The sequence below is a fragment of the Heptranchias perlo genome, chromosome 28 (assembly GCF_035084215.1).
Source record: "Heptranchias perlo isolate sHepPer1 chromosome 28, sHepPer1.hap1, whole genome shotgun sequence".
In the NCBI taxonomy this organism is placed as follows: Eukaryota; Metazoa; Chordata; class Chondrichthyes; order Hexanchiformes; family Hexanchidae; genus Heptranchias; species Heptranchias perlo.
In genome coordinates, this window is record NC_090352.1 from 6,753,662 (window position 1) to 6,877,688 (window position 124,027).

At 44.3% G+C, this 124,027-nt stretch overlaps 1 protein-coding gene across 1 annotated transcript; it reads right to left on the bottom strand.

The window, feature by feature from the left end:
* Positions 1 to 7,471: 7,471 nt before the first annotated feature.
* LOC137344809 (scavenger receptor cysteine-rich domain-containing group B protein) lies at positions 7,472 to 111,619 on the bottom strand. Its single transcript, XM_068007977.1, has 12 exons — positions 111,425 to 111,619; positions 39,168 to 39,371; positions 36,145 to 36,177; positions 33,836 to 33,865; positions 28,572 to 28,877; positions 26,319 to 26,384; positions 22,372 to 22,686; positions 16,511 to 16,591; positions 14,847 to 14,912; positions 13,384 to 13,695; positions 11,450 to 11,536; positions 7,472 to 7,806 (listed from the first exon to the last, which is right to left on the bottom strand). Exons 2-12 carry the CDS (start codon positions 39,280 to 39,282, stop codon positions 7,490 to 7,492), a joined length of 1,728 nt encoding a protein of 575 aa, XP_067864078.1. The 5' UTR covers positions 39,283 to 39,371; positions 111,425 to 111,619; the 3' UTR covers positions 7,472 to 7,489.
* Positions 111,620 to 124,027: the final 12,408 nt, after the last annotated feature.

Consider the following 124,027-nt stretch of genomic DNA (forward strand, 5'->3'; position numbering starts at 1 on the left):
GCACTATTCGAAGAGCAGCAGAGTTCTCCCCAGTGTGCTGACTACCTCAGTGCTGTACTGAAGTGTTAGCCTAGATTTTGTGCTCAAGTCCCTGGAGTGGGATTTGAACTCACGAACTCAGAGGCGAGAGTGCTACCATTGAGCCGAGGATGATACCTATTGACAGAACAGGAGACCCAAGGGGCCTACTGTGGCTGGAAAATACTGATGCAGCTGCACAACTGTCAAGAACTCCAAGGGAAGGTGTGAAACACCAACATCTGCATCTTAAGCACACAGTCAACTCTTGGGATTTTCCTGGATTCTATTTATTCAGCAGTGTTAAACTCAGATTGCAGTTACTTTTTTGACCAGAAGTTTAGAATACTATGCACTATTAATCGATAAACTATTGTACAATGTATTATTATACGATGTACTGTTATACTATATACTATTATACTGGCACTATTCTACTATTGACACTTATACTAGCAGTATTATACTATGTAGTGTTATGCTATACACTATTTTACTGCACACTAACGTGCTATACACTATTGTACTATACATTATTATACTATGCAGTTATATACTTTGTAGTATTATACTACACACTATTATATTACATAGTATTACACTAGTGATATTATACTATGTAGTATCATACTATACACTGTTATACTATGCACTATTGTACCACACAGTATTATACTAGCGATGTTATACTCTAGTATTATACTAGCTGTGTTATGGCAATTATTTTTTTAAAGCTGGACTTATTTCCAAATCTTTCTCTCCTCCTCACCCCCAAAAGCTGACTCATGCCAATTTATATTTCCACAGACACTATCAACATTCAGCTCCTCACCCAGTGACATGCTCTAAGTACATCCCTAGACAGGGGCAATTCTCCTCTGTGGGATTTCACAGCCAACCCTTATAACCATGTCCTCCTGCAACACTCACACACAGCAGGGGGGGGGGGGGTCACTGAATAGTGATCAGAGTGGGAGCTTTGGCTGGTTGTTTCCCCTCTCTAGTCCAAGCATGCCGATGCCAATCACACTGCTCCTACTGTACTCCCAGCTAAAGTTAGAGCAATGCAGGGATCAAACCTGTGGCCTAGCTGATCCAAATGGCTCATTTTGCAATCATTTTGAACACACTGTGGGGTAAGTTCTGCAGGGAATCTCCCGCTTGTCCACTGTAACTTCTGCAGAAAGGCTGCCAACAACCCCGGAATAATAGCTCTCCTGGGAAAGCGGGAGAACCCGCCATGGACGTTCACCCCCATCACTACACCAGCCCCACCGCAGCAGTGCTCCAAGCTTTACTTTCCTCACCAGGTGCCCTGAATTTACACAGTTGCCCTCAGGAGACTGCGTAGCTCAGTGGGTTGAAACACTATCCTGACTAATAGGATGAAAATCGTTCTCTCTGCCGGTTGTGGAAGTCCTGTATCAAATACATTTGAGCAGTCTTAACCCCTTTCATGGTGGGTATCAGTGGGTGGCACAAAACTGGCATAATTTGGCACTAAACTGGCAGCAATTTCACAGGGAGGCCGCAAGGACGTGAAAATGTCACCCTGTTGTAGTATGGGGAACTCCTTTGAGGCTGGGGACTAATTTTACCTTGTCACAACCCATGCTGACAGACCTAAAACCACTTGATGCTGATACTGGGCACAAAAAACTGGAAGCCTTTTTGATTTCTTCAGCAAAGGCATCCCTCACCTTAATGAGCTTAAAATGCAACATTTTTTTTTAACGAATTACTGATGATGAGTCATCTTCTTCGATGAAGGGAAGGACGGTTAGAGGGAAAAGTTACTGGGAATTCCCATGATCTAAATAAGTAGAAACATCAATCAATACAAATAAAGTAAATTTTCCAGTCAAAACAGTCCAGAACTTTTGCCTTTTTTTTTATTCGGTGTAACTTTAAAATATAATAAACAACAAAAGGATGCGGCACACAAAATACATAATCGCACAGTAAGAGTTACTGCCTCGTCAATATAAGCCGACCATTTTGTTTCTGGAATCAGATTACACACTGCGCTTTGGGAGGCTGACAGCCCCTGCTGAGTTGCCCATAGCACTGAGTCTGAAGAAGCTGGCAAACTTTCCTAGGAAGGAGCATGCACACGAACAGTAACTAAAAAAAAATCCCCAGCTCTGCACCAATTATGAAGCATCAAGATTGAAAACCATGGGGCAGGGGCTCTTTATTGCAGTCATTCATGCACTGCATGTTCAGCAAGAAGCATTCGTATGAAACTTGAAATCAAAGGAGATTCTGTCATCAGGACATCAACTTACGGTTCCACTGTTCATTTGGTTTGACGACTTTAAATGCAACTATTTTTTTCATTAATTTTCCCCTCTTTCCTGCCACTTCTCCTCCTTCCTTGAAGACTCTCTGACACCTATTCAATGGATACCAGTAAGCCTCCATACCTTCACTCAACTTTCCATTCCCAATGTATGAACATAGACAGTGAATGTTGGAAGGTTATTCAAATGTAAACGCCATCGCAGCTAAATCCAGCTATATGCTTTACAGCAGTTAGCAATAAGGAGCAGATATTCTGATCAATTGTATTTTCCCTAACTCAGGCACACTGAGCTTGTTTTCAATGCACTACGACTCCTCTATCTGACATCAGACACCCAACCTTAAACCAGAAGTCGAACCTATTCTATTTTTGAAGCAACGCCTCCTGCTCTAATCCCACTCTCCTTGCCCCTCCTGTTACTCAAAAATATTCATCTTTTTCAAGCAACTATGATTCTGGCCTCTTGCGCATCCCTGATTTCCTTCGCCCCATCATTGGCATGCCTTCAGCTGTCTAGGCCTTAAGCACTGGAATTCCCTCCCTAAACCTCTCCACCTCTCCCTCTCGTCCTTTAAGACACTCCTTAAAAAGATTTTGGTCACCTGTCCTAATATTTCCTTATGTGGCTCGGTGTCAAATTTTGTCTGGTAACGTTCTTGTGAAGCACCTTGGGATGTTTTACTACATTAAAGGTGCTGTATAAATAAAGTTGTTGATTCCAATTCAAAAGAATTTATGAACACAGTTTCAACAACGGTTGGTGGCAGAGAATTCCACATGCAATGTCAAAAGGGAGCGATGAAGTTTTTCAACCTGGCAGCAGTCCATATTTGCCAATGCCAACCCCAACACCTCCCCCCATGTTAGGCACTAACACTGGCAGAGATAAGGCCAGATAGAAACTGGAGGTGACGGCCATAGTTTAGACCCAAAGTCCTGGCTTGTCCTCAGCAGGACTGAACTCAGTCATACAGATGTTTCCATTTAAATTTTTTTAAGGTTTAATTCTCACTGTTCCAAGGGAATTCCCAGATATTCTCTCATTTTCTTCCACCAACAATTGCACAACGGACAACAACCTACTCAAAGGAAATAGATTTTAGTTTGATAAAGATCAAATTTTGGGCAGCGCCGAATTCACTGCTAACCAAACTGATGGTAAACCATTGGCCAAATCACAGGGTTCTCCAGATGTCCAGGCCAACATTCCTCCCTCAACCAACACCACCAGAAGTAGGTCCATTCATTTACTATTTGTGGGCCCTTGCTGTGTGCAAATTAGCTGCTGCATTTGCCTACATATAACAACAGCTACCGCACTTAGAACACAATCCATTGGTTGTTAGCACTTTGAGACATTCTGAGGCCATGATAAGGTGCGATAAAATGTAACTTCTTTATTGTGCAGTGGGGACGCGATGCATCCCAAAATTCAGCAACTCAAATAGTCTTCAAAGAATCAAGCTCACTATACACCAGCCAAAGCCATTAACTAAACCCACTAACTACAATCACTAACTAGACCCACCAACTATAACCACTAACAAAACCCACTAACTAGAACCACTAACTAAATCCATTTTTAAAAAAATCTCGCTACTTTTCTTGTGCAGTACACAAGTAAGGCCTTATTTCTACATTCTGTGGTAAATGGCATTTGTGACAAACAATGCAACACAAACTCTGTCTCATATACACTATCCGATAACAAAATCATCTTTCGCCCAATTGCCAGTATAGAATAGCACAGAATCGGAGCTTTGCTGACATTATTTTGTCACATCCGCAGACAGTTAGATTGCCTGCAGGCTGAGTCTCAGTTTATAATTGTGTTTTCTTGATTTTATACGCATGGCACTTGTTTTATCATTTGTCTGGAAAATCAAGAGAAATGGAATGACAGGATGACAAGAGTTGTCACTCTGCTCCATTGTATATTATCCCACTTCTTTCCATAGCAATAGTACCATTTTCCTGTCCCTGGGACATAAAAATTGATCAGCAACCATCTCTGCCACTAACATTCAATTGGCACCTGCTATGAAAAAACACCTTTAACACTGGCACAAAAGCATTATGGTTGTTGCACCAAGGGGGATATTGAACCCACTCATTTACATACAGTGCCCAGTCAATTGTTTTGCATGGATGTAGTATAGTCTGTGTGAGTGCCCAATCAGTCAGATCAAACTGAAGCCCTGAAACATCACAGGTTCTAAAAACTTCCTGGACTTGTCCTCGGTATCAACACCTTTGTCATACCCCTGCACAACGTAGGCATTCCTCTCCCTTCCCCGCGCCCCCACCCCCCCAACAGGGTAGAGAAATGCAACACCCGTTAATCCCAACACATCCATTATATACAGCAGGTGGCAGGCACCAAACCACAAGATGTGGGTAATGGCCCTGGAGTTGTTGCAAGCAATAGCAACAATTTCAATACCCACAAGCAATTCAAATAATTAGTCCAAACTAAGCAACTATTTACTGAAGCATTGCTTATTCCTGTTGAAAAACGGTAGTAGCTACATTCAATTTAATGGACGTACCCGGGGCATTGCTTGGTCATGTGACACAACACCGAGGCTGCATTTGGCTGGAGCTCTTCCACAGAATATCCCATGGCTTGTTAATTGCCTTGCCTTGTTTGGGATTCATTTCCCTGCTGTCTCTGATATTGTTCACCATTCATCTTGGAGTGTTCGAGGGATGTTGCAGTGGGGGCAGAGTAGAGGCAGAGGGAGTAATTACCCCCCCTCTGTTGAATTGCCAGTCGTACACGTCAGACTGATTGTCTTTCCAAACTCCTCTAAAGTAAGTTGGTAGCTAACCGCTAATTCCGCCATCTCCATAGTAACCGCAGCCATTCTCCCATTGAAGAATGACCTGTTATTTAGAAACATTTGCCCAATCAAAAGCTACTTGCAGTTTGATTGTTGCCGTAGTTATTCTTATATGATTTTTTCTTCTCTCTCCCCACACCAAGATGCTGACTCCTTCTAGGGCAATAGATCTCCTCTGGGGTACGGATCCACAGACCATGACCGATGCTGGGGTACAGATCCACAGACAATGACCGATGCTGGGGTACGGATCCACAGACAATGACTGACTCTGGGGTACGGATCCACAGACAATGACTGACTCTGGGGTACGGATCCACAGACAATGACTGACTCTGGGGTACGGATCCACAGACAATGACTGACTCTGGGGTACAGATCCACAGACAATGACTGACTCTGGGGTACAGATCCACAGACAATGACTGATGCTGGGGTACAGATCCACAGACAATGACTGACTCTGGGGTACAGATCCACAGACAATGACTGACTCTGGGGTACAGATCCACAGACAATGACTGACTCTGGGGTACAGATCCACAGACAATGACTGACTCTGGGGTACAGATCCACAGACAATGACTGACTCTGGGGTACGGATCCACAGACAATGACTGACTCTGGGGTACAGATCCACAGACAATGACTGACTCTGGGGTACAGGTCCACAGACAATGACTGACTCTGGGGTACGGATCCACAGACAATGACTGACTCTGGGGTACAGATCCACAGACAATGACCGATGCTGGGGTACAGATCCACAGACAATGACTGACTCTGGGGTATGGATCCACAGACAATGACTGACTCTGGGGTACAGATCCACAGACAATGACTGACTCTGGGGTACGGATCCACAGACAATGACTGATGCTGGGGTACAGATCCACAGACAATGACTGACTCTGGGGTACAGATCCACAGACAATGACTGACTCTGGGGTACAGATCCACAGACAATGACTGACTCTGGGGTACGGATCCACAGACAATGACTGACTCTGGGGTACGGATCCACAGACAATGACTGACTCTGGGGTACGGATCCACAGACAATGACTGACTCTGGGGTACGGATCCACAGACCATGACTGATGCTGGAGTACTTCACTCAACTGAGTTATTCTCTGTGTGTGTACCTGGGCAGTGAGTATCATCAGGTACCCAAGCCAAACACTTATTGCCTCTGGCCCCCATGCATGCACACACTTCAGCAGAATAGTAATCAGGAATGCGAACCCTTTCTGATTTTTCCCTTCATTAGCTATTGAAGTGTCCCTACTGGCTGAGGTCAGCTAACTCATCACAGATTGGGGATCAAACCTTGGATCTTCCTCTGTAAGGCTAAGCTCTACTCTGCATTTGATAACTAAACCATTGATGGAGCTTTCTGACGAATAGTTAAACAGAGAGCAATGGTTAACTCTCATACTGGAGTTCCAATGACAAATTGCATTAGCAAAGCGAGAGCAATTTCTAACTAACACTTCCTCCTGCCATATTATTAATTCTCCTAACGTGTACTTTGGTGGTCCTGTAAAGTTTTGGGTCCCTTCTTGCCCCAGCCATAGCTGTCACGATGGTCACCGATGGTGCATACACTCCATGCTGTTGGTTCAAGATATGGCATTGGTGGTGAAGGGTTAGCAACGCCAACAGTCAGTGGAAGTTTGTTTCGACATGATCTGCTTGGTAACTTAGGAACAGGAGTAGGCCATTCAGCCCCTCGAGCCTGTTCCGCCATTCAATTAGATCATGGCCGATCTGTATCTTAACTCCATTTATCTGCCATGGTTCCGTTACCCTTAATACCCTTACCTAACAAAAGCCTATCAATCGCAGTTTTGAAGTTTTCAACTGGCCCCCAGCCTCAACTGCTTTTTGGGGGAGAGAGTTCCAGATTTCTACCATCACTCTACTTATCTTTCCTCTTAAAGTTAGATATTTACAGCAAACTTTATTCAGACAGAAGGGAAACGAATGTGCCAAGTCCACCTGGTGATACCTTTTACCCACCCCCTTCGGAGAAGAAATCCACTGCCCTGAAACACAATGGGCATCCCTCAGATACAAGATGTCCAATTCGCCCCATTAGCACACCTTGCTAGGAGAGAATATAATGACGTTTCATAAGAATTATGCCTGTAACAGGAGATAATATTTAAAATATATAAAGTGCACATTATACGGGAATTTCGGTTTGGTAGTTTTGAGCTATTTACACATTTATAGATTTACATATATTCAATGTGCCCCCCCCTCCCCCCCGCACCCCACCCTCCCAAAAGCCAAAGGTGGGCGGTTATATTGGAATTGTTCATAGTGTACACATCACACTTGCGTCTTCCCTGTGGTCGCAGTTGTGGACGTCCCAGCCGATGTGTGAGCACTGGATGAGCAGGCTCTCGTTCCCTTGGCACTTTAAGTTGTCGAGGTGGATGACGCCCACGCCCTGCCCGAAAAACGCCTCCACCTTGGCGGCCAGGGCGTTGCCACAGCCCAGCTGCCTGCAGACCACCTTAGCGGCCCTCAGATCCCAGGCGTCATCGCATACCGTCCCCCACTGCGCCATCAGGTAGATCTCCACCCGGCCTTCGCATCGGTGCCGTCCGTTCACCAGTCGCATTTGCGATTCTAAAGGGGGGGAATAAAACATCAAACCGAATGAAGGCACGACTTAACACTTTGCCATTTACTGGAGACATTGGCCCAAAATTTGCTGGGGAAATAACGGCGAGTTAAATGCGCACGTCGTTACTAGTGTGTAAAAAAAACCCGGCGATTTGCGGCGAGGAAGAGATATGCCACGAGTTGCGAATTGCTCCCCAGCTAGCCTCACGGAAACTTGAGCTGGCCGTCAACCTTCCCTTTGAGAGCCCAGAAATTGCTGCATTTGCGCAGTAAATACGAATTAAACATTTTCGAGCTGAAGGGTGAGGAAAAAAAATCTAACAAACGGGGCACCCTCCCAGGTGCCTCGTTCCAGCAAATTCTGGGCCACTTTAAAAATCATCAGCACTTAATACTTCTGACTGGCTCTTCCTGAATACAGGCAAGCATGGACACATCCAGAAAAAAGACATTTAATAATGTTGACACTTATTACAGTTTGGTCTCCCTAATGTACAGACAGGCCCAACATTATAATATTTATATCTTCAGTATTCCCAGATCTCTGGTAAACTTTTTCTGTACATGATGATTTTTTTTTCCATGATAGTTTCCCTGTAACTTTCTGCTCCCTTGTACATGACCAGCTTTCCTTATTCTCCTTCCTCTGGCTGTGTACAGGCAATTTCCTGCCCTATACATACTGGAGCTCTGAAATATTAACCACTGCTTTGGAAGACGTAACATAGGCAGAGCAGAATGCGGGGGACAAAGAAAGGGACAGCAGGAAATACAAGCAAGTTTATAATGGGCTGAAGGATAACAGCATCACAGGTCAAACACTGCAGTATTACGAGAGCAGGTTAACAGTTTCGATTAAAGTAGTATTTCACACATATTAGAGTAATCTAATGGGGCTTCTTCTGGTTTGGGTTGCCCGCTTAGAAAAGCTATTTCACCAAAGACAGTAGATCCAGTCATAGTACACCTACAGTAGTCTAGTGGTTATAGACTGGACTAGTAATCCAGCAGTCATGAGTTCACAATCCCACCATGGTATGGTGTGAAACTGATCTCAATAACTCTGATGTGGGTTAGCACCAGGAAATAACCACACAATTATTTATTGTTTTTAATTTTCTCCCCTCCTCCCCTAAAGGCTTCTGCAGGGATAGTGTTCCACCAGAACCACAACAACAACTTGCATTTATATGGTGCCTTTAACATAGTAAAATGACCCAAGGCGCTTCAAGGGAGCATAATCAGACAAAAAAATAATACCGAGAAGGAGAGATTAGGACAGGTGATCAAAGCTTGGTCAAAGAGGTAGGTTTTAAGGAGGAGAGAGAGAGGTGGAGAGGCAAAGAGGGAATTCCAAAGCTTAGGGCCTAGGTGGCTGAAGGCACGGCCGCCAATGGTGGGGCGAAGGAAGTGGGGGATGAACAAGAGGTCAGAGTTGAAGGAAGACTCCGAGTTCTCGGAGGGTTGTAGAGCTGAAGGTGGTTACAGAGATAGGAGCAAGGCCATTGAGGGATTCGAAAATGAGGATGAGAATTTTAAAATCAAGGCATTAGTGGAGTCAAGAGGATCTGGTAGGTTTTTTCTGCTAAATTTCGGGACTATTGGGAAGACCGAAGCCATCGTCTTCGGGCCCAGCCACAAACTCCGTTCCCTAGCCACCGACTGCATCCCTCTCCCTGGCCACTGTCTGAAGCTGAACCAGACCATTCGCATCCTTGCCGTCCTGTTCGACCGTGGTATGAACTTCCGACCACATATCCGCTCCATCACCAAGACCGCCTACTTCCACCTCCGTAACATCGCCCGTCTCTGCCCCGCCTCAGCTCATCTGCTGCTGAAACCCTCATCCGATCCTTTGTTACGTCTAGGCTCCACTATTCCAATGCTCTCCCGGCTGGCCTCCTACCTTGCATCCTCCGTAAACTTGAGCTCATCCAAAACTCTGCTGCCCGTATCCTAACTCACACCAAGTCCCGTTCACCTCTGCTCGCTGACCTACATTGGATCCCGGTCCGGGAACGCCTCTATTTTAAAATTCTCATCCTTGTTTTCAAATCCCTTCATGGCCTCACTCCTCCCTATCTCTGTAACCTCCTCCAGCTCTACAACCCTCCGGGATCACTGCACTCCTCCAATTGTGGCCTCTTGCGCATCCCCGATTTTCATCGTCCCACCATTGGCCGCCGTGCCTTCAGCAGACTAGACCCTAAGCTCTGAAATTACCACCCTAAACCTCTGTGCCTCTTTACCTCACTCTCTCCTCCATTAAGACGCTTCTTAAAACCTACCTCTTTGACCAAACTTTTAGTCACCTGTCCTAATATCTCTTTATGTGGCTTGGTATCCAGTTTGGTTTGATAATACTCCTTGTGAAGCGCCTTGGGACATTTTACTTTATGTTAAAAGCAGTATATAAATGTATGTTGTTGTTGTAAATTTTAGTCTGCCGGTCACTCCATTTTTGATCATGACAGGGCGGAAAGCAGATGAAAATCAACCCCCATATGTTTAACGGTCAATTGAAGAAAATTAACTTTTATAGATTTGTAATCAGAACCAGAAATGAATAGAATCACAGAAATGTCTTTAATCAAAGTACTCTGAAAATGCAACTTGCTACACAGTATGAAGTATTCCATTCATGGACTGGAATGAATTGACTCGCTTTCAATGAGTGGGACTGGGTAAATTCAGATTTAAGAAAGTCCAGTCCAAACCCAAAATGTATGCTTAACAAAAGCGTTGTGAGGGCGAATGAGGCATTTGGATACACGCTGGAACTTGACAATCAAAAATCTGCCAAATAAAATGTACAAGAACTTCCTCAGCAGACCGCAAGGGACTCAGAATCATACCCTGCAAATCTGCGGAGGCATTTGACTGGTATACTACCAGGAATTCAGGTACACTAGCAAATTGCCAAGCAAAATAGTAAATGATCAAAAAATGGACCAAAATAGACTCCGGGGAGAATACATATGCTTTCCATTAAGTCTGGTGCATAAATTGTACCTTCACAATTGCTTTTATGGCTCATGAATAAAAGGCAGCGGGTTTAATACTAAGGCAAATTTATTTTGTTAAATATGTACATGTGTGTATATATATATCTATCTATATTTATACATATGTATATATATATATACAAACACATCTATATATATATATATATATATATATCTATATCTATATATGGATGTATGTATGTATATATAAAATGGCAACTGTCCAAATGAGGTTGTTTAATTTATGATGTGGATTTTCTGGTAACTGTGCATCCAATCCAACACAAACACCACACACCGCGCACACCACATGTGCACAGACACATACACACGCACATGATCAAGTCAAGAGATTCCCAGTTTGATGCTGGAGGCAGAGTCAAAGCTAGAAGCACACAGCTGAAGGATGAGGTGGAGGCTGAGGTTGAAATATGATAGCAATAGTGGAGCAAGGGTAAGCAGTTTAGCAGTGAAAGTCGACTCAGTGCTGATGTATTCATCACTTAATTCAAGAACATTGGCCAAATAAAGCGATCAGACCACGTTCCCATGGTTACCATAGCCCATTGCACACTGCAAACACTTCTGAAATAGTTTAATGATTACTGAATATTTGTTCATTGCAGTCACAGAGCACTTACCTTGTGCACTTACCACTTGTGATGTTCTTGTAGTGGTTATTACTGGTGCTTGTTTACCAGAGCCCGTTGCCTCAGGAGCTTTATACTCTAAAACAACAGTGAGAGGCCTCTGTTAGTAACATGTGAACTGTCTGGTAATTTTGACTATCTTAATTCCCAGTTTACACGGATTTGTTTATTCATCGAGAATATTGAAATAGGTCCAAATCCTTGGGCTTTCAAAGTGCTTTTTAAGAGGAAGACCTGGGGCAACAGAATATACACAGCGCATGCTAGCCTTTAAAATAAAGTCAAATAAAATTCAATATCATTTCCATTCAATTGATCTAATAGTGCTACGATGTACATGGTTTTATCTCAGTTCCCTTGTTGTTGTGTTTACTTACAGCACACTGGCAGATCTCCCGTGGCATTGCTCATGGCGAGTCAAGGATTTGCTGTTTTATATTAATGGGTTGTAATGCCGTGTAATGCCTATTGTATGGTCAGGAATACTAATTTTTTCAGCTACTTCCTTCACTTTTGACCTGTACAATTCCCACCTTCTCAATTCTGATTTGGTGCTGTTTCACTCTGAGCCAATCAACAAAGTGTGACAGCTGAAGTGTGACAGGAAGTAGGAGCATCACTTATGGGAAGTGAAAACTATGTGCAGAGTTTGGGCAGGCATATTGATTACCCACTGCGACATCTAATGGGAAATCCCAGAGTGATGGTGGCTGATGGTGAGCCAGTGGATTGGCTCCCCAACCAATTTTCCTCTCTCATATGCTGGAGTTATTGTGGGGAGCCAGCCTAATTCCAGACTAAAATCTGCCCCTTGGTTTCTGCACTGGTGTGGCTGACCTGTGCTATTCGCCACTGTGATTGGTAGGAACCCACGTCAAAATGAACTATGATCAGTGACCTAAATGTCCACCCCAGTCCATCACCGGCATCTCCACATCATAAATATGCAAGCCAGGGCCTCCTGAAATTAATGTAATAACTGAGGAAATTCATATGGGATGATGTTGGTAAAAATCATTTTTAAAAGTTAAATCTCTCTAGCTCCAACGTGGTATGGTATTTACAAAGTAATTCTGTTCTTTGTCACAGGTGTCTATAATTCCTAATCCTGGTCTTTAAATCTCTCCACAGCCTTGCCCTTCTCTATCTCTGTGAGCTCCTCCAGCCCTATTACCCATCCTGAATGCTCTGCTCCTCTGATTCCAGCCTTCCATTCATCTCTCCTCTTCACCCCATCATTGGTGGTAGAGTCTTCAGTCACATCAGTCCTGCTCTCTGGAACTCACTCCTTACACCTCTTTGCCTCTCCACCTCTCTTTCCAGCTTTAAAAATCTTGTCAGCCAAGCTTCCTGTCTCATTTCCTAATATATCTCTTCCTTGTTCAGCTTTCATTCCCAATCACCATCTGTAAAATGCATTGGGTGTTTTCTACATTAAAGGTACAGTGTTATTTTGGCTCAGTTGCAGCACTCTCATCTCTGAGCCAGAAAATTGTGGGTTCAAGCCCCCACTCCAGAGACTTGAACACATAATCTCGTTTGATACTTCAGTGCCATACTGAGGGCGTGCTGCACTGTCAGAGATGCCATCTTTTGGATGAGACATTAAACCAAGGCCTCGTCTACCCTCTCAGGTGGATGCATACGATCCCATGGAACCAAGGACTTCTCCTGGCCAACATTCGTCCCTTGACCCACACTGCCAAAAACAGATTATCTCATCATTCATCTCATAGCTGTTGGTGGGATCTTCCCATGCACAAATTGGCTCCCGTGTTTGCCTATATAACAACAGTAACAACACTTCAAAAGTAATTCATTGGTCGTGAAGCACTTTGGGATGTCCCGAGGATATGAGAAACACGATATAAATGTCAGTTCTTTCTTTCTGTGTAAATTTAAGTTGCTGACGTTGTCGGCCTTACCTATACAAATAGCGCCTGCATCCTCATGGTGTCCACAGTTGTGTTTTCCCCATCCGAGGTTAAAACAGTCTGACAGGGAGGACTCTGTACCTTCGCAATTCACATTGTCCAATAATATTGGGCCGTTGCCATATCCAAAGTAGCTCAGCCCGGTAGCAGTGATGGCGCCACCGCATCCCAACTGCCTGCAAACCACCGCCACATTTTTAATATTCCACTCGTCATCGCACACGGTTCCCCAATTATTACCGTAAAAAATCTCCACTCTGCCTTGACAGCTGCTGTTACCATTCACCAGACGGATGGATCTGACTGGAGAAATATTGATATGATTATCACACTTTCAGTCTTAACTAATTTTGCACGTGCTGCTTTTAAATTGCTCAAACAGTAGATGGTTGCAATCTTACGTGACTGCACTTCTAACCAGGAGACGGTGAGAGACTCCCAATGTCAACTCATATTCACATGTACCCTTAAATCATCAGGGGGTAGAAATTGGTATGTGTTCCGCTCGTTTTTGGGCACTGAGCATACCTAATTTAGCAGTGGGGCAGATTAGGTGCAGGCGTTGGTCCCACTGCTAAGTTCGCATGGACAATTCTTTGGGCATTAGTACCTTTAAATATGTTAATGAGAGGCCTAAGGCCTGCTGAAGGACCCCTTGCGAAATTATTTCCCGCTCAGGATTCTTCAGCAGCCCCCCCGTGGCCACCAACCAAAAGGAAGTATTTACATTTTTTTTAAAAAACACCTTTTTTACGGAGCCAGGAGGAGTAGGAGTGCTCCCCCGACTCCACAGTCCTGGCAATCGGCCCCCTCGTTGCCCGATCCAGCGCCCCTCCCGGAACTTACCCGGGGGCTGCTGCCGGCGGCCCGAAATTCACTTTTCTTGTGGGGCGAGCTGCTTGTGGAGGGGCGTCAGGTGCTGGTGGCTCACCCCAATGATGCAGATGAGGCTCGAGGCCCAACTTCGGGATGGCACTGGGCCTCTCTGTCTGGGTGCTCGCTGAGTCTGGGCCTGGAAACAGGCCTCAGAATGTTTCTCTTATTACACAAGAGCAAATCCTGACCAATCAACTAAATAGCGTAATTGACCATTAGTCGTAGCCTAAATCATCCTGTCTTCTCTCGAAGGAACCTGGCATGGATGGGGGCAGCAGGCCTGGGTCCAATGGTGAAGATGTTGAGAATGGATGGATAGCCCAGAGCTTTGCTTGATTACCTTCTGGGATTAGGAAATATTAATGCTTAGCTTTCTCTCAGAATATGGATTGGGTGGAGCAGAGTCCATGGTAGGATAGATTGTAAAAGGTCTGAAGAAGAATGGATGGATGGCCTTTTACTGGTTTCATACATTCTTGTATGCTCACAATAATGATTTAACTTATGATTTCATCCTTTCAGTGGCTGATTTAAAAACAATTCTAAATCCTAATTGATTGAAAAATCATTAACCTTACCGGTTTGGAGAGTTGTAAGTTTTATGGTTGTAATCGGTTCGGACACTTGTTCTGTAACATCTGTATCTAAATATAAAGAGCAATTGTTAATTGTGCTCCTTGAAATAATTTCCTGGGCTAACAACGTACTTTAAAGAAAAGTCCTCTTTTCCCCTCTGACTCTTGCTGGAGTACAGATCCACAGGCACTGACTGCCCATTCTGTACCTTGACCGGGTGGTCAATCTTCTAGTGTGACTCTGGACACTCAGGCCTCGATATTTACAGGAAGGCGGGGAGGGAGCGAGGGGTGAGGTTTAGCGGCTGGGAAACCTGGAAATACGGGTTTCCCCGGAGGTCCTGCCGAATTTAACAGCAGGACCTGATATAAATGTTTAAAATCGGTTTCCTAGCTGCGGCCAGCCAGATTGAGAGGCTCGCTGACTGTCGGGCAGCTAGTCCTGAGGCACCAGGCCACAGCTGGGGAGCGGATGGAGGTGAGTTGGACATTGGTGGTGGGGGGGGGGGGTTTCGGACGATCGAGGGGGTCGGGTCGCGGGGTGGTTTACAGGTTAGCTTGGGGGGGTCGGGGGGAAGCACTCCTGCTCCTCTTGGCCCACGAGCAGTGCTGAAAAGGCACTTACCTGTTCCATCCGGCTGTTCTCACCTCCCTTCAGCTGCCGTGTTTACCGAGGCCCAGAAAACCAGGCCCCCAGGAGTTAAATGTGAAACAGAAGCAAAATTTGAGGCAAGCAGCCTCATTAAAATATTTTAAGGGCGGACCTGGCTCTGGAGAGCAGGTTAGTCACCTGCCCCCTAACCCACCGCCATTAAAACCGGAGGTGGGTTTGGCTCAGGTTTCCAATGTGTTTTATTTTTAAACCCCCCCCTGCCCTCCACCACCCATCCTGGAGAGTTAAAATTATCCCCTGAGTGTCAGCACTCTGTTCTATCATGGAGGCCTCATGACCCCAGCCCTGTTCACTTACGACATCCACAAGCTCGCACTTCCCAGCTGGGGTCACTGCATTGTGATCAGGCGCAGGAATCTGCTCTGATTTTTGCTCCCCCCGCCCTAGCCGAGAAGTAATGAGGTCTATAGTTGGGCCCCTGCTATCGCACCAGCTGTGATTAGCTAGCTCGGCTCCCAGACCGGAAATCAAACCTAGCTCAGTGCCTCCATCGCGGAAGCATGGCAACATACTTGCAAATTCTGCTCCACATATGCCAACCTTAAAAACTGACCAACAGCTTCAAAAAAGAATAACACCTCACTAAAACAGCCGACCATTCAAAATCATAGAATCATAGAATGATACAGCACAGAAGGAGGCCATTCGGCCCATTGTGCCCGCGCTGGCTCTTTGAAAGAGCTATCCAATTAATCCCATTCCCCTGCCCTTTCCCCATAGCCCTGCAAATGTTTCCCCTTCAGTTATTTATCCAATTGCCTTTTGAAAGTTATTATTGAATCTGCTTCCACCACGCTGTCAGGCAGAGTATTCCAAAACAGTCCTCAAAACAGGCCTTCTGACACGTACAGACGATGGGGGTGATTTGTCACCTTCACCTCTTGGGTGGTAAACTGGTGGAGACCATCACCTGCCTGTTGCAGACATTTCCATTGTTTTCAATTGGAATTCAGTATCTCCTCTGGGTAAGTTTACATCTTACTGTGAACGGTACCTGGAGTTGACTCTGCGCCAGTGCGTTCTGCAGGAGATCCAGTGGATGTAACATCTGGAGCTGCCGTGGGAGTCCAGGAATCTTGAAGAAGGTAAAGAAGAAAACTTATATAATGTGTGAATTGCTTAGCATGACAACAACGAGAGCTGTGCTACAATATCTTCGGACTTGATACTTGACAGCAGTGTACAGTCTAACTGCTCAGAATTACAGTAGCAACATGCATTTATAGGAACATAGGAACAGGAGTAGGCCATTCAGCCCCTCGTGCCTGCTCCGCCATTTGATAAGATCATGGCTGATCTGTGATCTAACTCCATATACCTGCCTTTGGCCCATCTCCCTTAATACCTTTGGTTGCCAAAAAGCTATCGATCTCACATTTAAATTTAGCAATTGAGCTAGCATCAATTGCCATTTGCAGAAGAGAGTTCCAAACTTCTACCACCCTTTGTGTGTAGTATTGTTTTCTAATCTCATTCCTGAAAGGTCTGGCTCTAATTTTTAGACTGTGCCCCCTACCCCTAGAATCCCCAACCAGTGGAAATAGTTTCTCTCTATCCACCCTATCCGTTCCCCTTAATATCTTATAAACTTCGATCAGATCACCCCTTAACCTTCTAAACTCTAGAGAATACAACCCCAATTTGTATAATCTCTCCTCGTAACTTAACCCTTGAAGTCCGGGTATCATTCTAGTAAACCTACGCTGCACTCCCTCCAAGGCCAATACGTCCTTCCGAAGGTGCGGTGCCCAGAACTGCTCACAGTACTCCAGGTGCGGTCTAACCAGGGTTTTGTATAGCTGCAGCATAACTTCTGCCCCCTTGTACTCTAGTCCTCTCGATATAAAGGCCAGCATTCCATTAGCCTTCTTGATTATTTTCTGCACCTGTTCATGACACTTCAATGATCTATGTACCTGAACCCCTAAGTCCCTTTGGACACCCACTTATATTGAGCCTTTAATGTAAAAAAGGCATCCGAGGGCACTTTGCAAAGGGAAAAAAGATAAAGCAGCAGATTTAGAACTATGGAGGAAGAGATTAGGGGGGGTAACTAATAGCTTAGGTGAAAAGATGGGTTTTGAGAAGGTTTTTTAAGAGGACGGGAGAGAAGTGGAGAGGTTTAGGGGTTTAGGAAGCGAGTTCTAGAGAGTAGGGCTGATGGACAAAAGGCCAGAGTCAAAAGACCGAAGGGTGTGGGAGGGGATAACAGGCTAGAGGAGGTTGCAGAGAAAGGGTGTGGGGAGACAGTGGAGAGACTGGAAGACGAGGATGATGATTTTAAATTTAATACATTGGGGATAGGGAGCCAATTCAGGTTAGTGAGGAGGGGGTGCTGAATGAGCAGGAGTTAGTGAAGGGCAGGATATCGATGGCTACGTTTGGACCCGTGGGAATTTTGGGGGTAGGGTGGAGGAGAAGTTGAGTCTAGGAGTGACAAAAACATGGTTGATAGTTTCAGCGGTAGAGGGACTGATGTAGGGCAGAGGCAGATAATGCTGCAGAGGTGGAAATAAGTCTTGATAAATGGGGTGTGGGGCTTGAAGCTCAGCTGTGGGTCAAACACAGTGCCATGGTTCCACATGGTCTGGTTTAGCCTAACCGAATGACTGGAGATGGGATGGACTCAGTAGCAGTGGAAGCCTAAAACGATGAATTTGGTCTTCCCACTGTTCGGTTGGAGAAAGTTGTAACTCATCCATGACTTAATGTTGAACAGGCAATTTGGCAACACACGGATGGTTATGGGGTCAAAAGAGGTGATGGAAGGGTAGAGCTGGGTGTCATTCAAATACATACAGAAACCGATCCCATGAAGGGACTATTTCCTTGTCGATTCATGTTATATTTTTAAAATTTGCTTTGACTGGTGCCATTTTGCTAATCCTATTCCCCTTTGTTTTTAAACATATTGGACCTAATTTTGACTTCTTGGCACCAATGGTGTGAACAATTTTGTGCAGTGGATTTCGTGGTTGGTGCCGATACCAAGAGGAGGTTTGTGGCAGCACTGGCAAAACATAAATAGGCTTCAATGGTTATTATATCATTGGTGCTAGTCTGATACTGAATAGTACTAGCGTACTCGGAGTCTGATACTGAATAGTACTAGGGTACTCGGAGTCCGATAATGAATAGTACTAGGGTACTCGGAGTCTGATACTGAATAGTACTAGCGTACTCGGAGTCTGATACTGAATAGTACTAGCGTACTCGGAGTCTGATACTGAATAGTACTAGCGTACTCGGAGTCTGATACTGAATAGTACTAGCGTACTCGGAGTCTGATACTGAATAGTACTAGCGTACTAGGAGTCTGATACTGAATAGTACTAGCGTACTCGGAGTCTGGTACTGAATAGTACTAGCTTACTCGGAGTCTGATACTGAATAGTACTAGCGTACTCGGAGTCTGATAATGAATAGTACTGGGGTACTCGGAGTCTGGTACTGAATAGTACTAGCTTACTCGGAGTCTGATACTGAATAGTACTAGCGTACTCGGAGTCTGATACTGAATAGTGCTCGGGTACTCGGAGTCTGATACTGAATAGTGCTAGAGTACTTGGAGTCTGATACTGAATAGTACGAGGGTACTCGGAGTCTGGTACTGAATAGTACTAGGGTACTCGGAGTCTGGTACTGAATAGTACTAGGGTACTCGGAGTCTGGTACTGAATAGTGCTAGGGTACTCGGAGTCTGATACTGAATAGTACTAGGGTACTCGGAGTCTGATACTGAATAGTACTAGGGTACTCGGAGTCTGATACTGAATAGTACTAGGGTACTCGGAGTCTGGTACTGAATAGTACTAGGGTACTCGGAGTCTGATACTGAATAGTACGAGGGTACTCGGAGTCTGATACTGAATAGTGCTCGGGTACTCGGAGTCTGATACTGAATAGTACTAGGTCGCTCGAAGTCTGATACTGAATAGTGCTAGGGTACTCGGAGTCTGATACTGAATAGTGCTAGGGTACTCAGAGTCTGATACTGAATAGTGCTAGAGTACTTGGAGTCTGATACTGAATAGTACGAGGGTACTCGGAGTCTGGTACTGAATAGTACTAGGGTACTCGGAGTCTGGTACTGAATAGTACTAGGGTACTCGGAGTCTGGTACTGAATAGTGCTAGGGTACTCGGAGTCTGATACTGAATAGTACGAGGGTACTCGGAGTCTGATACTGAATAGTAATAGGGTACTCGGAGTCTGATACTGAATAGTGCTAGGGTACTCGGAGTCTGATACTGAATAGTACTAGGGTACTCGGAGTCTGGTACTGAATAGTGCTAGGGTACTCGGAGTCTGATACTGAATAGTACTAGGGTACTCGGAGTCTGATACTGAATAGTACTAGGGTACTCGGAGTCTGATACTGAATAGTACTAGGGTACTCAGAGTCTGGTACTGAATAGTGCTGGGGTACTCGGAGTCTGATACTGAATAGTACGAGGGTACTCGGAGTCTGATACTGAATAGTGCTCGGGTACTCAGAGTCTGATACTGAATAGTACTAGGGTACTCGGAGTCTGGTACTGAATAGTGCTAGGGTACTCGGAGTCTGACACTGAATAGTACTAGGTCGTTCGAAGTCTGATACTGAATAGTGCTGGGGTACTCGGAGTCTGATACTGAATAGTACTAGTGTACTAGGAGTCTGATACTGAATAGTGCTAGAGTACTTGGAGTCTGATACTGAATAGTACGAGGGTACTCGGAGTCTGGTACTGAATAGTACTAGGGCACTCGGAGTCTGGTACTGAATAGTGCTAGGGTACTCGGAGTCTGATACTGAATAGTACGAGGGTACTCGGAGTCTGGTACTGAATAGTGCTCGGGTACTCGGAGTCTGATACTGAATAGTACTAGGGTACTCGGAGTCTGATACTGAATAGTACTAGGGTACTCGGAGTCTGATACTGAATAGTGCTAGGGTACTCGGAGTCTGATACTGAATAGTGCTGGGGTACTCGGAGTCTGATACTGAATAGTATGAGGGTACTCGGAGTCTGATACTGAATAGTACTAGGGTACTCGGAGTCTGATACTGAATAGTACTAGGGTACTCAGAGTCTGGTACTGAATAGTGCTGGGGTACTCGGAGTCTGATACTGAATAATACGAGGGTACTCGGAGTCTGATACTGAATAGTGCTAGGGTACTTGGAGTCTGATACTGAATAGTACGAGGGTACTCGGAGTCTGATACTGAATAGTACGAGGGTACTCGGAGTCTGATACTGAATAGTGCTCGGGTACTCAGAGTCTGATACTGAATAGTACTAGGGTACTCAGAGTCTGGTACTGAATAGTACTAGGGTACTCGGAGTCTGATACTGAATAGTGCTAGAGTACTTGGAGTCTGATACTGAATAGTACGAGGGTACTCGGAGTCTCACACTGAATAGTACTAGGGTACTCGGAGTCTGGTACTGAATAGTGCTAGGGTACTCGGAGTCTGATACTGAATAGTACTAGGGTACTCGGAGTCTGGTACTGAATAGTGCTGGGATACTCGGAGTCTGGTACTGAATAGTACGAGGGTACTCGGAGTCTGATACTGAATAGTGCTCGGGTACTCGGAGTCTGATACTGGATAGTGCTAGGGTACTCGGAGTCTGGTACTGAATAGTGCTCGGGTACTCGGAGTGTGGTACTGAATAGTACTAGGGTACTCGGAGTCTGGTACTGAATAGTGCTCGACTACTCGGAGTCTGATACTGAATAGTACTAGGGTACTCGGAGTCTGATACTGAATAGTGCTCGGGTACTCGAAGTCTGGTACTGAATGGTACGAGGGTACTCGGAGACTGGTACTGAATAGTGCTCGGGTACTCGGAGTCTGGTACTGAATAGTACTAGGGTACTCGGAGTCTGGTACTGAATAGTACTAGGTTACTCGGAGTCTGATACTGAATAGTGCTCGGGTACTCGAAGTCTGGTACTGAATGGTACGAGGGTACTCGGAGACTGGTACTGAATAGTGCTCGGGTACTCGGAGTCTGGTACTGAATAGTACGAGGGTACTTGGAGTCTGATACTGAATAGTACTAGGGTGCTCGGAGTCTGATACTGAATAGTACTAGGGTACTCGGAGTCTGATACTGAATGGTACTAGGGTACTCGGAGTCTGATACTGAATAGTACGAGGGTACTCGGAGTCTGGTACTGAATAGTACTAGGGTACACGGAGTCTGATACTGAATAGTACTAGGGTACTCGGAGTCTGATACTGAATAGTACGAGGATACTCGGAGTCTGATACTGAATAGTACTAGGGTACTCGGAGTCTGATACTGGATAGTGCTAGGGTACTCGGAGTCTGGTACTGAATAGTGCTCGGGTACTCGGAGTGTGGTACTGAATAGTACTAGGGTACTCGGAGTGTGGTACTGAATAGTACTAGGGTACTCGGAGTCTGATACTGAATAGTACTCGGGTACTCGGAGTCTCGGAGTTTGATACTGAATAGTACTTGGGTACTCGGAGTCTCGGAGTTTGATACTGAATAGTACTAGGGCATTCGGAGTGGAGCGGGGCGATTGCACAGGTTGACACACCTTCTTAAAAATATTTTTGGGTGGCTGTAGAGGATTCAAAACACCAAGAGCATGAAACGATCTGATCTTACCACATAATGTACTTCGTTTTTAGTACTTGACATTGTACTTAGTAATACTCAGCTTGCTTGGTTCTTATCCACTAACCCATCAGGGAGACCATATTAACTTAGTTGCAGACAGAAATAAAACAAGTTTATTTTTATTGTAGGGGGGAGAGGAGGGTTGATAAATTGAATTGCTGTTTACTTTAAAAGTTAGTCTTACCCGGATGGTTCTGGTGAAAGTGTTACCTGCACAGATGACCCCTGCATCTTCGTGGTGCCCACAGTTGTGCACACCCCATCCCAGACTGTGACAGCTCAACAACGATGGCTCACTCCCATCACAGTTCACATTGTCCAACAGAATCAGCCCTTTGCCATATCCAAAGTAGGAATTGGTGGTGTGGGATATCGCTGTGCCACAACCAATCTGCTGGCACACAACTTTAGCATCATTCATGCCCCAGTCATCATCACAAACTGTTCCCCACTGTCCTCTGTACTTGATCTCCACTCTGCCTTGACACGAGTTGTAGCCATTGACTAATCGAATATTGCCCTCCCCTGAAAGGAGAAGAAATGGTTCATTTCTTGAAGGAGAACTTCCTTACATTTATACAATTAAAGACTTCATCTGCTTCCTCACAAATCTTCTTCAGTTGGTTTTGACTGTTCTGTGAGACATGTTTCATTGAATGGCATGTAGTGCACAGTGTGCAGTAATGTCATCATACCCAGAATGAACCATGGCAAGGATAAAGGACCTTATCTGATGTTACGAGGGTTTTTCCCACTCCATTCCCCCCACCTCCGCCCTGCAGGGGTTGACACTTGCTGGAATGTGGTACTATGGACACTGCCTGCCTCGTACTAGTGAGCATTCTTTGTGAATAAGCCAGAACAGTTAATGGTGATTGGCCTATCGACCTATGAGAGACATGAGAGCTGAGCTTGATTCAGCCCAAAACCTAACATTCAAGCACACACCATCCAGCAGGAATTACTTTGTAGTGATCTAAGAATGGGAATCCTGGTTTTTGACCCTCCCTAGCTCAGGAACATTGAAGTTAAATATGGCCCTCTTAAGATCACCCTCCATGAGATCAGCTAACTCACATTGACCAGGTTTTTTTTCATTCATTCATGGGATGTGGGCGTCGCTGGCAAGGCCAGCATTTATTGCCTATCCCTAATTGCCCTTGAGAAGGTGGTGGTGAGCCACCTTCTTGAACTGCTGCAGTCCATGTGGTGAAGGTACTCCTACAGTGCTGTTAGGAAGGGAGTTCCAGGATTTTGACCCAGCGACGATGAAGGAACGGCGATATATTTCCAAGTCGGGATGGTGTGTGACTTGGAGAGGAACGTGCAGGTGGTGTTGTTCCCATGTGCCTGCTGCCCTTATCCCTCTGGGTGGTAGAGGTCGCGGGTTTGGGAGGTGCTATCGAAGAAGCCTTGGCGGGTTGCTGTAGGGCATCTTGTAGATGGTACACACTGCAGTGGTGGAGGAAGTGAATGTTTAAGGTGGTGGATGGGGTGCCAATCAAGCGGGCTGCTTTGTCCTGGATGGTATCGAGCTTCTTGAGTGCTGTTGGAGCTGCACTCATCCAGACAAGTGGAGAGTATTCCATCACACTCCTGACTTGTGCCTTGTAGATGGTGGAAAGGCTTTGGGGAGTCAGGAGATGAGTCACTCACCACAGAATACCCAGCCTTTGACCTGCTCTTGTAGCCACAGTATTTATGTGGCTGGTCCAGTTAAATTTCTGGTCGATGGTGACCCACAGGATGTTAATGGTGGGGGTTTCGGTGATGGTAATGCTGTTGAATGTCAAGGGGAGGTGTTCAGACTCTCTCTTGTTGGAGATGGTCATTGCCTGGTACTTGTCTGGCGCGAATGTTACTTGCCACTTATCAGCCCAAGTCTGGATGTTGTCCAGGTCTTGCTGCATGTGGGCACGGACTGCTTCGTTATCTGAGGGGTTGCAAATGGAACTGAACACTGTGCAATCATTAGCGAACATTCCCATTTCTCATGATGGAGGGAAGGTCATTGATGAAGCGGCTAAAGGTGCTTGGGCCTAGGACACTGTCCTGGGGAACGCCTGCAGCAATATCCTGGGGCTGAGCTGGGATAATGGTAGAGTGAGGGCTATCCTGTGCCATGGGGTTACAGATTGTAGTGGAATACAATTCTGCTGCTGCTGATGGCCCACAGCATCTCATGGATGCCCAGTTTTGAGCTGCTTGATCTGTTCTGGATCTATCCCATTTAACACGGTGGTAGTGCGACACAAGGTGTCCTCAGTGTGAAGATGGGACATCGTCTCCAGAAGGACTATGCAGTGGTCACTCCTACCAATACTGTCATGTTCAGATGCATCTGCGACAGGTAGATTGGTGAGGATGAGATCAAGTCGTTTCTCCCTTGTGTTGGTTCTCTCACCACCTGCCGCAGGCACAGTCTGGCAGCTATGTCCTTTAGGATTCAGCCAGCTCGGTCAGTAGTGGTGCTACCGAGCCACTCTTGGTGATGGTCATTGAAGTCCCCCACCCAGAGTACATTCTGTGTCCTCGCTACCCTCATTGCTTCCTCCAAGTGGTGCTCAACATTGAGGAGGACTGATTCATCAGCTGAGGGAGGATGGTAGGTGGTAACCAGCAGGAGGTTTCCTTGCCCTTGTTTGACCTGATGTCATGAGACGTCGTGGGGTCTGGAGTCAATGTTGAGGACTCCCAGGGCCACTCCCTATTGAGGCCACTCAGGTATTGGACCTGAGGCACTGGGAAATGCAGTTCCCAACTGAGCCATTGGGGGAATTGCTACAGGTTCATTTCCTGACAACACGACGGCTGGGAATTTCTTCGGAGCTGCTCGTGCTTTTACCGCTATAACTTCGCCAGAAGTGCGACCAGTAATGGAGGTTTCCGTCGCAGTTACGGCCAAGTTATGGCGGCAGAGCGGGAGCAGCTCCGAGGAAGTTCCCAGCCCACAGCACCTGGTCCAGAAACAGTTCAATGAATATGAAGGCAGTGAGATAAAAGCATGTTAGATTCAAAAACTAGGGGGAGCAACATTGCAACAAATGAACAGAAGTGTTTATTTATCCTTCCTCCTTGATCCAATCTTTTTCTCCCCATTCCTTCTCCTGTTGGCGTTAACTCCTCTCTGCAGTATCATTCCATGGATCCCGGTGCTTTTCAATACCTTACCCAGATGGCTTTCACTGTGCATGAACCTGGATACTGAGTGATTGAGCACAGAGGGTATCACAACAACATCCAGTCCTGTCCTCCCCTCACACCAGCACAGGCACATGTCCAGCAAGGGACACCGCATAATGACCGGGAGTAGCAGCCTATTATATTGTCCCTCTCTTCCTCTTCTCCAGGGTGAAAACCGTCACTCACACACACGCCCACTTGACATGAAAATTTTTTTGGCTGCAGTCACTAAAAAGCTAGGCCTCTTTCTTCGTCCCTTTTGCTGTTTAGTAGTAACCAATTAGTTAGCATCGGGATCCAGTGAAAGACATGCCATTCCTCTGATTATATGGGAGAGTCAATCATTTTGTTTTCCATTCATTCCTTTTCAAGTGCTTGGCTGACTGACATTAGTCACACTGTCACCTAATCTCACCTTGGGACAGAAATCTGACCCATGGTGCAACCATTGACAGAGGCAGAGCGTAGTTACAGTGAGGCCTATGCAGCTACCAGGATTATTATAGAGCGCATCATTGGCATCTTGATCAATACTTCAGATGTCTGAACAGATCAGGAACACTTTACAGTACATCCCACAAGCACCTCTAGAATTATCGTTGTCTTCTCTACGTTCTACAACCTCACAACACAAAGATGCCTAACCATGCAGGAAGAGGAGGCCAACTCACAACCAGAACTGCAGAGGGACACAAGTGCTAGCCAGGTGGATGCTTCAGTGCAGCCAGGAATGAAACTTTGCTGTGGGGACTCAAGCCTGTTGATGTCTGATCCATTCCAACTCTATGGTCCAATGTGGCCCATTTATTCCAGCATATGGATTTTACTGGCGCTTTCACTTATAAGAGCTGTCAGGCTCTGTCCACATTCTCACTGTAGAAGCCTCCTTGCACTGTTATCCTGCACCTAGATCACTTCTTAAGGTAATAAACGTAATGCTAACTTTGGAATTGTTGTATATCGATAAGCGTTACCTTGTTTGTATTCCCAGACAGGCATTTCGGTTTTATTTATCCGGTTGATTGGCGTGGAGCTGAAATCTGAAGAGGCAGAAAGATAAGTTAACTTTGCACCATTGAAGAGAAGTTTTGACCAGGAGTTGATTGTATCCCCACATGTTTATCTTGACGTTTCCTGTATACTTATGGGGGACTGAAAATCCATGCTCCGTGGAGCTTCCTGGCAGTGATTCTGGCAGAGCGGGAGTTGCGATCGGCCGGGTGATTTGCACTCCTGACCCCGCTGGTGTGCCTGGGGTTAGGGTGGGGCCAGTGGGGTCACTGATCCCGGCTTCAAAGTGCCCCTGATCTCTGTTAACCAGCCCTCTTTCTTAGAGGGCCAGTTTAAAGTTTTGCTGCTGCTGTCTTCGAGGATTTTTCAGGGCCCTGACCCCGGCCTGGAAACCCCATGAGGGCCTCACTTCCGTCCGCTCCTTTGACCTTGGCGCCGGTATCTTGCCAGTGCCCAGGATGCTCGGGGAAAACGAGACAGAGGCAGCGGGAAAGCTGGCCCCAGCTCCTTCCTGACATCAGGGCGCCAACGGGGGTGGGGCAGACGGAACTTCCACCCGCCGTGGCCGCTTTAGGACGGTCACAGGCCTGGTGTTGTCAGGTCCTGCCCGATTTCCAGCCCTCACTGGTCCCCTTTACCCCAGATCTCCTCTTCAGACCATTAAGGAAATTTGGGGCCATGGGCCTTGCAATTCCACACCGGATCTACCGATCTCACGTAACTCCTGCGTTAGAATGTCTCTAAAAAATTACGTACACGGCCATTTTTAGCCGTTTACGCCATTTCCCTTGGAGTGGAAGATCAATGTTTCAGGGCCATGGTGTTTACGTTACACACAGAGTAAAAGGTGAAGTACATATAGTACAGGAAATATAGTATATAAAATTAGTGGTCATTGGTTTGGGCGATTATCATTTACATGGTATATTGTACAGCTGCTGAACCACCATAAATAGGGCTGCCCCCATCACCAGAGTAACCAATCCCACTGTTAAACACTGGATCACCCATCACTTTGACCTAGTCTCCAATACCAGCTGCCCCACAGTTGAGAGGACTTACAGGGACGCTTCTCCTCCTCCGGCTCACCCCAGCATAAGTCGGACACTTGAAACCCGTGCAACCTGATCGTAGTTGAATTTCCGAGTGCAACTCTTTCGCTTGGGTTGGACGAGTGCCGAGCGGGAATGCAGCCCGTGAATGGGCGCTCGCCGAAGATCGGGGGGAGGGGATGTCGAACACTGCTGCAGGCCCAACGGGCTTGCACCAGTGCAAATTCACAGAGGGTTCTGGGCTGCTGCCAGACATAGCAGTCACATGGCCTCCAGCCCCACAGTACAACCCTGCCGCACTCTACAAGGAAAACTTACCTCAGGTTGGCAACCCCTTGTACCAAGTTTCCTTGGATGTTCTTCCTTTCTGTTGGACTTTGGAAAAACCTCCACAAAATGATGCTGGAAGTGTTACGACACCATTCCCGCGATGTTCATCATAAAATCTTACAGCACATTAGCAGGCTATTTGGCCCATCGTTCCTGTGCTGGCTCTTTGAAAGAGCGATCCAATTAGTTCCACTCCCCTGCTCTTTCTCCATAGTCCTGCAATTTTTTTCTTTTCAAGTATATATCCAATTCCCTTTTGAAAGTTACTATTGAATCTGCTTCCAGGCAGTACATTCCAGATCATAACAGCTCGCTGCGTTAAAAAAAAAAGTCTCCTCATCTCCCCTCTGGTTCTTTTGCCAATTATCTAAAATCTGTGTCCTCCACTTACCGACCCTCTCGCCAGTACAAACAATTCCTCCTTACTTACTCTACGTTGAATTTAAATGTTCCTGCCAGTCTCAGACGGGATCTTCCACGTCAGGGGTATCCCAGCAAATGCACACCAAGGGCAAAGGAGGTGGGGTCCTGGCAATGTGGCACTCCACTCTACTTTCCTTTGCCTTGCTCCCCAGAACATGGTACGCATTGTTGGGGGGGGGGAGGGGGAGGAGGGGCCGGGGAGAGGACGCTGGAGCAAATTTGGAATTATCCTTCAAAAATAAAGTTAAGATTACGGCGGGGGGCGAATTTCCTTCGCACCGCTGTAAATTCGGTGTAAATTCGGCGGAGGCGCTGTTTACCCGCTGGGATTAATTGGTTTTGACCAGATTGTTGAGGTATTTACCCTTATAAGCAGTTCTCAGGTCTAAAATGAAAACCAAATTTTTGTACCGTTGCATATGACGGCCACATCCTCGTAATGGTTGCAGTTGTGGATGGCCCAGCCCAGGCTTCCACACTCACTCAGCGACGACTCTGTCCCTTTACAGTCCACGTTGTCCAGTAGGATTACCCCTGTCCCCTTGCCGAAGGGCAGGTTTCCTGCCACAGAGATGGCACGCCCACATCCGAGCTGCTGGCAAACCACATTGGCATCGACTATGTCCCAGTCGTCATCGCACACCGTCCCCCAGGTACCGTTGTAAAGGATTTCCAAAAGCCCTTGACAAGGATTTCTCCCATTCACCAAGCGGACAGCTGGGGTCGGAATAAAAGAACAATTTGTGAAAACTCTTGATTTTCTTTCAAATATAGAAACAAGGGTTTCTAGATCTTTCTGGTTTCCCTTCTCCAAACGTGCACACCATTAAAAGAAGTGCTCAACAGCAAAATCTTGCTGATGAGTGATGGGAAAACCTTCATTCAACAGAAATATTGAACTGTTTGCTGGGGCTTATTAAAAAAAACACACACACTTTCCCGGTAATTCCGCAAATTGGCGGGAAACTGCAATTTTGTTAACGATAGTGGACATGGTGGGGGTTAAATTGGATAACGCCTGAAAATTACATTTGTGCTGCCTGCTGTTTTAAATGATTGCTGCGTGCAGCCGGCGCTACCTGCGCTGTTGATTGGCTGCACGCATCAGCAGGGGGCCTGATATCGCGAGTGGCTTGTACTTCTTAAAGGCAGCCTGCACCTCTTAAAGGGGAGGTGCGTCGTGGCTGCAAGAAGTGGTGGGAGTTGTTTGTGAAGTGATTCAGTGCTCTAATACTTTGAAGAATGGCTGCACCTGGGAGAGAGTGTGCACCAAGGTTCTCTGATGATGCACTAAAGGCCTTGGTGTAAGAGGTGGACAGAAGGAGGGGCATCCTATATCCACAGAGGGGGGGGCAGGAGGCTCTCCAGACATCTGCTCAAGAAGCAGTGGGAGGAAGTAGCGGAGGAGGTAAATGCCAGGAGCATAGCTCGTAGAACATGGGTGCAGTGCAGGAAGAAGTTCAATGATTTAACACGAGTTTTAAGTTTCATATCCTACAAACTGCACCACTAGCCTCATCCACTGCACCCCCATCACCCACCAACAATCTCTTTCAATCAGTACTCAACCGTTCAAATCATATGCTTTACCTCACCATCACACATTTAGCACTGATGCAACCCTCACACCCACAACCCACAGTTCACACACACTGGCAGCTATTCAACCATGACAGCCACGTCACCCAAACATCTTTCAGGACACTCACTTCCTTCTTTCTTGCAGGAGAAGGTGGCACATAACAGGAGGCAACAAGAAACAACTGGAGGAGGACGAGTGTGCCTACACATCCTAACCCCCATGGAGGAGACAGTGCTGGCCATCATGGGAAGGGCCATCGCTGAGGCCGTGGTCACTGGAGGGATCGATGATGAGGGTCTCTGCAATCTGAATCCTATTTCTCGTTTCCCACTTCTCGCTCAGCCCACAATCTTTTCTGACTCACGTGCTGCAGATGGTGTGAGCACGCACGTCTCACTTTCTCCTCTCCCCTCACCACAACTCAACCCGTGTCCCTTTGTCATTTCAGATACCCAAGAACTGGAAACTTCCCAGTCAGTGGAGGCAGAGGACGAAGACAGTGATGATGAAGAGACACCGTTACTCGATCTTACACTCGCAGCCACCAGCTCAGAGACTGGCACTGCACGTAGTTTAGAGGCTAGGATAGGAGGGATCTGCACGTGGTGAGATACTGGGCACAAGTGGGCAGGAGCCAGGGTGGGGGGAAAGGATACCACAGGTACCAGCTCGCCGGAGGGCGAGGTCGCTCACTAGTTCTGCTGCAGTGGATTCAAATGATGACTTTGATGGGCTAGGTTATAGGAGAAGGCTGATGGGCATACACAACCAAATGCTTGATGCACTGGAAAGCCTGCCAGAAAGCCTGCGTACAATGTCAAGGAGCATGGAGGAGTCCATCTCCAACTTGGCACAGGGCTTTGCGCAGAGCTTGGAGTCCATTCTTTCTAACATGGAACGGGTGGTCACCTCCGATCACCTGTGGAACCCACCATGATGCAGCATCTGATTACGGATGTAACAGCTTCCATCAAAGGTCTGACTGCTGCCATCGTGGGTCTGGGGACCACTGTGGAGCGGGGCTTCCAGGGCGTCACAGCACTCCAGCAATCTGTTCTCCAACAGAGCACGAGGAGTGCTGAGGCACCGCCCCGAGAGAGTGGCAGGAATGCTGACATCCTCTCTCAAGATGACAGCATTCCTGCTCCCACCTCTGCCACTGCCCTTGCTGTTGCCTGTCAGCCAGCCAGGCCAGACCGCTGCAGCCCAGGCCGAGATGGTGCAGTCTGAAGCCGGGCCCTCCCGGCCCAGAGCTGCTCGAGGTTGTCCTCCAAGGCCATCTGCACTCTCCTTAATTGAATGTCAGCAACCTTCCACCTCCCAAGCTCCAGCCACTGAGGAAGCACCTCGTAGGAGCACAAGGAAAGGTAAAGGCACACGAAAGACAGGCACTAAGAGAATGCACAAGGGTGAATAGTCTCATTTTGTTTGCATAATTGCATGTGTTAATTTGCATTTGGTGGTGGTTTTTATTTCTGCGATGAACTGAGGGAGGAACCAGTGTGTAATCATAAGGAGGACGATTCGATGGTTACATGAGAGAGGAAAGGTAAGGAATGTGTGACTGTTGGCGAATAGGGAGGTGTCTGGTATTGCTCATTAATAACCTGATCACGTAGAGCCCTGGCAGACAGGGCCTGTCTACATTGTAGCCTCCCTTCCTCTTCCTCCACTTCCTGATGCACTTCCTCCTCCATTTCTTCCTTCTCCCCCTCTTGCTCATCCTCCTTAGGTTCTCGCCTGATAGGCGGGGGCAAGGGCTGTTCCCTCATAATGGCCAGGTTATGCGGCATGCAACATACAATGACAAATCTTGATAGCCACTCAGCTGAGTACTGCAGGGCTCCTTCAGAGCGGTCCAGGCAGTGGAAGCTTTGCTTGAGAATGCCTATGATGTGCTCTATGATGTTCCTTGTGGCAGAATGGCTCTCGTTGTAGGCCTGCTGTGCACATGTACGTGGGTTCCTGACTGGAGTATTGCACTATGTCATGAGGGGATAACCCTTGATGCCCAGTAGCCAGCCTTTGACTTGCTGTGCTGGTTAAAATACAGGTGGAACAGAGGACTGCCGCAGAATGAAGGAGTCATGACTGCTGCCAGGATAGCGGGCATTGACCTGTATGATGCACTGCCTGTGGTCGCACACCAGCTGAACATTGAGGGAGTGCAGTCCCTTTCTGTTGATGAATATGTCCGGCTATATGGGTGCAGTCAATGGCACCCTGCACCATGGGGAAGCCTGCAATCCCTGGTGCTTACTCCTCCTGCTTGTCTCTGGCAAGAATGAGATGAATGTGTTTCTCATTGCATAGAGAGCCTCAGTGACCTCCCTTATACTGCAGTGCACTGCAAACTGCAAGATGTTGCTTATATCTTCAGCAGCAGCCTGAAAGGAGCCAGAGCCATAAAAATTAAGAGCCACAGTCTCTCTGAAGACTCTCTGTGGATATGACCTCCTGCTGAGTGCCCTGCTCCTCCTCCCTCTTCTAGCAGCTTATCCTGCTCTGCGTGGCCTCCCTCCATGTTCAATTCCCAGAGGAAGCCCTACCAGGCCACCCATGTCTGAAAGCAACTTTTTCCGGCACAATATTTTAAATGACACAAAGAGCAAAACCAGCCAGCTCACTTCCTGGAGAATACTAAAACTTTATCCAAGTAGAGAAAACCTCCAAAAACATGTACAACTGCGCCAGCAGCCAGAAGAAATAATCCAATAAATAACCTGTAAGTACTTCATGATCCCTTTAAGTAGTGTTGGTGGAGGGGGGTCTTTCATGCCCTTTAAGTCCTGTTCAGCTGTGCAAGGTAAGACTGGGTGGTGGCTGGAGTGTGGAGTTCCAAAATAGCATCATTGCCTTCAAATCAGCACAATGATCCGCGTCACAATCTCCCCACTCTGCAGGTTGCCGGCGGTCGTTAGGTGCATGCGCACAAACCCCTTTACCAAGATGGCGTCCTGCACACTTCCCATCGGAAGTGTGTGCGTCTCTCGGACCCCATTTTTGGGACTTAGGTCTCTGCGGAGCGCCTTAAAAACGGGCGCTACACGGCCCAATTTCATCCCCATAGAGCTCGAAGAGCAAAAATTTTTCAACTGGGCTTAACCCAAATAATGACTTGTAGGTAGGAAGCCTTAAAATGTCCCTGCAAGCAAATCCATCCTTAAATGGATCTCAAACTAGCCATTCCATCAAAAATGGAAGAAAGAATTGATACAAACCAATTGATATTTGTTCAGATACAGACAGAAATATAGTAGAAACTGTCACTAAAAATAATTCACAGCTGTTCCAGTCAGGGGTGACTCTATAGGGCAGATGGACCGACTGCCGTTTGGTTCCCGAGCCTGACTCAGTCTACCATTAACAATGGCCTGGAGTTCAAGGGGTCGATTTTCGTGGCGTAGTGGATTGGTTGCCCGTTAACGAAACCGTCCAATTTTCATCTCCATTGAAATCAAAGTTGAATCTTTGGAGATCTATGGGGTAATTTTCTGACTTTGCACTCCCACCAGGAAGCCTCACCCACTGAGAACGCACATTGGAAGTTCGGATGCATACCGTCCAAGATTTATGAGTCGGAAAATCCCGGTCGATGAGCACCCGAATTTTCAACATGCATTCCCAGCAGATGAGGCTTCCAGGAGTGCAAAGTCGGAAAATGACACCTTTACAAAAAACAAAGCTAACAAATGGGAAATCATGCCTTACACAGACTGTGGCACCAAGAAAAGCTACTGCATTTACCTAGCTTTCAGGTGACATCTAGTACTTCATACTGAGTTCGACAGAAGTGCCCAATCTGCAGGTTTACTTGAATATTTTTTTAAAATTCCAAATCTGACAATAGCTCCTTGACCAGGGGATGAATCATACAGTATAAAAAGTATTATTTTGTCAACTATTTCAATGTTATAATGGTGTATTTCAGACCCTTTGGTCTAAAGCAGCCTGTTTTCAAATGAGAATTCAAATAAAGCATTTAAGATGAAAGTACTGTACTTACTATTACAGATTCAAGAATATTACTCTTGATATGAGCACAGTATGTGATCTAATGAGTGAAAAGGAATTAATCCAATGCTGTTCTTACCTTTGGAAGATGGAGCTGATGTTGGATCATCTAAAATTATAGTGGAAAAAACACTATAGTTAGTTCTTTGAGGGGCACACGAGATCTTAAAGTCTCAGTGAATTGCTGGTTACCACGGTAATTGAAATACCAAAACTATCATTCACAATGCTCCTAACACAATGGAGATTCTCATATTTAACAGGATTCCTGGTGGGAATACAAATAGGGTCAAGGGCTTCCTAAGATCGACCAGCCAATGGAATTCCCAATGTCTGTGGAAATACAAATATGGTTGCCAATAATCTCAGTTGCCATTTTGTTTGGAGTAGATTGATGTGGTTCATCGTAGGGTGTGGGGTCGGGGAGTAAAAACAAGTGTTACAAGGGCTTTATCTTCATGAAACCATGTTTGGCAAACACGCCTTTTGATGACTGAATTGTGTTGAAATCCTTCACCTATTACTGGGTCATGAGACCATTCCTGGCGCAAATGACGCTTGGCTCTTCAAACAGAAACAGGTTTGCCAACCACCCTATTTTCCCTTCTGTTTTCTGCCATTGTTTTAGTCTTTCACCCATCATGTGTGAGCCCAGACAGGAAGGTCGATTATCCTCACAGGGCCAAACGGGGTTCCTAACAGACACAGTGTACGATTTTCCTGGCCTGGGCCATTCCCCTGGGACTCGAACTCACGACCTTCTGAGCCACGGCTGACACAAAAAAATCTGAAATAAAAGTGCTGGACATACACGGTGACGGGAGGGGACTGTATCTGTCTGCGGGTCTTGGGTGAGAAACCGCAGGCTTCAGTTAGGTTCCCGCCCGTCTGCGGCAGTATGAGGCCACAGCCATTTTAACTGCCGGGCCTCATTACCGTGCCAACAGTCTCCGCGAAATTCGCCGGCGGTCAGATTAAGTGGGGGGGGGAGGGGGTTCCGGGGAGTGTCACGGTAGGGAAAGGGAGAGGACTCTGTGGCAGGAGAGGCCTGAACTTTTTTTGTAGGCCCGGCCCCACAATTAAAAGTAAAAAAATGAATGCGGAGGGCCTCTCAGCTTCCCGATCCTCGTCACACTGCCCATCACTTGGGGCGGCTTCCGTGCTCAGGCCGAAGTTAAAATCGCAGCCAGAGCCTGCTGATGTCTTTGGGCCCTCGTTAGCATATGTGAATTAGGACCCCGTCGGCATTGGGTGGGTGGCTTAGCTGCCTGTCCAGTAGCGTCTGTTAAAATCAGAAACGTCAGGATCTGGGCGGCTTTCCAGCAGGTAAATAATGCGGGGGCATTTTAACTGCCTGGTTTTCTGGTATCTTCACACACTGAAGTGCACAAAGATATAGAGGGTAGAACTAAAAATATAGAAGGATCCCCAGGGAATGGGAACATTGCATTGCCATCCAGTTACAGTATCCCTGAAGCTGCTCAGATTCATGTACTATTCAGATTGCATTGCTATCCTGGGTCACTCCTAATCTCCTTAAATTCATGCTCTATGTACGTGGGGTAACGATTATTTAACCCAGTGGACATTCCTCATGATGATCTGAATAACAGATTAATATCGGTAATTTATTGGTGTCCAGATTTATTGGATCTTATTTTCACATCATAACAACTCTTGAACTTCGATTGTTTCCAGGGGCTGAGGATCTTCATTCACTTCACTTGGAGCACGAAGGAGGTGATGTGAATCCTAATTAGAGAAACTGCACATCCTGTGTCGCCCGAGAGATCGTTCATTACATTTATATCTTAAATCAAAACAATTATATTTACATATGTGTGTAACTATATGTGTTCATGTTTAAGTATCTATAAGCCTGTGTCTTTGCGTCCATCTGTGCATTTGTATTCATATGTATGTGTGTGTATGTGCGTCTCTGCGTGGTTATACCTGTGTGTGCACGTGTGTGTACGTGCGCAGGTGTATCTGTGTGTGTGCGTGCGTGTATGTGCGTGCTTCTGCGTGGTTATGTCTGTGTGTGTGTATGTGCGTGCGCATCTGTGTGTGCACATCTGTGTATGTGCATGTCTCTGCATCGTTATGTCTGTGTGTGTGTGTATGTGTGCACGCATCTGTGTGTATGCCTCTACATGATTATGTGTGTGTGTGTGTGTGTGTGTTTGTGTCTGTGTGTGTGTGTGTTTGTGTGTCTGTGTTTGTGTGTGTGTGTGTGTTTGTGTCTGTGTCTGTATGTGTGTTTGTGTTTCTGTCTGTCTGTGTGTGTGTGTGTTTCTGTCTGTGTGTGTGTGTCTGTGTCTATAGTCACAAAAATTCTGCAATAATGCACCTTCAAAGTTTCAATAATATAGTTACAAAACAACCTACTTGTGACTTCACGCTTTGAAATATGTTCAGTTTCTGAAAGAAAATAAAGACTTCATGTGAATTTCTATAGAGATTTATTTGACGATAGCACCAATTTATCAATCTAGCTATTTATCTCTCTCCAATATATTAACTGGTTTGCGTATGCTTGCACTTCCTGTAAGTGTGACACTTACTTCCTGTAACCATCACGCCTATTTCCATCATGATTTTCTGTCACACTATTCTGTCACACTATTTCTGTCATGGCTGGCTATCACGTTAAAAAATGCTGCTGTTGAATTTCAGCGAAGGTCCTCCCGATTGTCCACTGTAACTTAACTCTCTCGTTCACAGTCAGCGTGACAACCTGGTGCTGCATAGCACTGCACTCCTCTGCTGCTGATATCTCTTGTCACTATGTGCTGACCCTTGTCCCTCTCCCCTTTTTCTAGGTCCATCAGACGACTTGCTGTTGCACAGACTGAAGGGGAGACCCCTCCAGAAGATGCACTGTCGGAAAAGGAAACATTTGCAGGTCAATGGGGAAAGGTTGTGCGAGTGAGACTAATTGGTAGCTCTTTCAAAGACACAATGGGTGAATGGCCTCCTTCTGTGCTGTATGATTCTATCTTCAGCAGTTAATTGGGTTTTTCATATTTCCCGATAATTGTGGGCTCCTTGCTCTTTTAATGTCATTCATCCTGACACCTCACTATTCCATTCAACCACTGTGTCTGTCAAAAAACTGAGCAACTGCCGTTTCTATTACTGACTGCAGAGGACACTGTGAGCTGTAAAACGCTGAGCTGTATCTGGGACTCTGAATGTGAAGAGCCAGAAATTTGAACTTTGAGGAAATTACTTCCACCAAAAAAAAGCAATTAAAGTTATTGAATCAGAGAATGTTACAGTACAGAAGGAGCCTATTTGGCCCATTGCGTCTGCACTGGTTCTCTGAAAGAGCTATCCACTCAGTCCCATTCCCCAGTCCTTTCCTCTTATCTTTTTAAAATAGAATTATAGAAAATATCTAACGTGGTCTTTTTGATTTTATTTGGGAGGGAGGAGGCAGGTAGCTCCTTGTTTCTTTTTTTTTATTCGTTCATGGGATGTGGGCGTCGCTGGCGAGGCCGGCATTTATTGACCATCCCTAATTGCCCTTGAGAAGGTGGTGGTGAGCCGCCTTCTTGAACCGCTGCAGTCTGTGTGGTGAAGGTTCTCCCATAGTGCTGTTAGGAAGGGAGTTCCAGGATTTTGACCCAGTGACGATGAAGGAACGGCGATATATTTCCAAGTCGGGATGGTGTGTGACTTGGAGGGGAACGTGCAGGTGGTGTTGTTCCCATGTACCCGCTGCTCTTGTCCTTCTAGGTGGTAGAGGTCGCGGGTTTGGGAGGTGCTGTCGAAGAAGCCTTGGCGAGTTGCTGCAGTGCATCCTGTGGATGGTACACACTGCAGCCACTGTGCGCCGGTGGTGAAGGGAATGAATGTTTAGGGTGGTGGATGGGGTGCCAATCAAGCGGGCTGCTTTATCTTGGATGGTGTCGAGCTTCTTGAGTGCCACACATAAAGCGGTAAATCTTTTGTGAATGAACTGCCGACTTGAGACCTGAGCCCAAATGAAGCAGATTTACAAGTGTGCACTTGACAGCTGAAATAGGAGGAAAGAATATATTCCAGTGGAGTGACACTGTGCAATGGTGGTGGGGAGAAAATGTTCAATGATACATACCATTGCCCCTGGGTGAAAACATCTCATATCACCGATCAGTCAGTTTCATAGAACAATTGGCAGAGGTCTTAGAGAAAGAGCAGGTGTCCTGCCAACTTTCTTAGGCAGCCACATTAGCATGGGACTGAAGTAGGGTTGCCAAGCCCTCCAGAATTGTCCTGGAGTCTTCAGGAATTAAGGATTAATCTCCTGGACACTGCTGTGAGCAAACCCAGGAGAAATAATCATAGGGGCATTGAAAAAAAAGTTTATTTTATGTTCTTTGAACGCTTTCATTTATTAGTTATAAGAATATTGGAGATGGGGAAAAAAAGCTGTTTGACTGTGTGGGGCGGTTGGAGGCTGGAGGTCATGTGATGAAACCTCCAGGAATACATCCAACCAGAGTTGGCAACCCTAGGCTGGAGTCACAAATAGGCCAGACTGGATACGACACGTAGAATAGAGGCACCTGAAGAAAAGGGAAGGTTGAAAATGTTTTAAAATAATTTACAAGCAAATGAAGAGGATTATAGCAGGTGACCACTGAATCAATAGGTTGAACCTTCACCTGTCACCCAGAATGGAGTGAGTTCAAATCTTACTGCTACCAGTCGTTGCAACCTGGGTAGGGTAATGTAGTGGTTGTGTTACTGGACTAGTAATCCAGAGAATGCGTGTTCAAATCCCACAATGGCAGTTTGGGAATTTGAATTCAATAAAAAGCTGGTATCAGCAAAAGTGACCAAGAAGCTGTCGGATTGTCATAAAAACCCAACTGGTTCACTAATGTCCTTTAGGGAAGGAAACCTGCCATCCTTACCTGGTCTGGCCTAAATGTGACACCAGTCCCATGCCAATGCGGTTGACTCTTAACTGCCCTCTGAAGTGGCCTAGCAAGACACTCAGTTGTTAGGGATGGGCAATAAATGCTGGTCTTGCCTGTGATACCCACATCCTGAGAATGAATATATTAAAAGAAAACCTGCCGGCTCGCATTGGGTGAGTTGATAGTCAAGACACTTTTCGTTATGCACGCAAAAGCAAGCTGGTGAGACACCATTTTAATTTGAACCTTTTCAATAAATGCAGCTCCGTGTGAAGAATCGCCTGGTTGGACCCTTTATAAAGAGAATCATTGGAAAGATAGCAGGAGAGAGCCCTCGTGAGACAGTAATCAGCTCTAATGTTGCCAAGTAGCAGCTTGTTTCTGTTCTGAAACTTTGAATGCTCAAAATCCTAACACTCTTCACCTTAAAGATTCAAAGTAAGGATGTTCTTACCCTACACTGATACTGAACTCAAAGGATAGCAGAAACAGCAAACTTACCAGGAACAACCACATGAATCATCAGAAGAGTTAGAGAGGTGATTAGGACACCCAGTAGCCAAAGAGAAAGACTCCATCTTTTGAGCTGAATGAATGGACAGTGCCTTGGAGCCATTTCCTTCAGTAGATTTAGATGCAGTTCTCCTCTTGATCATACGCTGCTGTTCAGAGACTGTCGAGTCCTCACGGGGTATGTTGCCTGCACTGAAAACAAACAAGGTTACGTGACGGGCTGCTAATTTTTGAAGTGTGGTGGGGCAGTTCTCTGTGGTGGGCTTTGGGGTTTGGTCTCCATGTTTTCTTACTTGGCAATTTCCTCATATGGGCCTCCACTCAGGGACAATCACTCAAGATGCTCCTCGAAGGGAAGAAACAGCAAGTGCTGCACACTGACCTTCTGTGGTAGCCCTCCTAGCAAATCGGTTTGAGTGTGGCACAGGTAACGGCCTAGGATTAGGTCACTTGCTGGCCTGCTGTCTCCCTTAAGGGTGGCTCGAGTGGATCCAAGGATGGGAAAAATAGAAATGGAAATACCACAAAGAGAAGGAATTACCACGTGCCTGAAACATTTAGCCTTGGTGTAGTCTCTCCAAACCCAGCATACTGCTTCCTGAGCAAGTACCATCAATCCTTTAAAATAGTTAGGAGTGCCCTTTAAAATAATTCACAAAGTGTTCTCCTCAGGGTTGAAAAGATTACACTAGTGGCTTCACTTTTACATTTATTTGTTTAGATGTGTAGATATAAATTATTTTAACAATCACCTGTTCAGAAACAATGGGAGATAATGTGTAGAAATAACTAGTGAATCTGCTTTCATAGAATCATAGAAATTTATGGCACCAAAGGAGGCCATTCGGCCTATCGTGTCTGTGTCAGCCGAAAAAGAGCTATCCAGCCTAATCCCACTTTCCAGCTCTTGGTCCGTAGCCTTGTAAGTTACGGCACTTCAAGTGCAAATCCAAGTGAATCAAGACATTGAACTTTTGAAGAATCAGCATTTACAAAGGTCTGGAATCTCCTCAGAACTGCTCCCAGTCTGTCGCCATAACTTCACCGGAGGTACAGCACAAAACCTGTTTACGTGCAAAGTTACAGCGGCGGAGCGGGAGCGGCTCCGAGAGAACTCCAGGCCACAGTGTCCTATCACGTCTGTCATAAACATCCCAAAATGCTTCAAGTAGACTTTGAAACACAGTCACTGTTGTCATGCGGAGAAAAGTTCCACACGCCAACGCTGGATGAAAGACCAGATGATTTGTCTTTGGTGATTTTGGTTAAGAGAGGAATCTTGTCCAGGACTTCAGGAGAGTTCACAGGTTTTCTTTAAAGGGTATCATAGGATCTCTAGCATGAAGTTAACCTCTCATCCGAAGGATGGCATCTCTGATAATGCAGCACATCCTGAGTACCGCACTGAAGTGTCAACTTCAACCCACTAACTATTGATTCAGCTGCAAGAGTGCTACCAAATGAGCTAGACTAACACTTGAGAGTAAACTTTCTATTCCTGAAACACGGCTTGCTCTGCTAGTGGACTTTCTGAGGTTGGCTCTAGTTAATACGACCAGTGAGCTTCCGCATAGATCGGGCCAGCTACTGGGTGGGGTTTGAATGTCCAGCACTTTGGCTGTTTTCCAGTACTTCAGCCAGCATTTGAAGGGATGTCACTACAAAGGTGTCCCAGGGCCGGCAGATACTGTTGGTACATAATTGTCCAGGTGCTAGCTGATCTCCCTGCCATGCCTTCCTTCATCTTGTACCTCATCAACCATGAAATACTGTTTTTGGGGGCATTTTGAAAGCAATCCCCATCATTAATTTTAAACTATTCTGCCAACTGTCATGGAGCCCTTGTTTGCAGCTAGACACCTTGTTGCTCCAGTAGCTCTGGTAAGTTTGCACTGTAATAGCCCCTTTTAAAATGTTTAAATTCTCATCCTTGTCTTCAAATCCCTCCGCGGCCCCTCCCTATCTCTGTAACCTTCTCCAGCCCTACAACCCTCCGAGATCTCTGCGTTCCTCCAAATCTGGCCTCTTGCGCATCCCTGATTTCCTTCACCCCTCCATTGATGGCCGTGCCTTCAGCTGCCTGGGCCCTAAGCTCTGGAATTCCCTCCCAAAACCCCTCTGCCTCTCTCTCCTCCTTTAAGACGCTCCTTAAAACCTACCTCTTGGACCAAGCTTTTGGTCACCTGTCCTAGTATCTCCTTATGTGGCTCGGTGTCAAATTTTGTTCGGTAACGATCCTGTGAAGCACCTTGGGACCTTTCACTACATTAAAGGCGCTATATAAATGAAAGTTGTTGTTGTTTAAACTCCCCGTGCCTTTAATGGTTTCCCGTTCTGCTAAACTCTTATACATTTTTCAATTAAAGTTGGCTTTCCAGTGATTTTGCAAACATTATTCTTCTGGTTTTGTTTTAACTTAACATAAACATTTCCCAGCATTCTCTGGTGCCAAAAAAGGAAAAACGCAAAAACAAACAGAAAATTAGCAGGAATGTTTTTTTTTAAAAATGCACTTAAAAGTCACTGAGAAAAAAAAGACATGAAAAGTATACACCAAAAGCAGTGTCTGTCATTTTAAGATCTCTTGTGCACGCTGAGCCTCCCATTACACTCACTCTATCTGGGCAAACTGTGTGGACTGAGCATACAATGAGATCCCATTGTAAATGATGGGAAATCAAACCCCCTCTCATTTGCATGGATTTTTCACTGTTTTTAAATATTAAAAGGAAACTCTCACACAAAATGGAAATTATATTCCTAATGGAGTCACATGTGAAACTTTGGGGTCAAAGTCAGCCCAGAAGGATGGGATGTCTTCTTTCTGTAGTGGCTGCTAACAATCTCAGATAAAGGATCATTTGAACCCACTTCCCAGAAGAATAAAGCCTATTCAATATTCAGCATTAAAACATGGGAAATCTCACTCGGTGAGGGCACGAGGGTAAATTCTGTAGGAAATGGAACAGTTGCACTGATGGGGTGCAGGGCATCTGCTGAGTTTTTTTATTTTGCAAACTCTCAGGGTAAGGCGGAGCGAGTTCTGCATTTGGATCTGCCCCTGCCATACCTGCCCCAGGAGAACTCTGGTCTGCCATTGAACGCAAAGTTTAAGCAAGAAATTCGATCCCCCAGCACTGCTATCCTTCATCCAGATCAATAAAAACACCAAAGTTGACATCTTCAATGGGCATTGAGCACTGATCAATGTATTTACTGTACAGCTGTAATCTCTTATTGTACAAAATTATCCTGCTCCTCAAAACATTCAAAAAACCTAATGGTTGCAGCCAAGATTTTGACCTTTCCAACACATTGCAGTGCTGCTTTCACATCATGGGGATAAAGGACAGTTTCATTACTCATTATTAAAATTAGTCACCAGAATGATACCAGGGCTTAAAGGATTAAGTTATAAGGAGAGGTTGCATAAGCTTGGCTTGTGTTCTTTTGAGTTTAGAAGGTTGAGCGGTGATTTAATCGAGTTGTTTAAAATGCTAAAAGGATTCAATAGGGTAGATACAGAGAAACTATTTCATCTGATGGGGGAGTCCAGAACAAGAGGGCACAATCTTAAAATTAGAGCTCGGCCATTCAGGAGTGAAATCAGGAAGCACTTTTTCACACAAAGAAAACTGGAACTCTCTCCCCCAAAAGGCTGTGGATGCTGGGACAATCGATATTTTCAAGACTGAGATCGACAGATTTTTATTAGGTAATGATATCGAGGGATATGGATTGAAGGTGGGTAAATGGAGTTGAAGTACACATCAGCCATGATCTAATTGAATGACGGAGTAGGCTCGAGGGGCTGAATGGCGTACTCCTGATCCCATGACCCTTTCTAACTACTACATGGTCTTATCTACCACAAGAACATAAGAAATAGGAGCAGGAGTAGGCCATACAGCCCCTCAAGCCTGTCCAGCCATTCAATAAGATCATGGCTGATCTTTGGCCTCAACTCCACTTTCCCGCCCGATCCCCATATCCCTTGATTCCAAAAATCTCTCAGTCTTGAATATACTCGACGACTGAGCATCCACAGTCCTCTGGGATAGAGAATGCCAAAGATTCACAACCCTCTGAGTGAAGAAATTCCTCCTCATTTCAGCCTTAAATGGCCAACCCTTTATCCTGAGGCTATGCTCCCTAGTTCTAGACTCGCCAGCCAGGGGAACCAACCACTCAGTATCTACCTCGTCAAGCCCCCTCAGAATCTTGTATGTTTCAATGAGATCACCTCACATTCTTCTAAACTCCAGAGAGTATAGTCCATCCTACTTAATCACGCCTCATAGGACAACGCTCTCATCCCAGGGATCGATCTAGTGAATCTTCGTTGCACCGCATCCAAGGCAAGTATATCCTTCCTTAGATAAGGAGACCAAAACTGTACACAGTACTCTAGGTGTGGTCTCACCAAAGCCCTGTACATTTTTAGCAAGACTTCCTTACTCTTGTACTCCAACCCCCTTGCAATAAAGGCCAACATGCCATTTGCCTTCCTAATTGCTTGCTGTACCTGCATGCTAATTTTTTGTGTTTCTTGTATGAGGTCACCCAGATTTCTCTGAACACCAACATTTAATAGTTTCTCACCATTTAAAAAATATACTCTACCTGACGTGTGACTAATACAGAACTCTACCTAATGCAAGACTAATACAGGACTAATACAGGACTCTACCTAACGAGAGTAATACACAAATCTACTTAACATAAGACTAATACACAATCCCATCTAACACGAGATTAATACACGACTCTACCTAACATGAGACTAATGCACGACCCTACCTAACACGAGACTAATACAGGACTGCACCGAACAAGAGAGTAATACATATCTCTACCTAACATGAGATTAATACACAACCCTACCTAATATAAGATTAATTCACGACCCTACCTAATATGAGATTAATTCACGACTCTACCTAACGCAAGGATAATACAGGACTCTATCTAACGAGAGTAATTCACAAATCTGACTAAGGCGAGACTAATACCCGATGCTACTTAACACGAGACTAATACACGACTCTACCTAACGCAAGATTCATAAACGAATCTATCTAATGCAAGACAAATACACGTCTGTACTTAACTTTGAGTCAAATATACAACTACCTAACAGAAGACTAATACACAAATCTACCTAACATGAGAATAATACATGACTCTACCTAATGCAAGACTAATACAGCAGACTACATAACGAGACTTATATACGACACTACCTAATGCGAGACTAATACACGACTCTAACTAATGCAAGACGAATACAGGACTCTACCTAACGAGAGTAATTCACAAATCTAACTAACACGAGACTCATACACAATCCTACCTAACACGAGACTAATACATGACTCTACCTAACGCGAGACTAATACATGACAGTACTTAACTTGAGTCTAATACATGACTATCTAACACAAGACTAATACAAGACTTTACCTAACATGAGAGTAATACACAACTCTATCTCACGACACAAAACTAGGTGGGATTGTGAGTTGTGAGGAGGATGCAAAGAGGATTCAAGGCGATTTAGACAAGTTGAGTGAGTGGGCAAATACATGGCAGATGCAGTATAATGTGGATAAATGTGAAGTTATCCACTTCGGAAGGAAAAACAGAAAGGCAGAGTATTATATAAACGGTGATAGATTGGGAAATGTTGATGTACAAAGGGACCTGGGTGTCCTTGTACGCCAGTCACTGAAAGCAAACATGCAGGTGCAGCAAGCAGTTAGGAAGGCAAATGGTGTTGGCCTTCATTGCAAGAGGATTTGAGTACAGGAGCAAGGATGTCTTACTGCAGTTATACAGGGCCTTAGTGAGACCACACCCTGGAGTATTGTGTGCAGTTTTGGTCTCCTTACCTAAGAAAGGATATACTTGCCATAGAGGGAGCGCAGCGAAGGTTCACCAGACTGATTCCTGGGATGGCAGGACTATCGTATGAGGAGAGATTGGGTCGACTCGGCCTGTATTCATTCGAGTTTAGAAGAATGAGAGGGGATCTCATTGAAACATATAAAATTCTGACAGGGCTAGACAGATTAGATGCAGGGAGGATGTTTCCCCTGGCTGGGGGGTCTAGAATGAGGGGTCACAGTCTCAGGATACGGGATAGGACACGGGGTAGGAGATAAGGAGAAATTTTTTCATTCAGAGGGTGGTGAACCTGTGGAATTCTCTACCACAGAAGGCTGTGGAGGCCAAGTCACTGAACATATTTAAGAAGGAGCTAGATAGATTCCTAGACACAAAAGGCATCAAGGGGTATGGGGAGAGAGCAGGAATATGGTATTGAGATAGAGGATCAGCCATGATCATATTGAATGGTGGAGCAGGCTCGAAGGGCTGAATGGCCTACTCCTGCTCCTATTGTCTATGTTTCTATGACTCTATCTAACATGAGACTAATACATGCGAAAATATATGAACATACGAATTAAAAGCAAGGAGTCGGCCATTCGGACCCTCAAGCCTGCTCTGCCATTTGGTAAGATCATGGCTGCTCTGATTGTGACTTCAACCCTACTTTCCTATCTATCTATAATTCGGGACTCTACCAAACACGAGACTCAAAAAACTATATTGAGAGATTTATCACACAAAAAACCTCAAGTAAATCCATCAGGAGAAGTAGGGAAAAATTCAAGTTGCTGAAAAATATTAATAATTTTCCACAAAATAGGAAGAGAAGATAGTAAATAGCGCAGAAATTGCCCAAAAAAGTTAAGATATTTTATGTAAACCCTTAACAAAAGCCGGTAAATATTTGCCCGTAACAACATTACAGAAACTTCTCTGTGGCTGGGCACCAGTTCAACTCATGTAAATGTAATATCTTGCAGATAAAACATCCTCATACCTCAAGTGTTTCCTGTCACTTTCAAATTCCCTTCACCAATAAACTTATTCATCTCTTCCTTCTGAATCTCTTAGAACACTCAGTGCTGTCAAACATTGTAAATCAAAATGAGGTTTCTGTATTGGCCTAAATTGCAAGTTTGGAGAAAGATCGTGACAGCTTAATAACACAATGTTGGTCTGACAGACAAGGATATGTTATTGTATCCTCACAGCTTAGGGGCTTTATATTGAAGTCGCCATTAAAAATGATATTTGAGTCTGAGAGAACGCTGTGTTAACTCTTTACAGAACAGCACAGCCATTTCTGTTCTTAAATGATGAAACAGTCCAAATTTACATGTTTAAAAATTAATAGAGATAGTAAGAATTGAAAAATGCTGTATATTTATTTTACTCCACTTTCTGTAGTGTAGCATTAGAAACTCACAGCAAAGTGTCCTAATGGATTATGGAAAATAGGCTGCTTGGTCTGATATAGAGGTAAGGTTGGGGGGGAATTTTCACAGCAGTGCGGGGGGGGGTGAATTTTCACGGCTGGGGGGCAAATTTTCACGGCGGGGGGTGAATGTTCACAGCAGGGGGGTTGAATTTTCACGGCGGGGGGGCTGAATTTTCATGACGGGGGGGTGAATGTTCACGGCAGTGGGGGGGTTGAATTTTCAAGGTGGGAGGGTGAATTTTCGTGGCGGGGGGGGAGTTTTCACATGGGGTTCTCCCGCTTGCCTACTGTAACTTTAGTGGAAGAGCCACTAAAGTCATGTGAAAATGGCGAAAGCACTGTTAACGCCATTTTTCTAATGTCTCCACAATTCTTTCGCCGAAGTTATGGTGGATGAATGAAAGAGATTTACCCCCATAGAAATATAGAAATTTTAGCACAGGAGGCCATTCTAGGGATTGATTTTACACAATCCCAATTTACTGCTTTCTCCCTGTACCCTTTTATACTCTTCTTTGAGTAATTAATTATTCAGTATCTTTCTGATTGCTGGAATCGATTTAGCATCGATCACCACTTATCGCAAACAGTCCATATTTTGATAACTCTGTGAAAAGAACTTTCCTCTGATCTCCCCCTTTCTGTAACCAGTGCTTATCTGAGATCATGGCCTCATGCCTTCAACTTCGCACTGAGGACACCGTCCAACGTGTTGTGTGGCACTGCCACCGTACTAAATGGGATAGATTCAGAACAGATCTAGCAGCTCAAAACTGGGCATCCATGAGGCGCTGTGGGCCATCAGCAGCAGCAGAATTGTATTCCAGCACAATCTGTAACCTCATGGCCTGGCATATTCCTCACTCTACCATTACCAAAAATCTAGGGGATCAACCCTGGTTCAATGAGGAGTGTAGAAGAGCATGCCAGGAGCAGCACCAGGCGTACCTAAAAATGAGATGCCAACCTGGTGAAGCTATAACACAGGACGACATGCATGCTAAACAGCAGAAGCAACATGCTATAGACAGAGCTAAGCGATTCCACAACCAACGGATCAGATCAAAGCTCTGCAGCCCTGCCACATCCAGTCGTGAATGGTGGTGGACAATTAAACAACTAACGGGAGGAGGAGGCTCTGTAAACATCCCCATCCTCAATGATGGCGGAGTCCAGCACTTGAGTGCAAGAGACAAGACTGAAGCGTTTGCAACCATCTTCAGCCAGAAGTGCCGAGTAGATGATCCATCTCAGCCTCCTCCTGAGGTCCCCACCATTACAGAAGCCAGTCTTCAGCCAATTCGATTCACTCCACATGATATCAAGAAACAGCTGAGTGCACTGGATACAGCAAAGGCTATGGGCCCCGGCAAAATCCCGGCTGTAGTGTTGAAGACTTGTGCTCCACAACTAGCTGTGCCTCTAGCCAAACTGTTCCAGTACAGCTACAACACTGGCATCTACCCGACAATGTGGAAAATTGCCCAGTGATGTCCTGTCCACAAAAAGCAGGACAAATCCAATCCGGCCAATTACCGCCCCATCAGTCTACTCTCAATCATCAGCAAAGTGATGGAAGGTGTTGTCGACAGTGCTATCAAGCGGCACTTACTCACCAATAACCTGCTCACCAATGCTCAGTTTGGGTTCCGCCAGGACCACTCGGCACCAGACCTCATTACAGCCTTGGTCCAAACACGGACATAAGAGCTGAATTCCAGAGGTGAGGTGAGAGTGACTGCACTTGACATCAAGGCAGCATTTGACCGAGTGTGGCACCAAGGAGCCCTAGTAAAATTGAAGTCAATGGGAATCAAGGGAAAAACTCTCCAGTGGCTGGAGTCATACCTAGCACAAAGGAAGATGGTGGTGGTTGCTGGAGGCCAATCATCTCAGCCCCAGGACATTGCTGCAGGAGTTCCTCAGGGCAGTGTCCTTGGCCCAACCATCTTCAGCTGCTTCATCAATGACTTTCCCTCCATCATAAGGTCAGAAATGGGAATGTTCGCTGATGATTGCACAGTGTTCAGTTCCATTCGCAAGCCTTTCCAATATCTACAAGGCACAAGTCAGGAGTGTGATGGAATACTCTCCACTTGCTTGGATGAGTGCAGCTCCAACAACACTCAAGAAGCTCGACACCATCCAGGACAAAGCAGCCCGCTTGATTGGCACCCCATCCACCACCGGCGCACAGTGGCTGCAGTGTGTACCATCCACAGGATGCACTGCAGCAACTCGCCAAGGCTTCTTCGACAGCACCTCCCAAACCCACGACCTCTACCACCTAGAAGGACAAGGGCAACAGGCACATGGGAACAACACCACCTGCACGTTCCCCTCCAAATCACACACCATCCTGACTTGGAAATACATCACCATTCCTTCATCGTCGCTGGGTCAAAATCCTGGAACTCCCTTCCTCACAGAACCTTCACCACACGGACTGCAGCAGTTCAAGATGGCGGCTCACCACCACCTTCTCAAGGGCTATTAAGGATGGGCAATAAATGCTGGCCTTGCTAGCAACGCCCACATCCCATGAACGAATAAAAAAAACTCACTTAACCAATGGAAATAATCGATCTTTTTTTTCTTGCCTATAACTTTTATCATTTTGAACAACTCTATCAACCCCCCCTCCCCCCAATATTCTCAGTTGAATTTCCTTGTAATTCAGTCCTCTCATTTCATTCTGGTACAGTGGGGTAGATTTTGACTTTGTGCGATAGTGTATAATGGGTGACAGTGAGTCGGCAGCCCGTTTTACATCTCTCCCCATTTTTATTTCCATTGAAGTTAGTGCAAATAAAAATGGGGAGAGATGTAACACAGGCTGCCGACTCGCTTTCACTCGTTTCACACTGTCCCATAAAATCAAAATCAACCCCAGTACTCTAAATGTGATCTAATCAGCCCTTTGCAATATTAACTTCTTTGCTTTTGAGTTCAATTCCTGGTGATAGAAACCGTAGACTTCCACTTGCCTTTTAATGGCTTTTTAAAAACTTGTTCACCCATGTTTAAGGATTTATATATTTGGATCCCTGGATCCCTTTGTTCTTCCATTCATTTGAGACATTTACCATTTAAGGTATATTTATAGTCATCATTCTTGTTCCCAAAATGAATTATCTCACATTTTCTATGTTAAACTGTACCTGCCACTTATCTGCACATGATCTTAGCCTGTTTATGTCCTTTATTCCCGTGTATTCTTACTGGCAATTTCCCTGTTTGGTATCATCAGCAAGTTTTGATATCCATCCCTTTATGTCTACATTCAGATTATTTATGAATGTGAACAAAAGTGACCCCAGCACCAATCTCTGGGGCACCCCATGAGCTGCTGCCTACAACTTGAGAAGCAGCTGTTTCCTACAGCCTGTTTCTATCTGCTTTTCAGACATCTCTTTCTCCACAGAGCCTAATGTTCAGAACCAATTTTTTCTGCACCCTTTTTATCAAATGCTTTCTGGAAGACTATATTACCACATCCCCCCTTGTCTAAGATGCACAGACTTGAATGGTCCTGAGCTTAACCACTGGCTGTGTGGAGTAAGCTGATCACAGCCAAGGTGGCAATTAAAGGAGCTGCAAATTGGTCCAGAGCGTCTTGGCTGGGGAAAAATCCGGCAGAGTTCACACTTGTGCTGGTAAATGGACCTTTGATCAATCTTTTTCCCAAAAGCACATCTTGATAAAGTTTGGATGAGATTGGAGTGGAAAGGCAGAAACCTCTGCGAAACTGAGATGCTGCTGAGAGTGAAGAGAAACAAATAACTTCTGTGAGCTGCAATAAGGCTAGGCCTTTCATTATATTGTCATAAGGATTCTAGGGTGATTCATTTGACGGACTTTTGCTTGAAATTGCTATGAAGAGCAGCAATGTAACTGCAAACTCCTTTCGGCAAGCAGTGTTGCCATGGTTTCATTAAAATGTAACGGGAGTCTGAAATTTTCATTCTATGTCCAGTTAAACTTTAGAAAGACGCCAGCAGTACGATTATAAATTTTGACCTTCCAAATTCGGGTTGCGCCTGGAAAGAGAATTCTGAGTTGGTTAACCCTTGGAGGAAGTATTGGTGTTTACAGGTTTTCAATTCCCCATCGTACTCCCACTCTGACCTCTCTATCTTTGACCTTCAATGCTGGTCCAATGAAGCTCAATGCAAGCTTAAGGAACAACACCTTAAGTTTATATTAGGTACTTTGGCCTTAATATAGACTTCAATAACTTTAGACCTTAACGAGCTCCCACTTTCTTTAGGGCAGGATGGGTGTGTCAGCATTTCTAGGCTGTAGAGAGACGGGTTGGCACGGCAGTCTGCACCCTTGCTGTTGGCCTTCATTTTTCTTCTCAGGCTGCTGGATTCTGTTCTGCTTTGCCAGCACCGCACGTTTCCATTTCCGAATTGCCTCACACCCACCACTTCAACTATTCACACATTCTCCCAGTCTCTTAAGTGTCTTTAATTTTTTTTATTATGTTGCTTCCAATTGTTTCATTTTAGCCACTGAGCCATTTCCTGTTTTCCTTTTAAGCACTTTACAGGCCATTCTACTTCCTCTGTGTGTCTGTATGTGTATCTGCACGTGTGTGTATGTGTGTGTGTGTATGTGTATCTGCACGTGTCTGTGTATGTGTATCTGCATGTGTGTGTATGTGTATCTGCATGTGTGTGTATGTTTATGTGTATATGCACGTGTGTGTATGTGTATGTGTATCTGCACGTATGTGTGTGTGTCTATGTGTATCTGCACATGTGTGTGTATGTGTGCTGTATGTCTATCTGCACGTGTGTATGTGTGTTGTATGTGTGTATGTGTATGTGTGTGTGTGTATGTGTGTATGTGTAAGTGTGCTGTGTGTGTATGTGTGTATGTGTGTGTGTATGTGTGTGTGTGTATGTGTGTATGTATGTGTGTGTGTGTATGTGTGTATGTGTGTGTATGTGTGTGTGTGTATGTATGTGTGTGTGCATGATTTCCGTTTCCCTTTCTTTTGTTCCTTTTTAAATACTGTTCATCTGCAATGTTTTCCAGTGCAGAATAAAGGTTACATGTGAAATATTAACTTGTCTGTTTTCGCCAGATGCTGACTGGCCTACTGAGTGTATCCAGAACTTTCTGTTTCTGTCTCTATAGTTTGCACTGTTTGATCTTTCTATTTATGACTCCTAGACAATTGCTGGGGCCTAGACTAAGCCTATCTCATAAGCACCTTGTAGGCATACCCCAGTCTTGGAATTTAAATGCAGCCTATGTTCAGCAATAATGTAAAGAAGGCACTTCATAAAGCTGTATTAAACTCCCAAATAAAGCTTCATAGCATCCTAATAATGTAATATCATATCAGGTGCTAGTATAAGTTATCACATCACAACAGTGTCATCTGCACCTCTTGTAACATACTCCCAGGTATCACTTGCTGTAACACAGCCCTAGGTATTTGTAATTGTATATTTCCCTAAAATAGAAACTAGAACTATTTGAAAGGAGAAACAAAGGCTGGATTCTCTCCTCAGCCTGGTGCGTGGGAGAGTCTAGCCTGCAGACACCCATCGTGAACACCTTTAGTGCTGCTCCTTCAACGTACTAATAGGACATATGTTTGAGCAGCGTGGGAAATGTAGAATTGCTTCATCTCACCACAGATCACCTTGGTTGAGATCAGCAAAACACAAGTGAAGTGTCAACAGTTCAATCATCCACTGGTTAAGGGCAGTGTCCCAGGCCCAACCATCTTCAGCTGCTTCATCAATGACCTTCCCTCCATCATAAGGTCAGAAATGGGGATGTTCGCTGATGATTGCACAGTGTTCAGTTCCATTCGCAACCCCTCAAATAATGAAGCAGTCCAAGCCCGCATGCAGCAAGACCTGGACAACATCCAGGCTTGGGCTGATAAGTGGCAAGTAACATTCGTGCCAGACAAGTGCCAGGCAAGGACCATCTCCAGCAAGAGAGAGTCTAACCACCTTCCCTTGACATTCAACGGTATTACCATCGCCGAATCCCCCACCATCAACATCCTGGGGGTCACCATTGACCAGAAACTTAACTGGACCAGCCACATAAATACTGTGGCTACGAGAGCAGGTCAGAGGCTGGGTATTCTGCGGCGAGTAATTCATCTCCTGACTCCCCAAAGCCTTTCCACCACCTACAAGGCACAAGTCAGGAGTGTGATGGAATACTCTCCACTTGCCTGGATGAGTGCAGCTCCAACAGCATTCAAGAAGTTTGACACCATCCAGGACGAAGCAGCCCGCTTGATTGGCACCCCATCCACCATCCTAAACATTCACTCCCTTCACCACCGGCGCACAGTGGCTGCAGTGTGTACCATCCACAGGATGCACTGCAGCAACTCACCAAGGCTTCTTCGACAGCACCTCCCAAACCCACGACCTTTACCACCTGGAAGGACAAGGGCAGCAGGCACTTGGGAACAACACCACCTGCACGTTCCCCTCCAAGTCACACACCATCCCGACTTGGAAATATATCACCGTTCCTTCATCGCTGCTGTGTCAAAACGCTGGAACTCCCTTCCTAACAGCACTGTGGGAGAACCTTCACCACACGGACTGCAGCGGTTCAAGAAGGCGGCTCACCACCACCTTCTCAAGGGCAATTAGGGATGGGCAGTAAATGCTGGCCTCGCCAGCGACGCCCACATCCCATGAATGAATAAAAAAAAACCTTACAGTTAGTGTTCAGGTTCAGGATAGGTAGGCATCACAAATGGATCAGAAAGACACAGTAGTCTAAACACTTATTCTTATACAATAGTGTTTAATCCATCTTTCTTCATGCTGTTACACACCTAATAGAATAAAAGAAAAACAGTCAATGTACCCCCAATTTTATCTTAACCCATCTGGCAAGAACGGGGAGGGTTCGGATCTGACCCCCAACTTACTCCCCGCTCGATTTTAAGTAAATGGAGCGTAAAATCGGGCGGGCTATCAATTAGACGTCAAACCCACCCAGTTCTCACCTGGTGGACTAGGTTAGAATCGGAGCTTAAAACTTCTTCAAGCACACCACACCAGAGATAGCAACAATGACAGTCTGTGACCCCAAAGTAAAAACATGATCAATGGCAAGGCTTTGGTCATGTCTCACAACGTGGACTAAGAATGGCTCATAAAGTCCATTCCTTCCAAAGGCCATGTTCAGATTCCTTATCGTGGAGCTTACCCAACTCCTGGCATCACATTGAAACTGTGGGCCGCTACTCGCCCCGGTGATCACCATGCCTGGCCCTGGACTTACTGTAGACCCGGTGCCGGTGTTTCCACTGGCTGACCTTCCTCCTCTTAGTGACTGGCGCACTGCCTCTTGCCACAACGAGCACCCCCAGTATGCTGGGTGCGTCCCGATGGTGCATGATTTCGCCTGGTCCTCTTGTGCCATCAGTATCGGCGCGGCAGTTGCTGCTCCCATTGGGTTTACACCTGAATCCAGGAGTAAACCAATTTCTAGGCCATTATATCATTGGTGTTTGTGGGGCCTTGCCGTGGGCTAATTGATTGCTGCATTTTCTTACAAAACAACAGTTATTACACTTCAAGACAATTCACTGGCTATGGAGTGCTTTGGGATGTCCTCAGGATGCGAAAAGTGTTTTTAAATGCAAGTTTGTTCTTTTCTCAGTTATATGTTTTTGTAACATTTTGTGCTGTTCAAAACAAGGGATGTCTTATCTAGGGAATGAAGATTTTTCACATACGGCTTTAGTATCAAACACTCTCAAATCAATGGCATGAAGCAATACAGATTAAAGATCACTTTCCACGACTTGACGATATGACTTACTCCCACCCCTGAAGTACATACTGCGCAAGGATTAGCACTTTCCACAGGATTTGTCCTTATGCTATTTTGGAGCAAAAGTGCCAAAGTTAATATCAACCCATACCCAGTTGAAGGAAGCCTTGACCCCTTGATGCAGAGCAATCTCACTTCACAGAAAATCCTTACAACTAGGACATACACAGCATCTCCCCTCATCAGATGGGCCTGAATTTAAGTATCAAAGATGCAAGTTTGTTCTTTTCTCAGTTATATGTTTTTGTAACATTTTGTGCTGTTCAAAACAAGGGATGTCTTATCTAGGGAATGAAGATTTTTCACATACGGCTTTAGTATCAAACACTCTCAAATCAATGGCATGAAGCAATACAGATTAAAGATCACTTTCCACGACTTGACGATATGACTTACTCCCACCCCTGAAGTACATACTGCGCAAGGATTAGCACTTTCCACAGGATTTGTCCTTATGCTATTTTGGAGCAAAAGTGCCAAAGTTAATATCAACCCATACCCAGTTGAAGGAAGCCTTGACCCCTTGATGCAGAGCAATCTCACTTCACAGAAAATCCTTACAACTAGGACATACACAGCATCTCCCCTCATCAGATGGGCCTGAATTTAAGTATCAAAGATAAAATGAACAGGCTCTAATTTACTACAGTCCGTTCTAATGACAATACTCTAACTCAGTCCCATATAAAACAGACCACCAACTTCTCAAGGGTAAGTAGGGATGGGCAATAAATTTCCAGTGATGCAAATTGCCCGAAAATAACTATAAAAAAAATAAGGACAGTACTCTTACTCACCCTTCTATGTAATCCCATATAATGACAGTGCTCTAATGAATCACACAAGGTAATCCCGTCTAATGACAGTGCTCTGATTAATCGCACTATGTAATACCATCAAATGACAGTGTTCTAATTAACAGCACTATGCAACTCCAACTAATCACAGAGCTCTAATTAACCACACTACACAATCCCATCTAAAGATAGTGCTCTAATTAATCACAATAGGCAATATCGTCTAAAGATAGTGCTCTAATTAACCGCACGATGCAATCCCATCTAATGACCGTCCTCTAATTAATCACGCTATGCAATCCCATCTAAAGATAGTGCTCTAATTAATCACAATAGGCAATACCGTCTGATGACCATCCTCTAATTAACCGCACTACACAATCCCATCTAATGAACGTCCTCTAATTAACCACACTACACAATCCCATCTAATGACCGTCCTCTAATTAACCGCACTACACAATCCCATCTAAAGATAGTGCTCTAATTAATCACAATAGGCAATATCGTCTGATGACCGTCCTCTAATTAACCGCACTACACAATCCCATCTAAAGATAGTGCTCTAATTAATCACAATAGGCAATATCGTCTGATGACCGTCCTCTAATTAACCGCACGATGCAATCCCATCTAATGACAGAACTTTTAATTAACCGGTCTATGCCATCAGTTCTAATGACCGTCCTCTAATTAACCGCACTATGCAATCCCGTCTAATGACCGTCCTCTAATTAACCGCACTATGCAATCCCATCTAATGACCGTCCTCTAATTAACCGCAGTATGCAATCCCGTCTAATGACCGTCCTCTAATTAATCACACTACACAATCCCATCTAATGACCGTCCTCTAATTAACCGCACTATGCAATCCCGTCCAATGACAGTCCTCTAATTAACCGCACTATGCAATCCCGTCTAATGACCGTCCTCTAATTAACCGCAGTATGCAATCCCGTCTAATGACTGTCCTCTAATTAACCGCACTATGCAATCCCGTCTGATGACCGTCCTCTAATTAACCGCACGATGCAATCCCATCTAATGACAGGACTTTTAATTAACCGGTCTATGCCATCAGTTCTAATGGCAGTCCTCTAATTAACCGTAGTATGCAATCCCGTCTAATGACCGTCCTCTAATTAACCGCACTATGCAATCCCGTCTAATGACCGTCCTCTAATTAACCGCACTATGCAATCCCGTCTAATGACCGTCCTCTAATTAACCGCAGTATGCAATCCCGTCTAATGACCGTCCTCTAATTAATCACACTACACAATCCCATCTAATGACCGTCCTCTAATTAACCGCACTATGCAATCCCGTCTAATGACCGTCCTCTAATTAACCGCAGTATGCAATCCCGTCTAATGACCGTCCTCTAATTAATCACACTACACAATCCCATCTAATGACCGTCCTCTAATTAACCGCACTATGCAATCCCGTCTAATGACCGTCCTCTAATTAACCGCAGTATGCAATCCCGTCTAATGACCGTCCTCTAATTAATCACACTACACAATCCCATCTAATGACCGTCCTCTAATTAACCGCACTATGCAATCCCGTCCAATGACAGTCCTCTAATTAACCGCACTATGCAATCCCGTCTAATGACCGTCCTCTAATTAACCGCAGTATGCAATCCCGTCTAATGACTGTCCTCTAATTAACCGCACTATGCAATCCCGTCTAATGACCGTCCTCTAATTAACCGCAGTATGCAATCCCGTCTAATGACAGTCCTCTAATTAATCACACTACACAATCCCATCTAATGACCGTCCTCCAATTAACTGCACTCCCCAATCCCATCTAATGAAAGTCCTCTAATTAACCATACCATGCAATTCCATCTAATGACAGCGATCTAATTAACCGCACTATGCAATCTATCCTAATACAGTACTAATGACATCATCTAATTAACCGCATTACGCAATACCATCTAAAGAGAGTACTGTAATTAACCGCACTATCCATTCCCATCTAAAGACAGTCCTCTAATTAACCGCAATATGCAATCCAGTCTAAAGATAGTTCTCTAAATAACTGCACTATGCAATCCCATCTAATGACAGTCCTCTAATTAACCACACTATGCAATCCCATCTATTCACAGTGCTCTAATTAACAGCACCATATAATCCCATCTAATGACAGAACTCTAATTAACCACACCAAGCAATCCTGCCTAATACAGTATGAATGGCAGTCCTCTAATTAACCGCACAATGAAATCCCATCTAAAGACAGTGCTCTAACTAACTTTACTATGCAATACCGTCTAATGGCAGTCCGCTAATTAACCGCACTATGCAATCTCATCTAACGACAGTGCTCTAGTTAACTCCACAATGCAATCCCATCTAATGACAGTCCCTCTAATTAATCGCACTATGAAATCTCGTCTAATGTCAGTCCTTTAATTAACCGCACGATGCATTCCCATCTAAAAAAAGTGCTCTAATAAACCACACTGTGCAATACCATTTAATGACAGTCCTCTAGTTAACGGCATTATGCAATCCCATCTAACGACAGAGCTCTAAATAACCGGAATATGCAATTCCAACTAATCACAGTCCCCTAATTAACCGGACTATGCTATCCCATGTAATGAAAGTACTCCAATTAACCGCGCTTTGCAATCCCATCTAATAACAGTCCTCTAATTAACCGTAATATGCAATCCCATCTAATGACAGTCCTATAATTAACCGGACTATGCTATACCATGTAATGAAAGTACTGTAATTAACCGCACTATGCAATACCATCTAATGACAGTTCTCTAATTAACTGGACTATGCTATCTCATCTAATGTCAGTCCTCTAATTAACCACAATATGCAATCCCATGTAATGACAGTCCTCTAATTAACGGCACTATGCAATTCCATCTAATCACAGTCCCCCAATTAACCGGACAATGCTATCCCATGTAATGAAAGTACTGTATTTAACCACACTATGCCATCGCGTCTAACGACCTTGCTGTAATTAACTGCACTATGCAATGCCGTTAAATGAGAGTCCTATAATTAACTGGACTATGCATTCCCATCCAATGACAGTCCTATAATTAACCACACTATGCAATCCTGTCTAATGACACTGCTCTGATTAACCACACTATTAATCCCATCTAATGACAGTGCTCTAATTAACCACACTATGCTATCCCCTCTAATGACAAACTCTAATTAACCGCTCTATGCCATCAGGTCTAATGACAGTGCTCGAATTAATCGCAATATGCAATCCCATCTAACGACAATCCTCTAATTAAATGCACCTTGCAATCCCATCTATTGACAGAGGTCTAATTAATCACACTATGCAATCTCGTCTAATGTCAGCCCTCTAATTAACCGCACTATGCAATCCCTTCTAATGACAGTCCGCTAATTAACTGCACGCTTAATCCTATCTAATGATAACCCTATAATTAATCACAATATGCGGATGAGGGTAACGCAGTGGATGTGGTATACATGGATTTCAGTAAGGCCTTCGATAAAGTCCCCCACAGGAGACTGGTCAAGAAGGTACGAGCCCATGGAATCCAGGGTGCCTTGGCACTTTGGATACAAAACTGGCTTAGTGGCAGAAGGCAGAGGGTGATGGCCGAAGGTTGTTTTTGTGACTGGAAGCCTGTGGCCAGTGGGGTACCACAGGGATCGGTGCTGGGTCCCTTGCTGTTTGTGGTCTACATTAATGACTTGGATATGAATGTAAAAGGTATGATCAGTAAGTTCGCTGATGATACAAAGATTGGTAGGGTGGTAAATAGCGAGGAGGATAGCCTCAGTCTGCAGGACGATATAGATGGGTTGGTCAGATGGGCGGAACAGTGGCAAATGGAATTTAACCCGGAAAAGTGCGAGGTGATGCACTTTGGAGGGACTAACAAGGCAAGGGAATACACAATGAATGGGAGGACCCTAGGCAAGACAGAGGGTCAGAGGGATCTTGGTGTGCAAGTTCACAGATCCCTGAAGGCGGCGGAACAGGTAGATAAGGTGGTAAAGAAGGCATATGGGATACTTGCCTTTATTAGCCGAGGCATAGAATATAAGAGCAAGGAGGTTATGATGGAGCTGTATAAAACACTGGTTAGGCCACAGCTGGAGTACTGTGTGCAGTTCTGGTCGCCACACTACAGGAAGGATGTGATCGCTTTGGAGAGGGTGCAGAGGAGATTCACCAGGATGTTACCAGGGCTGGAGCACTTCAGCTATGAAGAGAGACTGGGAAGATTGGGTTTGTTTTCCTTGGAGCAGAGGAGGCTGAGGGGGGACATGATTGAGGTGTACAAAATTATGAGGGGCACAGATAGGATGGATACTAAGGAGCTTTTTCCCTTCGTTGAGGGTTCTATAACAAGGGGACATAGATTCAAGGTAAAAGGCGGGAGGTTTAGAGGGGATTTGAGAAAGAACTTTTTCACCCAGAGGGTGGTTGGAGTCTGGAACTCACTGTCTGAAAGGGTTGTGGAGGCAGGAACCCTCACAACATTCAAGAAGCATTTGGATGAGCACTTGAAATGCCATAGCATACAAGGCTACGGACCAAATGCTGGAATATGGGATTAGAGTAGACAGGGCTGATGGCCGGCGCGGACACGATGGGCCGAAGGGCCTCTATCCGTGCTGTATAACTCTATGACTCTATGACTCTATGACTCTATGCAATCCCATCTAATGACAGTCCGCTAATTAACCACACTATGCAATCCCGTCTAATGACAGTGTTCTAATTAACCACATTATGCAACACCATCTAATGACAGTCTTCTAACCCGACTATGCTATCCCATGCAATGAAAGTACTCGAATTAATCGCACTATCCAATCTCGTCTAATGACAGTACTCTAATTAACCTCACCATGTATTCCCATTTATTCACAGTCCTCTAATTAACCGGACTATGATATCCCATGTAATGAAAGTACTGTATTTCACTGCAATATGCAATCACATCTAATGACAGTCCTCTAATTAACCCACACTATGCAATCCCATCTAATGACAGAACTTTTAATTAACTGGTCTATGCCATCAGTTCTAATGACAGTCCTCTAATTAACCCACACTATGCAATCCCATCTAATGACAGTCCTCTAATTAACCACACTATGCAATCACGTCTAAAGACAGTGTTCTAATTAACCGCACTATACAATACCGTCAAATGACAATTCTCTAACCCGACTATACTATCCCATGTAATGAACGTACTCTAATTAATCACACTATGCAATTCCATCAAAAAACAGTGTTCTAATTAACCGCATTTTGCAATACGATCTAATTACAGTCCTCTAATTAACCGCACTATGCAACACCATCTCATCAGTGCTCTAATTAACTACACAATACAATCCCATCTAATGACATTCCTCTAATTAATGACACTATGCAATCCCATCTAAAGACAGTACTCTAATTAACTGTAATATGCAATGCCGCCTAATGACAGTCCACTAATTAACCGCACAATTCAATCCCATCTAATCACAGTGCTCAAATTAACTGCAATATGCAATCCCGTCTAATGACAAACTCTAATAAACCACACTATGAAATCTCGTCTAATGACAGTGCTCTAATTAAACACTCTATGCAATCCCATCTAATATCAGACCTCCAATTAACTACACTATGCGATCCCATCTAATGAAAGTCCTCTAATTAACTGCAGTATGCATTGCAGTCTAATGAGAGTCCTCTAATTTTTTTTTATTCGTTCATGGGATGTGGGCGTCGCTGGCGAGGCCAGCATTTATTGCTCATCCCTAATTGCCCTTGAGAAGGTGGTGGTGAGCCGCCTTCTTGAACCACTGGAGTCCTCCCACAGTGCTGTTAGGTCGGGAGTTCCAGGATTTTGACCCAGCGACGATGAAGGAACGGCGATATATTTCCAAGTCGGGATAGTGTGTGACTTGGAGGGGAACGTGCAGGTGGTGTTGTTCCCATGAGCGTGCTGCCCTTGTCCTTCTAGGTAGTAGAGGTTGCGAGTTTGGAAGGTGCTGTTGAAGAAGCCTTGGCGAATTGCTGCAGTGCATCCTGTGGATGGTACACACTGCAGCCACAGTGCACCAGTGGTGAAGGGAGTGAATGTTTAGGGTGCTGGATGGGGTGCCAATCAAGCGGGCTGCTTTGTCCTGGACGGTGTCGAGCTTCTTGAGTATTGTTGGAGCTGCACTCATCCAGGCAAGTGGAGGGTATTCCATCACACTCCTGACTTGTGCCTTGTAGATGGTGGAAAGGCTTTGGGGAGTCAGGAGGTGAGTCACTCGCCGAAGAATACCCAGCCTCTGACCTGCTCTTGTAGCCAAAGTGTTTATGTGGCTGATCCAGTTAAGTTTCTGGTCAATGGTGACCCCCATGTTGATGGTGGGGGATTCGGCGATGTTAATGCCGTTGAATGTCAAGGGGAGGTGGTTAGACTCTCTCTTGTTGGAGATGGTCATTGCCTGGCACTTGTCTGGCGCGAATGTTACTTGCCACTTATCAGCCCAAGCCTGGATGTTGTCCAGGTCTTGCTGCATGCGGGCTCGGACTGCTTCATTATCTGGGGGGTTGCGAATGGAACTGAACACTGTGCAATCATCAGCGAACATCCCCATTTCTGACCATATGATGGAGGGAAGGTCATTGATGAAGCAGCTGAAGATGGTTGGGCCTAGGACACTGCCCTGAGGAACTCCTGCAGCAATGTCCTGGGGTTGAAATGATTGGCCTCCAACAACCACTACCATCTTTCTTTGTGCTAAGTATGATCCCAGCCACTGGAGAGTTTTCCCCCTGATTCCCATTGACTTCAATTTTACTAGTGCTCCTTGGTGCCACATTCGGTCAAATGCTGCCTTGATGGCAAGGGCAGTTACTCTCACCTCACCCCTGGAATTCAGCTCTTTTGTCCATGTTTGGACCAAGGCTGTAATGAGGTCTGGAGTCGAGTGGTCCTGGCGGAACCCAAACTGAGCATCGGTGAGCAGGTTATTGGTAAGTGCCACTTGATAGCACTGTTGACGACACCTTCCATCACTTTGCTGATGATTGACAGTACACTGATGGGGCGGTAATTGGCCAGATTGGATTTGTCCTGCTTTTTGTGGACAGGACATACCTGGGCAATTTTCCACATTGTCGGGTAGATGCCAATGTTGTAGCTGTACTGGAACAGTTTGGCTAGAGGCGCAGCTAGTTCTGGAGCACGAGTCTTCAGCACTACAGCCGGGATGTTGTCGGGGCCCATAGCCTTTATTTTATCCAATGCGCTCAGCCGTTTCTTGATATCACGTGGAGTAAATCGAATTAGCTGAAGACTGGCTTCTGTGATGGTGGGGATATCGGGAGGAGGCCTGGAGGGATCATCTACTCAGCACTTCTGGCTGAAGATGGTTGCAAACGCTTCAGCCTTGTCTTTTGCACTCAAGTGCTGGACTCTGCCCTCATTGAGGATGGGGATGTTTACAGAGCCTCCTCCTCCCGTTAGTTGTTTAATTGTCCATCACCATTCACGACTGGATGTGGCAATACCGTCTAATGACAGTCCTCTTATTAACTGTGCCTTTCAATCCCATCTAATGACAGTGCTCTATGTAACCACATTATTCATTCCCATCTAATGACAGTGCTCTAATTAACTATACTATGAAACCCCATCTAACGACAGACCTCTAATTAATTGCACTATGCAATCCCATCTAATGACAGTCCTCTACTTAACCGGACTATGCTATCCCATGTAATGAAAGTACTGTGTTTATCCATACTATGCAATCTCGTCCAATGAGAGTCCAATAATTAACCACACTATGCCATTCCATCTTATGACAATGCTCTAATTAACCACACAATGCAATCCCATCTAATGACAGTCCTCTAATTAACCGCACTATGCAATCCCATCTAATGACAGTCCTCTAATTAACCGCACTAAGCAATCGTCTAATGTGTGTGCTCCAATTAAGCGCACTATGCAAGACCATCTAATGACAGTCCTCTAATTAACCGCAGTATGGAATATCATCAAATGTCAGACCTTTAACTAACTGCACCATGCAATCCCATCTAATCACATTGCTCTCATTAACCATATTATGCAATCCCGTCTAAAGACAGTGCTCTAATTAACCATACTATTTAACCCCATCTAATGACAGTCCACTTATTAACTGCACTATGCAATCCCATCGAATGAAAGTACTCTAATTAACCACACAGTGCACTCTTGTCTAATGACAGTGAGATAATTAACCGCACTATGCAATTCCATCTAATCACAGTGCTCTAATTCACCACATTATGCAATCATTCCTAATCACAGTGCTCTAATAAACCACACTACGCCACCCCTTCTAATGACAGTGATCTAATTCATGATGAACCTTTATAAAACACTGGTTCGACCACAACTGGAGTATTGTGTCCAGTTCTGGGCACCGCACTTTAGGAAGGTTGTGAAGGCCTTTAGAGGGCGCAGAGGAGATTTACTAGAATGATTCCAGGGATGAGGGACTTTAGTTATGTGGATAGACTGGAAACGCTGTGATTGTTCTCCTTGGAACCAGAAACGGTTGAGAGGAGATTTGATAGAGGCATTCAAAATCATGAAGGGTCCAGGCAGAGTAGATAAAGAGAAACTGTTCCCATTGGCAGAAGGGTCAAGAATCAGAGGATGTAGATTTAAGGTGATTGGTAAAAGGACCAAAGGTGACATGAGGAAAAACATTTTTGCGCAGCGAGTGGTTAGGATCTGGAATGCACTGCCCGAGGGAGTGGTAGAGGCAAATTCAATCATAGCCTTCAAAAGGGAACTGGATAAGTACTTGAAACGAAAAAATGTGCAAGGCTACGGGGACAGGGTGGGGGACCGGGACTAGCTGGATTGCTCTTGCATAGAGCCGGCACAGACTCGATGGGCCAAATGGCCTTCTTCCATGCTGTAACCTTTCTATGATTCTATGATTCTACGATTCACCACACTATGTAATCCCTTCTAATGACAGTTCCCTAATTAACCAAATGATGCAGACCCGTCTAAAGACATTGTTCTAATTAACCAAACTATGCAATCCCATAGAATGACAGAACTCTAACTGACGACACTATGCGGTCCTGTCTAATTACAGTTCTCTAATTAACTACACTATGCAAGCACATCGAATGATAGAGTTTTATGCAGTCCCATCGAATGACAGTGCTGTAAATAACCATACTATGCAATCCCATGTAATGACAGTGCTCTAATTCACAACACCACGCAACCCGTCTGATGACAGATCTCTAATTAACAACAAAATGCAATCCTGTCTCATGACAGTGCTGTCATTAACAACACTTTGCAATCTCTTCTAATGACAGTCCTCCAATTAATGACACTATGCAATTCCATCTAATGATAGTGCTCTAATTCTCCATACTGTGAAGTACCTTCTAATGACAGTGTTCTAAATGACCACACTATGTAATCCTGCCTAATGACAATGCCATAATTACCACACTATGCAATCCCATCTAATGACAGTGCTCCATTTAACGACATTTGCAATCTCGTCTAATGACAGTGCTCTAACTCACCACACTATGTAATCCCGTCGAAAGAAACTGCTCTAATTAAACACACTTTGCAATCTGTTCTAATGGCAGGGCTCTAATTGATCACACAATGTAATCCCATCTAATGACCAAGCTCTAATTAAATGACACCATAGAATCCTGTCTAAATAACAGATCTCTAATTAACCATAATCTGCAGTGCAGTCTAACTACAGTGCTCTAATTAACAAAATGATTCAATCCCATCTAATGACAGGGCTCAAATTAAACACACTATGTAATCCCATCTAATGAAGCAGACCGTGCCCACATGCAGCTAGACCTGAACAACATCCAGGCTTGGGCTGATAAGTGGCAAGTAACATTCGTGCCAGACAAGTGCCAGGCAATGACCATCTCCAACAAGAGAGAGTCTAACCACCTCCCCTTGACATTCAACGGCATTACCATCGCCAAATCTCCCACCATCAACATCCTGGGGGTCACCATTGACCAGAAACTTAACTGGACCAGCCACATAAATACTGTGGCTACAAGAGCAGGTCAGAGGCTGGGTATTCTGCGGCGAGTTACTCATCTCCTGACTCCCCAAAGCCTTTCCACCATCAACAAGGCACAAGTCAGGAGTGTGATGGAATACTCTCCACTTGCCTGGATGAGTGCAGCTCCAACAACACTCAAGAAGCTCAACACCAACCAGGACAAAGCAGCCCGCTTGATTGGCACCCCATCCACCACCCTAAACATTCACTCCCTTCACCACCAGCACACCGTGGCTGCAGTGTGTACCATCCACAGGATGCACTGCAGCAACTCGCCAAGGCTTCTTCGACAGCACCTCCCAAACCTGTGACCTCTACCACCTAGAAGGACAAGAGCAGCAGGTACATGGGAACAACACCACCTGCACGTTCCCCTCCAAGTCACATACTATCCCAACTTGGAAATATTTTGCCGTTCCTTCATCGTTGCTGGGTCAAAATTCTGGAACTCCCTTCCTAACAGCACTGTGGGAGAACCTTCACCACACGGACTGCAGCCGTTCAAGAAGGCGGCTCACCACCACCTTCTCGAGGGCAATTAGGGATGGGCAATAAATGCCGGCCTTTCCAGTGACGCCCACATCCCATGAACGAATTTTTAAAAAATGACAACGTTCTAATTAACCACTCTATGCAATTCTATTGAATGACAGTGCTCTAATTCACCACATCATGCAGTCCCGTCTGATGACAGTGCTCTAATCCACCACATCATGCAGTCCTGTCTGATGACAGTGCTCTAATCCACCACATCATGCAGTCCCGTCTGATGACAGTGCTCTAATTAATGACACTAAGCAATCATGTCTAACGACAGTGCTCCAAATAATCACACTATGTAATCCCATCTAAATTCAGTGCTCTAATTGACTATACAATGTAATCCCGTCTATTGACAGTGCTCCAATTAACCAAACTATACGATACCGTCTAATCACAGTGCTCTACTTAACCATACTATGGAATCCCTTCTAATGACAATGCTCTAATTCACAACACTATGCAGTCCCGCCTAATGACAGTATTCTAATTAACCAAACTATGCAATCCCATCGAATGACAGTCCTGTAAATAACCATACTACACAATCCCATGTAATGACAATGTTCTAATGAACCACACTTCACAGTAATTTATAATGAAAGTGCTCTAATTAACCACATTGTGCAATTGCATCTGGTGACAATGCTCTAATTCACAACACCACACAGCCCCGTCTGATGACAGATCTCTAATTAACTACACTATGCAATCCTATTTAATTACACTGCTGTAATTCATGACACTATGCAATCCCATCTAATGACAGTGATCTAATTCTCCATACTGTGAAGTACCTTCTAATGACAGTGTTCTAAATGACCACACTAAGTAATCCTGTCTAATGACAATGACATAATTACCACACTATACAATCACGTCTAATGACAGTGCTCTAATTTACCACACTATGTAATCCCATCTAATGACAGTCCTCTAATTAATCATACTATGTAATCCCATCTAAGGACAGTGCTCTAATTAACTACTCTTCACAAATGCACCTAATGACAGTGTTCTAATTAACCACACCATACAATCTATTTTAATGCAGCGCTCAAATTAACCAAACAATGCAATCTCATCGAATGACAGTGTGCTAATTTTTCACAGCATGCAATCCCATCTAATGATGCTGCTCTAATAAATCACACTCCTAAACCCATGACCTGTACCACCTAGAAGGACAAGGGCAGTAGGCACATGGCAACCTCTCTACCTGCACGTTCCCCTCCAAGTCACACACCATCCTGACTTGGAAATATATCGCCATTCCTTCATCGTCGCTGGGTCAAAATCCTGGAATTCCTTACCTAACAGCACCGTGGGAGAACCTTCACCACACGGACTGCATGGGCGGCTCACCACCACCTTCTCAAGGCCAATTAGGGATGGGCAATAAATGTTGGCCTTGCCAACGATGACCACATCCCATAAATGAATAAAAAAAGACACTCTACAATCGCATCTAATGACAGTGCTCTAACTCACCACACTATGCAATCCTGTCTAATGACAGTGCCATAATTAACTACACTATGTAATCCATTCTAATGGCTGAGGTACTAAATGAGTACTTTGCATCTGTCTTTACCAAGGAAGAAGATGCTGCCGGATTCTCAGTAAAGGAAGATATAGTTGAGATACTGGATGGGCTAAAAATTGATAAAGAGGAGGTACTAGAAAGGCTAGCTGTACTTAAAGTAGATAAGTCACCCAGTCTGGATGGGATGGTGGAAATTGCGGAGGTACTGACGATAATCTTCCAAACATCCATAGATATGGGAGGGGTGCCAGAGGACTGGAGAATTGCAAATGTTAAACCCTTGTTCAAAAACTATAGGCCATTCAGTTTAACCTCAGTGGTGGGGAAACTTTTAGAAACGATAATCTGGGACAGTCACTTGGGCAACTATGGATTCATTAGGGAAAGCTAGCACGGATTTATTAAAGGCAAATCATGTTTAACTAACCTGATAGAGTTTTTTGATGAGGTAACAGAGAGGGTAGATGAGGGCAATACAGTTGATGTGGTGTATATGTACTTTCAAAAGGTGTTTGATAAAGTGCCGCATGGTAGGCTTATCATCAAGATTGTAACCCATGGAATAAAGGGGGAAGTAGCAACATGGATACAGAATTGGCTACGTGACAGGAAATAGAGAGTAGTGGTGAACGGTTGTTTCTCGGACTGGAGAGAGGTGTACAGTGGTGTTCCCCAGGGGTCGGTGCTGGGACCACTGCTTTTCTTGATATATATTAATGACTTGGACTTGGGTGTACAGGGCACAATTTCAAAATTTGCAGATGACACAAAACTTGGAAGGGTGGTATACAGTGAGGAGGATAGTGATAGACTTCAAGAGGATATAGACAGGCTGGTGGAATGGGCGGACACGTGGCAGATGAAATTTAATGCAGAAAAATGCGAAGTGATACATTTTGGTAGGAAGAACGAGGAGAGACAATATAAACTCTAAAAGGGATACAGGAACAGAGAGACCTGGGGGTACATGTGCACAATTCATTGAAGGTAGCAGGGCAGGTTGAGAAAGCGGTTAAAAAAGCATATGGGATCCTGGGCTTTATAAATAGAGGCAGAGTACAAAAGTATGGAAGTCACGATGAACCTTTATAAAACACTGGTTCGACCACAACTGGAGTATTATGTCCAGTTCTGGGCACCGCACTTTAGGAAAGACGTGAAGGCCTTAGAGAGGGTGCAGAAGAGATTTACTAGAGTGATTCCAGGGATGAGGGGCTTTAGTTACGTGAATAGACCGGAGAAGCTGGGGTTGTTCTCCTTGGAACAGAGACGGTTGTGAGGAGATTTGATAGTGGAATTCAAAATCATGAGTTGATAGAGAGAAACTGTTCCCATTGGTGGAAGGGTCAAGGACCAGAGGACACAGATTTAAGGTGATTGGCAAAAGAACCAAAGGTGACATGAGGAAAAACTTTTTTACACAGCGAGTGGTTAGGATCTGGAATGCACTGCCCGAGGGGGTGGTGGAGGCAGATTCAATCATGGCCTTCAAAAGGGGATTGGATCAATACTTGAAAGGAAAAAATTTGCAGGGACATGGGGATAGGGCGCGGGAGTGGGACTAGCTGGATTGCTCTTGCATACAGCCAGCGCGGACTCGATGGGCCGAGTGGCCCCTTTACGTGCTGTAACCTCTCTATGATTCTACGACTCTAATGATATTGCTGTAATTAACCACACTATACAATCCAGTCTGATGACAATGCTCTAATTAACCATACAATGCAATCCCATCTAATGACAGGGCTCTAATTAAACACACTATGTAATCCCATCTGATGACAATGCTCCAATTCGGCACATTATGCAATCCCATCTGAATTCATAGTCATAGAATCATAGAATCGTTACAGCACAGAAGGAGGCCATTAGGCCCATCGAGCCTGTGCTGGCACATTGTTAGAGCAATCCAGTTGGTCCCATTCCCCTGCTCTTTCCCTGTAGCCCTCCAAATTTTTTCTCTTCAAATATTTATCCAATTCCTTTTTGAAAGCCACAATTGAATCTGCTTCCACCACCCTTTCAGGCAGCGCATTCCAAATCATAACTACTCGCTGTGTAAAAAAGTTTTTCCTCACATCGCCTTTGGTTCTTTTGCCAATCACCTTAAATCTGTGTTTTCTGGATCGTGACCCTTCCGCCAATAGAAACATAGAGACATAGAAAAATAGGAGCAGGAGGAGGCCATTCGGCCCTTCGAGCCTGCTCCACCATTCAATATGACCATGGCTGATCCTCCATCTCAATACCATATTCCTGCTCTCTCACCATTCCCCTTGATGCCTTTTGTGTCTTGAAATCTATCTCCTTCTTAAATACATTCAGTGACTTGGCCTCCACAGCATTCTGTGGTAGAGAATTCCAAAGGTTCACTACCCTCTGAGCGAAGAAATTTCTCCTCATCTCAGTCCTAAATGTCCTAACCCATATCCTGAGACTGTGACCCCTCGTTCTAGACTCCCCAGCCAGGGGAAACATCCTCCCAGCATCTACTCTGTCCAGCCCTGTCAGAATTTTATACATTTCAATGAGATCACCTCTTATTCTTATAAACTCTAGTGAATACATGCCGAGTCGACCCAATCTCTCCTCATATGACAGTCCTGCCATCCCAGGAATCAGTCTGATGAACCTTCGCTGCACTCCCGCTATGGCAAGTATATCCTTTCTTAGGTAAGGAGACCAAAACTGCACACAATACTCCAGGTGTGGTCTCACCAAGGCCCTGTATAACTGCAGTAAGACATCCTTGCTCCTGTAATCAAATCCTCTTGCAATGAAGGCCAACATACCATTTGCCTTCCCAACTACTTGCTGCACCTGCATGTTTGCTTTCAGAAACTGGTGTACAAGGATACCCAGATCCCTTTGTACATCAACATTCCCCAATCTATCACCATTTAAATAATACTCTGCCTTTCTGTTTTTCCTTCCGAAGTGGATAACTTCACATTTATCCACATTTTACTGCATCTGCTATGTATTTGCCCACTCACTCAACTTGTCCAAATCACCTTGAAGCCTCTTTGCATCCTCCTCACAACTCACAATCCCACCTAGTTTTGTGTCATCAGCATATTGTGACTAGCTGGGGCCCAAGCACTGATCCCTGCGGTACCCCACTAGTCACTGCCTGCCACCCCGATAAAGACCCATTTATTCCTACTGTCTGTTTCCTGTCTGTCAACCAATTCTCAATCCATCCCAGTATATTACCACCAATCCCATGTGCTTTAATTTTGCACACTAACCTCTTATGTGGGACTTTATCAAAGGCCTTCTGAAAATCCAAATGCACCACATCCACTGGTTCTCCCTTATCTATTCTACCAGTTACATCCTCAAAAAGCTCTAGTAGGTTTGTCAAACATGATTTCCCTTTCATAAATCCATGTTGACTTTGTCTAATCCCATTGATATTTTCAAAGTGTCCTGTTATCACATCTTTTATAATAGACCCTGGCATTTTCCCTACTACTGATGTTAGACTAACCGGTCTTTAATTCCCTGTTTTCTCACTCCCTCCTTTTTTAAATAGTGAGGTTATATTTGCCACCCTCCAATCTGCAGGAACTGTTCCATAATCTATAAAATTTTGGAAGATGACAACCAATGCATCCACTATTTCCATGGCTACTTCTTTTGGTACTCTGGGATATAGATTATCAGGCCCTGGAGATTTATCAGCTTTCAGTCCCATTAATTTCTCCAGCACTTTTTTTTTACTAATACTAATTTCCTTTAATTCCTCCTTCTCACTAGACCCTTGGTTCCCTAGCATTTCTGGGAAGTTATTTGTGTCCTCTTCTGTGAAGACAGAACCAAAGTATTTGTTTAATTGCTCTGCTATTTCCTTGTTCCCCTAATAAATTCTCCCGTTTCTGACTGTAAGGGACCTACATTTGTCTTCACTAATCTTTTTCTTTTTACATACTTGTAGAAGCTTTTACAGTCCACTTTTATGTTCCTTGCAAGTTTACTCTCATATTCTATTTTTCCCCACTTAATCAATCTCTTGGTCCTTTTTTGCTGAATTCTAAACTGTTCCCAATCCTCAGGCTTGCTACTTTTTCTGGCAACTTTATATGACTCCTCTTTGGATCTAATACTATTCTTAATTTCTTTTGTTAGCCATGGTTGGGTTGCTATTCCTTTTGTGTTTTTGCGCCAGAAAGGAATGTATAACTATTGCATTTCATGCATTAATTCCTTAAATGTTAGCCATTGCCTATCCACCATCATGCCTTTTAATGAAGCTCCCCAATCTATCATAGCCAACTCACTCCTCATACCTACATAGTTTCCTTTGTTTAGATTTAGGACCCTAGTTTCAGATTGGACTACTTCACTTTCCATCTTAATGAAGATTCTATCCTGTTATGGTCACTCTTCCCTAAAGGACTCAGCACAACAAGATTATTAACTAACCCCTCCTCATTGCACAATACCCAATCTAGGATAGCCTGTTCCCTAGTTGGCTCCTCAGCGTACTGGTCTAAAAAAACCATCTCATACACATTCCAGGAATTCATCCTCGACAGTATTATTGCTAATTTGGTTTTATCAGTCTATATGTAGATTAAAGTCACCCATGATTACTGTAGTATCCTTGCATATCTAATTTCCTGTTGGATCCCATCCCCTACATTACCACTACTGTTTGGAGGCCTATAGACAACTCCCACCAGTGTTTTCTGCCCCTTGGTGCCTCTTAACTCCCCCCAGACTGATTTTACACCTTGATTTTCTGAGCCAATAGCCTCTCACTATTGCTCTGATTTCATCCTTCACTGTCAACACCACCCCACCTCCTTTTCCTTTTTGCCTTCCTTCCTAAATATCGAATACCCCTTGGATATTCAGCTTCCAGCCTTGGTCACCCTGCAGCCATGTCTCCATAATCGCAATTATATCCTATCCGTTTACATCTATTTGTGCTGTTAATTCCTCCACCTTATTACGAGTGCATTCAGATACAGTACCTTTAGATTTGTCTTTTTAACATTTTTAGACATCTTAACATTTTTTTGTACTATGGCCCTATTTGTCTTATTACCATTTTTTCTTACCCGGACCCTATTTGTTAGTGCACTCCTTTGTTTGTACGCTCTGTCCCTTCCTGACACAATCTGGTTCTCCTTACCCCAATCACCTTCCTGCACTGCTTCCTTGTCTTTTCTCTTTAGCATTCTAGATTTCAATGGGAATAGTTTATATTTATTTACTTTATTTAAACCCGTCATGATTTTAAACACTTCTATCAAATCTCCTCTTAACCTTCTCTGCTCTAAGGAGAACAATCCCAGCTTCTCCAGTCTATCCATGTAACTGAACATCCCTGGGACCATTCTAGTAAATCTTTTCTGCATCCTCTCTAAGACTTTCACATCTTAAAGTGCGGTGCCCAGAATTGGACACAATACTCAAGTTGTAGCCGAACCAGGATTTTATAAAGGTTCATCATGAATTTCTTGCTTTTGTACTCTATGCCTCTATTTATACAGCCCAGGACCCCGTATGCTTTTTTAACCGCTTTCTTAATCTGACCTGCCACCTACAAAGATTTGTGCACATATACCCCCAGGTGTCTCTGTTCCTGCATCCCTTTTAGAATTGTACCATTTAGTTTATATTGCCTCTCCTCGTTCTTCCTGCCAAAATGTATCACTTCCCAGTTCTCTGCATTAAATTTCATCTGCCATGTGTCCGCCCATTCCACCAGCCTGTCTATGTCCTCTTGAAGTCTATTACTATCCTCCTCACTTTTTACTACACTTCCAAGTTTTGTGTCATCTGTAATTTTGAAATTGTGCCCTTACTCCCAGGTCCAAGTCATTAATATATATCAAGAAAAGCAGCAGTCCTAGTACCGACTCCTGGGGAACACCACTGTAAACTTCCCTCCAGTCTGAAAAACAACCATTCACCACTGCTCTCTGTTTCCTGTCACTTAGCCAATTTCGTATCCATGCTGCCAATGCTCCTTTTATTCCATAGGCTCCAATTTTACTGACAAGCCCCTTATGTGGCACTTTAACAAACGCCTTCTGAAAGTCCATGTACACAACATCAACTGCACTACCCTCATCAACCCTCTCTGTTACCTCATCAAAAAACTCAATCAAGTTAGTTAAACATGATTTGCCTTTAACAAATCCGTGCTGGCTTTCCTCTATTAATCCACACTTGTCCAAGTGACTGTTAATTTTGTCCCGGATTATCATTTCTAAAAGCTTCCCCACCACCGAGGTTAAACTGATTGGCCTGTAGTTGCCGGGTTTATCCTTACACCTTTTTTTGAACAAGGGTGTAACATTTGCAATTCTCCAGTCCTCTGGCACCACCCCTGTATCTAAGGAAGATTGAAAGATTATGGCCAGTACCTCTGCAATTTCCACCCTTACTTCCCTCAGCAACCTAGGATGCATCCCATCCGGACCGGTTGACTTATCTACTTTAAGCACAGCCAGCCTTTCTAGTACCTCCTCTTTATCAATTTTCACCCCATCCGGTATCTCAACTGCCTCCCCTTTTACTGTGACTTTGGCAGCATCTTCTTCCTTGGTAAAGACGGATTCAAAGTAGTTATTTAATACCTCAGCCACATCCTCTGCCTCTATGTCTAGATCTCCTTTTTGGTCCCTAATCGGCCCCACCCCTCCTCTTCTACCTGTTTACTATTTATATGCCTGTGGAAGACTTTTGGATTTCCTTCTATGTTAGCTGCCAATCTATTCTCATACTCTCTCTTTGCCCCTCTTATTTCCTTTTTCATTTCTCCTCTGTATTTTCCATATTCAGCCTGGTTCTCACTTGTAGTATCAATCTGATATTGGTCATACTCCCCCTTTTTCTGCTTCATCTTACTCTCTATCTCTTTTTTCATCCAGGTGCTCTGGCTTTAGTTGCCCTTCCTTTCTCCCTTGTGGGAATGTACCTAGATTATACCCGAACTATCTCTTCTTTAAAGGCCACCCATTATTCGATTACAGTTTTGCCTGCCAATCTTTGATTCCAATTTACCCGGGCCAGATCCGTTCTCAACCCACTGAAATTGGCCCTCCTCCAATTAAGTACTTTTAGTCTAGATTGCTCCTTGTCCTTTTCCATAACTAATCTAAACCATCTGATACTATGATCACTATTCCCTCAATGCTCCCCCACTGATACTTGCTCCACTTGACCCACCTCATTCCCCAGAACCAGATCCAGCAATGCCTCCTTTCTTGTTAGGCTGGAAACGTAATGATCAAGAAATTCCCCTGAACATATTTCGGAAATTACTCCCCCTCTTTGCTCTTTACACTATTACTATCCCAGTCTATATTAGGATAGTTGAAGTCCCCCATTATCACTACTCTATAGTTCTTGCACCTGATTGTAATTTCCCTGCAAATTTGCTCCTCCATAGCCTTCCCATTAGTTGGCAGCGTTCTAATTAACCACGCTATGTAATTTCATCTAATGACAGTGCTCTAATCCATCACACAATGCGGTCCTGTCTGATGACAGTGCTCCAATTAACCACACTGTGCAATCACCTCTAATGACAGTACTCTAATTAATCACACTATGCAATCCCATTTAATGACAGTGCTTTAATTAATCACACTTACAATCACATCTAATGACCATGATTCAACTCACTACATTATGCAATCCTATATAATGACAGCATTGATAAGACCACATTAAGCCATCACGTCTAATGACAGTGCTCTAATTAACCACACTATGCAATCCCATCTAATAACAGTGCTCTAATTAATCACATTGTACAATCGCATCTAATGCCCGTAATCTAACTCACCACACTATACAATCCTGTCCAATGACAGCGCTCTAATTGACCACACGATGCAATCCGGTCTAATGACAGCGTTCTAATTAACAAAACTATTCAATCCCACCTAATGACAGTACGCTAATTAACCAGACAATGCAATCCCATCTATTGACAGTGCTCCAATTAAACACACTATGTAATCCCATCCAATGACAGTGCTCTATTTCAGCAAACTATGCAATCCCATCTAATGACAGTGCCCTAATTAATCTCTCTGTGCAATCCCATCTAATGACACACCTCCAATACGCAATACTATGATATCCCGTCTAATGACAGTTCTCTAATTAACAAAACTATTCAATTGCATCTAATGACAGTGCGCTAATTCACCACACCATGCAATCCCATCTAATGATAGTGTTCTAATTAGCCAGACTATGCAATCCCTCCTAATGACAAAGCTCTAATTAACTGCACTAAAGACAGGGTTCTAATTAACCACACAATGCAATCCTGTCTAATGACACTGCTCTGACGAACCACACTATACAATCCCGTCTAATGACAGTGTTCCAGTTAACCATAAAATGCAGTCCCTTCTAATGACAGTGCTCCAATCAACCACACAATGCAATCCCATCTAACAACAGTGCTCTGATTAACCACACCTAGAAATCCATTGTAACGGCAGTGCTCTAATTAACCACACAATGCCATCCCGCCTAATGACGGTTCTCTAATTAACCACAATCTGCAGTTCAGTCCAACTGCAGTGCTCTAAATAACCACGTTATGTAGTCCCGTGTAATGACAGTGCTCTAATTAATGACACGATGCAAATGTCTAATCAAAGTGTTCTAGTTAACCATAAAATGCCTTCCCGTCTAATGACAGTTCTCCAAATCATCACACTGTGCAATCCCATCGAATGACAGTGCTCTAATTAACCACATTATGCAATCCAGTCTAATAACAGTGGTCTAATTAACCATGCCATGCAATCCAATCTAATGACAGTGCTCCAATTAAACACACGATGTAATCCTGTCTGATGACAGTGCTCTAATTCAGCAAACTTGCAATCCCATCAAATGACAGCGCTCTAAATACCCACACTATGCAATCCCATCCAACGACAGTGCTCTAATTAACCACTCTACGCAATCCTGTCTAATATCAGTGCTCTAATTGATCACACGAAGCAATCCCATCGAATGACAGTCCTCCAATTCACAATACCATGACATCCCATCTAATAACAGTTCTCTAATTAATGAAACTATTCAATCCAATCTAATGACAGTGCACCAATCAAAAACACTATGTAATCCCGTCGGATGACAGTGCTCTAATTCACCACACTATGCAGTCCCGACTAATGGCAGTGCTCTAATTAACTACGTTACGTGATCCTGTCTAACGACAGTTTTTTTTTCGTTCATGCGATGTGGGCGTCGCTGGCGAGGCTGGCATTTATTGCCCATCCCTAATTGCCCTCGAGAAGGTGGTGGTGAGCCGCCTTCTTGAACCGCTGCAGTACATGTGGTGACGGTTCTCCCACAGTGCTGTTGGGAAGGGAGTTCCAGGATTTTGACCCAGCGACAATGAAGGAACGGCGATATATTTCCAAGTCGGGATGGTGTGTGACTTGGAGGGGAACGTGCAGGTGGTGTTGTTCCCATGTGCCTGCTGCCCTTGTCCTTCTAGGTGGTAGAGGTCGCGGGTTTCGGAGGTGCTGTCGAAGAAGCCTTGGCGAGTTGCTGCAGTGCATCCTGTGGATGGTACACACTGCAGCCACAGTGCGCCGGTGGTGAAGGGAGTGAATGTTTAGGGTAGTGGATGGGGTGCCAATCAAGCGGGCTGCTTTATCTTGGATGGTGTCGAGCTTCTTGAGTGTTGTTGGAGCTGCACTCATCCAAGCAAGTGGAGAGTTTTCCATCACACTCCTGACTTGTGCCTTGTAGATGGTGGAAAGGCTTTGGGGAGTCAGGAGGTGAGTCACTCGCCGCAGAATACCCAGCCTCTGACCTGCTCTCGTAGCTACAGTATTTATATGGCTGGTCCAGTTAAGTTTCTGGTCAATGGTGACCCCCAGGATGTTGATGGTGGGGGATTCGGCAATGGTAATGCCGTTGAATGTCAAGGGGAGGTGGTTAGACTCTGTCTCTTGTTGGAGATGGTCATTGCCTGGCACTTATCTGGCGCGAATGTTACTTGCCACTTATGAGCCCAAGCCTGGATGTTGTCCAGGTCTTGCTGCATGCAGGCTCGGACTGCTTCATTATTTGAGGGGTTGCGAATGGAACTGAACACTGTGCAGTCATCAGCGAACATCCCCATTTCTGACCATATGATGGAGGGAAGGTCATTGATGAAGCAGCTGAAGATGGTTGGGCCTAGGACACTGCCCTGAGGAACTCCTGCAGCAATGTCCTGGGGCTGAGATGATTGGACTCCAACAACCACTACCATCTTCCTTTGTGCTAGGTATGACTCCAGCCACTGGAGAGTTTTCCCCCTGATTCCCATTGACTTCAATTTTACTGGGGCTCCTTGGTGCCACACTCGGTCAAATGCTGCCTTGATGTCAAGGGCAGTCACTCTCACCTCACCTCTGGAATTCAACTCTTTTGTCCATGTTTGGACCAAGGCTGTAATGAGGTCTGGAGCCGAGTGGTCCTGGCGGAACCCAAACTGAGCATCGGTGAGCAGGTTATTGGTGAGTAAGTGCCGCTTGATAGCACTGTCGACAACACCTTCCATCACTTTGCTGATGATTGAGAGTAGACTGATGGGGCGGTAATTGGCCGGATTGGATTTGTCCTGCTTTTTGTGGACAGGACAGACCTGGGCAATTTTCCACATTGTCGGCTAGATGCCAGTGTTGTAGCTGTACTGGAACAGCTTGGCTAGAGGCGCAGCTAGTTCTGGAGCACAAGTCTTCTGCACTACAGCTGGGATGTTGTCAGGGCCCATAGCCTTTGCTGTATCCAGTGCACTCAGCCGTTTCTTGATATCACGTGGAGTGAATCGAATTGGCCGAAGACTGGCTTCCGTGATGGTGGGGGTGTCGGGAGGAGGCCGAGATGGATCATCTACTCGGCACTTCTGGCTGAAGATGGTTGCAAACGCTTCAGCCTTGTCTTTTGCACTCAAGTGCTGGACTCCGCCATCATTGAGAATGGGGATGTTTGCAGAGCCTCCTCCTCCCGTTAGTTGTTTAACTGTCCACCACCATTCACGACTGGATGTGGCAGGACTTCAGAGCTTTGATCTGATCCGTTGGTTGTGGAATCGCTTAGCTCTGTCTATAGCATGTTGCTTCCGCTGTTTAGCATGCATGTACTCCTGAATTGTAGCTTCACCAGGTTGGTACCTCATTTTTAGGTACGCCTGGTGCTGCTCCTGGCATGCTCTTCTACACTCCTCATTGAACCAGGGTTGATTCCCTGGTTTGTTGGTAATGGTAGAGTGAGGAATATGCCGGGCCATGAGGTTACAGATTGTGCTGGAATACAATTCTGCTGCTGCTGATGGCCCACAGCGCCTCATGGATGCCCAGTTTTGAGCTGCTAGATCTGTTCTGAATCTATCCCATTTAGCACGGTGGTAGTGCCACACAACACGTTGGATGGTGTCCTCAGTGCGAAGACGGGATTTCATCTCCACGAGGACTGTGCGGTGGTCACTCCTACCAATACTGTCATGGACAGATGCATTTGCCACAGGTAGATTGGTGAGGACGAGGTCAAGTAAGTTTTTCCCTCGTGTTGGTTTGCTCACCACCTGCCGCAGGCCCAGTCTGGCAGCTATGTCCTTCAGGACTCGGCCAGCTCGGTCAGTAGTGGTGCTACCGAGCCAATCTTGGCAATGGACATTTCAGTCCCCCACCCAGAGTACATTCTGTGCCCTTGCTACCCTCAGTGCTTCCTCCAAGTGGTGCTCAACATGGAGGAGGACTGATTCATCAGCTGAGGGAGGACGGTGGGTGGTAATCAGCAGGACGTTTCCTTGCCCATGTTTGACCTGATGCCATGAGATTTCATGGGGTCGGGAGTCAATGTTGAGGACTCCCAGGGCCACTCCCTCCTGACTGTATATCACTGTACCACCACCTCTGGTCGGTCTGTCCTGCCGGTGGGTCAGGACATACCCAGGGATGGTGATGGAAGGGTCTGGGACATTGGCTGAAAGGTATGATTCTGTGAGTATGGCTATGTCAGGCTGTTGCTTGACTAGTCTGTGGGACAGCTCTCCCAATTTTGGCACAAGTCCCCAGATGTTAGTAAGGAGGACCTTGCAGGGTCGACTGGGCTTGGTGTTTTGCCGTTGTCGTGTCTGGTGCCTAGTGGTCCGATGCCGGGTGGTCCGTCCGGTTTTATTCTTATTATGACTTTTCGTAGCGAGATTTTACAACTGAGTGGCTTGCTAGGCCATTTCAGAGGGCAATTAAGAATCAACCACATTGCTGTGGGTCTGGAGTCACATATAGGCCAGACCGGGTAAGGACGGCAGGTTTCCTTCCCTAAAGGACATTAGTGAACCAGATGGGTTTTTACGACAATCCGGTAGTTTCATGGCCATTATTACTAATACTAGTATTTTAATTCCAGATTTTTATTTAATTAATTGAATTTAATTAATTAATTGAATTTAAATTCGCCAGCTGCCGTGGCGGGATTTGAACTCATGACTCTGGATTTTAGTCCAGGCCTCTGTCCAGTGGTCTAATTAATTACACTGTACAATCATATCTAATCACAGTGCACTAATTCACCGCATTGTGCAATCATATCTAATGACAGTGCTCTAATTAACTACATTATGTGATTCTGTCTGACGACAGTGCTCTAATTCACCACATCAGAGGCCAATCATCTCAGCCCCAGGACATTGCTGCAGCAGTTCCTCAGGGCAGTGTCCTTGGCCCAACCATCTTCAGCTGCTTCATCAATGACCTTCCCTCCATCATAAGGTCAGAAATGGGGATGATCGCTGATGATTGCACAGTGTTCAGCTCCATTCGCAACTCCTCAAATAATGAAGCAGTCCGAGCCCGCATGCAGCAAGACCTGGACAACATCCAGACTTGGGCTCATAAATGGCAAGTAATTTTCGCGCCAGATAAGTGCCAGGCAATGACCATCTTCAACAAGAGAGAGTCTAACCACCTCCCCTTGACATTCAACGGCATTAACCAGCTGCGCCTCTAGCCAAGCTGTTCCAGTACAGCTACAACACTGGCGACGACCCGACAATGTGGAAAATTGCCCAGGTCTGTCCTGTCCACAAAAAGCAGGACAAATCCAATCCGGCCAATTACCGCCCCATCAGTCTACTCTCAATCATCAGCAAAGTGATGGAAGGTGTCGTCGACAGTGCTATCAAGCGGCACTTACTCACCAATAACCTGCTCACCGATGCTCAGTTTGGGTTCCGCCAGGACCACTCGGCTCCAGACCTCATTACAGCCTTGGTCCAAACATGGACAAAAGAGTTGAATTCCAGAGGTGAGGTGAGAGTGACTGCCCTTGACATCAAGGCAGCATTTGACCGAGTGTGGCACCAAGGAGCCCTCTTAAAATTGAAGTCAATGGGAATCAGGGGCAAAACTCTCCAGTGGCTGGAGTCATACCTAGCACAAAGGAAGATGGTAGTGGTTGTTGGAGGCCAATCCTCTCAGCCCCAGGACATTGCTGCAGGAGTTCCTCAGGGCAGTGTCCTAGGCCCAACCATCTTCAGCTGCTTCATCAATGACCATCATATGGTCAGAAATGGGGATGTTCGCTGATGACTGCACAGTGTTCAGTTCCATTCGCAACCCCTCAAATAATGAAGCAGTCCGAGCCCGCATGCAGCAAGACCTGGACAACATCCAGGCTTGGGCTCATAAGTGGCAAGTAACATTCGCGCCAGATAAGTGCCAGGCAATGACCATCTCCAACAAGAGAGAGTCTAACCACCTCCCCTTGACATTCAACGGCGTTACCATTGCCGAATCCCCCACCATCAACATCCTGGGGGTCACCATTGACCAGAAACTTAACTGGACCAGCCATATAAATACTGTAGCTACGAGAGCAGGTCAGAGGTGGGTATTCTGCAGCGAGTGACTCACCTCCTGACTCCCCAAAGCCTTTCCACCATATACAAGGCACAAGTCAGGAGTGTGATGGAATACTCTCCACTTGTTTGCATGAGTGCAGCTCCAACAACACTCAAGAAGCTCGACACAATCCAAGATAAAGCAGCCCGTTTGATTGGCACCCCATCCACCACCCTAAACATTCACTCCCTTCACCACCGGCGCACAGTGGCTGCAGTGTGTACCATCCATAGGATGCACTGCAGCAACTCGCCAAGGTTTCTTCGACAGCACCTCCCAAACCCGCGACCTCTACCACCTAGAAGGACAAGAGCAGAAGGCACATGGGAACAACACCACCTGCACGTTCCCCTCCAAGTCACACACCATCCCGACTTGGAAATATATCGCCGTTCCTTCATTGTCGCTGGGTCAAAATCCTGGAACTCCCTTCCTAACAGCACTGTGGGAGAACCGTCACCACACGGACTGCAGCAGTTCAAGAAGGCAGCTCACCACCACCTTCTCAAGGGCAATTAGGGATGGGCAATAAATGCCAGCCTCGCCAGCGACGTCCACATCCCATGAACGAATAAAGAAAAAAATATCGAATCACAATGCTCTAATTCACCACATTGTGCAATCCCTTCTAATGAAAGTGCTCTAATTACCCACATGGACAATCGCATTTAATGACCGTGCTCTAACTCACCACACTGTGCAATCCCCTCTAATGACAGCACTCAAATAAAACACACCACGCAATCCCATCTAATGACAGTGCTCCGATTAACCACACACTGAAATCCCTTCTAACGACAGTGCTCTAATTAATCACACTTTGCAATCCCATCCAATGTCAGTGCTCCAATTAATCACACTTTGAAATCCCATCTATTGACAGTGGTCTAATTAATCACACTTTGAAATCCCATCTATTGACAGTGCTCTAATTAATCACACTTTGAAATCCCATCGATTGACAGTGCTCTAATTAACCACACTTTGAAATCCCATCTATTGACAGTGCTCTAATTAATCACACTTTGAAATCCCATCTATTGACAGTGCTCTAATTAATCACACATTGCAATCCCATCTATTGACAGTGCTCTAATTAATCACACTTAGCAATCCCATCTATTGACAGTGCTCTAATTAACCACTCTATGCAATTCCATTTAATGTCAGTGCTCTAATTAATCACACTTTGAAATCCCATCTATTGACAGTGCTCTAATTAACAACTCTATGCAATTCCATTTAATGTCAGTGCTCTAATTAATCACACTTTGAAATCCCATCTATTGACAGTGCTCTAATTAACCACACTTTGAAATCTCATCTATTGACAGTGCTCTAATTAATCACACTTTGAAATCCCATCTATTGACAGTGCTCTAATTAATCACACTTTGAAATCCCATCTATTGACAGTGCTCTAATTAATCACACTTTGAAATCCCATCTATTGACAGTGCTCTAATTAACCACACTTTGAAATCCCATCTATTGACAGTGCTCTAATTAACCACACTTTGAAATCCCATCTATTGACAGTGGTCTAATTAATCACACTTTGAAATCCCATCTATTGACAGTGGTCTAATTAATCACACTTTGAAATCCCATCTATTGACAGTGCTCTAATTAATCACACTTTGAAATCCCATCTATTGACAGTGGTCTAATTAATCACACTTTGAAATCCCATCTATTGACAGTGCTCAAATTAATAACACTTTGAAATCCCATCTATTGACAGTGCTCTAATTAATCACACTTTGAAATCCCATCTATTGACAGTGCTCTAATTAACCACACTTTGAAATCCCATCTATTGACAGTGGTCTAATTAATCACACTTTGAAATCCCATCTATTGACAGTGGTCTAATTAACCACACTATGCAATTCCATTTAATGTCAGTGCTCTAATTAATCACACTTTGAAATCCCATCTATTGACAGTGCTCTAATTAACCACTCTATGCAATTCCATTTAATGTCAGTGCTCTAATTAATCACACTTTGAAATCTCATCTATTGACAGTGCTCTAATTAATCACACTTTGAAATCCCATCTATTGACAGTGCTCTAATTAATCACACTTTGAAATCCCATCTATTGACAGTGCTCTAATTAACCACACTTTGAAATCCCATCTATTGACAGTGCTCTAATTAACCACACTTTGAAATCCCATCTATTGACAGTGGTCTAATTAATCACACTTTGAAATCCCATCTATTCACAGTGGTCTAATTAATCACACTTTGAAATCCCATCTATTGACAGTGCTCTAATTAATCACACTTTGAAATCCCATCTATTGACAGTGGTCTAATTAATCACACTTTGAAATCCCATCTATTGACAGTGCTCTAATTAATCACACTTTGAAATCCCATCTATTGACAGTGCTCTAATTAATCACACTTTGAAATCCCATCTATTGACAGTGGTCTAATTAATCACACTTTGAAATCCCATCTATTGACAGTGGTCTAATTAATCACACTTTGAAATCCCATCTATTGACAGTGGTCTAATTAATCACACTTTGAAATCCCATCTATTGACAGTGGTCTAATTAATCACACTTTGAAATCCCATCTATTGACAGTGCTCTAATTAATCACACTTTGAAATCCCATCTATTGACAGTGCTCTAATTAATCACACTTTGAAATCCCATCTATTGACAGTGCTCTAATTAACCACACTTTGAAATCCCATCTATTGACAGTGGTCTAATTAATCACACTTTGAAATCCCATCTATTGACAGTGGTCTAATTAACCACACTATGCAATTCCATTTAATGTCAGTGCTCTAATTAATCACACTTTGAAATCCCATCTATTGACAGTGCTCTAATTAACCACTCTATGCAATTCCATTTAATGTCAGTGCTCTAATTAATCACACTTTGAAATCTCATCTATTGACAGTGCTCTAATTAATCACACTTTGAAATCCCATCTATTGACAGTGCTCTAATTAATAACACTTTGAAATCCCATCTATTGACAGTGCTCTAATTAACCACACTATGCAATTCCATTTAATGAAAGTGCTCTAATTAATCACACTTTGAAATCCCATCTATTGACAGTGCTCTAATTAATCACACTTTGAAATCCCATCTATTGACAGCGCTCTAATTAATCACACTTTGAAATCCCTTCTATTGACAGTGGTCTAATTAATCACACTTTGAAATCCCATCTATTGACAGTGCTCTAATTAATCACACTTTGAAATCCCATCTATTGACAGTGCTCTAATTAATAACACTTTGAAATCCCATCTATTGACAGTGGTCTAAATAACCACACTTTGAAATCCCTTCTATTGACAGTGCTCTAATTAATCACACTTTGAAATCCCTTCTATTGACAGTGGTCTAATTAATCACACTTTGAAATCCCATCTATTGACAGTGGTCTAATTAACCACTCAATGCCAATTCCATTTAATGAAAGTGCTCTAATTAATCACACTTTGAAATCCCATCTATTGACAGTGGTCTAAATAACCACACTTTGAAATCCCTTCTATTGACAGTGGTCTAATTAATCACACTTTGAAATCCCATCTATTGACAGTGCTCTAATTAATCACACTTTGAAATCCCATCTATTGACAGTGCTCTAATTAACCACACTATGCAATTCCATTTAATGAAAGTGCTCTAATTAATCACACTTTGAAATCCCATCTATTGACAGTGCTCTAATTAATCACACTTTGAAATCCCATCTATTGACAGTGGTCTAAATAACCACACTTTGAAATCCCTTCTATTGACAGTGGTCTAATTAATCACACTTTGAAATCCCATCTATTGACAGTGCTCTAATTAATCACACTTTGAAATCCCTTCTATTGACAGTGGTCTAATTAATCACACTTTGAAATCCCATCTATTGACAGTGGTCTAATTAACCACTCAATGCAATTCCATTTAATGACAGTGCTCTAATTAATCACACTTTGAAATCCCATCTATTGACAGTGCTCTAATTAATCACACTTTGAAATCCCATCTATTGACAGTGGTCTAATTAACCACTCTTTGCAATTCCATTTAATGACAGTGCTCTAATTAATCACACTTTGAAATCCCATCTATTGACAGTGCTCTAATTAATCACACTTTGAAATCCCATCTATTGACAGTGCTCTAATTAATCACACTTTGAAATCCCATCTATTGACAGTGCTCTAATTAATCACACTTTGAAATCCCATCTATTGACAGTGCTCTAATTAATCACACTTTGAAATCCCATCTATTGACAGTGCTCTAATTAATCACACTTTGAAATCCCATCTATTGACAGTGCTCTAATTAATCACACTTTGAAATCCCATCTATTGACAGTGCTCTAATTAATCACACTTTGAAATCCCATCTATTGACAGTGCTCTAATTAATCACACTTTGAAATCCCATCTATTGACAGTGCTCTAATTAATCACACTTTGAAATCCCATCTATTGACAGTGCTCTAATTAATCATACTTTGAAATCCCATCTATTGACAGTGCTCTAATTAATCACACTTTGAAATCCCATCTATTGACAGTGCTCTAATTAATCATACTTTGAAATCCCATCTATTGACAGTGCTCTAATTAATCACACTTTGAAATCCCATCTATTGACAGTGCTCTAATTAACCACTCTATGCAATTCCTTTTAATGTCAGTGCTCTAATTAATCACACTTTGAAATCCCATCTATTGACAGTGCTCTAATTAATCACACTTTGAAATCCCATCTATTGACAGTGCTCTAATTAACCACACTTTGAAATCCCATCTATTGACAGTGCTCTAATTAATCACACTTTGAAATCCCATCTATTGACAGTGCTCTAATTAATCACACTTTGAAATCCCATCTATTGACAGTGCTCTAATTAACCACACTTTGAAATCCCATCTATTGACAGTGCTCTAATTAATCACACTTTGAAATCCCATCTATTGACAGTGCTCTAATTAATCACACTTTGAAATCCCATCTATTGACAGTGCTCTAATTAATCACACTTTGAAATCCCATCTATTGACAGTGCTCTAATTAATCACACTTTGAAATCCCATCTATTGACAGTGCTCTAATTAATCACACTTTGAAATCCCATCTATTGACAGTGCTCTAATTAATCACACTTTGAAATCCCATCTATTGACAGTGCTCTAATTAATCACACTTTGAAATCCCATCTATTGACAGTGCTCTAATTAATCACACTTTGAAATCCCATCTATTGACAGTGCTCTAATTAATCACACTTTGAAATCCCATCTATTGACAGTGCTCTAATTAATCACACTTTGAAATCCCATCTATTGACAGTGGTCTAATTAATCACACTTTGAAATCCCATCTATTGACAGTGCTCTAATTAATCACACTTTGAAATCCCATCTATTGACAGTGCTCTAATTAATCACACTTTGAAATCCCATCTATTGACAGTGCTCTAATTAATCACACTTTGAAATCCCATCTATTGACAGTGCTCTAATTAATCACACTTTGAAATCCCATCTATTGACAGTGCTCTAATTAATCACACTTTGAAATCCCATCTATTGACAGTGCTCTAATTAATCACACTTTGAAATCCCATCTATTGACAGTGCTCTAATTAATCACACTTTGAAATCCCATCTATTGACAGTGCTCTAATTAATCACACTTTGAAATCCCATCTATTGACAGTGCTCTAATTAACCACTCTATGCAATTCCATTTAATGACAGTGCTCTAATCAACCACATGGACAATCACATTTAATGTCTGTGCTCTAACTCACCACACTGTGCAAACTCGTCTAATGACATTGCTCTAATTAACCATATATTGCAGTCCCATCTAATGACAGTGCTTTAATTAACCACACTCTGCAGTCCCATCTAATTACAGTCCTCAAATTCGCAATACTATTTTATCCCGTCTAATAACAGTTATCCAGTTAACGAAACTATTCAATCCCGTCTAATGACGGTACTCTAATTAACCACACAATGCAATCCTGTCTATTGGCAGTGCTCCAATTAAGCACATTATGAAATCCAATCTAATGACAGTGCTCCAATTAAACACATTATGCAATCCCAAGTGATGACAGTGCTCTAATTCAGCAAACTATGCAGTCCTGACTAATGGCAGTGCTCTAATTAACCGTACTATGCGATCCCGTCTGACCACAGTGCTTTAACTAACCACACTATGCAATTCATTCTAATGAGAAGTATGACAAGAGATTGAGTAGAATGGGCCTATACTCTCTGGAGTTTAGAAGAATGAGAGGTGATCTCATTGAAACATACAAGATTCTGAGGGGCTTGATGGGGTCGATGCTAAGAGGTTGTTTCCTCTAGTCTAGAGGTAGGGGGCATAGGATAAGAGGTTGGCCACATAAGACTGAAATGAGTAGAAATTTCTTCACTCAGAGGGTTGTGAATCTTTGGAATTCTCTACCCCAGAGGGCTGCGGATGTGAGTCGTTGAATATGCTCAAGGTTTAGATGGATAGATTTTTGGACTCTCGGGGAATCAAGGGATTTGGGGATCGGGCGGGAAAGTGGAGTTGAGGTCGAAGCCATGATCTTATTGAATGGCGGAGCAGGCTCGAGGGGCCGTATGGTGTACTCCTGCTCCTGTTTCTTATGTTTTTATGTTCTCATGACAATGCTCTAATTAATGACACTATGAAATCCCGTCTAATGCCACTGCACCAATTGAACACATTATGCAATCCCATCTGATGACTGTGCTCCAAATAACTACACTATGCATTCCTGTCTAATGACAGTTCTATAATTAACCACAATCTGCTGTCCAGTCTAATGACAGTGCTCGAATTAACGACACTATTCAATCCCATTTAATGACAGTGCTCTAATTCGCCATTTTATGCAATCCCGTCTAATGACAGTGCTCTAATTCACCATCTTATGCAATCCCGTCTAATGACAGTGCTCCAATTCACCATCTTATGCAATCCCGTCTAATGACAGTGCTCTAATTCACCATCTTATGCAATCCCGTCTAATGACAGTGCTCTAATTCACCATCTTATGCAATCCCATCAAATGACAGTGCTCTAATTCACCATCTTATGCAATCCCGTCTAATGACAGTGCTCTAATTCACCATCTTATGCAATCCCATCAAATGACAGTGCTCTACACTATGCAGTCACGTCCAAAGAGAGTGTTCTAATTAACCACACTCTGCAATCCCGATAATGACAGTGCTCTAATGAACGATACTAAGCAATCCCATTTAATGACAGTACTCAAATTAAACACACTAAGCAATTCAGTCTAATGACAGTGCTCGAATTAATCATACTATGCAATCCCATCTGATGACCGTGATCTAACTCACAACACTATACAATCCCATCTGACGACAGTGCTCTAGTTATACACACTATGCAATCCCAATAATGACAGTGCTCTAATGAACGACGCTATGCAATGCCTTCTAATAACAGTGCAATAATTCACCACGCTGCAATCACATCTAATGACAGTGCTCTAATTAGCCACACAATGCAATCCCATATGACAGTGCTCTAATTAATCACACTATGTAATCCCATCTAATGACAGTGCTCTAATTAATCACACTATGTAATCCCATCCAATGACAGTGCTCTAATTAATCACACTATGTAATCCCATCCAATGACAGTGCTCTAATTAATCACACTATGAAATCCCATCCAATGACAGTGCTCTAATTAATCACACTATGCAATCCCATCCAATGACAGTGCTCTAATTAATCACACTATGTAATCCCATCCAATGACAGTGCTCTAATTAATCACACTATGAAATCCCATCCAATGACAGTGCTCTAATTAATCACACTATGCAATCCCATCCAATGACAGTGCTCTAATTAATCACACTATGCAATCCCATCCAATGACAGTCCTCTAATTAATCACACTATGTAATCCCATCTAATGACAGTCCTCTAATTAGTCACACTATGCAATCATATCTAATGACAATGCCCCAGTTGACCACACCATGCAATCCATTCTAATGACAGTGCTCTAAATAATCACACTGTACAATCGCATCTAATGACCGTAATCTAACTCACAACACTATGCAATCCCTTCTGACGACAGTGATCTAGTTATGGAAACTATGAAATCCCGATAAGGACAGTGCTCTAATTAATGACACTATGTAATCCCATCGAATGACAATGTCCTAATTCACCCCAATATGCAATCCCATCTAATGTCAGTGCTCTAATTAACCACACTGTCCAATCCCTTCTGACAATAGTGCCTTAATTAAATACAATATGCAATCCCTTCTAAAGACAGTGTTCTGATTCACCACACTATGCAATCTGCACTAATGACGGTGGTCTAATTCAGCACACTATGCAATTCCATCTATTGAAAATGTTCTAATTAACCATACTATACAGTCACAGCCAAAGACGGTGCTCTAATTAACAACACTATGCAATCCCCTCTAATGAGAGTGGCCTAATTCACCAAACTAAGCAATCCCAACTAATGACAGTGCTCTAATAACCACACTATGCCATCCCATCTAATGACAGTTCTCTAAATAACCACAATCTGTACCCCAGTCTAATGATAGTGCTCGAATTAACAACACTGTTCAATTCTGTCCAATGACAGTGCTCTAATCATCCACACCTTTCAAACCTGTATAATGACGGTGCCAAAATTAAACACACTATGCAATCCGTGTAATGGCAGTGCTGTTATACACGACGCAATTAATTCCATCTAATGACAGTTCTCTAATTAACTACACTATGCAATCCCGTCAATTGACTGTGCTCTAATAAACCACTCTAAGCAATTCAGTCTAATAAAAGTGGTCTAATTAACCACATTATGCAGTCCCGTCTAATGACAGTGCTCAAATTAACCTACACTCTGCTGTCCCTTTTAATGACACTGCTCTAACAAACCACAAGATTCAAACCTGTCTAATGACAGTACCAAAATTCCCACACTATGCAATCCCGTGTAATGACAGTGCTATTATTCACCACACTATGTCATCCCATCTAATGACAGTTCTCTAATTAATGACACTATGCAATCCCATCTCATGACAGAGCTCTAACTCACCATATTCTCCAATCCCGTCTAATGACAGTGCTCTAATTAACCACACTGTGAAATCCTGTCTAATGATAGTGCTCTAGTTATCGACTCTACTCAGTCCCATCTAACCAGACTATGCAATCCTTTCAAATGACAGGGCTCTAAATAATGATACCATACAATCCTATCTAGGACAGTTCTCTAATTCACTACACTATGCAATATCTTCTGATGACAGGTCTCTAAGAAACTACACTATGCAGTCCCTTGTAATGACAGTCCTCCAATTAAATACACTATGAAATCCCATCTAATGACAGTGCTCTAATTAAACACACTATGACATCTGATGACATTACTGTAATTAACCACTCTATGCAATCCTGTCTAATGACAGTGCTCTAATTAACCGCATTATGCAATCCAGTTAACCGTGGTCTAATCAACCAAATTATGCAATCCCGTCTGATGACAGAGCTCTAATTCAGCATATTCTGCAATTCCGTCTAATCACAGTGCTCTAATTATCTACACTACGCAGTCCCATCTAATGGCAGGTCTCTAAGTAACTACACTCTGCTGTTCCTTTTAATGACAGTGCTCTAATAAACCACACCATTCAAACCTGTATAATGAAGGTGCCAAAATTAAACATTGTAGGATTATCATTTTAATCCAAGATTTTATTCGCTATGCAATCCCATCAAATGAAAGTGCTTTAATCAACCATAATATGCAATCCTTTCTAATGACAGTACACTAAGTAACGATACTATGCTATCCTGTCTAAAGACTGTCCTCTAATTAACTACACTGTGCAAAATCTTTTAATGATAGGGCTCTAATTAACTACACCATGTAATCCCATCTAATGGGAGTGCTCTAATCCACCACAAATCTAATGACAGTGTTCTAATTAACCACACCAAGCAAACCCTTCTAAGGACAATGCTCTAACTAACCAGACTGTGCAGTCCTGTCTAATGACAGCGCTCTAATTTAAAACACTATGCAATCACATCTAACGACTGTGCTCTAATCAAACAGACCATGCAATCCCGTCTAATGACAGTGCTCTAATTAACCACACTATACAATGCTTTCTAATGACAGTGCTCTAAATAACGATACCATACAATCCTATCTGTGACTGTTCTCTAATTCACAGCACTGTGCAGTACCTTCTAATGACAGGTCTCTAATTAAATACACTATGCAATCCTATCTAATGACAGTGCCATAATTAACCACATTATGCAATCCCGCCTAATGACAATGCTCTAATCCACCACACTATGCAATCCCTTCTGATGATAGTACTCTAATTATGCACGTTATGCAGTGCCGTCTAATGACAGGACTGAAATTAACCATACTATGCAATCCCATCTAATGGCAGTGCTCTAATTAACCACACTATGCAAACCCATCTAACGACAGTGCACTAATTAACCACACTATGCAAACCCATCTAACGACAGTGCACTAATTAACCACACTATGCAAACCCATCTAACAACAGTGCTCCAATAAACCACTCTGTGCATTCCTGTCTAACCACAATGGTCCAATTCATGACATGAGATAATCCCGTCCAATGACAGTGCTCTAATTAACCGCACTGCTCAATCCCGTATAATGACAGTGCTCTAATTCACCACTCTATGCAATCCCATCGAACGACATCTAATTCACCACTCTATGCAATCCCATCGAACGACATCTAATTCACCGCTCTGTGCAATTCCTACTAATAACAGTGCTCTAATTCACTATTCTATGCAGTAACTTCTAATGACACTGCTCTAATTCACCACACGGCACTCCCGTCAAAAGACAGCGCTCTAATCAACCATACTCTGCAATCCCCTCTAATGGCAGTGCTCTAATAAATCATACTATACAATCCCTTCTAATGACAATGTTGTAATTAACCATACTCTGCAATCCCCTCTAATAACATTGCTCTGCTTAACCACACTATGCAATCCCGTCCAATGATATACTCTAATTCACCACACTATGCAATCCCATCTAATGACAGTGCTCTAATTCACCACACTATGCAATCCTGTCTAATGACAGTGCTCCAATTCACCACACTATGCAATCCCATCTAATGACAGTGCTCTAATTCACCACACTAGGCAATCCCATTTAATAACAGTGTCCTGATTCACCACTCTTTGCAGTACCTTCAAATGACAGTGCTCTAATTAACCACACTGTGCAATCCGATCTAATATCAGTCCTCTAATTCATCAGACTGTGCAATCTTGTCTCATGATAGTGCTCTAATTCACCCACTATGCAATCCCATCTAATGACAGTGCTCTAATTAACCACACTATACAGTCCCATGTAATGAGAATGGTCTAATTAACCACACTTTGCAATTCTGTCTAATGGCAGTTCTCTAATTAATTGCTCTATGCAATATCATCTAATGACAGTGATCTAAGTAACCACACTATTCAATTCTGTTTCATAGCACTGCTCTAATTCATCACACTATCCAATACCATCTAACGACATTGCTCTAAAAAAACGACACTATGCATTCTCACCTGTTGACATTGGTCTAATTCACCACACTATGCAATCCCATCTAATGATAGTGCTCTAATTAACTATTTTATGAAGTCCTGTGTTATGAGAGAGGTCTAATTAACCACGCTTTGCAATTCCGTCTAATGACTGTTCTCTAATTCACCACAGTCTGCAATGCCATCTAATGACACTGTTCTAACTCACCACACTATGCAATCTCATGTAATGACAGTGCTCTATTTATCCATACTATGCAATCCCACCTAATCACAGTTCTCTAATTAACCACACTATGCAATCCTGTCTATTGACCATGCTCTAATTACCCACACTATGCAATATCGTCTAATGACAGTGATCTAAACAACCACACTGTACAATTCCGTCTAATAGTGCTCAAATTAACCACTATTCAATCCTGTTTCATGACAGTGCTCTAATTCATCACTCTTGCAATCCCATCTAATGACTGTACTCCAATTCCCCACACTATGCAATCCCGTCTAATGACAGTGCTCTAATTAATCACACTATGCAATCCCGTCTAATGACTGTACTCCAATTCACCACACTATGCAATCCCGTCTAATGACTGTACTCCAATTCACCACACTATGCAATCCCGTCTAATGACAGTGCTCTAATTAATCACACTATGCAATCTCTTCTAATGATAGTTCTCTAGTTTACAACACAGCAATCCCATCTAAAGTCAGTGCTCTAATAAATCACGCTGTGCAATCCCATTTAATGACAGTGCTCAAATTCAGCTCACTTTGCAATCTCATCTAATGACAGTGTTCGACTTAACCACACCACACAATCCAGTCTAATGACAGTTCTCTACTTCGCCAAACAGCAATCCCAGCTAATGACAATACTCTAATTCACCACACTATGTAAAACCTTCGAATGACAGAACTCAAATTCACCACTCTATGCAATCCCAAGTAATGACTGTGCTCTATTTAAGCACATTATGCAGTCCTATATAATGACAGTGTTCTAATTATCGCCACAGCAAACCCATCTAATGACGGTGTTCTAATTAGCCACACTATGCAATCCCGTCCAATGACAGTTCTCTTATACAGCACACTATGCAATTCTATCTAATGATAGTGTTCTAATTCATCACACTAAGCAATTCTATCGAATGACAGTGCTCTTATTAACCACACTATGCTATCCTTTCTAATGACAGCGCTCTAATTAACCAAACTATCGACGCCTTTCCAATGTCAGCGCACCAGTTAACCGCACTATGCAATCCCATGGAATGACAGTGCTCCAATTTACCACACTATGTAATCCCGTCCAATGACAGTCCTCTAATTAACCACACTATGCAATCCCATCTAAAGACAGTGCTCTAATTCACCAAACTACAACATCTTGCCTTTAGATAACGCCTTTAATGCATTAAAATGCCCCAAGGTGCTTCACACCCATGTAATCAGCCAAAAATTGATACCGAGCCAAAGAAGTGTGCAGTTTTGGTCTCCCTACCTAAGAAAGGATATACTTGCCATAGAGGGAGTGCAGCGAAGGTTCACCAGACTGATCCCTGGGATGGCAGGACTGTCATATGAGGAGAGATTGGGTCGATTCGGCCTGTATTTACTTGAGTTTAGAAGAATGAAAGGGGATCTCATTGAAACGTATAAAATTCTGACAGGGCTAGACAGACTGGATGCAGGGAGGATGTTTCCCTGGGCTGGGGGCTCCAGAACAAGGGGTCACAGTCTCAGGATACGGGGTAGGGCATTTAGGACTGAGATGAGGAGAAATTTCTTCACTCAGGCTGTGGAGGCCAAGTCACTGAATATATTTAAGAAGGAGCTAGATGGATTTCTAGACGCAAAAGGCATCAAGGGGTATGGGGAGAGAGCGGGAATATTGTATTGAGATAGAGGATCAGTCATGATCATATTGAATGGTGGAGCAGGCTCGAAGGACCGAATGGCCTACTCCTGCTCCTATTTTCTATGTTTCTATGAAAGAAACATTAGGACAGGTGACCTAAAGCTTGGTCAAAGGGGTAGGTTTTCTGGAGGGTCTTAAAGGAGGAGAGAGAGGCAGAGAGGTTTAGGGAGGGAATTCCAGTGCTTAAGGTTTAGACAGCTTAGAAGACATGGTTGCCAATGGTGAGTGAAGGAAGTGAGGGATGGACAAAAGGCTAGAGTTGGAGGAATGCAGTGTTCTCGGAGGGTTGGATGGCTGGAGGAGGTCACAGATAGGAAGAGGCAAGGCCATGGAGGGATTTGAACATGAGGATGAGAATTTTAAAATGGAGGTGTTCGGGGACCGGGAGCCAATGTAGGTCAGCGAGTACAGGGGTGGTGGGTGAACGGGACTTGGTGCGAGTTAGGATATGGGCAAAATTGTGGTGAGTAAGAGCATGTAATTAGAAGGTGCTACATTCTGTGACGAATTAAAGCACTGTCATTAGAAGGGACTGCATACTGAAGGGAATTAGAGCAAAGTGGTGAATTAGACACTTTGGCCCTGATATACACAGGGAGGCAGGGAGGGAGCGGGGCAACATATTTGTGGCCGGGAATCCCAGAAATACCGGGAAGTCGGAGGTCCACCTCAATTTAACGGCAGAACCTTATTAATATTCTTTTACTCCGGTTCCCATGCTCAAACTTATTACACTATGCTGTCCCTTCTAACAACAGTCATTTACTCACCACACTCTCAGTCCCTGTTGGTGACAGTACTCTTACTCATCACACTAGGCTCCGCTATTTATCCCTGACCAGATGTACTGCACAAATTAAATGGTATGTTCCATTATCATGGTGTTATATAGGCCATTTGAATACCAGGTCTATAATTATCCTTATAAAATTCAATCACAGACCTAAACAGACACTCGCATTTATTTTTAATTCAGTTAATCAACAGAAGAATCAGCAGCTACCAATCGATTCCACTCAGCCAACAAAGCCATTTAGTCATCAAATCTTGAATCTGGATTGAGCTTTTTAACCTTGTGCTTGTGTGCTCTAATTCTATATTCATAGTTTAATCTAAATAAAAACATACAAACATGCAAAAAATTGGGTGGGGAAAGAACATCAGGCCTGTCAAGCACCAAGACAACAATGCAACCTCATAGACCGTTCACCCGACCAGTACTCATGTTACCCCCTGGGAAGAGAAAAAACAGAGAAAGAAACTTGTGGCTCATGCAACTCCGGGAAACTTTTTTCTGACTGCTGCTTACAGCTACATTATCTCTGACTCGCAACATTTAAACGTGCTCTCTCAAGCTTCTTTTCTTTAAGGAGGATAAACTTGAAAAGTCTCAAAGTTTGTTTTATTCATTCTTTGCCCTTCCCTAGTTGCCCTGAGAAGGTGGTGGTGGGCCTTCTTAGTTTTGATACAACTAATAGGCTTGTCAACTACATTGGTGGGGTCTGATAAGGACGGCAGGTTTCCTTCCCTAAAGGACATTCGTGAACCAGCTGAGTTTTTATGACTATCCGATACCTTCATGGTTACTGATACCAGCTTTTTATTTCCATACTTGTTTAAACTGAATTCAAATTCTCAAACTGCCATGGTGGGATTTGAACTCATGTTTATTATTACTAATCCATGCCTCAGGATTACTAGATCAGTAACGTAACCATATATGTGTGTATTAGTCAATGGAAAAGAAAACCAGGCAAGATGTAAAATGGGTTGCCAATTTACTATGATCCTTTTTTCACCCAACAATAAAAGTTAAACTTGCCCCCAGATTTGTGGTGGAGAGCTGAATATTAAACACAATATACTTTGACTAGCTGCACTGAATAAATCTTCTACCAAGGTTTGTAGCCATCTTCTGAAATTATATAATGGGCTTCCTGGTGTCATAGTATGATGCAGCACAGAAGGAGGTCATTCGGCCCATTGGGCCTGTGCCGGGTCTTTGGTACAGCTATCCAATTAGTCCCGTTCCCCTGCTCTTTCCCCATAGCTCCGCAATTTTTTTCCCTTCAAGTATTTATTCAATTCCCTTTTGAAATTTATTATTGAATCTGCTTCCACCGCCCTTTCAGGCAGCGCATTCCAGATCATAACAACTCACTGCATAAAAAATGTTTCCTCATGTCGCCTCTGGGGTTCCTTTGCCAATCACCTTAAATCTGTGTCCTCTGGTTACCAACCCTTCTGCCACTGGAAACAGTTTCTCCTTATTTACTCTATCAAAACCTTTCATGATTTTGAACATCTCTATCAAATCTCCCCTTAACCTTATCTTCTCCTTACCAGGTCTGGCCTAAATGTGATTCCAGACCCACAGCAACGTGGGTGATTCTTAATCGCCCTCTGAAATGGCCTAGCAAGCCACTCAGTTGTACAATCTGTCGGTCCGCAGATTGATGAGCATCTGCGACCAGTTCGAACTGGCTTCAGGGGCCAGGGTAAATCGTACCAAGAGCGAGGCCATGTTCTTTGGGAACTGGACCGACCGATCCTTTGTCCCCTTCACCGTCGGATTACCTGAAGGTGCTGGGGATCTGGTTCGGGGGTGGGGGGGGCCCGGGGCGTGCACCAAGAACTGGAAGGAGCATATTTCTAAGGTGAAGCAGAAACTGGGACTGTGGGATCGACGATCCCTCTCGATCGTGGGCAAGAACCTGGTCATCAGGTGCGAGGTGCTCTCGGTGTTACTGTACGTGGTGCAGGTCTGGCCCATACCTCGCTCCTGCGGCGCGACAGTCACCCGAGCCATCTTCCGCTTTGTCTGGAGATCAAAAATGGACCGTGTCCGCAGGGACACGATGTACAAATCTCCAGAGAAAGGGGGGAAAGGCGTGCCCAACGTGGCCCTCATCCTGATGGCCACTTTCGTGTGCGGCTGCATCAAGCTGTGCATAGACCCTTGGTACACAAACACAAAGTGTCACTACGTGCTGAGGTTCTACCTGTCCCCGGTGTTGAGAAGGATGGGCCTGGCCACGCTGCCACGGAACGCTCCGTCCAGTTGGACCGTTCCGCCCCACCTGTCCTTCGTCGAAAAGTTTATGCAAAAAAACACCTTTGACCACAAGGCGATCAGCAAGTGGTCCGCACGTAACGTCCTCGAGACCCTGAGGGAAAAGGAGATGGTGGATCCTGTTGGTTGGTTCCCCGAGCAGACTGTCAATATCATTTGGCAGAACGCCTCATCGCCAGAGCTTTCAAACAAGCACCAAGACCTAGCTTGGCTGGTGGTGAGAAGGGCCCTTCCCGTCAGATCCTTCATGCACTCCCGGACTCTCAGCGCCACCGCGCGCTGTCCCCGAGGAGGCTGCGGTGGAGATGAGACCGTCACCCATCTCCTTCTGGAATGTGCCTTTGCAAGGAAGGTCTGGAGAGAGATGCAGTGGTATCTGTCCAGGTTCGTCCCGAGCAGTTCCGTAACACAGGATTCTGTGCTCTATGGGCTGTTCCCGGGGACGCACACTGAGACGGACATCAACGGCTGCTGGAAGACCATCAAACTCGGTGAAAGACGCCCTTTGGTCTGCCCGAAACTTGCTGGTCTTCCAGTGCAAGGGGCTGTCCTCGACCGAGTGTTGCAGACTGGCATATTCCAAGGTGCAAGGCTACGTGCTCAGGGACGCACTGAGGATGGGTGCGGCCGCCGGAAAGGCTCTGTGGGGAAAGGCAACCATTTGGAGCCTTCCCGCCATTGTATACCGAGGGGCTGCAATCAGGGAAAAACTCCCTCGGGCAGAATGTAAAATTCAAATTGATGTAATGTACCTGTAATGAATCTGTAATGTACCTGTAATGAATCTGTAATCAATAATCTGTATTGAGTGTAATGCAATGAGGCACCCTAGAGGGTCATGAACTGTAATAATGCGCTTGATGTAAACTGCAAATTGTATAATCTGTATTGTGTACGTTTGGAATGTGATATGACAACTGAATTGTATGTATTGCTGCAAATTTTATGAATAAAGTATATTTTATGAAAAAAAAATCTCGCGACAAAAAGTCATAATAAGAATGAAAAGAGACGGACCATCCGGCATTGGATCACAAGGCACCGGACACGACAAAGGCAAACCAAGCCCAGTCAACCCTGCAAAGTCCTCCTCAATAACATCTGGGGACTTGTGCCAAAATTGGGAGAGCTGTCCCACAGACCAGTCAAGCAACAGCCTGACATAGCCATACTCACAGAATCATACCTTTTAGCCAACGCCCCAGTCTCTTCCATCACCATCCCTGGGTATGTCCTGTCCCACCAGCAGGACAGACCCACCAGAGGTGGCGGTACAGTGATATACAGTCAGGAGGGAGTGGCCCTGGGAATCCTCAACATTGACTCCCGACCCCACGAAATCTCATGGCATCAGGTCAAACATGGGCAAGGAAACCTCCTGCTGATTACCACCTACCGCCCCCCCTACAGCGGATGAATCAGTCCTCCTCCATGTTGAGCACCACTTGAGGAAGCACTGAGGGTAGCAAGGGCACAGAATGTACTCTGGGTGGGGGACTTCAATGTCCATCACCAAGAGTGGGTCAGAATCACCATCACTGACATAGCTGGTCGAGTTCTGAAGGACATAGATGCCAGCCTGGGCCTGCGGCAGGTGGTGAGCGAACCAACGCAAGAGAAAAACCTACTTGACCTCGTCCTCACCAATCTACCTGTCGCAAATGCATCTGTCCATGACAGTATTGGTAGGAATGATCACCATACAGTCCTTGTGCAGATGAAGTCCCATCTTCGCACTGAGGACACCATCCAATGTGTTGTGTGGCACTACCACCGTGATAAATGGGATAGATTCAGAACAGATCCAGCAGCTCAAAACTGGGCATCCATGAGGCACTGTGGGCCATCAGCAGCAGCAGAAATAATATTTGCGCCAGACAAGTGCCAGGCAATGACCATTGACCAGAAACTTAACTAGACCAGCTATATAAATACTGTGGCCACAAGAGCAGGTCAGAGGCTGGGTATTCTGTGGCGAGTGACTCACCTCCTGACTCCCCAAAGCCTTTCCACCATCTAAAAGGCACAAGTCAGGAGTGTGATGGAGTACTCTCCACTTGCCTGGATGAGTGCAGCTCCAACAATACTCAAGAAGCTCAACACCATCCAGGACAAAGCAGCCCGCTTGATTGGCACCCCATCCACCACCCTAAACATCCACTCCCTTCACCACTGGCGCACAGTGGCTGCAGTGTGTACCATCCATAGGATGCACTGCAGCAACTCGCCAAGGCTTCTTCGACAGCACCTCCCAAACCCGCGACCTCTACCACCTAGAAGGACAAGAGCAGCAGGTACATGGAAACAACACCACCTGCACGTTCCCCTCCAAGTCACACACCATCCCGACTTGGAAATATATCGCCGTTCCTTCATTGTCGCTGGGTCAAAATCCTGGAACTCCCTTCCTAACAGCACTGTGGGAGAACCTTCACCACACGGACTGCAGCGGTTCAAGAAGGTGGCTCACCACCACCTTCTCAAGGTCAATTAGGGATGGGCAATAAATGCCGGCCTCGCCAGCGATGCCCACATCCCATTAACAAATATATTTTTTAAAATTGTATTCCAGCACAATCTGTAATCTCATGGCCCGGCATATTCCTCACTCTAACATTACCAACAAGCCAGGGGATCAACCCTGGTTCAATGAGGAGTGTAGAAGAGCATGCCAGGAGCAGCACCAGGCGCACCTAAAAATGAGGTGCCAACCTGGTGAAGCTGCAACACAGGACTACATGCATGCTAAACAGTGGAAGCAACATGCTATAGACAGAGCTAAGCGATTCCACAACCAACGGATCAGATAAAAGCTCTGAAGTCCTGCCACATCCAGTCGTGAACGGTGATGGACAATTAAACAACGAACGGGAGGAGGAGGATCCATAAACATCCCCATCCTGAATGATGGCAGAGTCCAGCACTTGAGTGCAAAAGACAAGGCTAAAGCATTTGCAACCATCTTCAGCCAGAAGTGCCAAGTGGATGATCCATCTCAACCTCCTTCTGATGTCCTCACCATCACAGAAGCCAGTCTTCGGCCAATTCGATTCACTCCACGTGATATCAAGAAACGGCTGAGTGCACTGGATACAACAAAGGCTATGGACCCCAACAACATCCCAGCTGTAGTGCTGAAGACTTGTGCTCCAGAACTAGTCACGCCTCTAGCCAAGCTGTTCCAGTACAGCTACAACACTGGCATCTACCCAACAATGTGGAAAATTGCCCAGGTATGTCTTGTCCATAAAAAGCTGGACAAATCCAATCTGGCCAATTACCGTCCCATCAGTCTACTCTCATTCATCAGCAAAGTGATGGAAGGTGTCGTCAACAGTGCTATCAAGCGGCACTTACTCACAATAACCTGCTCCCCGATGCTCAATTTGGGTTCCACCAGGACCACTCGGCTCCAGACCTCATTAGAGCCTTGGTGCAAACATGGACAAAAGAGCTGAATTCCAGAGGTGAGATGAGAGTGACTGCCCTTGACATCAAGGCAGCATTTGACCGAGTGTGGCACCAAGGAGCCCGAGTAAAATTGAACTCAATGGGAATCAGGGAGAAAACTCTCCAGTGGCTGGAGTCATATCTAGCACAAAGGAAGATGATAGTGGTTGTTGGAGGCCAATCATCTCAGGCCCAGGACATTGCTGCAGGAGTTCCTCAGGGCAGTGTCCAAGGCCCAACCATCTTCAGCTGCTTCATCAATGACCTTCCCTACATCATAAGGTCAGAAAAGGGGATGTTCATTGACGATTGCACAGTGTTCAGTTCCATTCGCAACCCCTCAGATAATGAAGCAGTCCGTGCCCGCATGCAGCAAGACCTGGACAACATCCAGGCTTGGGCTGATAAGTGGCAAGTAACATTCGCGTCAGACAAGTGCCAGTCAATGACCATCTCCAACAGGAGAGACTCTAACCACCTCCCCTTGACATTCAACGGCATTACCATCACCGAATCCCCCACCATCAACATCCTGGGGGTCACCATTGACCAGAAACTTAATTGGACCAGCCACATAAATACTGTGGCTACAAGAGCAGGTCAGAGGCTGGGTATTCTGTGGCATGTTACTCACCTCTTGATTCCCCAAAGCCTTTCCACCATCTACAAGGCTCAAGTCAGGAGTGTGATGGAATACTCTCCACTTGCCTGGATGAGTGCAGCTCCAACAACACTCAAGAAGCTCGACACCATCTAGGACAAAGCAGCCCGCTTGATTGGCACCCCATCAATCACCCTAAACATTCACTCCCTTCACCACTGGCGCACCATGGCTGCAGTGTGTAACATCCATAGGATGCACTGCAGCAACTCGCCAAGACTTCTTCGACAGCACTTCCCAAACTAGCAACCTCTACCACCTAGAAGGACAAGGGCAGCAGGCACATGGGAACAACACCACCTGCACTTTCCCCTCCAAGTCACACACCATCCCAACCTGGAAATATATCGCCGTTCCTTCATCGTCGCTGGGTCAAAATCCTGGAACTCCCTACCTAACAGCACTGTGGGAGAACCTTCACCACACGGACTGCAGCGGTTCAAGAAGGCGGCTCACCGCCATCTTCTCAAGGGCAATTAGGGATGGGAAATAAATGCTGGCCTTGCCAGTGACACCCACATCCCATGAACAAATAAAAAAACAACACCAGCGTCTCCAATCTCTCCACATAACTGAAACCCCTTATCCCTGGTACCATTGTAGCAAATCTCTTCTGCACCCTCTCTAAGGCCTTGACATCCTTCCTAAAGTGTGGTGCCCAGAATTGAACACAATACTCCAGCTAAGGCCTAACCAGTGTCTTATAAAGGTTTAGCACAACTTCCTTGCTTTTGTACTCTATGACTCTACTAATAAAGTCCAGGATCCCATACGCTTTTTTAATAGCCTTCTCAACTTGTCCTGCCACCTTCAAATATTTGTGTACATGCACCCCCAGGTCGCTCTGTTGCTGCACTGCCTTTAAAATTGTATCATTTAGTTTATATTGCCTCTCCTCATTCTTCCTGCCAAAATGTATCACTTCACACTTCTCTGCATTAAATTTCATCTGCCATGTGTCTGCCCATTTCACCAGTCTGTCTTTGTCCTCCTGAAGTCTGTTACTATCCTCCATATTGTTTACTACATTTCCAAGTTTCGTGTTATCTGCAAACTTTGAAATTATACCCTCTATACCCAAGTCCAGGTCATTAATATCTATCAAAAAGAGCAGTTGTCCTAATACCGACCCCTGGGGAACACCACTGTGTACTTCCCTTCAGTCTGAAAAACAACAGTTCACCACTACTCTCTACTTTCTGTCCCTTAGCCAATTTTGTATCCACACTGTCACTGTCCCTTTAATGGGTTTTAATCTTGCTAACAAGTCTATTATGGTACACTTTATCAAATGCCTTTTGAAGTCTATCTACACAACATCAACTGCACTACCTTCAACAACCCTCTCCGTTACTTCATCAAAGAAGTCAATCAAATTGACAAACACAATTTTCCTTTAACAAATCCGTGCTGACTTTCATTTATTAGCTCATACTTTTTCAAGTGCCAATTAATTTAGTCCTGGATTATTGTCTCTAAAAGTTTTCCCACCACCGACATTCTCCTGACCTTCTACAGCCAATATCAAACCTCATATACTTTCAGCAGGACTACAGTTCACTTTAACATGTCAGCAATCCATTTTATTTCCTGCACCATATTGTGTCCTGAACACATAAATAAACTTCAATCTTCACTTGAGTAATGTACAGCAATGCCTTTAATAAATAAATGTAGATTGTTCAATGCATGGTTTGCATGAATATAATCAGCTGTTCTTTGCATATGTATTAATTCAGTCCCTTTGTGCACAGTCTTATAATGAGATTGCAGAGGTGCAATGCAGTAATGTTGCAGTAACAACACTGATTCATTAAGTGCTCCCATTATGCCATATTTGCAGCATGTATTTAACCTTTGTATAAATGTGTGTTTTACATAACGATATTGAATAATCTCTTCAAGAATCATGTTGATTTTTCTGTCTGTATATAAGGATATGGATTGATTGACAAGTATGATACATGAATACATTGTTCAACATGTAGACTGTAGAGCATATCTTTACATATATATACCTCTGTCCAATGTAAATACATGCAATTACTGATCCAGATCAATCTGTCTGTCTGTCTGTTCCCATCAATATATCTCACTAAAAACATATGCAACAAAAAAGTTCCATTGAATAACTGGGAAAGGCAGCTGGATTGTGCATAACATATTTCTGTATCATTATAACATCATGGTTAATTATAGTATTTAACCTGATGCAATCATTACAAATCACAAAGAGATGGGAGTCCTGCTTTCCTCTTTGAGAAACCTGTTACTTGATGGGCATTTGAAGCCACGCAGACCCTTCACATTTGCAAATGATGCTAACAAACTGCTTGGACCCTGACACACAAATGGTTTAGTTATGAAGGATGAAAATTAATCTAGTCTCAATTGCTGCACTTTTCAATACTCCATTCATCCTGCTTGTAGCAGGACTCTTGGGGGAATAATGTTCTCTTTTGTGTTTTGTAGCTTCCCCACCCTTGTCTTTCTCTCTCTACCAAAGTCTTTAGCTAAGAATGTCTGAAAGACTGAAGAAGATACTCTCAGACTTCCAGACACCCAGAAATTGCACAGAAAAGAGGTGAGGAAGATAGTGCAAAAATAAACACATTCTCTTGGTGATAAAGAAATAATATCCAAAAGCTAATTGTCTCTGATTTCCCCTCGAGACCCAGTTTTATTTTACTGTTGATTTCACTATCTCGATGTACACTGCTCACCTGAACTGTGATATGGGGCCGGATTTTGCTGTAAACATAATGGTGATGCTAACAGCACTCCGTTATTTAGGCTAACACCGTTATTTATGTGCAAATCGGACAGTAACTTCCGACGACTGCACATGCGCAGTTAAATTCAGAAATCCGGACGTTGCTCTCCAAGATGCATCGTCGAACCGTAAGCTGTGCGAAAATGGCATCTCGCCGTCTGGCTCCCCGTTCAAATGAATTGAACAGCGTGAAATTCCCGTACTGACATCGCAGATATGGACTAAACTCGCCAACAAAAGTTAAGTCAAGTCATTTCAAGTCTAAGTACCATTTTAATGGCCTGGTACATCTTTACAAGTGTGGAGTCTGATTCCTTTAGATTTTAATTATTGTTGGACATAAAAAAAAATTTTTAAATTTAAATTTTTTTTTTACTTTTTCTTTCTGTCTCTTTTATCTCTCTCTCTTAATTCTTTCTTACCCTCTCTTTATTTTGCTTTCTGTAACTGATTTGACTTGAATTCACTATTCTAATTTACACTTTTTGGTTCTAACTCTGCGCTGTTATTAACGATGCTTCAATCTGATTGGTTAAGCAGATACACAGTTGCTTGCTCCGTTCACACAGGTCCCAGATGCCCTGTAGATGGTGCCACTCACAGCAAACCCTGGCCCAATATCTTTGTGCTCAAAACGTTACACCGCATTAGTCTAACTTACATTTGAATGAAGATGATATCTGCTTAACGGGTCCCATTATATAAACCAGTTCTGATTCAGAACACAAATGAATAAAGCTGCAAAAGTATATTGTATTGCTCCTCGTAAGGAGCTTCCACATTCCCATATGATGCAAACAAAATTAGCCTCCGCATCGCCTCTTAATGGTTCATTTACTTATCACTTGTCGTCAGGTGGGCTGAATTTGGTTTGACTTGGGGGTGGCTCCTTAAGAGTTATTAAAATGATAATTTGACTGTCTTGTTGATGCTTTTGAGCACGATACCAAATGTTGCACAATGGGATGCATGGGTTGTGTCATTTAAAAAAAGTTTATTTTTCATAGCAAAATGTAAGAATCTTTGTTGATAAAAAACCTTTTGGGGTGTTTTTGATCAATAAGTAACTCAACTTATGAATCTAGGTTCTTTGTGAGCTAATTTGGGCAATTGAAGAAACGAGAGTAGAGCCTTTTTCCAAAGCTCTCTTGATGTTCAGAGACCCAATCGTATGCAACATCGAAAGTTTATTGCTCCCTCACCATATAAAGCCCTCTGTAATAAGGCAGCCCTCTTCATACCCCAATTTTTCTATGACTACCAAAGACAGTGGGTCCATTGTACACAATCATTTTTTAATACTTCTCAATTATCAATTTTGGGTTAAGCTCTGATTTTCATTACACTTTAATACATTTATTGGGAAAGCAAAACTTTAGGCAATTAAAAATTGAAAATATCCTTTAGCTCACCTTTAAATTATTATCCACAAAAAAAATCAAATATTCTGCCCGTTCTTTTCAAAGTACAAACTTTTTACTCTTAAACTTTCTCACAGCTGTATAAGAAACCATTCTTAGATCCACATACCTGAACTTGAAATTGGTTTCAACCCCCCAGTCAACTTATAGTTGATGTACCCAAATTGATCTTGTTGATTTAAAATGTTTCTGGTGTCTTTTGTCAAAAGTCAAGTGCGGGATTTACGCAGTGAGGCTGTTCGGTGATCCAGATCCAGAGAAACACTGACAGGTAACTTAATGCACTCCAAAACACAGTGACATCCGGCAACGTAAAGAGCCAAAACCTGACATCCTCATCGCCTCCTGCACTATCCACCAGAATGATCTTAAAAACTAAGATTATTATACAACAAGAAGAAATGGCCAGTTTAGCCTTTCTGATATTTGATATCAGGCCAGGCGGTTAAAATCTTCATTCTATATATTATGCGAGACACATGAAAATAATCCTTTTTTTTAATGGGTGGTCTTGGATTTCGAAATCAAAAGGCGCAGCTGTTATTATAACAATTACTCATTTTACTAGTGTGGAGCAGGCTTGAGGAAACTGAGTGAAATAGCTTCAAAGCAGGGACAAATCTCTTAGAGCCAATTCTAGTGATCTACTGTCACTCACAGCAAAGGTCTTAAAACACATTAAAGGCATGAGTTACCAAAGAATTTCAATTTCCCATTTAAACATTTTGAAAATGTTTTTTCCATGATTGCAGAGTGGAATTAAATAAATATAAAGCAAGAAAACATCAGCGTGACTATTATGGTCACTATTGTTATAGCTACATAGACAGAATTCAATTAACCATTTAGGCATAAAATGTATCTACCCCAATGTAGGGATGAGTGATGCTGCTCTGATTTGGATTTAGAAGCTTGATTGTATCTCTTAACAATATCACGCACTGTTTGCTTAACAGCCATATTTTGCCACTTTAACAGGATAATCTTGTGAGAGTCATATAGCGTGTACTGTGCTGTTCACTCCACAACAACTCTGGATAAAGTATCAGTGGGATATATGTGAGGCTGGATAGGTGACCTCCAAATGGAAGTGGCAAAATTACAATAACTCTGCACGTAAGAACATAAGAAATAGGAGTAGAAGTAGGCCATCCGGCCCCTCGAGCCTGTTCCACCATTCAACAAGACCATGGCTGATCTTCTACCTCAACGCCATTTTCCTGCACTATCCCCATATCCCTTGATGCCTTTAATATCTAGAAATCTATCGCTCTCTGTTTTGAATGGACTCAATGACTGAGCCTCCACAGCCCTCTGGGATAGAGAATTCCAAAGATTCACCACCCTCTGAGTGAAGAAATTTCTGGAGAGCCAATCAGACTAATCACACCCTCTCCAGGACACCCCAATGCCACAAATAAAAGTGTGTGGGGGGTGGGGGTGGGGGCAGGGGCGGGGGGAGAGGTAATCAGTACAATCAGAGTGGGGGTTGAGCCCCGTAAGCTGTACCTTCTAACTGATCATATCCACCCACTGCCCACAGAGCCAGAGACAACAATCCTCTGCTTCCTTCCCTTGCACAATGCCACTCAAGCACACAGGGACTGACCAATACCAGGCTGGCCACTGTCACATTTCACGTGGAAGTCGGGTCCACTTGTCCATGTTTACGGATGAAAATCAGCATTGCTCCCAGCTCCACCCCTCACCACCACTCCTGGTTCATATCTGAAGCTGCTGTCACTCAGGGGGATGGAACTCTGCTGCATGCTGCAGGCGGGAATTCTTGTAACACTTTTCCTGGCCAGGAACAACAGTGAAGAGCTGCTTTGAATGGCAGGAAAGAAAGGTGCCAGAGGTAACTGGGGGGAAGGGGGTGGGGGGGAGTGCTGGGGTGATCTGAGTGAAGATTGGCACAAGGTGCCAGCTCAAATTGAGAGGGGAAAAGTGCGCCAGCATGAGCTGAGGTGTAGGGGACGAGAGGAGATGAGTGACAACATGAACTGAGAGGTAGGGGACGAGAGGAGATGAGTGACAACATGAACTGAGAGGTAGGGGACGAGAGGGATGAGTGACAACAAGAACTGAGGGGTAGGGGACGAGGGGAGATGAGTGACAACATGAACTGAGGGGTGGGAGAGAGGAGATGAGTGACAACAAGAACTGAGGGGTAGGGGACGAGGGGAGATGAGTGACAACATGAACTGAGAGGTAGGGGACGAGGGGAGATGAGTGACAACAAGAACTGAGGAGTAGGGGAAGAGGGGAGATGAGTGACAACAAGAACTGAGAGGTAGGAGATGAGGGGAGATGAGTGACAACATGAACTGAGAGAAGGGAGAGAGGAGATGAGTGACAACATGAACTGAGAGGTAGGGGACGAGGGGAGATGAGTGACAACATGAACTGAGAGGTGGGAGAGAGGAGATGAGTGACAACATGAACTGAGAGGTAGGGGACGAGGGGAGATGAGTGACAACAAGAACTGAGAGGTAGGAGACGAGGGGAGATGAGTGACAACATGAACTGAGAGGTGGGAGAGAGGAGATGAGTGACAACATGAACTGAGAGGTAGGGGACGAGGGGAGATGAGTGACAACATGAACTGAGAGAAGGGAGAGAGGAGATGAGTGACAACATGAACTGAGAGAAGGGAGAGAGGAGATGAGTGACAACATGAACTGAGGGGTAGGGGACGAGAGGAGATGAGTGACAACAAGAACTGAGGGGTGGGAGAGAGGAGATGAGTGACAACATGAACTGAGGGGTAGGAGACGAGGGGAGATGAGTGAGAACAAGAACTGAGAGGTAGGGGACGAGGGGAGATGAGTGACAACATGAACTGAGGGGTGGGAGAGAGGAGATGAGTGACAACATGAACTGAGGGGTAGGAGACGAGGGGAGATGAGTGACAACATGAACTGAGGGGTAGGAGACGAGGGGAGATGAGTGACAACATGAACTGTGGGGTAGGAGACGAGGGGAGATGAGTGACAACATGAACTGAGAGAAGGGAGAGAGGAGATGAGTGACAACATGAACTGAGGGGTGGGAGAGAGGAGATGAGTGACAACAAGAACTGAGGGGTACGGGACGAGGGGAGATGAGTGACAACAAGAACTGAGGGGTAGGGGACGAGGGGAGATGAGTGACAACATGAACTGAGAGGTGGGAGAGAGGAGATGAGTGACAACATGAACTGAGAGGTAGGGGACGAGAGGAGATGAGTGACAACATGAACTGAGGGGTAGGGGACGAGGGGAGATGAGTGACAACATGAACTGAGAGAAGGGAGAGAGGAGATGAGTGACAACATGAACTGAGGGGTGGGAGAGAGGAGATGAGTGACAACATGAACTGAGGGGTAGGAGACGAGGGGAGATGAGTGACAACATGAACTGAGGGGTGGGAGAGAGGAGATGAGTGACAACATGAACTGAGAAGTAGGGGACGAGGGGAGATGAGTGACAACATGAACTGAGAAGTAGGGGACGAGGGGAGATGAGTGACAACAAGAACTGAGAAGTAGGGGACGAGGGGAGATGAGTGACAACAAGAACTGAGGGGTAGGGGACGAGGGGAGATGAGTGACAACAAGAACTGAGAGGTAGGGGACGAGGGGAGATGAGTGACAACAAGAACTGAGGGGTACGGGACGAGGGGAGATGAGTGACAACATGAACTGAGGGGTAGGAGACGAGGGGAGATGAGTGACAACAAGAACTGAGAGGTGGGAGAGAGGAGATGAGTGACAACAAGAACTGAGGGGTAGGGGACGAGAGGAGATGAGTGACAACATGAACTGAGGGGTAGGAGACGAGGGGAGATGAGTGACAACATGAACTGTGGGGTAGGAGACGAGGGGAGATGAGTGACAACATGAACTGAGGGGTAGGAGACGAGGGAAGATGAGTGACAACATGAACTGAGAGGTAGGGGACGAGGGGAGATGAGTGACAACAAGGACTGAGGGGTAGGGGACGAGGGGAGATGAGTGACAACAAGAACTGAGAGGTAGGGGACGAGGGGAGATGAGTGACAACAAGAACTGAGGGGTACGGGACGAGGGGAGATGAGTGACAACAAGGACTGAGGTAGGGGATGAGGGGAGATGAGTGACAACAAGAACTGAGGGGTAGGAGACGAGGGGAGATGAGTGACAACATGAACTGAGGGGTAGGAGACGAGGGGAGATGAGTGACAACATGAACTGAGGGGTAGGAGAAGAGGGGAGATGAGTGACAACAAGATCTGAGGGGTAGGGGACGAGAGGAGATGAGTGACAACAAGAACTGAGGTGTAGGGGACGAGGGGAGATGAGTGACAACAAGAACTGAGGGGTACGGGACGAGGGGAGATGAGTGACAACAAGAACTGAGAGAAGGGAGAGAGGAGATGAGTGACAACATGAACTGAGCGGTAGGAGACGAGGGGAGATGAGTGACAACATGAACTGAGAGGAGGGAGAGAGGAGATGAGTGACAACATGAACTGAGGGGTGGGAGAGAGGAGATGAGTGACAACATGAACTGAGAGGAGGGAGAGAGGAGATGAGTGACAACATGAACTGAGAATTAGAGGACGAGTGGAGATGAATGACAACACGAACTGAGGGGTGGGAGAGAGGAGATGAGTGACAACATGAACTGAGAAGTAGGGAATGAGGGGAGATGAGTGACAACATGAACTGAGAAGTAGGGAATGAGGGGAGATGAGTGACAACATGAACTGAGAGAAATGGGACGAGGGGAGATGAGTGACAACATGAACTGAGGGGTGGGAGAGAGGAGATGAGTGACAACATGAACTGAGAAGTAGGGGACGAGGGGAGATGAGCAACAACATGAACCGAGGGGATTAATGAAGCATGCCAGTGTGGACTGAAGGTCGGAGAGTACTTGTGCCAAGGGGAGAGAATGATACTGTGACGATATCAAGATTCCTTTTGAAAAATGAGCAGCATGAAATCTTCATCATTATTAGATACCTCTACCATGACAAACACCAATGAAGCCAAGGAAAAATATCACAGTGACCAGAAATGCCATAGACTCGGTAGCAGAGGGCAACAAATTAATCATCCTTTGTGACTTCAATATCAGAGTTAAAAGGGACAAACAAAACAAGGCATAGCTGGAAGAAATGAAGTTGGTAACATCAGCTATGTCAGCTGTGGCTCATTGGTAGCATTCTTACCTCTGAGTCAGAAGGTTGTGTGGTTCAAGTCCCTCTCCAGAAACGTGAGCACGAACTATAGACTGACACTTCAGTGTAGTATTGAGGGAGTGTTGTATTGTCAGAAGTGCTGCCTTTCAGATGAGACGTTAAACTGAAAATTGGCCAGTGCACCAAGGAGAACTCCCCTGCTTTTCTTTGAAATAGTGCTATGGGATCTTTTATGTCCTAGGAGGGCAGAATTCAATAAGGTTACTCAAGCATTTCACTTTTGAAATCCATGTTGATTACTCTTCATTATATTTTCATTTTCTAGATGTTTTTCTATTATATCTTTGAGTAAAGATTCGATTATCTTTCCTACCACCAATGTTAAGCTAACTGGGCTATAGTGACTTGTTCTATCTCCCTTTTTAAATATAGGAATAACATTAGCTTTCTGGCACCAGTCCCTTTTCTAATGAACTTTTATATATATGTAACAGTGCCTCTGCTATCTTCTTTTAATATGTGTGGATGCAATCCATCCGGACCAGAGGTTTTATCCTCTCTAAGTTTGATTAGTTTATCAATTACCTCCCCACCTTCTATCTTAAATATCTTTATATCTTTTTTGACCTGTTCTTCTAATGTCATGCCCATCATGTTAGTCTCCCTGGTAAATATTGAGGCAAATTAACTATTCAATATTTCTGCTATTTCACTGTCATTACCTGTGAGTTCATCTTGTGCATCCCTTATTGGCCCTATCCCTATCCTGATTTTTCTTTTATTATTTATGTGTCTGTTTGCTGTTTCTTTTTATATTCCTTGATAATTTAATTTCGTAGTGCCTCTTTGTTTTCATAATTGTTTTTTTTTACTTCTTTCCTAACCTCTTCATATTCCCTTTTGTCATCCTCTCCTTTATTGTATATGTACTTAGAGTATGCCTTTATTTTAGTTTCAATTTTACCCTTGTTCCTTTCTTCATCCAATGCTGTATCATTACTGGCTAATTTGTTCTTGCTTTTTAGTGGGACACATTTCTCCTATTGACTAATTTGTTCGTGTTTTAAAGGAATTTATTTCTCCTGAACTCCATTGATCACCGTTTTCAATATTTCCCATTGTTGTTCTATCTCTTTGTCAGTCAAAATTCTTTTCCAGTTACCATTCTCATCCCCTCAAAATTAGCTTTATTCCAATTTATTACTTTGCTCTTTGTTTTACTTATGCCTTTCTCAATCATTATTTTAAACCTTATTATGTTATGATCGCTATTGCATAGATGTTTCTCCACACTTACTTCCCTTATCTGCTTTGGTTCATTTCCCATTATTACATCCAGCAGTGATTCCTGTCTTATTGGGCTTCTTTTGTACTGGGTAAGAAAGGAGTCCTGTACACACTGTAAAAACTCCATTCCCTTTTCCCCTTTCCCTACCCCTCCTTGCCAGTTTATTTGAGGGTAGTTGAACTCTCATAAGAACATAAGAAATAGGAGTAGGCCGTCCGGCCCCTGCAGCCTGCCCCGCCATTCAATCAGATCATGACTGATCTTCAACCTCAACTCCACTTTCCCGCCCGATCCCCATTTCCCTTGATTCCCCTCGAGTCCAAAAATCTATCTAACTCAGCCTTGAATATACTCAACGACTATATTGTCCACAGCCCTCTGGGGTAGAGAATTCCAAAGATTCACAACCCTCTGAGTGAAGAAATTCCTCCTCATCTCAGTCTTGAATAATCTCCCATGATTATTATTCTATGTCTTTTACTCATTTCATAGATTTGCCTACATATTTCTTCTTCCACTTCCCTTCCACTATTAGGTGGTCTGTAAAATATACCTATTACCGTGATCAATCCCTTCATATCCTTTGTCTCAATCCATATGGATTCTGTTTCTATCTTAATGTTACTTATGTCCCTTTTTTCTACTGCTATTATGTTGTCTCTAATTAGTACAGCTACCCCACCCCCACCCCTTTTTCCTTCCCTATCCTTTCTAAATACGTTATATCCTGCAATATTTAATTACCATTAACTTTTTTTATTAAGCCATGTTTCAGTTATCCCTACAACATCTGGCTTCTCGCTGTGAATTATTGCCTCCAGTTCCCCCATTTTGTTTCGGATGCTGTGCACATTGCTGAACAGATAATTTAATTTGTTTTTATAATTGTTCCACTCACTTTATTTTTAACAGTTATTTTATATTTATGTTCTATAACTGTATTTGTTCCCTGACCATTTATGTCACCCTTGTTCTTTACCTTGGTCTGACTTTTACTCTCATCCCTTATTTCTTTTATCTTCAGACTTGTTATTTTCACCAGATCCCTCCCCCCGTCTTATTAGTCCTATCCACAGCCCTAGGTATCCTTTCCGCTAGGACACTGGTCCCATTCCAGTTCAGGTGGAGCCTGTCCCAACGGTACAGTTCCTTCCTGTCCCAGTACTGGTGCCAGTGTCCCTTGAAATGGAACCCCTCCTTCCCACACCAGTCTTTCAGTCACGCGTTCACCTTCCTGATCTGTCTATCCCTATGCCAATTAGCACGTGGCTCAGGTATAAATCCCGAGATTACCACCCATGAGCTCTTGTTTTTAATTTAGTTCCTAGCCTCTGATATTCCCTTAGTAGGACCTCCTCCCTTTTCTTCCCTATGTCATTGGTCCCACATGGACCACAACAACTGGATTTTCCCCCTCCCTTACCAAGTTCCTCTCCAGTTGCTCCGAGATATCCTTTATCCTTGCACCAAGTAGACAATGCACCCTTCTGGACTCTCAGTCGCGACTACAGAGGACCCGATCTATCCCCCTAATTATCGAATCCCCGATAATTATAAACTTTTTATTCTGCTCCTCCACTCCCTTGGACTGCCTCCTGCTCCACGGTGTCATGATTAGCATTCTGGCTGTCCACCCCGCAGCCGACATCCTTATCCTCTCAGATAGCAAGTACATTGCACCTGTTGGATGGAGTTAGTGTCTGTGGGACCTCCTTCTTTTTCTCCCCTCGGTTCCCCGTACCCTGCTGACTAACAGTCACACTCTCCCCTGTATGTAAGATTATTTCTTACAGAGTTCCCTTTGTGTACAGGCTGGACAAATACAAGATTAAACACTATAAGAAAATCCCTAGATTATAAGGATGTTTTTTTCCTTTCAAGTTCTGCTTTGAAGATTGTCTTTAGCAAACAGCATCCAAGCAAAACCACATCCCAGTAAGCAACGACATAATGGCCTAGGAAGTGTATTTTCTTTTAACCCATTCCCTGCCAGCTTAAATGTTTTTCATCGAAATTACGTTTGCAGACTGTGTCACCAAGATCAATGCACAGAAGTAGGAATGCAGAGGCTTCTATAGAAACAATCAACAAATAAGTGTCAGTTTTAGATGAGATATTAAACTGAAGCCCTGTCCACCTCTCAGGTGGATGTTAAATATCCCATGGCACTGTTCGAAGAAGAGCAGAGGAGTTCTCTTGGTGTCATAAACAATACTTATCCCTCAACCAATACCGCCAAAACAGATTATCTAGTCATTAATCTCATTGCTGTTTGTGGGACCTTGCTGTGTGCAAATTGGCTGCTGCATTTCCTAATTTACAACAGTGACTACGCTTCAAAACAGTACTTCATTAGCTGTGAAGTGGTTTAGGACGTCCTGAAACAACCTTCGGGACAGTTGTGAAAGAATCTATATAAATACAAGTTCTTTTTTATATTGATTATCACTTGAAAACTTATATTATGATTATTAATTCTTCACTGTAGACATCTTCATTAATTAATTATATGGAACACACTGGTCACTGCTGTCTGCTCTGACCTCAATTGCCAAAGAAAAATGACCCAATCGAATGAAGCTGTCCCCATGAATTTCTTACTATCTCAGCCGAACTCCCAGCTGAGGCAGCTTCATGAATAGTCTCGATCTTTGAGATATCCTGTGTCACTGTTACAATGAATCAGAGACGTTAAAAGTCTTGGCTCAGTGATTGCACTCTTGCCTCTGAGTGGGTTCAAGCCCCACGCGAGAGACTTGAGCACATAATCTAGGTTGACACTTCAGTGCGGTACTGAGGGACTGCTGGTTCACTCCCCCTTCCACCTCACAAGGTAACCTGGGCCTGGCAAATGCACCTGAGGTGCAGTGCACTTGGCAGATGCCCAATCAGTACCCATAGAGGAAAATCCACCATTATATGGCTTGGTGCCCTAACATCTATTTTCCAGTCTCACACATGGGATATGGGGCTGAATTTTCTGGAGTAACTCAAGTCAAGGTTCATCCTTGGCTTCCTCCTCTTCATCATCTACATGCTGCTCCTTGGAGACATTATCCAAAAAGGGGTCAGTTTTCTTATGTATGCGGATGATGCCAAACTCTACCTCTCCATTACCACCCTCAAGTCCATGGCCAGGAATTTCCTCAGAGCTGCTCCCACGCCACTGCCAAACTTCGCCAGAAGCAATTCTGCGGAAATTCCCAGTCCATGACCACCTCTGTGTTGTCAGACTACCTATCTGATACGAGTCGTGGATGAACCAGAACTTTCCCCAGCTTAATATTGGGAAATGTAAAGCCATTATATCAAGCTCCCACTAAAAATGATGTACCCCTGCCCCAACTCCATTCCTCTCCCTGACTGCTCACTCAGATTTTACCAAATGCAAGTTGTTATTGTGCCAAGTGCACCCTGCAAAGGCTGATGGCTTGTGTGGATGTCCAGTCGTGTGCTCAGTGATGATCCTAGCGGCTGCCATGGGCCTTGTTGTTTCTATGCCCTGCTGCTGTTCATGGTTGTCACAAGCATATCATGAGCCAGGGCTCAGCGGGGTAGCTGTGGTAATCCAGAAGTTAACCTTGCACTCTTCTTTGTGGTTCGAATAACCCTGGGACTGTGGGCTGCCTTTAAACAAAGGCATCCCGATTACTGCCTTAAGAAGCAGGCATTCACTTGCATGATCCTATTTTGATGGTAACAGATGGCCAGCATGATAATGGAGCATCAGCCCTTGTGGTCCATGAAGGGAAACAAATTGTGTGCAGAAACCTTTAGCGCTTAATGGGTGCCATCAATGACGCTCTGGATTTTGAGGTATCCTTTCATTCAAAAATAATGCAGTGCCCTTTGATTTTGGTGATGGTTGTCCAGTGGTGACATTGCTTGCCTTGACAATGCATCAGTCACTTGAAACATACACATTTAGCCTTGACAGCCAGGGGCAGTAACATCACTTTGGTGGAGGTTGGCTGGAGGTCAGTTTCCAGGAAGCAGCTCTGTCACTATCTTTTCAGTGAAGCAACATCTGCAAAGACAGTTTTCCTCAGACATATCCAGGTAGGTTTAACTCTGCCTGTTCATGGTTGCTGGCAGCAAGTCCTTCTCAGGTATATTTTATCCGTTTGATGTCCCTCCTTTCTTCTTCCTCTACTTCCTCCAAATAGCACAAAAATAATGGAGTTCCCATTGAGATACCCATGTTGTAAATTACAGGTGAGATACAGCTAAGAATATCTCAGCCAAAAGCTAGAAAGATAACCCGTCAGAAAGAGCAGCAAAAATGCTCAGTAGCAACATTTGACACTCAGATTAGTTTCAAATTGCAGTACTTAGAAATCACTTTTGAATGTTGATTTCTTGCCAGCATTGAACGTTTCTCTGCTTTCTCTGATTGGCAGGATGTGACAAGCGGTGTTTCCCAGGGATCTATACTGGGTCCTCAGCTTTTCACCATATATATCAACGTCTTGGATGAAATAATAGAGTCGTATAACCAAGTTTGTAGATGACACGAAGTTGGGAGGCATAATAAGTTGTGTAGATGGGAGCAGGAAGTTACGAAGGGGCATTGACAGATTAAGTGAGTGGGCCAAGGTCTAACTGAATGACGGCATAGCCTCGAAAGGCCGAATGGCCTACTCTTGTTCTTATGTTCCCATAATGGGTGTCCGTAGATGAAAATCTACCATTTTATGGCTCGGTCTCCTGACATTCACTTTTCAAGCTCACACGAGGGGCTGAATTTTCCTCTGTTATCATTGGACAGGACAATGACAGAAATAGTGGAAAAATAGGACAGTGAGGCCGACCGCTACCTTCTCACACCAATTTCGATTTCCCTCTCTTGCCCCCAACCGGGATCGCCACTGAAGAATGCCAGCTGGGGTATGTAGCCCATCCATCCATACTATTTCCTTCCCACCCACCCGTTACCGCCGCTCCCTGGGACCACCTGTCGAGGCCTATAACGTTGCCGTTCCTGCCATCTTCAAGGTCCTTTGCCACCTCTTGTATTGGAGTTTCCTTGGTTGCGCTGCCTTACTCCCCCTCAGTAGCGGGAAGCCCGCCTGGAGTTCTCAGCGCATGTGTAATGAATCCCAACCTAAGAAAATGGGTCGAGTTGCAGCAGTGTCAAAGAAACAGGCAGGTATCCTGCTCCACTGGAACATCCCATGAAGAGGAAAATCCAGCCCATGACGACTTAGGAAAAGTACCAGAGGACAGCTCCTAACCGTGGGACCAAATCCCAACTTGAGTTGGCTCCTTTAGGAGAGGACGGGAAAATACGCACTAAACAGACAATACATTTTAACTGTTTTATTTTGGAACTTCCTGTTATATTCATGTGGATTCAGGAGCCATTAAGAAAAGATGTGATTTTAACTTTACTTTACTGTAATTGATACTGTAATTGTGCGAGCAATTCTTGGAAAAGGTGTTTATTAAGAAAGCATAATTTTTAAGTTAGACATGTATGTAAATAGTTTTCTGCAACGCCTTTTTGAAACCTGATTCTGAAATCAGATATCACAGCTCATAGGACAAACCTAAAAACTATTTTTGGCTCTTTCAGGCTGCGTCCTAGTGCCCATTATACCAAAAGTGTTTTGACCTGTCTTGATATCTGGGTAAAATGTGTGGTATGACCAAACAATAAAAAGGTTATGCCCATCCCTAGTTGCCCTAGGTGGTGGTGGGCATTTCCTTCATCCACCAATGCCTCTGCAGATGGTGCTCCCACAGTGGTGTTAGGTAGGGAATTCCAGGATGTTGACCGAGCAACATTGAAGGAATGGCGATCTATTTCCAAGTCGGAATGGTATGTGACACTTTATTTGGATTTTCAGAAGGCCTTTGATAAAGTCCCACATAAGAGGTTAGTGTGCAAAATGAAAGCACATGGGATTGGGTGTAATATATTGGCATGGATTGAAAATTGGTTAACAGAAAGGAAACAGAGAGCAGGAATAAATGGGTCTTTTTCAGGGTGGCAGGCGGTGACTAGTGGGGTACCGCAGGGATCAGTGCTTGGGCCCCAGCTATGCACAATATATATCAATGATTTGTATGAGGGAACCAAATGTAATATTTCCAAGTTTGCTGATGACACAAAACTAGGTGGGATTGTGAGTTGTGAGGAGGATGCAAAGAGGCTTCAAGGCGATTTAGACAAGTTGAGTGAGTGGGCAAATACATAGCAGATGCAGTATAATGTGGATAAATGTGAAGTTATCCACTTCGGAAGGAAAAACAGAAAGGCAGAGTATTATTTAAATGGTGATAGATTGGGGAATGTTGATGTACAAAGGGACCTGGGTATCCTTGTACACCAGTCACTGAAAGCAAACATGCAAGTGCAGCAAGCAGTTGGGAAGGGAAATGGTATGTTGGCCTTCATTGCAAGAGGATTTGAGTACAGGACCCTGCATTTATACAGGGTCTTGGTGAGACCACACCTGGAGTATTGTGTGCAGTTTTGGTCTCCTTACCTAAGAAAGGATATACTTGCCATAGAGGGAGTGCAGCAAAGGTTCACCAGACTGATTCCTGGGATGGCAGGACTGTCGTATGAGGAGAGATTGGGTTGACTCGGCCTGTATTCACTCGAGTTTAGAAGAATGAGAGGGGATCTCATTGAATCATATAAAATTCTGACAGGGCTAGACAGACTGGATGCTGGAAGGATATTTCCCCTGGCTGGGGGGTCCAGAACGAGGGGTCACAGTCTCAGGATATGGGGTAGGATAGTTAGGACTGAGATGAGGAGAAATTTCTTCACTCAGAGGGTGGTGAACCTGTGGAATTCTCTACCACAGAAGGCTGTGGAGGCCAAGTCACTGAATATATTTAAGAAGGAGCTAGATAGATTTCTAGACACAAAAGGCATCACGGGGTATGGGGAGAGAGCGGGAATATGGTATTGAGATAGAGGATCAGCCATGATCATATTGAATGGCGGAGCAGGCTCGAAGGGCAGAATGGCCTAATCCTGTTCCTATTTTCTATGTGACTTGGATAGGAACTTGGAGGTAATGCTATTCCCATTACACTGCTGCACTTGTCCTTCTCAGTGGTAGAGGTTGCAGGTAGGCAGGTGCTCTCAGAGTAACCTTGGTGAGTTACTGCAGTGCATCCTGTAGATCATACATACTACAGCCACAGTGCACCAGCGGTGGAGGTGGTGGATAATGAATCAGTGGAATAAGGGCTGATCAAGTGAACTTCTCTGTCCTGGAAGGTGTTGAGTTTCTTGAGTGTTGTTGCAGCTGCACCTATCCAGGCAAATGGTGGGTATTCCATCTCACTCCTGACTTCAGCCTTGTAGATGATGAAGAGGCTTTGAGGGGTGAGCCACTCATTGAAGAGTACCCATCCTCTGCCCTGCTGCGGTAGCCATGTATTGATATGGCTGGTTCAGTTCAATTTCTGATCAGTGGTGACCCTCGAGGTGTTGATGAAGGTGTCAGTGTTTGGTGGTGCCACTGAAGGTCAAGAGAAGATGGTTGGGCTTTATTTTGTTTGAGATGGTCATTACCTGGCATATTTGTGGTGCGATTGTTACCTACTACTTATCAGCCCAAGCCTGGAGGCTGGCATGAGCTCTTTCACTATCAAAGGAGTTCTGAATGGAGCTGAACATTGTGGAATTGTTAGTGAACAGCTTCACTCCTGACCTTGTGATGGTGGGAAGGTCAGTGAAGCAGATGAAGGGGGCTGGACTGAGGACTTTTCCCTAAAGAACTCCTGCAGTGATGTCCTGGGTCTATGACGGTTTGCCTCCGATAACCACAACCATCTTTCTTTGTGTCGGGTATGACTCCCACCACTAGAGTGTTTTCCCTGTGACCCCCATTGACTTCAGTTTTATGAGGGTTCCTTCGTGCCCTACTCAGTCAAATGCTGCCTTGATGTAGAGGGCACTTTTTTTCAGCTCTCCTCTGGCATTCTTTCCTGTTACTCCACGTAATTCTGCTTCTTCTTTGCAAAGCTGAAGAATAATTTTACTAGACTTTGTCTTGGGCTTTATCTGCCAAACAAATTTATTAAACCGTAACAGAACAAATAGTAGGAATAACATAACACATTTTTATAGTGTTAGTCATTGTAATAGAAAATAATAAACTATTCTGTAATTAATTTTCTTTCATAGCAGTACTTTTTCCCTTGCGCACTAAATACTAAAAAAGACTTGCATTTATATAGCACCTTTTACCACCTCATGGTATCCCAAAAAGCTTTACAGCCAATTAAGTAATTTTGACGTGCAGTCACTGTTGTAATATAGGAAATGCAGCAGCCAACTTGCATGCAATAAGGTCCCACAAACAGCAATGAGATAATGACCAAATAATCTGTTAGAGTGAAAAGCAAAATACTGTGGATGCCGCAAATCTGAAATAAAAACAGAAAATGCAGGAATAGCTCAGCAAGTGAGGAAGCATCTGTGGAGAAAGAAACAGAGTTAACGTTTCAGGTGACCTGAAATGTTAACTCTGTTTCTTTCTCCACAGATGCTGCCTGACTTGCTGAGCTTTTCCAGCATTTTCTGTTTTTATATCTGTTTTAGTGATGTTGGTTGAGGGATAAATATTGTGCAGGACATGGGGAGATCCCCCTGGCTCTTCTTCAAAATAGTGCCATAGGGTCTTTTACGTCCACCTCATCCTAAAGACTACACCTCCGTTAGTCCAATACTCCTTTAGACTGCACTGTAGTGTCAGCCTAGATTTTGTGTTTGAGTCTTTAGTTGAACCCACAACCTTCTGACTCAGAAGTAGACAGTGCTACTACTGACCCAAGGCTGGCACTTTGACTAAGTTCTTTGGAGGTTCAGATAGATCAACTTCGAAGGGTCCAGATGGACTCACTGATTTGAAAAAGTCAGCATCATAAATACTTTCAAAATTTAAATCAAACACATACTTGAACAAATCAGCTCAATGTTTGTATTTGAATTGAATAGCCCCCCACCCCATACATGTTTTCAGACAAATTAACTAGTTATTGCAACAAGATGTAACAAAATGGCCTAGAACATTCTTCTGTGAGTGAAGCTGGTTTTCAAACCTGTAACAGAATTTAAAAAGTACCAATGAAAATCTTAGACAAAAATGCCTCGAAATTCCTTTAGGCCATTTTTGAAAAGCCAAATAGGCTCAGGGAACAACAGAAGACAGAGGTCCTAGAATCGCAAGAAATTGGTCCTCGGGCCTCACCTAAACAATCAGGCCTGTCACGCCTCTATAGGCAGCTTGCCTAATGGAAGAATGCAATTTTGGGCCCCTTGCCTCGCTAGTAGCGGCCCTCAGGTAAGTCCCGGGGGGGGGGGGGGAGAGGGGACAGCAAGAGGGGGGGCCAGTCACAGTTGGCAGCAGCTGTCGGAAGTACTGTGGAGCTGGCAGGAGCAGGTGTGCTTTTTGGTGGCGGACGCTGGCTAGGCTGCACGAACATCCCAAAAACATGAGCGGACCAGCCCAATTTCTGGTAACGACCCTTAGACGAGCATTATGCACCCTGATTCGCATGCGCAAGGGGCCTATCACCTGTATTAGGCCGTTGCACTGGACCTCTGAAATATGCCTGACCCAATTTCGGGTCAGACGTTTTTGAGACGCCCTCAGTCACAGAATGTTGCCTCTGAAATTTGTGCTTCTGACGCCCGTTTTACACCTGTAAAACGGAAAAATGAGGACTAATTTCAACCCCAAATACTTCACTTTTGTCAAAAGGAATTTCACAGTTGTGCGGTCCTGCAAAATAAATTTATTAAAGTAAGAGGCTATGCAATGAGTCTTAATTTCAATGAAATGAAGAGACAGAGGGGAGTGAGTGTGTAGAACAGTTTAGGAGGAACAAAAGAGAAGAGTTCAGAGGAACATTGTTGATAATAGTATAATAAAATAGAGAAAGAATAGAAATATTGTGATATAGTAAATGCAAATATGATGGTAATATTTATATATAATAAAACATAATGCCTGTTATATAATTGCTACATTTGAGCTTTTAGCTTGCAGCTTTCAGAGTTATAAACATTCAGGAAATACTACAAGAAGCATTTTCAACCACTGGCATTGTGTGCTTACACTCAGCCTAAACGTTACCTGCGACCTTAATATGCGTACCTGCACAGGTAATTGCTGCATATTCAGTCAGATCTGTCATAAATTATTTTCCTTTTTGACCAAACTGATTTCTTCCTTCTTTGTCTCCTATATTAGAAATACCTAAGAAAGAAGGTTTTCTGAAATAAGTGCTGGGTCCTTAATATACCTAGAAACAGTAGGTTGCTCTCAGGGTACTAGGAGGTGGCTGATAGACCACCCTGATGGCTCACTTGGTAAAACCAGAATCAAGTCACTAATTCAAGAAGACCTCAGGTTTGATTCCTTGTCTGTGCTGAGGTAGCTAATCTCTGCCAGACTGGCAATAAAGATGCTACCATTGGCCCCAAGATCCCCAGACTAAGGGAGGGGAAAATCAGTCAGGTTTCCCACTCCTGATCACTGACAGGAAAGATGTGGCCATTGGGCAAGAAGGGGACTGGGCTCAGCTGTGATGTCCCTGCGGGGAAATGACACCCACACTTGGCTTATCCATGAGGGGTAGAGGAAGTGAGAGACCTTGGAGTGCATGTGCACAGGTCCCTGAAGGTGGCAGTACAGGTAGATAAGGTTGTGAAGAAGGCATACGGAATGCTCTCCGTTATTAGCCGAGGTATAGAATACAAAAGCAGGGATGTAATGATGGAACTGTATAAAAAGCTGGTAATGCCACAGCTGGAGTATTGTGCGCAGTTCTGGTCACCACATTACAGGAAGGACGTAATTGCTTTGGAGAGAGTGTAGAGAAGATTTATAAGAATGTTGCCAGGGCTTGAAAATTGCAGCTACGAGGAGAGATTGGATAGGCTGGGGTTGTTTTCCTTGGAGCAGAGGAGACTGAGGGGAGACTTGATTGAGGTGTTCAAAATTATGAGGGGCCCAGATAGAGTAGACAGGAAGTACCTATTTCCCCTAGCGGAGAGTTCAAGAACTAGAGGACATAGATTTAAGCTGATTGGCGGAAGGATTAGAGGGGACATGAGGAAAAGCTTTTTTACCCAGAGGGTGGTGGGTGTATGGAATTCACTGCCCGAATTGGTGGTAGAGGCAGGGACCCTCAACTCTTTTTAAAAATACCTGGACCTGCACCTAAAGTGCTGTAAGCTGCAGGGCTACGGACCAGGTGCTGGAAGGTGGGATTAGAACGGGCACCTGGTTGTTCTTCGAGCCGGCGTGGACACGATGGGCCGAATGGCCCCCTTCTGTGCTGTATCTTTTCTATGGTTCTATGGTTCTATG

Excerpts from the sequence above, each read along its gene's own strand:
- LOC137344809 (XM_068007977.1), bottom strand. The coding sequence starts at position 39,282 with ATGGCTCCAAGGCACTGTCCATTCATTCAGCTCAAAAGATGGAGTCTT. Across the intron at positions 22,687-26,318 it reads TGTCTGGGAATACAAACAAG|GGGAGGGCAATATTCGATTA; the intron begins GTAACGCTTATC and ends TTCTCCTTTCAG. Across the intron at positions 11,537-13,383 it reads TGCAGGCGCTATTTGTATAG|AGTATAAAGCTCCTGAGGCA; the intron begins GTAAGGCCGACA and ends CTGTTGTTTTAG.